At 48.7% G+C, this 138,738-nt stretch overlaps 9 protein-coding genes and 1 long non-coding RNA gene across 32 annotated transcripts; 8 read left to right on the top strand and 2 right to left on the bottom strand.

The window, feature by feature from the left end:
- The first annotated feature begins 16,977 nt into the window (after nt 1–16,977).
- On the top strand, nt 16,978–23,216 carry Fam205a (family with sequence similarity 205 member A). Its single transcript, XM_038347093.1, has 4 exons — nt 16,978–17,121; nt 17,706–17,751; nt 18,812–18,872; nt 19,511–23,216. Exons 1-4 carry the CDS (start codon nt 16,978–16,980, stop codon nt 23,214–23,216), a joined length of 3,957 nt encoding a protein of 1,318 aa, XP_038203021.1.
- A 16,794-nt stretch (nt 23,217–40,010) lies between these two features.
- Ccl21 (C-C motif chemokine ligand 21) lies at nt 40,011–41,134 on the top strand. The gene is made up of 4 exons (XM_038348081.1): nt 40,011–40,141; nt 40,231–40,351; nt 40,444–40,626; nt 40,708–41,134. The coding sequence occupies exons 1-4, from the start codon at nt 40,075–40,077 to the stop codon at nt 40,739–40,741; spliced, it is 405 nt and encodes a 134-aa protein (XP_038204009.1). The 5' UTR covers nt 40,011–40,074; the 3' UTR covers nt 40,742–41,134.
- A 16,637-nt stretch (nt 41,135–57,771) lies between these two features.
- Nucleotides 57,772–59,738, top strand: Ccl19 (C-C motif chemokine ligand 19). Its single transcript, XM_038348258.1, has 4 exons — nt 57,772–58,057; nt 58,999–59,131; nt 59,322–59,415; nt 59,506–59,738. Exons 1-4 carry the CDS (start codon nt 57,997–57,999, stop codon nt 59,524–59,526), a joined length of 309 nt encoding a protein of 102 aa, XP_038204186.1. The 5' UTR covers nt 57,772–57,996; the 3' UTR covers nt 59,527–59,738.
- A 24,266-nt stretch (nt 59,739–84,004) lies between these two features.
- LOC119826712 (C-C motif chemokine 27-like) lies at nt 84,005–88,406 on the top strand. 9 transcript variants are annotated; one of them, XM_038348178.1, is made up of 6 exons: nt 84,005–84,056; nt 84,350–84,416; nt 84,630–84,689; nt 86,765–86,817; nt 87,922–88,054; nt 88,222–88,406. In XM_038348178.1, the coding sequence occupies exons 2-6, from the start codon at nt 84,370–84,372 to the stop codon at nt 88,376–88,378; spliced, it is 450 nt and encodes a 149-aa protein (XP_038204106.1). In that variant the 5' UTR covers nt 84,005–84,056; nt 84,350–84,369; the 3' UTR covers nt 88,379–88,406. The 9 variants fall into 9 exon arrangements, with proteins under 9 accessions (XP_038204106.1, XP_038204104.1, XP_038204108.1 ...); XM_038348176.1 differs by having other exon boundaries at nt 86,738–86,817; XM_038348177.1 differs by lacking the exon at nt 84,005–84,056 and adding an exon at nt 84,072–84,259 and having other exon boundaries at nt 86,738–86,817.
- Nucleotides 88,400–99,728, bottom strand: Il11ra (interleukin 11 receptor subunit alpha). 12 transcript variants are annotated; one of them, XM_038348159.2, is made up of 13 exons: nt 97,981–99,728; nt 94,793–94,892; nt 94,451–94,526; nt 93,428–93,597; nt 93,187–93,301; nt 93,003–93,035; nt 92,691–92,857; nt 91,575–91,738; nt 90,383–90,524; nt 89,932–90,045; nt 89,729–89,825; nt 89,372–89,454; nt 88,400–88,815 (listed from the first exon to the last, which is right to left on the bottom strand). In XM_038348159.2, exons 2-13 carry the CDS (start codon nt 94,890–94,892, stop codon nt 88,775–88,777), a joined length of 1,302 nt encoding a protein of 433 aa, XP_038204087.1. In that variant the 5' UTR covers nt 97,981–99,728; the 3' UTR covers nt 88,400–88,774. The 12 variants fall into 12 exon arrangements, with proteins under 12 accessions (XP_038204087.1, XP_038204093.1, XP_038204085.1 ...); XM_038348165.2 differs by having other exon boundaries at nt 94,451–94,511; XM_038348157.1 differs by lacking the exon at nt 97,981–99,728 and adding an exon at nt 97,800–97,969 and having other exon boundaries at nt 94,451–94,511.
- A 153-nt stretch (nt 99,729–99,881) lies between these two features.
- Galt (galactose-1-phosphate uridylyltransferase) lies at nt 99,882–103,138 on the bottom strand. 2 transcript variants are annotated; one of them, XM_038348170.2, is made up of 11 exons: nt 102,931–103,138; nt 102,453–102,622; nt 102,161–102,236; nt 102,022–102,070; nt 101,785–101,914; nt 101,602–101,658; nt 101,315–101,437; nt 100,963–101,095; nt 100,779–100,862; nt 100,329–100,483; nt 99,882–100,061 (listed from the first exon to the last, which is right to left on the bottom strand). In XM_038348170.2, the coding sequence occupies exons 1-11, from the start codon at nt 103,010–103,012 to the stop codon at nt 99,981–99,983; spliced, it is 1,140 nt and encodes a 379-aa protein (XP_038204098.1). In that variant the 5' UTR covers nt 103,013–103,138; the 3' UTR covers nt 99,882–99,980. The 2 variants fall into 2 exon arrangements, with proteins under 2 accessions (XP_038204098.1, XP_038204099.1); XM_038348171.1 differs by lacking the exon at nt 102,931–103,138 and having other exon boundaries at nt 102,161–102,239; nt 102,453–102,593.
- LOC119826714 lies at nt 103,116–107,177 on the top strand. 2 transcript variants are annotated; one of them, XR_005287469.1, is made up of 3 exons: nt 103,116–103,367; nt 103,519–103,715; nt 106,053–107,177. It is a non-coding gene; the product is annotated as an uncharacterized LOC119826714 (long non-coding RNA). The 2 variants fall into 2 exon arrangements; XR_005287468.1 differs by lacking the exon at nt 106,053–107,177 and having other exon boundaries at nt 103,519–104,141.
- Nucleotides 107,178–108,889: 1,712 nt separating this feature from the next.
- On the top strand, nt 108,890–111,071 carry Sigmar1 (sigma non-opioid intracellular receptor 1). Its single transcript, XM_038348172.2, has 4 exons — nt 108,890–109,124; nt 109,258–109,458; nt 109,592–109,684; nt 110,688–111,071. The coding sequence occupies exons 1-4, from the start codon at nt 108,962–108,964 to the stop codon at nt 110,912–110,914; spliced, it is 684 nt and encodes a 227-aa protein (XP_038204100.1). The 5' UTR covers nt 108,890–108,961; the 3' UTR covers nt 110,915–111,071.
- A 9,165-nt stretch (nt 111,072–120,236) lies between these two features.
- Arid3c (AT-rich interaction domain 3C) lies at nt 120,237–127,847 on the top strand. 2 transcript variants are annotated; one of them, XM_038347747.1, is made up of 8 exons: nt 120,237–120,544; nt 121,360–121,740; nt 123,537–123,609; nt 125,320–125,503; nt 125,636–125,925; nt 126,450–126,632; nt 126,828–126,917; nt 127,356–127,847. In XM_038347747.1, the coding sequence occupies exons 2-8, from the start codon at nt 121,432–121,434 to the stop codon at nt 127,454–127,456; spliced, it is 1,230 nt and encodes a 409-aa protein (XP_038203675.1). In that variant the 5' UTR covers nt 120,237–120,544; nt 121,360–121,431; the 3' UTR covers nt 127,457–127,847. The 2 variants fall into 2 exon arrangements, with proteins under 2 accessions (XP_038203675.1, XP_038203673.1); XM_038347745.1 differs by lacking the exon at nt 126,828–126,917.
- A 775-nt stretch (nt 127,848–128,622) lies between these two features.
- Dctn3 (dynactin subunit 3) lies at nt 128,623–136,948 on the top strand. The gene is made up of 7 exons (XM_038347549.1): nt 128,623–128,765; nt 130,546–130,630; nt 131,425–131,511; nt 134,613–134,696; nt 135,629–135,687; nt 136,413–136,472; nt 136,640–136,948. Exons 1-7 carry the CDS (start codon nt 128,670–128,672, stop codon nt 136,727–136,729), a joined length of 561 nt encoding a protein of 186 aa, XP_038203477.1. The 5' UTR covers nt 128,623–128,669; the 3' UTR covers nt 136,730–136,948.
- The last annotated feature ends 1,790 nt before the right edge of the window (nt 136,949–138,738 follow it).

The following is a 138,738-nucleotide window of genomic DNA, read 5'->3' as shown; positions in this document are numbered from 1 at the left end:
TAGTTCATAGAGTTCTCAGTGGATACGACCACTAATACCTTTACTCCCCCAGCAGCCTGCGTAGCACCGGCTGGCACTGTGAAAGCTAGCCACCCCGTGGGAAACTTTCGCTTAGCGTCTGCTTGATTTTTCTATATCTTACGTTCAAGGATGTAATGTCTTCAGCCACAGAATCTTATGCTGGTGCACAAACAAGAGAAATGACAAGTGCCTGAATTATTGGGAGACCTTTGAGTCCTCCTTGACCAACCGCTGCTGTGGAGGCATCCCACAGTTGGCATTATTTGGGGGGCAGGGCGGTCTGGTGGCCTTTACTGCTAGGGCTGGCATTATCTGCCCTTGCAGGATAATTCTCTGTAATTTTTTAATTGGGTTGCCAGACTGTAGACTTTAGACTTGAGTGTGGTTGCTCACATTCCCTTTTGTTTTTATTGTGAGCCTTCCCTACCCACCCCATCCCTCACCCTTCTCCAGTATGAGCCTTCCCCTACCCACCCCATCCCTCACCCTTCTCCGTGTGTGAGCCTTCCCACCCCATCCCTCACCCTTCTCCGTGTGTGAGCCTTCCCCTACCCACCCCATCCCTCACCCTTCTCCGTGTGTGAGCCTTCCCCTACCCACCCCATCCCTCACCCTTCTCCGTGTGTGAGCCTTCCCCTTCCCACCCCATCCCTCACCCTTCTCCGTGTGTGAGCCTTCCCCTTCCCACCCCATCCCTCACCCTCGTGTGTGAGCCTTCCCACCCCATCCCTCACCCTTCTCCAGTACGAGCCTTCTCATCCTAGTATTCTTTCTCTCTATTTGCTGTTTTCTTTGGGCCACCAATCAACTCCTAAATAAAGATGTGGAGATTTATTATTAATCATGAATTCTTGGCCTTAGCTTAGGCTTGTCCCACTAGCTCTTTTAACTTAATTTAACCTGTTTCTATTCATCTACATTTTGCCTCAGGGCTTATTACCTTTTTTTTCCATTCTGAATGTCCCTTCCCTACTTCCTCTGTGTCTGTCTGTCTGTCCCCTGGCATCTCCCTGTTGTTTCCTTTTCTTTTTCCCTTTGGCCTAAATTTTACCTCCTACTTATTCTCCCTGCTTGAAATTCCTGCCTAGACCTCCTTCCTTGCTATTGGCCATTTAACTTTTTATTAGACCAATCAGGTGTCTTAGGTAGGCAAGGTAAAACAGCAACACGTCCTTACCTAGTTAAACAAATGCAATGCATCTTTGAATAGTTAAATACCCATCACTTTTCCTATGTGCTGCCACCCCACCCCCAAACCCTTTCTAGTTTCCTGGATTCCTGGGGTCTTCCAGAATAAACATATGAAACTGAAGAGTCACAGCTAGGATCCACATGTGAGGGAGATATGTTACATTTGTCTTTCTGGGGTTTGGTTACCCCTCTAAGTACAATGGCTCTAATGCAGTGGTTCTTAGCCTTCCTAATGTGTGACCCTTTAAAACAGTTCCCCAAGTTATAGTGACCCCACCTACAAAATTGTTTACATGGCTAGTTCATAACTGTAATTTTGCTATTATGAATCATAATGTAAATACCTGTGTTTTCCAATGGTCTTAGGCAACCCCTGTGAAAGGGTCATTTGACACCACCCCCAAAAGGGTCATGACCCACAGCTGAGAACCACTGCTCTAATGGGTAGTTCTGATGCTGTGGTCACACAGATAGCCCTGGGTAAATTCTGTAGGCCATAATTTTTAATAAAACATGAATATGGAAGAAATATTTGTAGAGAAGAGACTGGAGAGAGGGAGGAAATAGGAGAAGTGGGCAGGATGCGTGTGTGTGTGTATGAAATAAAATAAAATTTATTAATAAAAATGAAAGAAAAACTACTCTCTTGAAGATGTCTTCCATTTCTATAGTGCGCCATATTTGTAAAACCTTTTACACCTAGAGTCCTGGCAGCACAGTCTACAAGAGAAAAAACACAGAAACAGCTCACCTTGCCAGTGCAGGTTAGGAGATCCATAAAGTGCTGCTTATCAAAGTAATGAAATATTCAGTTTTAGGAAGGAAGGAAATTCTGTGACATGCGGCAATGCAGATGGACCTAAATTAAGTAAAACAAGCCAGCCAGAAAAAGACAAATGTTGTATGGGTGCATTTATAGGAGGGACTCAGAGGAGTGGAAACCATAGATACAGAGGGAGGGGCAGCGGGGGGGGGAGGAGGTGATGCTGTTGTTGGCGGGTGTGGTTTTAATGGTACAGTAAGAGAGTTCTAGAGACTGTGCTGATGACTCACCAATGACAGTGTTCTTAGTGCTACGAGACTGCATACTTAGGGGATGTTAAGAACCAGGTGTGGTGGCGCGGGCCTTTAATCCCAGCAGACGCCAGAGGATCTCTGTGAGTTCTAGGCCAGCCTGGTCTACATAAGGAGTTCCAGGTCAGCAGGGGCTACACAGAGAGACCTGGTCTCAAAACAAACAAACAACAAACATTCAGAGTCAGGTGAGAAAGCTCAGGGTAAATGCACAGCACAACCCAAAACTTTACCCAACACCACATACGCTGGCATGTTAACCTCAGGTGGCTCTGCCTCCAGAATTGCGAGCAGTAGACTTCCATTGTTTTTAAGTTACCTAGTCTCCGGCACTTTGTTAAGATTAGACCTGGAAGGGGAATGCTGGCCATGCTGAGAAGAAACAAAGCAAGATGCACAGCGTAGAAGGAACGACAGGCCTGAAATATACCAAGCATCTGCAGACCAGAGAGACAGTTCGGGAGCTTGAAAGGCACCCTGGGTTTCCACTTGCAAGTGACTTCTGCAGAAAACAGCTGTCATTACCCTAAGAACCCCTCCATTTTCTGTCCTTTAGGATATAGCCTATGTGTAGAGAGCAAAGCCAAAGTCCCTTAGTGACAACCTTGAAACACACTGATTTGGAGTCGTTCCGGCAGAGAGCAAGGCTTCTTCCAACAATGTCACCCTGGCTGGGGTTATTCCCTAAATGCATCTCCAATGAAGATGCGGTTTCCCAGCTCCCTTTCCCCTTCCAGACACTCACACAGCTTATGAATCTCTTTTAAAGACTTTTTTATTGGAGTTATAAAATTGAGAAAAATGTCAAATTCAGGTTCACTTAGACTGGTTCTCCATGTCCTTGACCCTCTCTGAGATGAGTTCATTAGTTCCTTGGGCTTGTCACAGGGTCAGCTACCCAGGGATAAGAGTTCATGTGATTGTCATAAGGTTACTAGGAATCTTCATAGTGTTATCAGGAAGTGGCCCTGGTCTTTAGAGAAATGGATGTTGGGCTGTGTTGCTTCATGATGCCCCGTTCTATACATATCCTCCTCACTCTGAGGCGAGCACTAGCTGCAAAGGCCTCTTTTCTTCTCTCCCCCTCTCTGCACCCCCTCTCTGTCCTTTTCCTCTCTTCCTCTCTTCTCTCTCTTTCTCCACCCTCCCTCTCTGTTCTTTCCCCTCCCCCAGCTCTCTTGATCCTAACTATATCTTAGGCATGCAGGGCTCTGCACACACTCTTTAGGGAGATAGCTTCCCTCTGTTGGAAGTCGTGGAAGAGTAGTTAGGAGTAACCAATGGTATACATTTCGGAGGACCACTCCCAAACTGTGTCTTATCTCCAGCTCCTTTGGTTTCAGTGGAAAAAATGTGGACTGATGAGCACGGAAGTCACGAGGGCAGCTGGGAGCCCACACAGGACATGGTTTCTTCCAGACACGGAAGACTTAAGCCTCAGCCTGTAGCAAGCCCCCAACCACTCTGCGAGATGACCAGCAATTTCTCTTCTCCATCATATATGGAAATGCTCATTTCACTTGCAAGAGAGAAGACAAAAATGTCATTTTTATGATTAGGATGTTATAACAGAAATGTAGGAGTGTGAAATTTATAACGTTATAGACAAATTTAGTATGAAATGCAAATGTGACAGCAGGGCTGTCTGGGTATCCAGATCTCGGCCGAAACCGTGACGGGGTCCCTACCCAGCTGGTGCAGCTCACAAAAGGGCCTAGGGGTAAGGAGGAGAGTGGAAAAGGGGTGCTAACTCCAGGGCACCCTGGGTAATGTGTGCCTCTTAAGTCTCCCTCAACTCCCCTCAGGAGACTCACAGATGTTAATAGCCACAGTTGTGAGGGCTCCCTGTACTATGTCACAGAGGTTAACAGTGCTATCTGGGATAATACAGACTGCTGCGTATAGTGAGTGTGACAGCTTGGAAACGCTTGGAGCCCCCCACACCTGCTCAGAACCCTTCAAAGATCCCAGTGCCGACAGAACGAACTGCTTAGGGTGCATGCTTTTCTCAGCTCTTTACTTCATTGGCTTTCTACAGTATTGACTGGATAATAGGCCCTGGGCTAGATGCTAGTGATAAAACAGTCACACACACAGTAACACACACACGGTCACACACACAGTCACTCACACAGTCACACACACAGAGTTACACACACAGCCACACACACAGTCACTCATACAGTCACACACACAGTCACTCATACAGTCACACACACAGTCACACACACAGTCACACACACAGTCACTCACAGTCACACACACAGTCACACACACAGTCACACACACAGTCACTCACACAGTCACACACACAGAGTTACACACACAGCCACACACACAGTCACTCATACAGTCACACACACAGTCACTCATACAGTCACACACACAGTCACACACATACAGTCACACACACAGTCACTCACAGTCACACACACAGTCACACACACAGTCACACACACAGTCACACACAGTCACACACACAGTCACTCACAGTCACACACACAGTCACACACACAGTCACACAGTCACACACAGTCACACACATACAGTCACACACACAGTCACACACAGTCACACACATACAGTCACACACACAGTCACTCACAGTCACACACACAGTCACACATGCACACAGTCACACACAGTCACACACACAGTCACACACAGTCACACACATACAGTCACACATTCACACAGTCACACACAGTCACACACACAGTCACTCACACAGTCACACACATGCACAGTCACACATGCACAGTCACACACAGTCACACACACAGTCACACATGCACACAGTCACACACAGTCACACACGCAGTCACACACACAGTCACACACACAGTCACACACAGTCACACACATACAGTCACACATTCACACAGTCACAGTCACACATGCACACAGTCACACATGCATACAGTCACACATGTACACAGTCACACACACAATCACACACACGGTTTGGAAGATTGTGATAGATATCTTCGGATAGAGAAGATGCTGACCTGAGACCCTGTTCTAGGTTGGTCTCTGCTGCTGTAGTAAAACACTTAAAAAACCAACCTGCAGAGCCCACGGAGAAACACTATTTCGGGCTCGCCCTGTCATTTGCTCAGCTTGCCTTCTTACGCAATTGAAGAATACCTGCCCATTGGAGTGCTGGGTCCTCCCACACCAATCGCTAATCAAGAAAAATGCCCTACAGACATGACCACAGGCCAATCTGATGAAAGTAATTCCTCAGCTGCGGCTCCCTCTTCTCAAGAAACTCCACAAAGCCCTTGGCTTACCGGCAGGCACACATGAACACAAAACCAGCTTTGTCTTTCAATGTGTGCTGGGGATCCTAATCCGTTCCTCGTCTTACACGGGAAGTGCTTTACCCACTGAGTCATTGCCCAGTACATCATTTTTAAGATTTATGTTTATTTTATGTGTATGGCTATTTGCTGGCATATATATATGTATATATATATGTGTGTGTGTATATATATATATATATCACATACATGTCTGGTGCCCTTGGAGGCCAGAAGAGGACATCAGGTTTCCTGAAAGTGGAGTTTTAGACAATTTTGTAGTCAGAAACTATGCCTTCATTTCCCCACGGCCCAGACCTCAATAATCACACAGAAACCATATTAATTACAACACTGCTTGGTCAACAGCTTAGGCATGTTCCTAGCTAGCTCTTACATTTTAATTAACCCATGTCTATTAATCTGTGTATCACCACAAGACTGTAGCTTACTGGTAAGGTTCTGGCTGTCTTTCTACTTTGTCAGCTACATGGTGTCTCCTTGACTCCACCTTCTTTCCTCCTCTATCTCTGATTGGATTTCCCACCTTGCTATATTCTGCCCTGCCATAGGCCAAAACAGCTTCTTTATTAACCACTGGTAATAAGACATGTTCACAGCATACAGAGGGGCATCCCGCATCACCATTGGGAGCTGTGGTGCTGGGACTCAAGCCTGGGTCTTCTGCATGCACAGGAAATGCGGAGCCAGCAGGCCCTCATTTGATCTGATTCAACAATCTTCCCTTTAGTTGCTTTATTTAATGCATATTCTCCCAATGCTGTTTTTATGGTTAAATTGAAGTCTCAGTTTGCTTTTTCTTGGTGTTCCTCTTTAATGGCTTGTTTTGCATTTAGTGAAAAATCCTAGTACAACTTTGATTTCTTTTGTGTTTTTTTCTTTATGGTTATTTTCTTAGTGGTTGCTCTCACAATATATCTTTTATCAGAATCACTGTCAGATATGCTGATTATACAGAAAATGTTCTCCTTTATATGTCTATTTTTTCTCATTCTCAGTGACTCCTCCGAGTATGAGTCTCCTTTCTCCTCCTCCTCTCTCCCTCTCTCCCCCTTCTCTTGCTTCTCCTCCTCTTCCCACCCACCTCCTTGGGATTGAGCCCAAGGCCTTGTGCAAGCTCAGCAGGTGTTCTGCCGCTGAGAAACACCCCATCCACCCCGGGACTATGCTCCATTGCTTCAGCAGGACTTAAGCTACTTAACAAGGTTACATGAGCCCCCCAGGGGACTCCTGAGTGGCTTTGCGGTTTTCCGTTTGAAATGTTACAAACGTGTGTGGTGTATAATTTGAAATTCTCGTATTAATTGAGGCTTGGCACAGACCCGGGAAGCTCATGCAGTGTTTATCTGTTCCTGACCTGTAGTTCGCAATGCCCAGGGGCACAGAATTCTGGGGAACCCGTGGGTGGGACCTGAGGTGAGTATAAGACAGCTATGATGGGGAGGTCACTGACTCCCGCCGTGTGCAGGAGATGCACACTGACCAGGACGAAGGATAGAAATGATGATGTATTGGTATGAGTATTTCTACTGCTCTGGTAAGAATGAAGGACTTCTCTCTGTACCAGTGAACTAGGATATATGAACTATGAACTGTCAGTACGTAAAGTTTAAATTATCTGATATTTGTGCTTCAAACTGACAGCACACAGGATAAATATGAGCAGTTAAAATTCATGCATATTGTTTAACCTTGAGATTTTGAACATTAGAGATAAGAAGGGTAAATTTTAGCCAGGCATGGTGGCATGCGCCTTTTAATCCCAGCACTTGGGAGGAAGAAGCAGGCAGATTCCTGTGAGTCTGAGGCCAGCCTGGTCTACACAGTGAGTTCCAGGACAGCTAGGGCTGTTATACAGAAACCCCATCTCGGGAAACAGTAAGGTTTTCTAATTACTACCTTTAATATTCCCTGCTTTTAAAACAAGGAGCTTGTTTTAAAAGGGCTTCTATTGCTATGAAGAAACACCATGACCAAAAGCAAGTTGGGAGGAGAGGGCTTACATGGTTTACACTTCTGCATCATAGTCCATCCCTGGAGGAAGTCAGGACAGGAAATGAAGCCTGAGAGAGATCTCTGTCAGATATTTGGGGTTTGAGAGACTGGAAGCACTTCCATCCTGTAAGAGACCTGTAATACACCTGGAGTCATCACGCCGGAGAATCAGGGTGAAGGACTGAAAAACTCAAACTGTTGGAGAATACTGGGTCTGCCTATAGACCCTCCTGTCAGCCATAGCTCGGGCCTCAGTGGGGCATGCCCCCAAAGTGTTCACAATGGCCAGTTTAACCTCGTAAGCTTGTGCACCAGAACTGTGAGCTAAGCATGGCCAAATGTGTCAGCTACTCTTCTTTCTTGAACTGTCCTGGTCGGGTTTAATTTTGTTTTGTTTTTATCAACTTGACATAAGCAAAATTCTCTGAAAAAGGGAACTACAACTGAAAAAAAAAATGCCTCCACTGACTGGCCTGTGGCAACCCTGTGGGGCATTTTCTTAATTAGTTACTGGTGTGGGAGGGCCCATCCCTTGTGGTTGGTGCTCTCCCTGGGCTGGTGGTCCTGGGTGGTATAAGAAAACAGGCTGAGCAAGCCATGGGGAGCAGGGCAGTAGGTGGCACCCCTCCACGGCCTCTGTAACTGCTCCTGCCTCCAAGTTCCTGGCCTGTTTTAGTTCTTGACCTGATTTCCATCAGTGTTGGACTGTTACCTGGAAGTGTAAGACAAAAAGGGTTGCTTTGATTGGATCTTTATCTCAGCAGTAGAAACCCTAGCAAAGATGTAACTACTCGGGAGCATGATCCATAACTGAGCATGCTCAGGAACGTGTCCATTCCTAATGTGCTTTCTTAGGTGACTATGGCAAGGCACCAAATAAAATCCACATGCTTTGTGGAGGTCACCACTTTGGGAATTACTCTGGTGCTTTTCCTTCCCTGCTGCAAGTAACAGATCTTTCCCCACCTGTCTTAGTGTTCTGTTGCCATGAAGAGACACCATGACCACAGTAACTCCTATAAGGAAAACATTTAACTGGGGCTTACTTACACCTTCAGAGGTTTAATCTGTTATCGTGACTGGGAGCATGGCGGTACACAAACAGACATGGTGCTGGAGAAGTAGCTGAGAGTTCTACCTCTGGATCCGCCGGAAGCAGGAAGAGAGAGGGACACTGGGCCTGGCTTAGGCTTTTGAAACCTTAAAGCCCACCCCCAGTGACACACTTTTCCCAACAAGGCCACACCTCTTAATCCTTCTCAAGTAATGCCATTTTCTGAGGACTGAGCATTTAAAATGTGAGCCGGGGGGGGGGGCATTCTTATTCAAACCACCATACTACTCTTTAAAAAAATAACGATTTTAAAAATGTAGTCCAATATATCCGTCTTCCTTTATGATTATTGCTTATTATGAGTCTTAAAGGAATTTCCTCTACCCTCAAGAATATCCTAATAAAAGGGTTGGCTGATGTGACTCACTGGAAGAGTGGAAGAATGTTTGCCTGGTATGCACAATCCCTTGGTTGGATATGCAGCACTATTTTTTAAAAGTCCTAAGGAAAACATTTTATGTTATATTCCAGAAGCTTTATTATGTGTTGTGGCCTTCCTAAAACCATGGGATGGTCCATTTCCTGTTGCTATAACAGAATGCCACAGGTGAATAACTTATAAAGAAAACTTTATAAAGAAAACATCTGTTTCCTCTACGTTCCGGAGCAGAGCAGTGACAGCCACCCGGCATCATGCAGGCCATGGTCGCACAAAACAAGCCAAGCACAAAGAACTTGACTTTATAACAAAACACTCAAGCAACAACCTATTAACTCACCGACATATTAATTCATGAGGATATTAACCCAATTGCATCTTTTATTTATTTTGAGACTAATTACAACACGTATGTTCACACACACAATTACAACATTTCTCCCTTCCCTGCCTCCCTCCAAACCTTCCCATATAGCCCTCCTTGCTCTTCTTCAAATTCATGATCTCTTTTTTCATCATTATTGCAGGTATATATATATATATGTATATATATATATGTATGTATATGTATATATGTATATACAAATATGTTCCTACATACAATCTGCTCACCAACAGACATGCCAAAGAGGGAAGGAAAAGCCCACAGGGAGCCGGGCGGTGGTGGCGCACGCCTTTAATCCCAGCACTCGGGAGGCAGAGGCAGGCGGATCTCTGTGAGTTCGAGGCCAGCCTGGTCTACAAGAGCTAGTTCCAGGACAGGCTCTAAAAAAAAAAAAAGCTGCAGAGAAACCCTGTCTCGAAAAACCAAAAAAAAAAAGAAAAGAAAAGAAAAGAAAAGCCCACAGGGCCTCAACCCTACACAAAGAAAAATAGGCAACTGAGAAAATCCAGGAGTGCGAGAGGCTTTCTTCCCCAGGAAATATCACATGGATTGACTGTCCAGATACAAATGGTCACCTTTCAATACCTCATATGCTTCTCTTTCTCCCCTATTTCCTTCTTTTCTCCCTTTTATTTTGTGATCCCTCTCTTAATAGGACCCATCTCATCATAGAAACTATATTTCAATGTGTATTTTGGTGGAATTATTCAAACCATAGGAGAGCCCTACCCAAAGTGAGTCGAAACACACACAAGCAACTCTGGTTCAGTATGGGGTGTTTCTTTTTGTTCTTTTTTCTGGAGATCAGTTTTACATGGTTAGACTTGTGGTGTTCAATTAGTTTCACATGTTGCCCCCCAATAACCTTATTCCAACTCGCATTTTTACCCAGTGCCTTAAGACAGGGTCTCTGTTGCTGTGGTAAAACACCATGACCAAGAAAAACCTGGGGAAAGACGGTTTAGTTCATCTTGTGGTTTGTAGTCTATCATCCAAGGAAGCTGGGGCAAGAACGCGAGGCAGGAACCTGGAAGCAGGAACTGATGCAGAAGCCATAGAGGAGTGCTGCTTATTGGCTTGGTCCACCGGCTTCTCAGCCTACTTTCATATACACCCAGGACCACCCCCTTGCCCAGGGGTGGCATCACCCATGATAGGTTGAGCCCCTCAACATCAATCACTAATTAAGAACATGCACTGCATCCTTGCCTGCAGGCAAGTCTTGTGGAGGCATTTTCCCTATTGAGAGCTCTTCCCAAATGACTTTAGCTTGTGTTAGGTTGACAATAAACTAGGCATGACACTTAGCTTACTATAAATATCATTTCCCCCTAAAGCTATGAAATTCTTTTCATTTTATCATCCAAGAGACTTGCAATTACTTTGGACACTCTGGTGAACTAGTTACCTGCACAGTGAAGGTAACAGATGACAGGAAGACAGAGTTCTCCCATCTACTGCTCTTAGTGTGGCTCACAGTCCTGGTCAATAAAGATTCCCATGCAAGAAACCAGGCATGGGGGAGCAGAAATGGGGCGCATGACCAGAATCGATGATTCCCCCATTTGAGAACCCATATTCAGCCCACTTCAGCTCCTTCCTGACCTCTCCTGGGCCACGGGGATGGTCTACCAGTTAGCTCTGCTCACACCTTCATCTCTGCATGTTCAGGTCACCCATGTCAGCAGTGATGCTAGCTTCTGCCCAAGGCTGAGGAGGAGGAGACGGCTCCCTCCTCTCTCAGTGCTAATGGATTCCTGTCAAGTTGTAACTAATCCTGTGAACACCTGTCTGGCTAGAGCAATAAGTGATTAATGAGTTTGTCATGGATCCGGATAAAAACAAACCTTCCAAAGTCATGACAAATGTCCCTCCTCCACCTACTGGAAGCATCCCTAGGCCAAAGATTACCTAATCTTGGCAAGATCTTTTCTCCCCCCCTTTTTTTAAATTGAGGGGGATAGAGAGAGTGAGAGAGAGCTCTTCAAGACTGGTTCTCTCCTACCACACGGGTCCTGGCAGCCCAGGTTTGTCAGACTTGGTATCTGCCTTAACCGCTGGCTGAACTGTCTCACCAGCCCCCAAATCTGCTTTTTTTAAAAAACACATATGTGTGTTTTCCCTACACGCATGCTTGTGCACTGCCTGCTTTCTTCAGAACCCAGCTGTCCTGTGTTGTCAACAGCTTCCTTACTATCTCCCCCAGCCGAGGGATCACCTCAGGGACTCTACCTCAGGATGAGGCATCTCTTCCTCGCGGTGTCCTGCTTACTTTTTCCTTCTGTGATGGACACTTGACAGAAACAGCTCTTGGAGGAAGAGTGTGTGCAGGGAGTATGCAGGGAAGCCGTGGCAGCCAGAGCGGCTTGCTGTTGCAACAGCAGGAGCATAGTCAGCTAGTTATACCACATAACCCATCAGAAAGTGTAAACACTGGGCCCGGAAGCAGGCCTCAGTTACAGTCTATACAGCCTATATTGTTAGTCACTTTCTCTGTGTCCTGCAGAATGTCTAGCAGACTCTTTCATGAATCAGGAACCCTGAAGGATGGTCTTACCTTTAGGCAAGTTCAGCAGTCATTTTTCTGTGGGACACGCATGTCCAGTTCATACAGCATATCATGAAGTAGTCCAGGAAAGAGCAGTTTCTTGCCCAAATGGCTATCAAACTCCATAAGGAGTCTCTTTACTGCCCATCTTCCTCTTGAAGTGATTGGTGTTGACAGGAGCAGATGTGTATCACTGTCATGAAAAGTCTAAGTTCTTAAAATATTTTAAGGGGCTGGAGAGATGGCTCAGAGGGTAAGAGCATTGCCTGCTCTACCAAAGGTCCTGAGTTCGATTCCCAGCAACCACATGATGGCTCACAACCATCTGTAATGGGGTCTGGTGCCCTCTTCTGGCCTGTAGGCATACACACAGACAGAATATTGTATACATAATAAATAAATAAATATTTAAAAAATATTTTAAATGCCATATTCTGTAGTCTATGAAAGATCTGAAGAATGCCTATCTAAATGAAATATATCTCTAAATATCTAGAAAACCTAACACATGACTACAAGCTTGATTATTTTAGATGCCTATTTACTATCCTGTATTTCTTAATTATATATTACATTTTTAAATGAATGGCACAATCACAATTCCTTAATCAAGAGCAGAAATATACATATAACAAGATTGACCTAAAATTTGTATCACTAGACCAAGATTCATACCAATGCAAATCTCTATAGCATATCCCTCTTTTAATGTAGACAAACATTTATAAACAATATTTGGGCATAGTTCTCTCCAAACTGCTTCCTGCTTTTTGTTGGGTGAAGTAATTTTTGTGGGTATTCACAGTGACCTTTCAGGGGTTCTTGGCTCATCAAACCACATTAGTCCGGAAGAAACCCATAGGTTCTCATCTTCTGTGGAAACAAAAGGAGAACCTCTCTTCCAAAGCAACAAATCCTTAGATCCAAATTTTGGACATGTTAGAATACTACTCAGCGGTAAAAAACAATGACATCTTGAATTTTGCAGGCAAATGGATGGAAATAGAAAATATAGGCAAAACTGTCTTTGAAATTTTCTGCTTCATGGAAAAGTCTTCTGGATACTACAGGACAGCAAGCTGAAGATGGGTGCCTGCAATGTTACAGAAGAATTTTGGGTGACTGTCCAGACAGTGAGATGTCTCTGTCATTTCTAGAGTTTTGGAAGTTGCCTATAATGCACTTCCTGTTTACTTGGGTAATATTATATCCTTCTGGGGTTAAAGAATAGATATAGTTATAGTTTTCCTTAGTTATGATAAAAGCTAAAGTAGATATAAATATTGTAACTAATTCTTACTTGATACCTGTTTTGTTATATATAATTTTACTATGTTAAAGTTAAAACCTTCCTTTTTATTTAAACAGAAAAGGGGAAATGGTGTGGGAAGTCCTTTGGCATATGTGTTGCTTTTATTGGTTAATGAATAAAGAAACTGCTTTGATCCTATAGTAGGGCAAAACAGAGCTAGGCATGGAAAACTAAACTGAATGCTGGTAGAAAGAAGGCGGAGTCAGGGAGACACCATGTTGCCACTGCCAGGACAGACAAGCTGGAACCTTGCCAGTAAGCCACAGCCACATGGCAATATACAGATGAATAGAAATGTTAAGATGTAGGAGATAGCCAATAAGAAGCCAGAGCTAATAGGCCAAGCAGTTATTTAATTAATACAGTTTCTGTATGTTTATTTTGAGTCTGGGCAGCCAGGAATGAACAAGCAGGCTCCTACAACAGACTGGGTCTGGTGTGAGCATATGAAATCTCCAAGTCCATCCCTAGTGACAAACTTCCTCTAACAAGGACACACCTACTCCAACAAAGCCATACCTCCTAATCCTTCTAATCCTTCTCAAACAATAGTTCTACTCCATGGTGACTAAGCATTCAAATACAAGAGCCTATGGGGGGAGCATTTTTATTCCAACTACCACAACTGGTGTCACCCTCCTTTTCTGACCAGACTGTACATTTGTCTTACCTTTCTGCTTTCTCACATCAGAATTCTGGCTAAGAGTAAGCAATGTTGCAGCACAACCTGGATGCTATGCTGTCTTGAAATTTCCTCTGTCAAACAAGTTAGTCCATTATTTTTAAATCCAGCCTCAAACTTTCAAGACATAGGTTTAATATAGCCTTAAGCTTTTCCAGAATGTGAAGCACAATTAATAAAAACTCAGAGTCAAAAATTGAGGTTCAGGGGCTGGAGAGATGGCTCAGAGGTTAAGAGCATTGCCTGTTCTTCCAGAGGTCCTGAGTTCAATTCCCAGAAACCACATGGTGGCTCACAACTATCTGTAATAGGGTCTGGTGCCCTCTTGTGGCCTGCAGGCATACACACAGACAGAATATTGTATATATTGTAAATAAATTAAAAAAAAAAGAAAGAAATTGAGGTTCAACCTGAAGATCTGAAAAACAAAACAGCCAGACAGTGGCTCTTACCTCTACCTCAGTGTAAAAATGTCGATCTTGCCTCCAGGAGTCTCAGAATGAGACTGTCTGTCTGAGAGCTTCCGACACACACACCATTTTATATTCCTCCCTAGGGCTTGGGATTAAATATGTGCACCCCTGGGATTAAAGGTACATGTGTGTTATTGTGGCTACTGAGATTAAAGATGTGTGTTACCATAATCTGGTCTGTAAGGCTGACTGTTTTAGTCTCAGATCTTCGGGCATTCTTTATTTATTAAAATACAATTGAAATGCCACTACAAGAATGTATCATGAATGACATCTAAGTCTGGTTACCAATAGAGTCCCTATTCTCTGAAACCTCAACAGCATGGCCTCTACTGCCCATGTTCCTAGCGGCATCTTGGTCTTCTGTTTTCCCGCTGAATGCCCATCAATACAGTATCATAAAGCTTCTCTAGCTTGTGGTTCCAAACTCTCCCACATTCTTCCCACAAACCAACTACAAAGCCTATAAACCACATAACCAAGCTTATTATTTAGGCTTCCTATGTGTCTTGGTCACTGCTCTGTCGCTGTGGTGAACCACCACGGCCAAGGTAGCTTATAGAAGGGAGCATTTAACTGGAGTCTTGCTTGCAGTGTCAGAGGGCTAGAGCATGATTAGCAGGGCAGGAAGCATGGCAGCAGACAGTAAGACATGGTGCTGGAGAAGTATCTGAGAGCTCACATCTAATGTGCAAGTTGTGGGGGAAGAGACTGAGCCAGGCATAGACTTTTAAAACCTTAAATCCCCCCCCCCCCAGTAACACAGCTACTCCAACAAGGCCACACCTCCTAATCCTTCACAAGCAGTTCCACTAACTGAGGACTAAGCATTCAAACACATGAGCCCATGGGGCCATTCTCATTCAAACCACAACTCTATGCTAATGTAATTTTAAAACATACTTGAATAAGAAAATTAAGTGGACAGAAACAAAGATGGGAAAGAAATATACCTTCTGCCTTTCCTATTTTGTACCACATATGTGTGTGTGTGTTCCTATTTTGTACTATATGTGTGTGTGTTCCTATTTTGTACCATGCATGCCTACTTTAAGAAAAATAATCAGTGTTAATGACTCGAATAAAGAAATGTCAGTTGTCCCCCAGGTCTCAACCCTGCTCAAATCTTTTCCCACTCTTGCTTTCCCACCTATTCACCTGTACCTCTTCAAGAGCAAACCTGCATTTCTTGCTGCCAAATGAACTTAGCGGCCCATTCCTTAGCTCACATATTTGTTAGCAAGTTCTCATCCTATTAGGAACAGTCCTGAAGCACAGCCAGCAGTTTCAAGCCAAATTCTAACTACCCAGGAGTCCAGGAGCCGACTCAGATAATCAGGACCCTCGTTATGCTTCCTCTTCTCAGAAATGGATGGCTGGAAGTATGAGATGAACACAAAATTCTGTTTATCCTGTTGTTAACTCCTACTTTATCTGAATTAATCTTTGCAACTAGAGTTTTAGTTTCTTGAGATCAGAGACTACAAACAGATACCCTAAATGTCTTTGTGTTCTTGACCTTGCAGTGCAGGGGTGAACACATCATGTATCCATGTCACAGTAGCATGGAAGGCTGGGTACTGGGAGGCTCTCACGTGGCTGGGAACTCAAGGCTGGGGTGCAGTTGCATGAGTGTGCTAGTCAGCGTACCTTGGAGGAGGGTGATGTTTACTGTTGCTCTCCACCCGCACACTGCAGATCGGCTTTCTTCCCCAAATGGTGTCCTTTAAAGATGCTGCCACCTTGGCTGTAGCACATCAGCCACAAACAGCCCCTCGAGTAGTTTTGATGTCTGATAACCCCCTATTTGAAACATCAAAGTTCTCCATTTCAATGCGGAACCATGCCATACCCTTTAAACTCCTGTGGGTCTCCGGGTGTGGAGTTAGTGGAGGTCTCTCTCCTAGTCACTCTTTCTCGCAGGGTTCCCCGTGTGCCAAAGAACTCAAGATTCTGAAGATAAGCGAATTCTGGAAGGAGGCAGCTGAACGAAGAGGTTGCTATGGGAGACAAAGGAAGGAAAGGAAAGGAGATAGATTGTGAGCATGATACCTATAGCCTTGTGCTCCGTTGCCTTTACAGATGACCACACACACACACACACACACACACGCACACACGCACACACATGTGCACACACACGCACACCACACGCACGCACGCATACACCACACATGCATGCACACACATGCACACACACATGCACACACGCACACACCACACACACACATGCACACACACGCACACACACGCACACACACACATGCACACACACATGCACACACACACTTCTGCAGAGTGAATTCCACTGGAACAACGTCTGTGGAACACAGAGCTTTGTGATGCACTCTGGCGTCCTAATTCTATCCTCTGTGAGGCAGCCATGACAGTGTCCAGTGCTGAGAGCCATTAGGCACTGAGGCCCCTGAATGACTAGATGCAGAGATGACCGGTCCCCTCGTGCTGACGAGGTTTAGGTCATGTTGAGCCCTGCGTGTGCTCTGTGGGACGTCGGGTATCCTTTATGTACCTATAGCTCCATCTTCATCATTGTCCTAATTGCCTGGCAAATAAGGCGGAGTTACCAGGGATTGAGGTTGGAACCTAAAAAGAGCTGCTGCCGGGTAGGAAAACACTGACTAAACTTGAGCTGATTTAAGCCTAGCTAAGTAACTTTTAAATGCTAAATGTTCCTTCAGATTGCCCCCATTTTGTGCCAAAGGACTTAGAAAAGAAAGCAAGTGGGTACAAAAGACCCATAAATAATTCCTTACCAGGCCCTCCCCCTGCAATGTACTCCAATTGAAAAGGCAACAACCTCCCTGTTTGTCTTGAGAATTAGACAATAGAAAAACTACCACCCTGGATCTCAGAAGACCCCTCCCAGTGGGGGCTTGGAGGACTTAGTGAGCAGATGTCCCCAGGCTGGCGCAAACACCTTAGAGTCTGCTCAGCTTTTCTCCCTGTATCACCCTCTCTACAGAAGTTCTTAGGAGAATGGAGACGTAAGGATGGGGGTGGAGAAGCCTTAAGTGAATCAGAAAAAAGCAGAGAAGGGAAACGTTCAGGTGGGAAGGAAGGTGGAGTCTAGGTGAGGCCACATAAGGGAGCACGTAACATATAGGGAAATGTATACAATCTTTTGCTCGTTTGGGACATGAAAAGAAAATGGAGTCCTACACTCACACTGTAATATTTTCTCTTTAAGCGTCACCGAAAAGTCAGGCAGAGGGCTAGAGATGCAGCATCAAGAGGTAAAGTCCCAGCGTCCCCTACGCCCTGCCCCTAGGAGAGCTCCCCACATTCCTCTTCCCTATGATGCTGCCCAGTGCCACACACTCTCCCTTCTGAAAATCCACTTCTCCAACCTGGGATTCACACAGAAGGTTGCCGTGGTTGGGAATGGAGAACATTTCCTCGAGAATGGGCAACTAAGGAAGTAATATAGATCACTGTACAGAAAGAGATCAGTTGGGATCTACTGCTTCCTCTTCTCATGGCGGTGATGGCATGCATAGCAGAACACAGGAGGAAGGCTTATTTGGGCTCATACTTTCAGAGTTTGGCAGTCCGTCACAGCAGAAAAGGCAGAGTGGCTGGGTGAGTTGTCTCAGCAGCAAGAGCTTGCAGCAGTGGCTTCTTCCCATCAGGGTACATCTGGAAGCAGTGTGCAGGCAGAGCGGAAGGGGGACTGTAATCCTTAAAGATCCACTCCTATGGCCCCGCCACTTGCAATGCATGTGGGCTGTCTCTAGGACTGGCTACCCTCGGTGCCAAGTGCCACAGTGGATGAAACTAAGTGCCAAAATAAACCTAAGTTACTAATATCGGGTATTTTCCTCATAAAAAAAAAAGAGAAAATCTGATTTAAGAACTAGGTTTATAGCCGGGCAGTGGTGGTGCACGCCTTTAATCCCAGCACTCGGGAGGCAGAGGCAGGCGGATCTCTGTGAGTTCGAGGCCAGCCTGGTCTACAAGAGCTAGTTCCAGGACAGGCTCTAAAAAAGCTGCAGAGAAACCCTGTCTCGAAAAACCAAAAAAAAAAAAAAAAAAAAAAGAACTAGGTTTATGACCCTCTAAAATTCAACTTATTCGGTCATCTGCACCGTCGGCGTGATCCTGGGGAGCCTCGCGTGCTGTAGAGAAGTGAGACTAGGCAAGGACAGCAGATTTCAGACGGCAATGCTAGAAACAAACGCGGGCCGTAGAGCACTGGGTCTGGGTCTTCAGCCTCCTTTTGCTGAGCCAAAGGCCCTCCTATAGAACACCCTAAAATGCTCATTCACCATCTAACACCGTGTCCCGATTCCTCAGCCAGGAGACTTTCCCGAGAAGAAGCTGAGAAGCCGTGGGAGCTGCTGACTATCATGAAAAGGTGACCTCTTGACCTTTGTGGTCTAAACTGTGATGATTTCTTGGCCTGGTGTAGGCCAGGGGGGAGCAAAGGGATAGCTGATGGAAGGAGAAACACACGGAGGAGGCGAGGTCACCAGCTGAGAGGTTGTCAGGGCAGAGATGGTTCACACCTCGGGAGGGAAGACCCACCCGATACCCAACTCCTTCTGTTAGGGTCTCAGCGGTTCTGCATTTCAGAGCCGCCTTTGCACACTTTGCCAAGGGCATCGCTGGAGCTGCACTCAGACACCGAGTTGTCAAGAGAGTAGATTTAGGATAAAGAGGTCACCCTGCCACGGGCTTCCAGCTACTCCCTTTCAAGGACAAAGCCCTGGCTGGCTGGACCCGCTGACATGACCTCCTGTCTGTCTGGAGCGAGGGAGCAGTTGCTGGGACCCCTTCAGTCACCATCTTTGCCTCAACTTATTTTCTAGAGGCTGTGAATGATCCTGATGGTTCTCTGGGCACGGCAGCAGGGACATCCCATACTTTGAAGGGTTCCCACGAGGACCTCATTTGCCACAGTGTAGGCTCAGATCTGTGGGCCTGGAGGAAAGGGTACAGCAAGCCCCAGACACGTCATTCCATCACTAACGGTGGCCGTTTTTCTCTTCCTAGCCAAAGCTGGCTCCCCAAGGAGGAGCGTGTGCGGCAGCTCCTGTGTGTAGATCCCTGCTGCCAAATCTGTGATGCTGCAACTCTAGAGATTCAGCAGTTGCTGGAGAGCAAGCAAAGTCAGATCTCCCCTGCTTTGTTGGGACTGCCACAGGGCTCTTCTTGCCTGGAGATGTTGCCCATACCCAGTGCATCTTTGGAGCAGAGCGTGGAGCTTCGTTCCAGACCCTCCACACATCTTTCACTAGCATCTGAAACTTCAACACTAGCACAGCTAACAGATCACTCAGCACAGTTGACCAATGCAGCCGGTGTCCAACAGTGCTATGAGGATCACCTCCAGCTAGAGCAGAAATTTCACCTGGCAGACATGCCCATGGTTCCAGAGACTATGGTTCCTTCGAGGTTTGAGGATCCTGTGGTTTTAATGATTGAGAAAAAATTAACGCCAAACAAACCAGAGGTTGACCAGGAGAGCCAAGACCACCATCACTTGAATTCCTCCGTGTCTTTACTATCCCTGGACCCAGAGATCACTAACTTGACCCATACTATGTCATTGGATATGGACACGGTACTGTCTTCCCACATGCCATTTCTTAGTCCTCAAGTCTGCAGGCTTCTTGAAATACATGTAAAGAAATGGATACATTTCCAGAAGTGGGGCCTCCCCAGACGCGTGGAGGAGTCCTTTAGGCAGTTTATGCCAGACCCGACGTTATTTTGTCAATTTAGAAAGACTCCTTTCTCTTCCTGTCTGAGCAGTGGTTCTGAGCTCACGATGAACAGAGCGGGGACCATGTCCCACCACCCCAGAAGCTTGTGCTGGGCAGACCAGCCCACCCAGACCTGCTGGGTTTCTGAATGGTCTGTTGTAAGCCTGAAGCAAAGGAAGCACTGGCACCAGATCCACGCTTTCTTGCCCTCTCGTGAAGCTGAACACCTAAGTGGCTTCTACCCACCCTCCAAGGCACAAGCTAATGACTCAGGGAGCAATTTTCAGAGTGAATATTATAGCCAGTTATTCTGTGGCCTTCCATCTCTTCACAGTGAGTCCCTGGATGCCCCTTCCTTGAGCTCTCATGGTGGTTCCGAGAACAAGACTGTGTCCAAGCCCTCCTCCGGGGATCCTCAGCCCACAAGGGAGCTCTCACTCCCCTTCTTGCCCCAAACTCCACGTCAGTCAGCCCCTCCCTTTTTCTCTTCTTCTCCAAATGTCAAGACTTCCCATGAGCATAAAGGAGCACCGATGGATGTCCCAGTTCTGACTCTGGCTGAGTGTGAAGCATTGGAATGCCACCTCCTAGAGAGGCAAGACAAGCTTCGGTGGGGCCTGCCGGCAGTCGTCCTGAGAAATCAGGACACCCGGAGTCACGTGCTGTGTAAAGCACGTGGTAAAACTAAGACTGTAAAAACCACCTGGCCCTTCTGGAACTGCACCAGGGAATCTTCCTTCCCAGAGCATGCACGCAGGCTGCTGGAATTCCACCTCCAGAAGCAGCTGATTCACCTGCGCTGGGGCCTGCCCCAGAGGATCCAACGCTCCATTCACTTGGTCCTCTCCTCTCCTGGCCAGCAGCCCCGGTGCTGCAGCAATGGGGCACTACCCAATGTGAGCATCCTGCAGCCAGGCGACCCAGAGGCCGATGGATCCGGTGACACGTTTGCGGTTGCAGTGGACAGAGGGTCAGTTCCCACGCCTCACTTGTTTGGCCAGGCAAAGGCAATGTTGAAGACCCACGTTGATTCCAAATGTGGACAGATCCACCAGGGCAAGGTCCCTGCCTGTGTCCAAAGCTCCTGGGAATGCAGAATTCCCAGGAGCTTGTCAGTAGGGGCTTCCTTCTCAAACATTCCAGCAAGCCAGCACCTGGAGCTACAGGCAAAAAATAACCCTGACCTACAGCACAGAGCTGTTTCTCAGGAACCAGAACCAGCAGCCCTCGACCAGGAGAAACAGGCCTTGTCAGGGGCTCTCATTGAACACTGTAAGCGGCCCCAAGCCCTATCTGAGGAAACCATTAAGAAACTGGAGACAACGTTGCAACATAAGTATCTGGCCTTCCTGTCAGGCCTGCCTTCCCTTTACTGCGTGGCTCTCTCTAGACCCTCATCCCCAGCAGTCACTAGCAAACCTAGACCCACAGAGAGAATGTCCAGGGCAGTCAAAAGCCCACCAGAAACTCTGCCTCACACAACCTCCCTCCAAGGTTCACTTGAGCCATGTCCTTGGGATGACAAGGAGGCTTCTGCGGACATTGCAGGACAGGTCCAGTCTGACGTGCAAGTGGCAGGAAGGACAGAGAAGAGGCCTCCAGAGAGCCCCAACTTGCTAAACACACATATCTTGGCGAGACTGAATTTCCACCTGAAAAAGAAAGTCCTAGCAATGCAATTTGGAATTTCCTCAAAGGAGAGAGAATATAAAGAGCTGGCCATAGCTGACCTAGAGAGTGAATCTATACGGGAGTTTCTTAGGAGTCTCAGCATCCCAGAAAGCACAGCGCTACCACAGCTGCCCAGCTCAGGGGACTCTCCTCCAGACCCAGATGCAAACAGGGTCCACCGTGGTAAACAGCCAGCCACTGCAGGGCAGGCCATGTGCCCCCATGGTTCTGCCCAGTGGGGCTCCAAGGCCTCACAACTCGGGAATATGACCAAGGCCCAAGTGCACTGTGTTCAGCTGGAGACCAGTGGGGAAAAACCCAACCTAGAGAAAACCTTTAGCACTGAGCCTCAAAACCCAGGCAAGAGCAAGTACTCAGCCCATGGCTCCATGCTGACAGAAAAGAGCCACGAGTCAGGGAAACCCAAGGCAGTGGGGAACCTTGAAGAAGGGGATGCAGGTCTTGGGCTTCCCTGGACCAGTGGGAAGACACACCATGATGGAGATGAGGAGCCAGAAAAGAGGCCTCCCCCTGAGACACCCCAAGGCTCCTCAGAGCAGAGGCCTAGCTCTCATCTTGAGGAACCCTGTTCGCCCAGCCCCCGGAATCTCTCTGAGCTTGAGTTCCCAGATCCACCTCCAGAATTCCTTATGGAGACAGACACTGCACAGAACATGCAAGACAGTCTGACCAAGGTCGATGCCATCCTGGAACCTGCAAGGATTGCCAAGGTCACCCAGCCTGTGGCCTCTAAGACTTCCCAGGGTCTGCCTTTCCCACGCCCACCAACTCAGGGAAAACCTTTTAAGGGCCAAGCTTGGCAAGACCACATTTCACAGAGGCGGGTGATGCCAGCCTCTCCTCATGCTAGCCCCAGCCTTCCAGAGGCTGGCTTGAAAAATAAGATGAAATCCTTTCTTCACTCTATGAGCCCCAAGATAAAAGACAAAACCCACATGGAATCCACGGTCTCTACACCCGGGAAAGTATCCAAACCTAGTAAAGAAAATGTTGACAAGGGTCTGCCTCAAGCCAAAAGTCCCACCAAGAAAACTAAGACAGAGAACAGCAGGGGGCCCAAGGCCCAATCTGCGTCCTCTGAGAGGTCAGTGATCGCATCGTTTTTAACTGCTCCCCACATTCTAGACAGTAAGCTCGGGCCACGCTCTCGACAGCATGGCTCTGTCTCAGTACCAGGCCAGCCCCGGCACTGTCCTCGACACTGCCCTAGATTGGCTCGTGCCACCCAACAAGGAAACCCACCTAGGTCCCAAGGTTCAGCTCAGAAATGTTCATCTGGTAAAGGAGAACTCCCAGTGTGATGACAGTTTCTAGGCTCCCCGACTTCTGTATCCCTTTAAGAGCACTATTATGGTCATTTTCTTTAATGAACAGGTGGGGAGTGCACCACCCAAAATAGATTCTATATCTCTAGATGAGTTGTCTGTCTTCTTTGTCTCTGATGTGCATCATTACAGGAAAGTATAAAAGAAACAAATATCTGCCCTCATCTCAGGAAGGAGATGTAAAAGCACATTTTTAAACAAGTCAGGTGTCCCTACCCCACCATAGAATGAATTAAAAGACTTGACCAGAAGGGAAGTCTCTTGTGTAACTAAAGATAAAGGTCAGGCTTTACTTCCTTCACTGAACTCTTGGCCTGTCTCATATCTCTGGCCAAAGATAAGGAGATAAAAGAAAAAAATATGAGATGTTCTTAATTAAGAATACCAAAGGTTGGAATGAAAAGAAATAAAGGAAATTAATTAGTTAGCAACAAATTAGAGACCCAACCAAAAAGACTTTATATTTATGAGCTTTTCCTTAAATCCCATCACCACCAGGGTTACTGAGCCCTATTTATGCATGAACAAGCCAAATGATTAGCTCCAATCAATCCAGAAGAAACTAGTTGCCCAGTATAGTAGCACATACCTTTAATCCCAGACTCAGGAGGCACAGACTGGCAGATCTCTGTGAGTTTGAGGCCAGAAAGGGCTATACAGTGATACCCTGTCTCAAACATGTTCCCAGAGCCTACCCTCCTTTCCCAAAACATTGTCTTTGCCCACGATCTTTCTCCTCTCATCTATAGCCACCATGGGACACAATCCTTCCCTCAAAGTCTATAAAATGTTCTTAGCTCCGACAATGACTATTTCCAGTTCTCACCTACCCTATTGCTGCTGAAAGCTATGAAATCTTGTCCCAGGAATGGATTCCTTCTGGCTGATGTATAATGGCTCCATGAAGTCCTTTATTTCAGAAACTACTTCATTTCTAGCTTTGCATGGCAGTCGCTAGTGCATAATGACATATTAGTAATAGTCACACCCATGGGGTAGCTACAGCCTCCCATCGTGTCACTGATGCTATGGAGCACGGGGTCCTGACACGAGAGGGCGTACTCAGATGAGGAAGAGGTCTCCAGAAGTTTGACTTTGAGAAAGACCTTGTACTCAACAAATATGTTAACTGCAGGCCAGGTGCTTGACTCTGTGTCAGGAATCACACTAAACACAACATAAATAAATAAAACACGGGCTGGGCCACAATCATGTTTCAGAACTCATGCAGTACTCATTTTTGCATATCCAAATTGTCTACTCAACAGATCCACTTGGAACCCCATTGCTCACCGCCAACTCTGCAGAAACGAACTCACGAATCCGGCCCCCCATCACACCTGTAACAACTGCTCCAGTCAATATTTCTCATAGAAGTTTAATGGCAGCCCTATCTTTCCAGGAGTTTGGTGTAAGCAATGATGCCATCCTTGACTTTTTCCACCTGAGAGTACACATCCAGTTCACCAGCCCACCCTGTTAGCTCTACCATCAAAATGCATGCAGACTCAGGTCTACTGTCACGCCCTCCGCTGCCATCATCCCCACCATAGTGTGCACAGAGGCGGCCAGAATGCAGTTGGCAGCACAAAAGTGTAAATCTGAAAAGGCTATTAGTACAATTTTAGTTCTGAGGCCATCGACTTGGAATTTCCCTAAACACAGCATTTTAGAAGGCTTGGGGCCATAAATACATTCTACATAAAAAAAAATCTAATAATCAGATTAATAGATCTTCTATAAACTAAGTTTTTATCTTTAACACGGAATTTAAAATCTCTGGCACAGAGGAACCTATAATTTGGTGATTTTGTATCTGATGGGTCTACATAAATTAGCTTTAAACATCTTATAAGTTTAGGAAGGAATAGTAATGATCATAGTAGATTTATCTGATGCACAGGTTTATCTCGTACAGACTGTGGCAAAAGTGATTAAAACAGCAGACAAAGACCAAGTTTCTGGGCTGGAGAGATGGCTCAGTGGCTAAAAGCAATGTTCTTCCAGAGGACCTGGGTTCAAATGGTGGCTAACAACCATCTGTAACTCCAGTTCTATGGGATCTGATGCCCTTTTCTTACCTCCAGGGGCACCAGGCATGCACATGGTGCATAGCCATACACACAGACAAAACATGCATACATATAAAATAATAAATCTCAAAAAATTTACAGATTATCTTTTATTCCTTTAAAGAAAAAAGGGGAAGGCCAAGTTTTGACCAGATAAAGCAAAATTTCCCAAATGTTTCTTTTTTCTAAATGAAACAAACACAAAAGGCAATAATGCTGAGAATTTTATGGATGGTTTGTTGAAGCTCTAGATGCCACGCATAGTATACAAAATAACAGCACTTACTGAGTTCCCCGCATGGCCCAGCCTTCTGTGCAGACTTTTGCAGAACATTTGGATAAAGCTCAACACATCACATATTAAGCCTGCAGATGTTTGTATATAACTAGATACTAGATAAGGGATATCAAATATAGTACAATAACCTAAAATAATAGGTGTTTATTTAACCAGAGCTAGAAAGCGATCATTTGAAACAAATACACATTCCTTTGAGACTTAATAGATAAAACATCATGTTTATTGACTTAGCAACTGAGGTAGAGACATATTAATTTTAAAGATCTTTATTTTTTATCTTACCAATAAATTTAAATAACATAATGTCAAAGATTTACCTAAATCATGTGAACCAAAGGCATTTAAGGCTGTCTTTTTTTAATTTTAAAAAAGTTTTTATTTGTGTGTGTGCATATATGTGTACATACCATATGAGTGTCTGTTTCCCACAGAGGCTGTAAGACAAGCCCCTGGAACAGGAGTCGTAGCCAGTTGTGAGCTGTCATATGGGTGCTGGGAACTGAACCCAGGTCCTCTAGAAGAACAGCCAACATTCTTAACCACTGAGCCATCTTTCCAGCCCCCATTTAAGGCTGATATAATTATTTTAACCTGCATGAACACTCACTGATCTATAAGACAATTAATACAATGCAAATATACAAATATAAGCATATATGTAGATATAACATACAAAACACAGGTATATACAGTCATTCATAAAATAGCTGATGAAATCCACAGACTGGATTGCTTTCACTTAGATAGATCATTTTGTCCATTTTTCTTTATTTTTTATTCTTCTCTCTCTCTCTCTATCCCCACCCCTCCCTCTCTCTGAGACAAGGTTTCACTGTACAGCTCTGACTGCCTGTCCTGGAACTCACTCTGTAGACCAGGCTGGCCTCAAACTCACAGAGATTCTCCTGTCTCTGTCTCCCAAGGACTAGGATTAAAAGCATTAAACCACCACACCCAGTGGTTAAATCCGCATCTCTAAATGTCCTAAGACTTCATAGAAATTTACTCAAAAATACTGAGCTTTATATAAACACCATTAAGAAAGCCTTGGATAAAAACCCAGTGGAAATCAAAGGTCAGAGAGCGTTGCACAGCCTTGAGTGGGAATTGTCCCTGCTTTTAAGAGCTAATAAGCAGGCAACACCCTTTCAAATGAAAATGTCTTTTGATGTGAATTTTTAAATGGCTAACTAAAATGTCAGGTAGACATACTTTAGAGACCTGTCTAGGTAAATGTCAATGCTTGATGGAACTCATTTTCTTTTCTTGATTTATTATTTTTATTTTATGAGCATTGATTGGTATTTTGCCTGCATGTATATCTATGTGAGGGTGTTGTAACCCCCGAAACTATAGTTACAGATAGGTGTGAACAGCCATGTGGTGCTGGGAATTGAACCCGTGAACCCGGAACCTCTGGAAGAGCAGCTAATGTTCTCAAGCCCTGAGCCTTCTCTCCAGACCCATAACTCATTTTCTAGTCTGGTTCAATCCATCAAGGAGGAGGCCAAGAGACCGTCCATGCTTACCCTTCTCAAGAGCGCCTCCTTGAGTGTCTTGCATCTTTCTTACCTGCCTTGTCAGTTCAGAGCAGGAGGAAATCCCACAGAACACGACAGCTTAGAAGGTCGGGTGTGGCAAATCAAAGTGACTATCTTGACAAATCATGAAAGAATTCCTCCAGTCCAAGTATCAGCCACGGGCCTGTAGCACTCATTGACACTCTTCTGTCCCTTATTTCAGAGTAGGATTGATGGGCCCTGGAATCCGGGAACTAGTCGTCCTCAGTGCCAGAGGAAATCAGGAAAGAAAATCCTCAGACGGAAGAAAACACTAAGGTGAAGACAGGGTGTGGAGATATATATGGTAACAGGATGTATAGGGTACCAAATCCTGATTCTGAGGCCAGGAAAAATCCAGGCAGATGCTCAACTGATGCCAGAAAGATTCCAGAAAGGTCCAGAAGCCTCAAGTTTACAACTTAAGATTTCCCGCAACCTGCCTGGGGCAACCTCACAACAAGGTTGTCTCTCAGCCCCCTGGAAGCAAGTCCCCACCATCAGGCAGACCCAACAGTCCACATCCTCTCAGGCAACCATCCCCACCTTACAGAGAACACCAGAAACAACAAAAGGCGGCCCAGAATAGTCTTTCACTGGTTAGTAGCTTTATACAAGAAGTCACCTCCCAGTGGGAAACACAGTCATGACCCACCTTATTCCCCAAAGACAAGATTAGGTAAGGCAGCGTGCTGTGCTCTCAGTAACAAAACTCTGATTCCAGATAAGGCCATCCAGGGAGCCAGTGAAAATGGGGGCATACTATAAGGACTGGGCCTTGGGATGCTGTTTCTTTAAGAAATTGAAGGGTTAGGGATACAGTGTAACAGTGAAGTGCTTGCCTAAACTGTGAGAGGCCTTGCGTGTGACCCCTAGAAGGGGCAGAGGTACAAATCTGAAATTAGAGGAGAAGCTAAGAAGCAGAAGAAATTGAAATGCAGTGGGCATGACGTAGCGAAATCAGGCTGTGGAAGGGTTTCCAGAACAAAGCAATGGACCGTGTGAGAAGTGCCCATCTGCCACGTCAGATGCTCATGTCTGATTTCACTGTCAAGAGATGATGTATGACCTTGAGAAGAGCCTTGGGTGGGTAAAACACGCAGACTTGATGGAATGGTTCCAAGGAGAGAAAGGTGGGAGCCAGGTATGGAGGTTTATACCTAAAGAGTCCGGTAAAAGTCCTGGAAAAGGCAGATGGTGAATTCAAGGGCAGCATGAGCTACACAGTGCATTCCAGGACAGCCTGGTCTAATAGTGAGAGTCTTTCTGAGAAGGAAGGGGACAGAGAGTGAAGGGATGGGGAAAAGAGAAGGAAAAGAGTGAGAACAGACCTTGCTCCCATGAACTCCCTAGAATTCCCTTTGCTCCCACAAACAGAACATAGAATAAATAGAAATCCTTTGTGGATCAAAAGAAGAAAAGTTTCTCATCCATTAGTGTGTGGACGAAGACCCCGAGGGTGAAGGGGAATCTAGGAAGGGACCATGGCTTCACAGGAAAGCCCAGGGAACTTTCTATCAGGTGCAAAAAAAAAAAAAATGGGTAGTAGCATACGTGCCCAGATGCACACAGAAAAGGTAGTTGATGTCGCTGCTCATGCATCTGAAGCAGGTGCTAATGGAACACAGGAGCTGCAGGAGAGAGCCTGAAGCTAGCACAGAATGCTTAAAGTCTGAGAAGAGCACCCAAGTGCTCAACGGGAAGGAGTCCTGAGTGACTGTCCCTTTCCAGATTCTCCTTCACCCCTTGGGGTCATTGACCATACTCTAATTAGTTAAGGGACAGACTTTCTGTCTTTGGATCCACAAAGCGCAAAAGGGCTGGCCCCCCAAAGCCCTCAGAACGTACTTCTGCGCGTCCTCCCAATAAGAACTATGATGGAGGCTAGGAATGCGGGAAATGGTACGTTATTAGGGGTGAGAGGATGCCCTTGGTCTTAAGGAAATCTAGTGCCAGTAAACAGCTCCTCTAACGAGTAAGAAGTGGGGGCAAAGCTTATGCAATCCAGCAGAACATGAGTGTTTGGCATCATCCTCCACAGCAGAAAGTCCAGATGGCAAACACATGGACATGTCCGCACTTGGAATGATGGATGATCTGCCCCTAAAGGAAGGAAACCCAGACCCTCAATGGTCCAGAGGGCAGAGAGACACAAGACCAGGCCTGCTGAGCCAACATTCTCCCAGGTGTTTTCCTGAAGCATCCCAAAGATGAAAAGGAGGTCTTCTGACAGGCGCATCCTCTCTGCCCTGTGGGAACTGGGCAGAGAGCCATAGAGCTAGGAGACTAGGAGGGGGGGGTTGTAGTTGTGCAGGGAATTGACTCAGAGTGTCATGATGGTCTAAGGTAGGAAGGCAGGTTACTCTGCACACATCCCGGTTTAGGGTGGAGGTCCTTCCGATGGCACCCACAGGTCCTGTCTGTCATACTCCATGGTGGGCCCATGCTGCTGACCAACCTCCCGCGACAAGGGAGAGATGAACCGCAACAGAGACCTTCGGGACCCTGAGTTCTCGGCAGAGTAGAGAACAGGGAGCAAGAGCCAGAGCTGACGATTCAAGCAGGATGCTGATGGAGAATGAAACTTCTGTCCCTTCCTGCCAGCTGAGCACAATGCCACCTGTCACCTGCCCTTAGACTTCAGGACAATCCGAAGAAGCAGAAAGCTCACAAAGGCACAAATTTAAGTATTTACCACCTTTTATGTAAGGGTAGATGCTAGGAGTGAATCTGGGCTTGATTAGAAATGTGAAGATCGTCCTGCTGTGATGAATGGCACTGGCCTAGAGAATTCCCTTTGGATCTCAAGAGGTTCAAAATAGCCTGGGAGACATGTACCCCCAGTGCTAGCTGAAGAGTTATTGACAGCTGGTGGCTCCTAGGAAGGAGAGAGTCAGCTTCATTCAAGGGTACGGCCTGAACTCTAGTGGATGGCTCTATAACCCTTAGTTTATGCGCAGCACAAACTAGACTTAATGGGCGATAAGAAATAAATTTTAAAATGAACATAAAGTTGGGAGGGATGGGGATGGGTATAGATCTCAGGGGAGTCTTGGAGGAGTTAGGGACAGTGAGGGGTGACTATAATAAAAATACATTGTATGTATGAAATTCTCCAAGAATTAATTTCAAAACAATTTTTTTCCAAGATAGAGTTTCTCTGAGTATCCCTGGCTGTCTTGGATCTCATTCTGTAAACCAAACTGGCCTCGAGCTCAAGAAATCTACCTGCCTCTGCCTTCCGAGTGTTGGATTAATAGCATGTGCCACAACTGCCCAACTAAATTTAAAATATAAAAATTAATACAAGTGTGCTGGCTAGTTTAATGTCAACCAGACACAAACTGAAGTCATCTAAGAGGAAGGAACTGCAATTGAGAAAATGCCTCCAAAAGATAGGGCTGTAGGTGAGCCTCTAGGGTATTTTCTTAATTAGAGATTGATGGGGGAGGGCCCAGACTATTGTGGGTGGTGCCATCCCTGTGTGGTGGCCCTGGATTCTGTAAGAAAGAAGGCTGAGCAAGCCACGGGGAGGAAGTCAGTAAACCGCACCCCTCCATGGCCTATGCATCAGCTACTGCCTCCAGGTTCCTGCCCTGCTTAGTTCCTGTCCTGACTTCCTCCAGGGATGGACTATGATCTGGAGAGTAAGCCAAATAACCTCTCTCCTCCCCAGCTTAACTCTGGTCATGGCGTCAAATCACAGCATTAAGCCTAACCCAGACATCAGGTCTCATGACGGAGTCCTGGCTGGTCCGGAACTCACAGAGATTTGGCCATTTCTGCCTCCTGAGTGGTGGGACCAAGGGCATGTGCTACCATAGTTAGCAAAAATACAGCTTAAAAAATATCTTGGGAGAGCTATATCTTATTGAGAGAGAATGCTTTTTCATGGTTAAGTGCTTGCCCAGCATGGACAGCCCTGGTTTCAATTACCAATATGGTTTGGAACAAAAAGAAATAAAAATAAAGCAGAATTCTCTGGAAAAAAATTGTGCAGCTGAAAGTAGACATAGGAGAAGATCCCTCTATGCAGCTTCAGCACTTCTGTTACATAGTGTGTGTGTGTGCGCGCGTGTGTCTGTCTGTCTGTCTGTCTGTCTCTCTGTCTGTCTGTGAGTGTGTATGTACTGTGTGTCTATGTCTGTGTGTGTGTGTGTCTGTCTGTCTGTGAGTGTGTGTGTGTACTGTGTGTGTGTGTCTATGTCTGTGTGTGTGAGTGTGAGTGTGAGTGTGTGTGCATGTCTGTGTGTCACAGTGTGTGTGTGAGACTGTATGTGTCTGTGTTACTGTGAATGGAGGGGTGCGTGTGTGTGTGTGTGTGTGTCTGACTCTGTGTAAAACTGCGTGTGTATGTGTGTGTGTGCACACACTTCCTTTCTGTGCCTCTTCACTGCAGCCTATACAGGATGACAAAGATCACAGATGAACCCGGGGATAAACAAGATGGAGACGCTGCTTCTGCACCATGGGTGCTGTGGTTGGGTCCCTGCTACTATGCCAACCCACCCGGGTCTAATCTCCAACCGGACTCTGGAGCCAGCCTGCCCTACAGAGAACAAGAATGCCTCCTTTGACCACTGCAGAGGGAGAATGGAAGGGAAGACAGCTCTGAGTGTGGACAGGAGCTCTTACACAATGCTGACTCCCGTGACACAGCAAAGATCTACACCTAATAGGCCTGGGCTTGTGGGAGACTGCTATTCTCATACTGAGATCAGGACTCTGGCCTAGGAAAGAATCAGGAAAAGATCTCGTTTCCAGGAGGGTGGGTGCTGCTAACCGCTGCCTTTCTTGCCTTCTCCCTCTTCACATAACTTCTCTCAGCCCCTACCCAGGCAAGGAGCATTGGGGATTTCCAGCGCTTAGTACTCCCAAGGTCAGGCCTGCTTCAGAGGCCACAGGGCCAGGGACCTGGGCAGGCAGCCTCACCCATGGGAATCCAGACAGCGGGAAGGGAAGCCATTATTTTCGGTAAATGGTGCTGGCAGCTGCGGTGTGTCAGGGGGCATGAGGGGGGGGGGCAAAAAGATAGGCCGCAGCAGACTCCCATGGAAACAAATATCCAGTCTCACAGGTTCATATGACAAAGTTAACCACACCACTCAAAAACTGAGCCAAATCATGCAAAGTTTTCTCTAGACAATGTGCCTACATAGACTCAGGTGCTTACCTTGTCAGACGCTCTGGAGCAGACACAGGCAAGACAGTCATGCAGACACAAAGGCAAGTTAACACACATAGCCATACAGCCTGTCATACAGACCCACAGACACAAATGCTGTCCAAATCCATCCCTTAAGCAAGCTCCTAGGTTTCACTGTGGAGCCCTGGCTGACCTGGAACTCAGTATTTAAACCAGGTCAGCCTCAAACCCGCAGAGATCTTCCTGTTTCTGCCACCAGAGTGCTGGGATTTAAGCTGTGCCACCATGCTGGCCCTTCTTCCTCCCTGAAATTTGGTTTGTCACTTCTATCCTACTGCCTTTCTTTGATGGGATAGCCTTGGATCCGTGTGCATATCCTGGTCTCAACAACTTGACTTAGATCTTAAAGAATCACCCAAGGAGGGTCCAGCCCAGTGGCAGAGCGCTTGCCTCACTAGGTTCAAATAACGCCCCCACACTTGAGAGTGGCAGCTAGCTAATGATGACAAAGCCAAGTGAACACTTGAAGCTGCTCACATTGAAAAGACTCTCTTGTAAGAATTGCTGGAGTCTGGGCATGAGGTCACGAGCCTCTTTAGAAGCCTGTCTACCGCTCACTGCAAACACGTCTCGGTTTACCCGGAGCTCCACGCCATCAGACTGCTGACTGCCCCAGACCCAGCAAGCACAAGGGAAGAACAAGCCAGGCAGACATGCCCGATCCAGGCTGCCCTCTGGCAACCATCGAAGTCCCAGGTGCCCAGGAGGGAGCCGCTGACACAAGGAATGATCCCTTTTCTATCTCTCCGTCAGGCCTTAATGTTAGCTGCGATCCCAGTCTTACAACCTTGCTCCTAAACCCAATTCCCACCTCGTTCCCAGAAAGAGACAAGTGTTCCAGAGAAGGGAGATGCTGGTGAATGCCAACAAGGCCTTTGTATGGCAAGGTGAGCCTGCCGTAGAAGGCTGTGATGCCCCTTCTCCCTGGGCTCTGGATGGCTACCTGCCCTACTTGGATAGCTGCAGAGAGACTTCTAACCTCACACAGACAGCCCAGAAAACAGTCAACAAGCTCCCCCCTATCAGAGCAGAACTTCACAGGGCACATAACCGTACGTCTCTCCCTAGACGTTCTTAGAAGTTGAGAACCAACCTCCAACATACAATGTAACTCCTTGGCCAATCTTAATCCTAAATTCAGCGACCTACTCCATTCCCTCTCCAAAGGACCAATCCAAGACAGAGCAGTCTTTATCAGCGAGATCACAGCCCAACTCCAAACCCTGCTTTAACATCACCAGGATCCCTGTTCTTGCTGACTTTTGCTCTGATCTGTAACCACAATGTCAATACCTTAACTCTAGCCCTGCCCCAAACAGTTACACACTGTGTAATGTGTACCTCTATGCTGGGCACACAGCTTTCACGCCTTCAGGAACTCAGTGGCTCCTGCTGGCACAGTTACCATCTTTTTTTTGTCCTTGAGACATCTGATTCCTGGATGGCCCGGCGCTCTGCCGGGAACCCAGGAGCACCAAAAGTGCCCAGGCCTTTTGACCCAGGTTGAATTTGCAAGCCCATGAGTCCTGGCCCACCCCAAAGCCTCTTCCAGGATTAGCCCAACCCTTGAACTGAAATTCCCGCCATACCCTCCCCTTGGCTCTTGTCTGCCAAGCTCTGAGGGAGCATCTGTTGCGCTCCTGGAGCCCCCAAGTCGACAAGAGCATGAGGGACCAGGGCTGAAGGAAATGTGGCATTCTAATACGGGGATTTCCAGACCCTTCCAAGACCTAAGACAGAATGGCGCAGGTACCTGTCCCGGACAGGTAGTGGACCTACTGAAACTGGGGGAGACAGCAGCACCCACAGATCTCCCCCTACTCTCCATGCACTGTCTTGTGATCAGGACAAGTGCTCCATCAGGAGTTCTGGGCCAGCCACGGTACCTGCTCCCCTCTTCACCCTCAGGTGCCAGTGTGGGTATCCTCTGCCCCTGGGCCTCCATGGACCGTCACAGGAAGCGGGTTTCCCAAGGGGTCGAAACCCTCACACTAAGGACTGCAACACTTACGTGAACTCTCAGATGGACAGCGTCAACTTTTATGTCCTTCCCCCGAACCGTGTGTGTCCAATCTGGCTCAGGGACCCAAAGAGGCTCTAGGAGATAAACTCGGAACCTCTGTGCCTATGTTAAGGGTTCAAATGGGACTGTGCGCTGTGATGAGGCTAGCCCATCTGTTAAGGGCAGACAACTGGCTGGGCATGGGTTCTTAGAGTCCTGGGGGAAAGTAACTATGCCCCTCCACCTTGCCCTCTCTGCTAGGCTTACTCCTCTCCAGGCTGCCTCCGCGCCTCCCTCTCAGGCCCCTGGGTCCTGTCACCAGTCTAGACTGGGTAGGGCAGGAGCTTGTCAGTCCCCTTTATTCTCGGGGCAGAAGTTTTTTGTCCAGCAAAATTTCCATTGCCATCAAACCTCCACTTTCCCTCAAGGCCCCTTGACTCTAACCCCAGGACCAAGCAGGAAGACCCCGGCTGCCTCAACGGAACATCTCTTTCAGGCCGTTCTGCCTCTGCTCAAGTTCAGGGGAGATATCCCTGGTCTATGCTAGGAAAAGATTTCTGGATCTAGGAACATGGGCCACGATGGGACCTGGGGGGAACGGGTACCACCAATAAGATCATAAATAAAGGCAAGGGCATCATGGGATCTCGGGGGGAAGAGAAGACCTAGAGATTTTAGGAGTTGGATCCCACGCAGCCTCACTTTCTGGCCTCATCTTCCCCTTTGGTCCTGTGCTGGGCCGGAAGCGACCTTCCTCGGGAGGGGGAGGGGTCGTCACTTTTCTCCCTCAGGAGGGGTGGGGGTCATTACTTTTCTCCCTCAGGAGGGGTGGGGGGGTCATCACTTTTCTCCCTCGGGAGGGGAGGGGTCACCACTTTTCTCCCGCAGGAGGGGTGGGGTCACCACTTTTCTCAGACCACCTTCGTTGCCCCCCCACAAGCTCTTTGCCCATCTGCTGTGTGGGATGGGAGCAGAACGGTCCCAGCTGGCTCTGTTGGTCTCATCCATCACATGCCTGGAATTACCTGGACAACCTGGTAAAAATACAGCTTCTTTGGCTCTGTTCTGAGGTTCTATTTAGGATGGTCTGCAATAGTGACTGATTTTTTACTTTTTTTTTCTTTTTTCTTTTTTTTGGTTTCTCGAGACAGGGTTTCTCTGCAGCTTTTTTAGAGCCTGTCCTGGAACTAGCTCTTGTAGACCAGGCTGGCCTCGAACTCACAGAGATCCGCCTGCCTCTGCCTCCCGAGTGCTGGGATTAAAGGCGTGCGCCACCACCGCCCGGCTTGATTTTTTACTTTTAACAAGCTCTCCAGGTGACTCCAATGACTGTGGTACTTGCTCCAGGTCCAAGCTATCTTTCGTTTTAGAAAACTCAGACAGGTTATGCATTAGCCTTTTCTAGGGGAACCAAAAAGATAGAATGAATATATATTTTAAAAGGCTATTTATTATATTGACTTATACAGTACTGTCTGGGTGTTTCACAATGGCTGACTTCACGCTGAAGAGGCTGAGAACCTGGTAGATGATATCCACAAGACTGGATAGAAACCTCAGCATCCCAGTCTAACACTGATGGTCTAGAGGAGCCTAAGAGAGCCACTGGTCTTCAGTCCAGGTTGGAAGCCAGAAGAATCTGGATCAGCAAAGAAATCAGTGGCAGCAACAGCAGCAGCAATGGAGTAGACGAACTCACCAGCAGACTCAAGGTAAGCAGGCCGAATGTCAAATGGTTTTGTACCTCTGACCTCATTATAGCTGAATGGTCACTGGAAGGAGCCAATCCCCTCTATGGTGTGTCTACCCTGAGCTACCCACCTCTATGGTGTGTCTACCCTGAGCTACCTGTCTCTATGGTGTGCCTTTGATTAATGCAGTCAGGAAAATCCTGGAACCAGAGAAATAACTGGAGGGGTGAAAACATTTGTCTCAAAAGCCTAATGAGCTGGTAGTGATGGCGGCATACATCTTTAATCCCAGAATTCTGGAGGCAGAGACAGGTGGATCTCAGTTCAAGGCCAGCCTGGTCTACGAAGTGAGTTCCAGGACAGCTAGGGCGACACAGTGAAACTCTGTCTCAAAAAAAAAAAAAAAAAAAAAAAAAAAAGAAAAGAAAAGAAAGAGGGAGAAAGGGAGGGAGGGAGGGAGGGAGGGACAGAGGGGGGAGGGAGGGAGAGAGAGAGAGAGAGAGAGAGAGAGAGAGAGAGAGAGAGAGAAGCAAGCCTCATGGCCTGAGTTCAGTTCTAGAACCCACGAAAAAAAGGCAACTGCGTGCATCTATAGATCTATACTCTCTCTCTCTCTCTCTCTCTCTCTCTCTCTCTTTCTCTCTCTCTCTCACTCTCTCTCTCACACACACACACACGCACACACACACATGCACGCACCCACACAGAATTAATTATAAAAAGAAAATCTTTCATAGATATTCTTGCAGGCTACCTTATCTAGATATCTAGATGTCCCCTCATGGGTGTGGCCTAGAGGCTTATATCTTAATTGTAGAGCCAGTCAAGTTAAGAAGGAAGATTAACCACCAGAGAAACCAGAGAGAGCTCAGTTCCTGGCACCCACTCTGGGTGCCTATAACTCTAGCTTCAGAACATAGGACACCCGCTTCTGGCTGCCTTGATATCTGCATGCACACACAGATGAACACACATAAAAAAATAAAATAAATCTAAAAACAAAACACAACCCTCGTGTGGTGACATACACCTTTAATCCTAGAATTTAGGAGGCAGAGGCAGGTGGATATCTATGAGTTTGAGGCCAGTCTGATCTACATAGTGAGTTCCAGGACAGGCTGAGCTACATGACCCTGTCTCAAAAAGAAGAGGAAGGAGGGGGGGGCGGAGTGTGACAACCGCAGCTGTTCACTACCTTGTCACCTCCCCAGAGGAGATAGAGAGATGGATATTAAATTTTTTCTGGTGCCAAGGTCTAGATAAAAGATCCAAGACAACTTGTCTCCTAGTTTCCCCACAGGCGTCTTTCAGAAACACCACCTTCTCACTAGTGAGGACACTCCATGTCCTGCCTTTTGAAAAACCTGCTTCGAGGGCTCAGTTATCCTCCCTGCTCTCACACCCAGTCCCTCTTCTCTATAAACTATTCTGGCAGCATTCCCACCCCAAACCCTCTCTATCTCCTCCTCCCCCAAAAGTAACCCTCAAATATTACCCTCTGCAACAAAGGCAACATAACACACCTTGCAAAATTACTTTGAAAAAGCCACAAAAATATGGCACAGTCCTCAACAAGGGTCACCAGCCAGGCATGGTGGCACAGTCCTCTAGACTCAGCGCTCAGGGCAGAGGCCGGTAGAGAGTTGAGCTTGAGGCCAGCAGGTGTCATCAGCCTCTGAGAAGCCTAAGAACTGATGTCCAATGGTCCCCCAATAATGGTCTCCAGCAGTCACCAAAAAGTTACAAAAGATTCAAAGAAGCAGCAAAGTATAGCTCACTCACAGGGAAAACACTGAGAAAGAAACAGTCAGTGAGAAAGCCCAGACACTGGGGACACTAAAAAGGAAGCTTACATTATTGTTACTTAACTCCCTTCAGATGACTGCAGGGAACGCTGGACAAAGAAGTAAAGGAAACCTGGAAACCATACAGCCTTGGGGATAGGAAGCTGAGAAAGCAGTGTATGAAAACGCTGAGAACGGTCAGAGAGAGCACCTTACACCCTTAATCCGCCGTTTAGGGGGCAGAAGAGGACGATCCGAGTTCGAGGTCTGTCTGTGCCACAGAACAAGAGCAAGGCTGACCCGAGTTCTTCAGTGAGACGCCAGCTTAAAGACAACAGCAGACGTGTGTTGACGTAAGCCAGCGTCTGTCTTCTCTGTCAGCTCTTTCTAAAAGACAGAAGTGATGCAAACTAAATCCAAATCTGTACAAAGAAGGAAATGAGGCCCGTAAAGGCAGAGATCAGTGAAATAAAGAGCAGAAAGAAGATAAAGAAAAATAAAAGCTGGGTGTGGTGGCGCACGCCTTTAATCCCATAACTCAGGAGGAAGAGGCAGGTGAATCTATGTGAATTCAAAGCCAGCCTGGTCTACATATTTAGTTCCAGACTAGCCATGGTATAAAGAGTGACCCTGTTTAAAAATAATAATAAAAAAAATATGAGCATTGGCTGCTCTTCCATAGGATTCAGGCTCATTTATCAAAATATACACACTGCCTCACAACCATCTGTGACTCCAGTTCCAAGTGATCTGACATCCTCCTCTGGCTTCCATGAGTATTACACACACATGTGCACAGATACATATAGTCAAAAACATGCATGTACATGAAATAAAATAATAAAAAAGTTTAAAAGATCAAGCCATTAAAGTCAGAAAAGAAAGTAGGAGCATCGCTATAATTTGACATAAATAGGGGCTCTAAGAGGGTCCTGTAAGCCAGGTGTGGTGGTGCACGCCTTTAATCACAACACTTGGGAAACAGAGGCATACAGATCTCTAAGTTCAAGGGTAGCCTAGTCTACAGAATGAGTCCCAGGCCAGCCAGGGATACATAAAGTCATGGCTATCTCAAAGTAAATAAATAAATAAATAGATAGATAAATAAATAAAACAAAAAACCAAAAGGAAATTAAGGAAACAATTACAGTTATAACTGCATAAAGCAGAATACTTAGAAACTTAATCAAGTAGGTATCAAACTTGTGCTTTGAAAAGTACAAAATATTGCTAATTAAAGCAGGCCTGAAGCTGGGTGGTGGTGGCATACCCCTTTAATCTCAGCAATCGAGAGACAGAGGCAGGCAGATCTCTGTGAGTTTGAGGCCAGCCTGGTCTACAGCGCAGGCTCCAAAGCTACAGAGAAATCCTGTCTCAAACAATCAACCAATCAATCAATAATGAAACAGGCATGAATAAATAAAAAGATATCCCTGTTCAGATTTGGTTCGGTCTGTATCAGAATCCCAAGGGGGAAATTGTGTAATTATAATCTCAAAAAGTGAAAGAAACAATTAAAACAACACCAAAACAAAACATAAAGGGCAGAGAGATGGCTCAGCACTTAAAAACAGGTACTGATCTTTCAGAGGATGTGGGTTCAGTTCCCTGCACCCTCACCCACCACTCCGCTCACAGACACACATAAATACACGATTTAAACTTAGAAACAAAAACAGTCAGAGGAAACCTTCACGGGGCTGCAGCTGGTGATGCTGTTTTAAAACAAGCTATCGTGATACCAGCATCCCAGGCCACAGGGGAGAAGGGGGAAACTGGACTTGACAAAACTTTCCTTTCGGCTTTGTGCACTACCAACAGGTAACCTGTAGGATGAGAGGACATGTTTGCACATCATGCATCTAAATCAAGGCCTATTATCAGGGATACATAAAGAACTCTTCATTGTTAACTGTTCACAGCTTCTGGAAGGAGGGAAAATGTGTGGAGCCTGCAGGCCAGTGAGGAAGGACCAGGAAGAGATGAGGAGACAGGCAGTTAGGGGCTGACTGACTGTATGCTAGAGTTCACACTAACACCTCCCCTCCGCCACCACCACTCCCCCCCACCCCACTGGCAGGAAAAGGAGGGGGAGCGAGGGAAGCCCAAGTGTCAGAATGCATAAATAGGCAGCAAGCCAGTGGCAGCCCACACACAGACCCCAACTTGAGGCTGTCCATCTCACCCACGGCTTTGTCACCCTCACCTCAACCACAACCATGGCTCAGACGCTGGCTCTGAGCCTCCTTATCCTGGTCCTGGCTCTCTGCGTCCCCTGGACCCAAGGTACCAAGGAGGGAGAGGCTTTGGCTGGGAGAAGGGAGCTAAAGAGACACCTTCTGAGCTGCCTCTGATTCTGTGCCCCTACCACGCAGGCAGTGATGGTGGAGGTCAGGATTGCTGCCTCAAGTACAGCCAGAGGAAGATTCCCTCCAAGATTGTCCGAGGCTACAGGAAGCAAGAACCGAGCTTAGGCTGTGCCCTCCCAGCCATCCTGTGAGCGTAACAGAGGGATGGGTATAGGCTGGTGGTGGAGTAGGGGAACTGTGGTGGACCAGACTCAGAACTCACTACCCTCCAACGCTCAGGTTCTCACCCCGGAAGCGCTCTCAGCCTGAGCTATGTGCCAACCCTGAAGAAATCTGGGTGCAGAAGCTGATGAGACAGCTGGACCAACTTTCAGCCTCAGAGAAGCAAAGCCCGGGCTGCAGGAAGAACAGAGGAGCCTCTAAGCCTGGAAAGAAAGGAAAGGGCTCCAAAGGCTGCAAAAGGTGAGGATGCTGAAGGGGTGGGAAGGGGAGCAAAGGGCTGCCTCCTCACCTGTCTCTCACACCCCTCTTCTGCCCTCCCAGGACTGAACCGACACAGACCCCAAGAGCTCCATAGCCCGGTGACCACCCTGGACCCCAGGAGATTCTCCATGAACTTCGTCATGGTTTCATGCCCCAACTCATGGACAAAGAAGGGGCTAGAAAACAGAAAGGACTGAGGAGCCCCTGAGCAGCCTCCTCATGCTGGCTTTGCCACACCCTTGTCCTGCTTCAACCAGCCCATCTGCATGGTCATCCCTTTCTTGTGTGGCCGAGCTGCCTTCCCTGGGCCAAACCCAGAGAGTCAGAAGAAAGACAGTCTCCCAGGGAATGAAGAAGGAGACAGCAGGACTGTCCCCTCTAGGAGGTCACTCAGGTCCCAAGACCTGACCTGCTCTCCCCGGCTCCCTACCCTTTTCCTTGCAAATATGATTTATACCTAATTGAATAAAAAGCTGCTCAAGCCTCAGCCGGAATACCTGTTCCTGGGCGCTTGTGTTTGCAGGGAGTCGATGCTATTTCAGAGTGAAGTCATACTTTCTGGGTCCCAGCTGGGAGCTCAGAACTGTGAACTCTAGGTTCCCACCTACTGTAACAGTTGCTTTGTCTCCAGGGTGCCCAGATCCTTGATAAGTAAAGGGAGGCTAATGGTCAGGGTGGGCCAAGGTCTCTGAGGAAACTGCCAATGGAAAGAGCCAGAGTATGAGTGGGAACACACACACTCACACTCACTCACGCACTCCATAGCTCTGCAGACCTTTGAGGCCTCCCTCCCTCCCCGCCCCATCCTGTTCTGCACACTTAATCCAGGAATAAAAATCCTGTTTCTTGGAGCCCCGCAACTCTGATCCTTTTCAAAGACACAGAGGACTCCCTTCTGATGGCTTAATGCAGCCCACCCCCCAACTCAGCCTCTTCTTTGGCTTCATGTTATGATTTCTTCCTGTCCCAATGTGGATCCCTTGCACCCCTTAGCTTGCTCCCAGCTAGAAAAGACTCCTTCCTTCTTTTCCTCTCTCCTGTGGTTAGGACCTACAGCCTCAGGCTCCTCTAATCTCTTTTACTGTTGTGGTTAGTATGCATGTGTGTGTGTGTGTGTGTGTGTGTGTGTCTGTGTGTGTGTGTGTGTGCATATGCATATGTTATGTATTTGCATTTGCAGGGGAACATGAAGAGGCCAGAGGAGAATGTCACGTGGCTTCCTTAACTCTCAACCTTGTTATTTTAAGGCCTTCTCTCATGAACCTGGAGTTTACATCTTGACTCCACTAGGATTCACCTGTCTCCACCTTGTAATCCCAGGCTTTTACATGGGTACTTGGGAATTTGAACTCAGGGCCTTTTGATTTTGCAGCAAGTGTTCTTACCCACTGAATCATCTTCTCAATTGTCTTCTCTAGTTTCTTGAAGCCAAGTAATAAGCCTCCTGGGACAGGTCTTGGGAAGTCCAGGATTCAAACATAAATCCATCTTTCCTTCAAGAAGATTACAGCCAGGTTTCCCTCTACCTCAGAGCACAGATCTTTCAATCCCCAGGCAAGGGCAAAGAAAACCGCTGATGAGCCGTAGTGGTGTGAGAAGGCAGGGGACAGGTCCCGGAGGAAGGATGAGAAAGGCAGGGACCTAGGCAGTGTGCAATAGATACAGCAACACCCTTTGCACAGAGCCTGAGTTGACCACACCACTTACAAAATGGTCCAAGTGTCCACATCTGTCCCTCGCTCCTCTGGGGATTGGTGAAGACAAGGCAGTCAGGGGTGACCTTGGCCTACAAACTCAAATGTTCTCAGCTACTGAACTTGGCTCCAGCTTATTTAATTTTTTTATGTTTTTTTTTTTCAAGACGGTTTTTTTTCTGTGTTGCTTTGAAGCCTGTCCTGGAGCTAGCTCTTATAGACCATGCTGGCTTCAAACTCACTGAGATCCACCTGCCTCTGCCTCTGAGTGGTGGGATTAAAGGTGTGCTCTACCACTGCCCAGTTAGAAACTCAGATGTGCACAGCACAAACACTGCATTAGCTGTCTATCTAATTAATGTCATTCTCACGCCAAGCCCCTGCACCGGAATGCTAGCGAAAAACTTGGCATTAGATTCTCACTCACAGGGAACCCCCATCTCTCAAATTGAGGCCCGGGTGATGCCTCCTGCCTGCATCCACCAACCCCCACAGCATGCCATCTTGGGACATTGCCAGGGAAAACTAGCTCCTGTGGTCCCCATAGGTTATACCTCTTCAAATCTATGCCAAATTTGAGACACGGGAATTCCGACACTAGAGCCTCTGGACTTGGATCTGAATGTCCCACCACACCCTGAAGCCATTTGCCTGTCACTTCCCTGGCTTCCAGAAATTGGAGCCCAGTATCCACAGTAATTGGACCTACAGGACAGTCCCCTCCACAGTCCAAAGAAGTCTGTCTTTCTCCTGAGCCCTCCAGAGTCAGACTTTTACAAAAGGCAAAGGGGCCTTTAATATCTAGAAGCTTCTATCCTCAGCCCTGAACAAACTCATATCTTCTAGAAAGTGAGAGGAAAATCAGGTCAAAGCAAAACCTAGCCAGGCCTGTTGGTACGGGACTGTAATCCCAACTCCTTAGGAGGCAGAGGACCATACACTAACAGCCTACCTGACTGTAACCTATGTTCAAGGTTAGCCTAGGAAACACTGTCTCAACTTCAAAAAAAAAAAAAAAAAAAAAAAAAAAAAAAAAAAAAAAACACAGAAAAGAAAGAAAAGAAAAAAACCAAACTATCTTTTTTTCATTTTACACACCAACCCCAGGTCCTGCTCCCTCTCCTCCTCCCATTCCTCCCACCCTTCCCCCCCACCCCACCCCTCATCCACTCCTCAGAGAGGGTGAGACACATTGCTTTGGGGACGCATTACCAAAGCTGTCTCAACTTTAAAATAAAAAATTCTTTTAAGTAAAAGCTGTGGCTGGGGATATACCTGAGTGGCAGAATGCTTGTTTAGAATGTGAGAGACCCTGTGTTCGGTGCCAAAGAAAGAAGGAAAGAGAAAAGAAAGGCAGAGAGGAGAGCTCAGAGTTCACTAAATGGTTTGTCACACCTCTGTGACCGCTGTTGGCCTCAAGCCCTGCTCTCAATAAACATGCAGTCAGTTATTTTTTTTTTTTTATCAGAGAATCTTGTTCTGAGCAATACCATTCCCCAACACTTTTAACTCTTAAGGTATTTCTTCTGGGAGTCTACTCCATGTGTCCAATGAATCCATCCTTCCATTTCTGGATTCATGCTGAAGTGTAATCAACAGACTTCTTCCTATAAAAAGTGGGGATTTAGCTCTCTTACCAATGCCCTTGTCACCCCCCTTCTGCATATAATTACCATGATCCCTATATTTACATCATGATCTATTTTATATATATGCAAACACTCACACACTTCCCCTCTTCTGTATTTCTTTTTAAGCTATATTGGAGATTGAACCTAGGGCCTCATGCATGCTATCTAAGTTCTCAATTGCAATGCTCTATACATATAGCTATGTATAGCCCCAGCCATACATAGCCTTTTGTTTTTCTTTTATTTAAGATTTATTTTTCAATTATGTGTGTGCATTTGTGCAGAAGTATACAGTGCCCAAGAAGTCCAAAAGAGGGCATTCGGTCCCCTGAAGTTTTAAGCATCTATAAGCTTCTTCTAGCCCTCTTTGGCCTCTATGGGCCACACACACATACACATGCAGGACATAACACACACAGGGAGACACACAGAGAGAGTGATACCCACAGAGACACAGATACACACACAGATACTCACAGAGACACACACAGAGGAGAGACAAACACAACAGAGATACCCACAGAGACACACACACACAGAGATACCCACGGAGGCACACACAGACACACAGATACCCACAGAAACACACACAGAGACATAAACACAGAAAGACACACATGGAGATAGCCACAGAGACACACACACAGAGACACACAGAGATACACACACTGAAACACATACAGAGACACAGAGACACACACAGAGACGCAGACACACAGACGCAGATGCATACATTAGCAGAGGCAGGCAGATCTCTGTGAGTTTGAGGCCAGCCTGGTCTACAAGAGCTAGTTCCAGGATACGCCCCAAAACTACAGAGAAACTCTGTCTCAAAAAAACAAATGAAATAAAATAAAAAATTTAAAATTCTTCTTTTAAAGGTAACATCAAAAAACAACAAAAAACAAATCCTGCTGGTTGAAAAAGTAAACACTTCAGCCAAAGACGAGCACAAACCATAAAAGGAAACTAAATCTGAGGATTTCTCATGTCTTCTTCCTGCACATACCAACAGTATTGATATCACTGAATACAGGAACAATGAGCAGCAGAAAACAGTTCATGGATTCTACTATAGATGTAAAAGGAAAAACAACGACTAAAGTTTCTCCAAAATTTACAGAATTGTTCTCTAAACATGAGAACACTGTAATCTCTGGAATCTTGGGTTTCCTTCAAGCTCTGGAGTACTAAAGTACCTTATTGTTGGTTTATTTATTTGTTGTGGGTGTGTGCACGCACACGTGCATGCAGGTGCACAAGCCTCGACACACACACTGAGGTCAGAACAGGACATCAAGTGTCCTATTTCTATCCATGTCCACCTATCCCTTTGAAAAGAAGTTTTCTCCCCGAACCCGAGGCTCATGTTTTCTTGGCCAGGCTGCAGCCCCAGCAGTTTCCGGCTCGCTCTGCCTTAGAGCTAGGTTTACAGACATGCATGAGATGCCCAGCTTGTTACGTGGGTACTAGGATCTGAACAAGATTGAACAGCAAGCAGTCTTAACTGCTGAGTCATTGTTTTTACTAGCTGACTCATCATTACCTTCTAACACTAAGTTATGTTATGCTCAGAGCCATTCAGGAAGCTATTAATGTCTTATTTTAAATTATTTCAACACTCTCTTCCATGAAAGGAACACACATGCATGTGCATGCACACACACACTTACATACACACACAACCACACACATACTCTGGACCAGCTCTCTGTTGTTAGAGTTGCTACAGAATATGACTATTCTTGCCTCCCTTGGTTCGTTCCTTCCTTGTCAACTCTTTAACCTCTTTAGAGCCAGGCCTGAGGCCTTCACAAGGTTGAGCATACACCTGAAAGCAAATGCCAAAGTCAGAAGCCAGGTTTCTTGCTTGTATATCTGTGTGAGGGTGCCGGGTCCTTTGGAACTGGAGTTACAGTTGTGAGCTGCCATGTGAGTGTTAGGAATTGAACCTGGGTTCTTTGGTAGAGCAGCCAATGCCCTTAACCTCTGAGGCACCTCTCCAGCCCCAGAAGCCAGGTTTCTTAACCACCATCAGTCCATGATACCTAGCTAGCTGCAATTTCATACTTCTATAGTATATTATTTGTCTATTTTGTGACTATGGCATATGCCTTCAGAAGCTAAAGGGGCAGAATGCTAGAGTTACAGGTGGGAGTCTGCCCTTCACCATCATGGAGATTCATGAAACCCAGCTCAGGTCCTCTGATGGAGCAGCAAGAGCTTTTGAAACTTAAACCATCTCTCCAGGTACAGAGATTGTTATCTAAACATTTACTTTCTTCAAGGTTACTGTTTCTCCCTTTGTGACAAACTAAAACACTCCAGAACAACTATATTGATACTATTAATTTTTGCTTTAGATACATTGATCATGACAGTAGCTTACTGACATAATTCAGCCCAGGATTAAGAGACTTAAGTGGATACATCTCTTGTGAACACCTACACAGTGTCTGTTTCTGTTCTGGACATTGCCTGCCGCAGGAGAGGGGAGGGAACACATCGCTGGCTCAGCCACCAGGGGGCAGCATCATTGCCGCGGTCCTAGGACGGCTAAAGTCAAAACAGCCCTGGATTGCACGCCTCATCCTTGCTTCATCCAATTTAAAACTGTATTTTTAATTTGTTTTTATTACTTGATGTGTGACTGTTAAATCAAATGTTTATCATTTATCTGTATCTATTTAAGAATGGGACAAATTTCTTTCCCGCTCGTCGGGTTCAAGTCTTTCATTAGGCACAGAAGCGGCGTTCAGTCTCTCAAGAAACCTCTGGGGAATAAAGAAACCTTTGCTTAGAGCGGGCTCTGCTGCTGAGTAATTTGGGAACTTAAGTCGAGAAGGAAAGCGCTGGGGGTGATGTGAACTTCCTTCAGCCTTTAAGTCAGACATCAGTTATTCCGTATCTTCAACATTTGGTGCCACTGGTTCAGGTACATTGAGCTGTTTCCATAGGCATCTTTGAGGTAAACGCCTTCTACGCACCGCCACCCTTTCGCGGGGTTGAATGCCTGCGGACCTCAGGGGCCTGGGTTGGGGATCTGGGCCTAGAACTTGCAGGACGGGAGCCCACGCTGCCTAGGATCGCCGGAATGTCCTACCCTCACCCTGTCTCCGGTGTACTGGTAAGGCACAAAAGACATTCTGCTAACGCCTGCGCAACCTCAGAACTAAACGCCTGGACCGAGCCTTGCTTTCCAGGCTCCAGGCGCCATCTGCAGGCCTGGGAGTAGAGACATTCTGGGCACATCAACCGGCACAACTGCACCACACGCGCACGCTAATTGCACACAGATAGTGACACAATTTCACGACACACACTCATTCAAACATTCAGCCTGGGTCCTCTCCCGTTCACCCTCTTGCATCCCCCACTTCCACAACCAACTTGATTGACTTCAAAGTGCGGATGGAGAGTCCCTTATCCCGATGGCAAAGGTCCCCTCGTCCTGTCCTCCCATTTCTGGTACAAGGATTTGGTCAGTCTAGAGTATGTGAAGACGATGTAGGTTCCTTGGTGGAGTATGAAGCCAAACTGAGCTAAGCCCACCTGAGGTGTCCTAATAATCGGAGACAACCTTCCCTGCGTTCACACTGAACTCGAAGCCCCACAAAGGCAGTTTAGCCTAGTGGAGGCCGAACTGAGTGAGGCCGTAGGCACCAGGCGTGAAGTCGGAAACCTTTCACACCTTCCTCCGTGACAGGCCTCCGTACCCGCCCCCACCCTTACTCTCAACGAAATCTAAACCAATGGCTGGGTGTGGATGACGGAAAGCCACTAATACCGATTAGAAGGGGATCACTAGAAGGGCTTGTCTGAAATAGCCTGGGTACTTCAACAATGCTGTCTTTAAAGCCGGGCGGTGGTGGCGCACGCCTTTAATCCCAGCACTCGGGAGGCAGAGGCAGGCAGATCTCTGAGTTCGAGGCCAGCCTGGTCTACAAGAGCTAGTTCCAGGACAGGCTCTAGAAACTACAGGGAAACCCTGTCTCAAAAAAAAAAAAAAAAAAACCACAAAACAATGCTGTCTTTACACTGCAAAGACCGAGAACCAGGTAAATGCTCAGTCCCTGAGGTTGAACGTGTCTGCAGTCACGGTCCGGCAATGAAGGCTGGGGGCAGAGGGGCAGCGGCTAGTCTTCTGGTAAAGGAAGACTGAAGCAGCTGAGTTCTCTTGCAGCAGCTAAATATGGCAGGTGCAGCAAGGAGATAGATGAACTTACCAGCATCATGCATGCTTAGGCGAGCCTGAAAACAGCAAAGCTTTTCCCAGGGGCTTCCTTGGATCTGGCCCACCTACAGAAGAAGCTGCCCTGCACACAATTTGAGTGGGTCTTCTCTAACCACATCCAGCCAAGATTAACCATCACAATGCCCATGTCCTTTTCCTCTTTGCCATCCTGGACCAGTAGGCACTTTCCTAACACCCCATTTTCCCCCTCCTTCCCTGATTCCTTCACCGCTCCGATTGTGTTTGTGCATTTGCACATGTCATTTGGGTGCATGTGCACTTGTATACGTGTGCTTGGAAGTCAGAAGTCAATATTGACTATCTTCATCAGCCACTCTCTACCATATATCAGTGTGTGTGTGTGTGTGTGTGTGTGTGTGTGTGTGTGTGCGCGCGCGCGCGAGCGTGCATGTGAGCCAGAGGTGTGTGTGCGTGTGAGTAGTACCCAAGGAAAGCTAGACGATGTCAGACACCCTAGATCTGGCATTGGAGGCAGTTGTGAGCCGCCCAGTATGAGCGCAGGGGACTGATTCCAGTTCTCTACAACAGCAGCAAACACCCAAAACCACTAAGCCACCTCTCCAGCCCTCCACCTTAATTTTAGAAACACGGTTCCCCACTAACCCTGAGATTCACTGACTGGGCTAGACTGGCTGACCAAAAATCTCAAAGGATTCACCCATCTCTGCCTTCCCAATGCTGGGACTACAGATTCGCAGTACCGTGCCTGGCTTTCGGGTGGGTGCTGGGATCCAAATAGAGATCTTCAGACTGGCACAGCCAGCACTATACCAACCGAACCATCGCTCTGCTTTCCCCACCCCTGGCCTTGAGACTTGGAACATGGGACCTCTTCTACCTACACTCCCTCTCTTGGCCTTAAATACCACCCATACGCTTCCAAATGCACGTCTTCCGCTAGCATCTTCCCCCTGAAATCCAGGCTCATGCCAGCTACCTACTTAGCATTTCCATTTATGTATCCAATGTGCAGCTTCAACCTAAGTCAAAATCAAGCTCCTGGTCTCCCCGCGGACCCACTTCTCTGCAGTCGTCCACAGTTTGATGACTGTTCCATCCATTTTCTTCAGGCCTGTGTGGTTTTCTTGCCTCTGCTCGTTCTCATCTCCTCTGCTTAGCACCAGCCCACTGGTCCTACATTCTTTCCTGAATCTCAGCACCTCTCACCAACTCCAAGCACCATCTTCTGTCCCCCCAGATTATTGCATTAGCCTTTAACCCCAACTCCCTGCCCCCATCCTCACTACTTTGGTCCAGCTTATATTTCACAGTACAAAGGGGAATCTTTGAGACATTAAGTCAGGTCACATTGAGCTCTGTTCATCCCTCTAATGCTCCCTTGGGTCACCCAGTAAAGTAGAAACCTACCATGCTGAGAGCCAGGCACTGTCATCCCTTATGGCTGCCTCCGACTGCCCTGAACCTTGGACCTCTAGGCTCTCCTCACACTCTCACTTCGTGGCTGTTGACTGTTGTTTTCTCTACCAAGAATATTTTCCCCAGAGCTCTGTATGTATGGCTCTTTCTTTCCTTCCTTCCTTTCTTCCTTCCTTCCTTCCTTCTTTCCTTCTCTCTCTCTCTCTCTCTCTCTCTCTCTCTCTCTCTCTCTCTCTCTCTCTCTCTCTCCCTCTCTTAAACGGGGTCTCATGTAGCCCTGGTTGTCCTGGAAGCAGATCCATCTGCCTGTTACTGGGATTAAAATGCTGGAATTCAAGACACATATGTGCACCTAGCCTCTTGCCTTCTTTTTGCATTTATTTTATCTGCATGTGTGTGTGTGCACACATGTGAAGCTGCCTGGGAAAGCCCAAAGAGGATGTCAGAAACCCTGGAGCTGGAGTCATAGGCAGTTGTGAACCACCGGATGTGAGTGTTGGGACCTGAACCCAGGTCCTCTGCGAGAGCAGCAAGTGCTCTTAACACTGAGCCGTCTCTCCAGCCCTGACTCTTGCCTTCTCTATTTTTCTTCTTGGCAGTTGTTGTCACCTGACTATAGATTTTTGTTGTTTGCTTGTGGTCTGTCTCCCTCATTGGAATAAAAATTCTGCAGCAGAAGGAACATTTCTATTCTGTTTGCTGCTGTTTCCCAGGGCTGGGGACAGCCTGGCACCGAGGACTCACTATAACCTCACTGAGTGAATGTGGCACAAATGCCCTGTATATGGTTCTCCATTATTGTACTCTTTCCTGCCGATTCTTGGGGTCGTCCCCAACAGGCACTCAAGGCAAACGGCAATGAAACAACTGGAACTCCACACCAGCTTTGCACCATACTGCTGTGCGGCTTAGGACCTCAGCAGGAGGCAAATGCATACTCCAAAGGGCTTAGTAAGGAGGGATTCGTGACCAGACCATTTACAGAGGTGAGGGCAGGCAGCCACTGCATGTGAATTAGCATAGTTTCAAACTTCGAGTCTTCTCTGCTTGACAAAGTAGACACTAGGTGTGCTGCCTGAAATTCTGCTAACAAAAGGACTTTGCGTCTTCCTCATCTTGCAGGCCACCCCTAGAGCTGCACGCAGCTCTTTCCCTCATACCAGTAAACCTTAGAAATCCCCTGAAAGTCAAGATCACTCGTTTCTCTCCCTTCCTCAACTCTAGAGAACATCTCCATGAAGCCGTGTAATCAGAGAAAGACAAAAAAACTAACAAGCTAAACCACCGCCCATGCTTTCCTCTTGGCTTCTGGAACATCAGAGGTCTGTTCTTCTACATGTAGTGCCCATTCAATAGTGCATACGGTGTGCACATCCAGCTAGGTGCTGTGCGTCTAGCGTAGACAGCAACACGCTTAGGTGGCATTGTCACTGGGGCACTGTCTAAGTTTCATGCCCGGGCCCTGGGGCCAAGGGCTGCTCTGTTTGGCTTGACTTGATTTGTTTGGTTGGTTTTTGTTTGTGTGTTTGTGCGCGTGCATGTGTGTGCAGGTGCCTTCAGAGGCCACAAGAGGGCATCAGCTCCCCCCCCCCCAGAGCTTAGGTTACAGGTGGTCGTGAACTTCCCAGTGTGGGTACAAGGAACCCAAACTCAGGTTCTCTGCAATAACGGCATGCACTCATAACCAATAAGCCATTTCTCCAGCCCAGTTTCTGGGTGTTTTTGAGATGAATCTCGTTCTGCAGCCTGGCTGACCTGGAATTTCACTATGTAGTCGAGACTGGCCTCACATTTATGAGCAATCCTTGTGATGGTTAACCTTCTTGTCAGCTTAACTACATCTACAGTCAACAAAAATACAAGCTTCCCGACACTCGTGTGAAGGACTTTCTTGATCAGATTATTTAAAGCAGGAAGACCCACCCCAAGTCTAGGCAGCACCTTCTGGGGGCAGCCCAGATAGAAGAATACGGAAGAAGGAAACTTTGCTTTTTCGCCTGCTTGCCCTCACTCTTGATGGCAAGCCCATCTATCCTGTTGCGGCAGCATTCCCTCCCCAGTATTAGAACCTGCTTCTTCAAGATTTCAATATAAATTGAAGATCAGCAACTCTCCAGGAGTGGGAGGCAGGGCAAGGAAGAGGAGGGGGGAGGAGGAGAGCATAAGGGGCCACATAAAATAAAGGTTCCTGCTGGGCTTGGTGATTCCATACCACGCCTGTAATCCCAAGACTAGGAGATGGAGACAAGAGCATTGTCATGAGTTCAAGGCCAGCCTGAGCTACAGAGAGAGACTCTGCATCAAAGAAAAAGAGAAAGGAAGGAAGGAAGGAAGGAAGGAAGGAAGGAAGGAAGGAAGGAAGGAGAAAAGGGAAAATCCACTTTATGCTCTCTTAACCTGGTCCTTTTTTTAATCATAATTTTGTCAACACAATCAGAAACAAGCCACTTGTAATCATCATCTGTAGTCCTGGCAGTTAAGTACCCCAGGGACTTTATCGCCTAATGTCTTATCTCCTAACCTTGTCTTAGGTTCTTAGTTACACATTAGTGGGCTTAGAGGAAATTAGGGCTGGATCCTTCCTTCATAGGCAACAGTCTATGAAACCAAGGAGGACTTGAAGTATCATTCAGAAGAATTAGACCTAACTCATATCTCTGGCCCTGAGAGGAGATATGACATCTTGAACTGATTAAAATATCATCCCTGGAAATATATCTAAACCAGGCTCTAGAAGCCCTGAGTCTTACAAGAAAGAGGACTACATGGCAAGAGGCTTCCTGATAAAGAACAAGCAGGTCTTTCAGTCGCATAGACAGGACAAAGTCTCTTAGGAAAGCTGCTTGTTATAGAGACTATCAAAAGTAGAGTAACCTGCCTTGAACGTAGATAGCAGCAACGGTTTCTCTGGCCACTGTCGGTTCTCCCCATTGAGTGTGTATTTTACTTGTAAATAACCTCTGCCTATCTGCTATACTCTATCTCCTGGGACTTCAAGAGGGAGTGCAGAGACTGGGAAGAAGAAGGGGTCAAACTGGGATGCTGACAAGTCCCATCCTGTGTCTCCTCGCTGGTGCTTGAGACACTCTTGCGTCCTCCCGATTTCCTTGTCTATGTACTTAAATATACAAGCAACCCAATCCCAGCATTCCATTCTGGGGATCTACTTTCTAGGGTCTCTTCTGGTAAAGTTTACAACATCCCTGGAGATTCTGACAGAAAATAGGCGGCTCCTTGTAAGGAAATAAGGAGATCAAATGTTTCCCGTTCTCTACTCACTACTCAGTACTTGAGTGGCCTCTGGTCACCACATAAGGAGACTCTTCCTACCCCAGGCAGCTGGTGGCAGTACTGGGTCAGTCGTGCAGCTCTGAACTGATGAAAAGATGATGGGAACTGTAGGTCAGAAGCACAAGTTGCAACCCGTGCTTGTCACGGGCATCTGAATCTAGAAGCAATCTTCTGGGACTGAGTCCTCCGGCTGATGGAATGTCGCTGTCTTCCATTCGGTAGTGTCAGAACTGAGTGAATTAGAGGACACAGATGATGTCATCGGTGGCAGCAGGAGGTCACAGCTCTGCACAGCCACTTGTGGCCTGAAGAGTTCCTTTCCCCACAGGGACAGCCACTCGGGCAGAGCTGATGTTTGAACGTACGAGGAATTTCAGGATGGCTGAGTGATGCAAAAATCAGAGCTTATTAAGGATTTAGACAAAGGAATGAGATGGAGAAAACAGAGATTCTGTGCTTGTGGCAAAGGTTTTCTTGCCTAGGGTGAACACAACTCCAGGGACAAGAGTCCCTGACCTTCAGTAGCCACCAAAGCTTCTGGGTCCTTTGTCTCAAGAACTAGAAGAGTGGATGACACAGAAAACAAATGGCGAATGGTTCAGAAAGGAGTGTTATCTAAGGGGATGGAAACAGGCAGCGCTCCCATGCAACAGGAGGGTCTCGAGGAAGGGTCACCACTGCCGGTCTTTGGCTAAGGGTTAATGAAACTTTACTGGCTAGAGGCATAGGCAGGTAAGCCGGTTGGTCCAGCTGGTCTACCTGGACTGGTGGTTGATAACCATGCACCTCTGCATCCTCGTGGTTTTGGAGACAGTTTCAAAGCCAACAAAATCTCTGATTATGAAAGGAATCCAGACAGTTATAGCCATTAGGTTGCTATGTAAAGGGGAAAGATGGATAACAAGAAACCAGAACACGGACCATTATCCCTAAACATTTCTGTCTAAGGACATTTCTGACTTCTGGACAAGTCGGAGCTGGCTGTGGAGAAATGAAGCAGATGTACTCATTTCTCAGGCCCTGCCATAGCTGCCTGACAAGCTTCTTGTTCCTATTGTCATCAGAGTTACATGGAGAAGAACAGAAGACATCCAAAGGGATCTTGGCTTTGGAAAGTCACTCCTAGGCGTCTCTCCAGTGTGCGCCTGCCTCTGCCTCGCAAGTACTGGGATTACAGGCATGCACCACCACCACCCTGCTCTTGGTTACGTTCTTTAAGAGATGTAATTTACAATAATGGTCAAATATTAAGCAAAGCTTAAAACTTAAGCAAAATATAATTTAAGTAAAAGTGTTTGCAGAATTATTTTCTTCAAGAATTTTCTTATGTAAATGCAAATGTAAGATGTTTCTATAAGGTGGTCCTATTTAGATGTTTAGACGTAGGGGTGGGAAAGGGTATTTATTTTAGAACTCAGGGTTAAAAACATTTTGACCATGTGTAAGCAGAGTTTGTTTGTTGCTTTTGGCCCCCTCTCTTAAGAAATCATTAGGAAAATACACTATTTCACGGGCAATCTTTGCTTTATCAGTTGTACTTTACCTGAACTTTAGCCAAAATTTCTTGACTCAGACAGCAGGACAAGCAATCTAGATCCTGGGTAAATGTAGCACAGTTAATAAGAACCCAGAGACAAAAATCGGGGTTCAACCTGAAGGTCAGAAAGCAAAACAGCCAGTCACTGGCTCTTACCTCTGCCTCAGTCAAAATGGCGATCCTGCCTCCCAGAATCTCAGAAAGAGACTGAGACTGAGAGCTGTCTCCTCCCGTCCTATATTCCTCCCTAGTGCTGGGATTAAAGGCGTGCACCATTACTGCCGGGTTTTTGTAGCAAACTAGTGTGGCTACTGGGATTAAAGGTGTGTGTCACCACTGCCTGGTCTGTAAGGCTGACCATTAGGGCTGCTTTACTCTCTGATCTTCAGGCAAGTTTTATACATTAAAACACAGATGAAATATCACTGCAGGTAAAGGGCTCCTTTCCCTGCTTTTATCCCTTTAGTTTTCTCTATCTTTCCATCCTGCCTCACCTTTGGCTTCACTAATTTGCTAGAACAGCTCAGAGAACATGGAGACATGCATATGCTGTTTGTGATAAAGGATATTACGGCCCTAGCCACTGCTCTGTGGTTGTGACCATGACCAAGGTGACTCTAACAAAATAAGGCATTTGACTGGTGGCTTGCTTACAGTTTCAGAGGTTTAAGCCATAATCATCATGACGGGGAGCATGGAGGCATTCGGGCAGGTCTGGAGCAGTAGCTAAGAGCCTGCTCCTCTCATAGGCAGAGAGAGAGAGAGAGAGAAAGAGAGAGAGAGAGAGAGAGAGAGAGAGAGAGAGAGAGAGAGAGAGAGAGAGAGAGAGAAAGTGTGACACCAGGCCTGGCTTGGGCTTTTGAAACCTCAAAGCCCAACCCCAGTGACATACTTCCTCTAACAAGGCCACACCTACTGCAACAAAGCCACACCTCCCAATCCTTCCCAAGTAGTACAACTCCCTGATGACTAAGTGTCTTAGATAAGGTTTTCATTGCTGTGAAGGGACACCAGGACTATGGCAACTTTTATAAATCCAAACATTTAATTGGAGGGGCTCTCTTACAGTTTCAGAGGTTTGAGGACACTCTGAATTGCACAAGGAACACCAGTGCAGCCAGAACTCTACAGTGAGACACTGTCCAAACAACCACAATAAAAAGGACCTGCAACTATAGAGCAAATTCTAGCTTGCACGAGAATCATCTGGGAGATGGTCAAACAATTTGCTGGACCATCTCCAAAATGTGAGTACTAGGCCTGAGTAGTTCGGATGTCCAGCCATATCCCAGGCAGTGCTAAGGCTATTGACAGAGTTTAGTCTTTGAGAATAACTGCGTTCTTAGCTGCCAGCGCCCCATCAGCACAAAAGCATTGGGGAATGAACACCCCAACGTTTCTTTCCTGTCCGCTTGTCTCCTGCTGCTGTCTCTCATTGACCACACCCAAACAGAAGCCAAGGGCAAAGGATCCTGGGTAATGCAGCCTGCATAGGTCAACCATCCAGGAAACAAGAAGAGTGGGGAACAGAGGAAGATGGAGAAAGCAGAATAGGCAACCCTGTAGATGAACAGACAGGTACCTGTGTGGAAGGAGGCAATGATAATAAAGGTTAGGGAGGGCTCAGTGTACCATCTGAGCTAAAATGACTTAATTGAGTATTTAATTCTAAAAGGCAAATGTATCGCGGTCTCCCTTTCTCTAAGGACACCAGGACACGGAGACTAACTTGCCCGGCCACACAGCTGGTGGGTGGTGCGGTCAGCTTCTCACCTCTGTGGCGTACTGTGGGCTCTGCACTGCATGTTATGCCCAGTAGACTGTTGGCACAGATGGTTGGGGGATAGAACTGTCTGTGTGATCGTGCTCTCTGGGCCTCGTTCTCTGGATATGTGAAAAGGAATTACAACACAAGATAATAAACACGTGTCGTAGTACACCTGGGAAGGTGACTCAAGGTACTGCCGGCAGAGAGATTGATTCAGAGCCCAGGGGACAGTCGGAAATGCTACTGTTGTTATTGCTAATGAATGAAAATAAAGATGAATCTGAGAAATATAGAGCCCGCTCAGGCGGTAAAGGCACCTGCTATCAAGCCTGATGACCTGGGTTTGATCCCCAGCATCTCCACAGTGGCAGGAGAACCAACTTCCTCAAAGTTGCCCTCTGACCTCCACTCATGTGGCCCTCCCAAGCACCCAAAAAATAGGTGCAATTTTAATGTAAGTTTTAAGTCAGAAATGTAAGAAAACATTGCTCCCCTTCCCTGGTTAAAAAGAGGATCCAAGGGCTAGAGAGACGGCTACGACAGTCATGTGTCTGCCAAGCAAGCAAGAGGACCTGAGTTTGGATCCCCAGACCCCACCCTAAAAGCTGGGCACAGTAGCAGGCACCTGTAATCTTTGCACTTGGGAAAGCAGAGGCAAAAGGACGCCTGAAGCTCACTAGCCTGCTGGTATTGCCAAGTCAGTGAGTTCCCGGTTCAGTGAGAAACCTGTCTCTAACACTACAGTGTAGGTATCAACCTCTGGCCTCTACATGGGCGTGCACACAAACACACATGTATCTATACAACACACATGTGCAGAGGGCCCAGAACTGGTGTCCATATGGCTGGATGGGCACCCATATTAGCTATTCTCCTGAGGTCTACTCATCTCTCCCACAAGGGTGGGAAATCATTTATTCATCTGTCAATTCCTTGAAATTTAGGGGTTTGTCTCAGAAGGAGCTGGCCAGCCCCTCTCCTTAGAAATCCCCTCTTGGTTCCCAGGATTGAGAAGGGAAAAGATGGCAGGGGCTGTTCCGGTCCAGGCTCCTTCCAGCTGTTCCTCTGACCTAGGCACTGGATTTGGGGAAACGGGAAACGCCTGTAGATGCTCAGGTGGTTGGGATGCAGGGGCTCGGGATATAGGATCAGGGTCCTGGGCCTTGTCCTCAGGAGCCTTCCCTTCCAGCTTCGCTTCCCAACTCAGCCCTAACTACCCCGCCCTAACAGCACTTCCGATGCCCAGGCCTAAGCAGACAACGCCAGTGGCACTAACAGAGAACAGCAGACACCCTCTCCCTGGAGCCGACAGGACACAGTGCTTTTCGTTTTTTATTTTTTTATTTTTATTTATTTTTTATTTTTTGGACAGACTGTTGAAGTTCTCAGAGCTAAAGCCAAAGAAAGCAGAGGGGGAAGCCACTGAGTGGGGAGAAGGAGGAAGCCAAGGTCATGTTTTGCCAAAAGAAAAAAAAAGGGCAGAGGGGGATAAACGGGAAGACCGAAACGGGCCATGACAGGGAATTTTTGGACAGAAAGTGAAAGAAAACTCAGGGCATAAATTGGAGCAGTCTCTTACTGGCTCACAGAGGCTCGTACAGGCTCTCCAGGGCTCACAGGGGTTCACACGGCCTCACATCCTCTTGCCTCTGGACCCTCTCAAACCACACCAGGGCACCCGAGTGCTTCCGATAATTCCCCTGCACACCCGACAGCGCTTCAGCCTCTCACAGATTCCTGCACACACCCAAGAACTCTCACGCTTACGCACTCTCTGTGGCCTCAGTTCACCCGCCATGGCACCCCGTGTGGCCCCACTACTGGTCTTCAGCCTGTTGGTTCTCGGGACCTTCCCAGGTAAGGCTGAGGAGATGACTGGGGGGGACAATGGCTTGTGGGTGATGTCTCAGTCTCAGACTGTTACGACGCTCATGAAAGACCCTGCAAGCTCATAGTCAGTGGATCTAGGGGTGTCTTGTGCCTTCTGTGTGTGCCTGCCAGTACGAGGGTGCCTGTATTCCCGAGTTCCAATGTGCTCCATTCTTGGCATATCCTGGGGCCTACAGTTGCCCATCTCTCTGCAGGCTTCATGTCCTGATACCTCCGTTTCCAGGCAGCAGAAGGAACCTAGGGGTATAACTAAGTTGGAGTGTGTGTGTCATGTCTGAAGCCCTGGTTTCGATCCCACCACCGGGGTTGTGGATTAGAGCTTTGCTGTGTATCTGCTTCAGTTTGAGAGAATGAGAAACACTGAAGCAGGTGTGTTTAACAACCTGTTCCCTTCTGGTTGTTCCTTTTTAGTGGCCTTGTTTGGTGGTTTGGTTTGGTTTTTGAGATAGGGTCTGTTGGCGTTACCCAGGCTGGCTTCAAAGTCCTGGGCTCAAGCAATCGATCCTTTTGTCTCAGTTTCCCTAATAGCCGGGCCGTGCGGTGCGACAGCCGTCTGCTGGCTATGTAGTAGTTCATAGGACTGCAAAGGTCCTCAGCCAAGCCAAGCTTCCCCTGCCCCAGCACTGTGACTACCATTAACTCTCTATTTGCTGAAACATGGTGAAAATGGAGAAAATCTAGGAGAGGGTGTGTGCCTAGGGCAGCAAGAAGACATACAGAAATGGTCATTTATTAAATGCCCTAGACGACTGTGATACGTTCAGCAGAAGCCAGGGCCACAGTGGCACATGACAGCTGCCTACCAGGTCTGGTCCCCTCTCAACAGAGACGCTGCTGAAGTCACTTAGGGCCGCGGCCTTCCTTCCTCATGGCCTCCACATCTTCTCCCCTTCTTTCTCGTATCTCAGCCCCAGCTCTTGGGGGTGCCAACGATGCGGAAGACTGCTGTCTGTCTGTGACCCAGCGCCCCATCCCTGGGAACGTCGTGAAAGCCTTCCGCTACCTTCTTATGAAGGATGGCTGCAGGGTGCCTGCCGTCGTGTGAGTTGTGGGAAGAATGTCTAGCCCATCTCCCTGTCAGCCTTATCCCTGGACCCGTGGCCGAGGCCACCTTTCAATAAAGTCCCAGAAGCAGGTCCCCACACGTGGCCTCCGAGCCTCTGCCCCTCATTCTAGAGCCTTCTAGGAAACTGAATTCCAGGCCTTCACTCCCTCTGACCTCTGGCTGCAGGTTCACCACACTAAGGGGCTACCAACTCTGCGCACCCCCAGACCAGCCTTGGGTGGAACGCATCATCCGAAGACTGAAGAAGTCTTCTGCCAAGGCAAGCCTGACCCTCCTCAGCCCCGCCTCCATCCTCCAAACCCCTGTCCAAGATTCCAGCCCATGACCCTGCTTCTCCTTCCTCTGTTAGAGCAAACGCAGCAACAGTTAACCATGACGGCACCAGAAGGAGCCCTGTGTCTTGAGCAAAGGGATATGAATCACCCTGGTTCAAGGAACCAAGGCCCAGAAGAGAGGACCAGGCCTCCTAATGCACCAGACCTAACCCAGCCAGGGCTGTGCCTAGAGCATCAATGTGAATATGCACAGCCTCTCCCTGGCTAGACTGCAGGGCTTCCAATAAAGCTGCTTGGTACCGATGGATCTGTCTGTCTGCTCACTCTCTCCCCAGGAGGACAGGAATAGGAAGGGAGGAGGTGGAATGGCAGCATATATTTTGCACCCTGAGTTCTAAGCAATCTGTTCATCGGCCCCCACCTCACACTCTGCCGCTCCCAGAGCCAGCCCCACCGTCAAGGACCTAGTTCATCTTTCCCCAGCCCGTCACTCTCTATTCAGCCACACAAAACTTCCATCAGCTCGCTGAACAAAGGCCCCGGAAGCCTCAGACTTTTCTGTTTTCACCATCCAGGCGGGTGTTTCCGCGTCCAGGTGTCTCAGGGATGAGGAGTAGGGAAGCTTCAATGGGGATAAGAGGAGGGGCAGAGGATGCGGCTCTACTGCCCAGGAGAACTTCCTAGCCACCATGTTGCTCCCTCCAGCAGTCTTCTCTCCACCCCCCCACCCCCGCTTCTGTTCTGGGCTGGAGGTTTCCTCCTCCAGAAAATCATCCCTGACTCAGACTGGGTTAGGCAGCTTTGCTTCCTCCCATGCCCATGGCTCTGCCCTGCCTTGTTCTCCCCACATACCACCCACCTGCACATGCACACACACACACGTGCACACACACATGCACACACACACATGCACACACACAGCATTCATTACAGTAACCTATTTTGCTAGTTTGTCCTTCTCCCTGGACAAAGGTCATTTCTGTGTTGGTTTCCAACAGATCGCTTGGTACAAGAAAGGGAGTCAATACACATTTTCTTAGAGAATGAACAAATACGAGAGACAGGGGTCAGCAGCCGTGGAGGGTAGGCCCCATCTTCCATTCCAGCCCTTCTAAATCTGACCTCAAGATCAGCCCTCTGTCTCAGACAGCCTGAGCAGGCTACCCCATCAGAGCAATCCTGGGGCCAGATATCAAAGACGCTGACTGGGACCCAAGGATCAGGGAAGGAAGACAGGCCCATGGGGTAGAAGAAAAGAGCATCCAGGGACACTTGCAAGATTCAGCATGGAAGAACCTCATGGCCACCCTTCTACGTACACAGGCCACGCCCTCTGTGCACACGGGCCACCCCCTCCGTGCACACATGCAACACTGAGTCTTAGAGAGTCTTATCTGCAGGACAAAGATCCTGTGGCTCTTGGAACAGCCCACAGCAATGCTCTGTGCCTGGGAGGCTTCCTGTGGAAGCTTACAGGGTATGACCTCCAAGGGCCTATCCAGCGAGACTGGCGAGTTCAAGTTCCTAGAGTCAGATAGATTCTCTTTCTCTTGTCTGGCAAGAGAAACCATTATTTTATCAGATAAGCATCAGCCAGTAACCAAGCCAGGCCTGGCTGGGCAAGACTAAGGGGAAGTTGAAGTGAGGGGATCATGCTCCCCCATCCCTCTCCAGCCCTCAGGCACCCCTGTCTCTGCTGTCCAGACAGGTGTTCAAGCATCCAGGTGTGTGAGAGATCCAGTGTGGGGGGAGGGGTGGTGGCGGGAGGGAGTTACAATGGGGCAAAGAGGAGAAGCAGAGAGCCTTGGGCTACAGGAAGTGTGGCAGCCTCTTTTCTTCTACAGACAGGTGTTCAAAACCTCAAGTATCTCAGGTCTCAGGGTCCCAAAGGGTGGTTTCCAGAACAGTTGCTATGGCTAGAAAGCTGTTTTTACTGATGTAAATCATCCACCCCTTCATGCATCCACGCCTGTAGCTGACCTCCACCCACCCACCGCCCCCATACCCACTTCCCGTGTACCAGTCCATTAGTCTGTCTGTAGAGTTGCCCAGCCATGGGGTTCTCTGCCTCCCACAGACAACATACGGGGTGGGAGATGTTGCCTCAGATCTTGCTCGGGTCCCAGGGTCACTGAGACGTCAGACATAAATCCTCCCTCTGGTGCCTTGGGCCTCAGAGAAATAGAAAGAACAGAAGAGGCGAGCATGGAAGGCCAGCCCAAGATGCTGCCAGGACAGAGACCCTTGGACATTAACTCCATGGCTCTGACTTTGGGAGGTGAAAGAGCACATCCTGATCCCAGGGTCCGGGCCAGCCTCACAGCCCTGTCTCCACCCTGTCACTGAGTGACTGGGCAAGCTCCCTCCACAGTCTCCAGCCCAGAGCTCCAGTGCTGTGTGTCTGGCAGCAGGAAGGGCCTGACCAGGGTGCAGTGCCGTGTGTCCGGCAGCAGGAAGGGCCCGATTGTTGAGTTCTTCCAGAGAATTGACTCCTGGACCTTCTGATCTCACACTAAACCTTCAACTTTGTACCCGGCTTCCCCAATAGCCGACAGACCCAGAAATGTTCCCGCTTCTTAGGACCCCAGGGCTAAGGAAGAAAGAAAATCTAGGAGCTAGTGGCATGCCTTACGTCAAAGTCTCCTGCTTGACTAGGAAAGCCTGGTAAAGTAAGAATGTAGGGAGTGAATGCCCACAAGAAACAGGCATATAACCTCCCCTACCGGTATACATAACTCCCCCAGCCATTACCTTCCAGTTGGCTTCCTCTGCTTCCCACACCCAAGCTGTAATGGCCAACCCCCTCCAGGCACTGGGTCTTAGTCTCTCTAGAAATGGGATGGTGGGGCTTGCCTCCTCCTGCTCAAACCTTCTCAGCATGGCGATTCCATGTCTCCAGTTTGTCTAGAATCCACTGATGAGGATGGCCTGCTGCTTGCTTGTCTCTGACAGGAAGCATGGATTCCTAGCTCCCCAAGCAGGATATGGAGGCTTGCTACACACTCTACACAGGCATTTTCCTCCCTGGAGTACACAGCACTGACTACAAGCTCAAGACCTGAAGTAGGCTGATACCTTCTGTCATAAAGACTCAAGGTTCCTGAAGGCCCAGGGTCCTGAAGCGAATAGCTTGCCAAAGCCACCTAAGGTCCCTCCTGCTCAGGGAGCTCCCAGCCTTTTCAGATGAAGCTTCCTGCCATCAACATCCGCTGAGAATTCCCTGGGGAAGAGATTGAACCTTGTCCACATCCATTGCCAACAGTGCTTTGCGTGGTTGGCACAGAATAAGCTCCAACACATATATGATTAACAAAAAATTAAATCGAGCATAGTCCCTTCCTAACACACACATGCACACACACATACACACACACAGCACACACCTGCTTCTCAAGGCAGTCGGAGCAGCCTCTGTTGTGGGATTAAGTGTTTGGCCAGAACCAACCCCATACGGTTTTGATAATCTCTGGTTCCACTTCTCGACAAGCCCCCACCCCATGCCACCCCCTTCTTCTACCCTCCGGGAAATTCAGAATCAGCAGGAAGTCTTGGAAATAGTCTTACAAAGGAGCAAGATTTCCAGCTGGGGAGTTTCCTCCAAGAATAGGCATTTCTCTGGACACCAGCTTTCCCAGATGCCCTCTCCCCCAGGCTCTGTCCACGTGGATGTGCATGGCTCTGTAGCTTTCTAGGTGCTGGACACTGGTGTAGGGACTAAGACCAATCTCATGCTGTAGGTGAAAAAAAGAGGAACAGAAGGGAGGTAACTTGCCCAAGCTAGACAGCAGGAAAGTGGCAGAGCTGGGGTTCCAGCAGGGCAGTTTAGTCCCAGAATGCATCTTTCTGAACTGGCCCATGCCGTAGACGAAACAGAACGACAGGGCCAGATGTAAAGGTTTAGCCACTCCCACATAGCAACCATGTGCCAGTCTCCAAGCCCAGGTCTTCATCTGCATTACGTCATTGTATCCTCCAGTAGCCTGGAGGACGTCATTACTGCCATATGACGAAATTGTGGTATGGAGAAGTAGCGTGACCGCTCAGGTCCACAAAAGCAGTATGTAGCAAAGCTGGCACCGAAGCCCAAGTCTGCCTCATCAGCAGTGCTTGAACTCGGGGCCAGAGGACTGTGTTGTCTGGCTGGGGTGGATGGGCTTTGGCTAGCGAGGAAGAGCTGAGTAGGGAAAACAACCAGAGGGAAGCTGGAAGACCCAGGCAGTGCTTGAACTCAGAAATAGAAATGGCCCCTGGAGAGCATCCAGCCTCTTGACACTCTCCAGCAGAAGGGCAGTGAGATTCTCCAGGGCTGCAACAAGGAAATCTGCACCGCATCAGTTTTCCTATGGAATATGGGACGAGGCTGCAGAGCTCGCCCGCCGCTCCGTGTTCCCGAGGAATAAGACGGGGAGAGACCAGGACCTGGTGATGCCAAGAGGAAAGGAAAATGGAAGGGCCAGGGCACTGAGGGCCTCTGTGCTAACCTGCCAGGACCCAGTCTGAAGAACAAAGTATTTGGTGATGACAGTGGAGGGATAGTCGCCTAGAGGACACAATTGCAAGGACTACTTCTATTTCCTGGAGGGTTTCAAGCAGGCAGGCAGAAGACAGGATGCAGAAGGAGACTCTGAGGACCAGGGAGACTTTACCCTGTTTTTGTACCTAGAATTTTGAGCTCTTTCCTTTGGCTCCAATGGGAAGAAAACATGAGCCATCCTGGTCTCCAACCTGGTAGAGATGGGAAACATCAGAGCTCGAAGTCAACTGGATCTCCCAGAGCTGTGGATCTCAGACTCTCCACCCCTGGAAGTCTGAGCCTATTTCCATCAACCCCTCAGTCACTACAATCACATGCCTACCAGGCAATTATTTTAAGGATCCTCCCCAAAAGAAAGCCAGCCTTCCTTGTCAGAATCCCAATGGTGTGAAGATCTCAGCAATTTGAGAACACCCAGCCTTGACAAGCAGCCCCGGTACCTATTGAATCCTCATCAATGACAGGACCACCATTGATGTCAAATTCTCCCCATTATTACCACTTCCCTCAGAAATTCTACCACCATCAGACAAGGAGCCTGACAAGAAAGGCCAGAAACACTGTTCAGCTCCAGGGCCACCACTTTCTCTATAGCCTACATCCGTGACATCTCCCAGTGTGGCAGCATTGAGGGTCAGAGCATGACTCTCCATGTTAAGGGCCTCCAGGACTCTCAAAGCTGTCATCATATAGGGTCCTACCAAATCTCTTTTCATCAAAGTAGTGCTTTGCCACTGGCTGCAACCCAGAATAGTTACTCATGACAAACATTGGTAGCTGATAACCCAATAATGGGCTAAATGAATTTTGTCTCAGGCTTCATGGAGTGCCTCCTGCTTATAGAAGGCAAATGAAAGCATCATTACTGTAATGATTTCAGCCACATAAGGCTGATACTTCCGGGTTCTAGGGTCCAAATGTGCAAACAAGCCCTCAGGCAGAAGTGCCTAATGGACCCCAGGGATGTGAAAGGGTCCTGTGTGAATCATGTGCGGTGTGGATTATATCAACCACATATGACTCAGCTAAGCCCTTGCACACACGTATGGTTCATCATCCACGTATGACTCAGCTAAGCCCTTGCACACATGCGTGAGCCCCATCATCTGCATATGACATAGCCACATCAAACCCCTGTGTGCATGTGCTAGACAGCTCTTTAAAGCTGGATGCACCATCTTCCTCCTCTCTCCTTCTCTCTGCACACTGACTTCCTCAGGCCTGTACACGCCCCCTCTAATAAACTCCTAAACAGGTTTGTTGTGTGTTCCGTGTTTCCTTCTCACTTGCACCAGGTAATTCCATTGTTGCTGTGAGACTCGGGAGGCTCTCCCGCCCCGAGCTCCTCTCCCAGGGTCAGGATCCAGAACCAGATATTTTTTTCACAACAACCACATGTTCCATTTGCCTGAGCACAATTTCTACGCACACCAGCTTCAATTGGTGAGTTTCCCCCATTCTGGTCAGCTTAAGTGTTTCTCTGAATCCAAGGAATTGACTGTTGAGCTCCCGGAAAGAATCTGGTGTTCCTAGAAATGAGGAGACAGCCCCCAACCATGGTCTTTATGGCAACAGTTGAGCCCTTTGCTTACATTCATCTCTGGATTGCTTCCCCAAGCTAAAATTGTGTTTGGACAAGCTGGGGTCAGTCCTCCCGAGACTGGGGACCCAGAGTCCCTCAGCTTCTTCTTTCTCTTTTTGTCTTTTTCTTTTCTTTTCTTTTCTCCCACCATGAAAGGCCACTCAGAGTGGCCTCTGGCCTCTCTGGCTTCCAAGTCACCACAACCAGATCCAGTCAAGCTTTAGCACCCCACCTGTAGACAGAGGACACGCTCCTACAAGTCCTGTGGTGTTCACTGCCAATTTAAACCCTGCCTATAAAGGGGATACGTCTCCCTATAGGCCTTGTGATGTCACCGTCTTCACGGGTTTTCACAGTTTCAGCTATGGGTAGCAAGCCTTCCAAGCCCATCAATCCAGCCTCCTGCCTGGGATGCCTTTTAGAGGCCCTAAAACCCAGGCCTTAATGCCCTCCCTACTTACAGAGTCCCACACTTGTTCATCTTTGTTCAAAAAATTGGCCTTGTTACAATTTAGATGGAAATCTAAAGTGGCTGCCTAATGGCACCTTTGATCCCTATATACTATGGGAGCTTTCTAACTACTGTCAGCACACAGGCAAATGGAAGGAGTTTCCTTACATCCAAGCCTTTTACTATCTAAGCTCTAAGCCTAAGCCCTCTGTCCTTGCAAGTTGTTCACCTGCTCACATGTTCCTGGCTATGCCATCTGAGCTGGAAGAACCCTCCACTACTGCTCTGGACCCAGCTAACGAACCCCGCCTTTTCAACCTCAGCGGGTACTACTCCCATTCCTTTAGCGCCTACCGCCATCCCCTCAGCCCCTACCCCTGTTCCTTCAGCTACTGCTCTGGACCCTGCTAAGGAATCCACACCTTCCCCACCTCAGCAGACAGATACTTCCACTCCTTTGCTTCCTGCTGCCTCGCCACCTCCCTCTGCTCACTCTTCAGCTCTCTCTCCCCACACTGACTACTCCATCAGCACTGCTGGACCATTCCTCCTCTCCAGTGCCTGGCTGCAGCAGCCATCCGGCTCTGGCACCCACCTTTACCCCTCCTCTCACACGCTCATGTGTTGCTATGGAACCCAACCCTGATCAAGCCAAACCGGCTGCAGTTCTCCCATGTGAGAGGTGGCCAGCATAGATGGATTGATTAGGGTACACGTTCCTTTCTCCCTCTCAGAACTCTCCCTTATAAGAACAAAACTGGGGTCCTATGCGTCAAATTCTACCACTTTCATTAAGCAATTCCAATATATTGCCCAGTCTAATAATCTCACCTTTCATGATATCTATATGATCCTATCTAATAACCTAATTCCTGAAGAGCACAGGCGAAGTTGGGAGCAGGCCAGACTACATGCAGATGATATTCACCAAACACATGCAACACAGCCTCCAAGGGCAGGGGCGGTCCCCGAGCAAGAGCCTCACTGGAACTACAATACTCCCAGTGGGATTTTAGCTAGGGACCAGTTTTTGACTTGTCTCCTGGCAGGTCTCCATAAAGCTGCCCTCAAGCCAGTAAACTATAATAATCTCTCAGAGGTCATTTAAGATATGAAGGAAAATCCTTCTGCATTTTTGGAGTGCCTCACTAAAGCCCTGTTACAATATGCTAACTTAGATCCAGAAACCACGGAAGGCAGACACATGACTCATTTTTTTTCTTAGTGCTACCCTGACATTACGGCTAAACTTAGACGTTTGGAGAAAGGCCCCTTGACCCTGCAGGCAGAAGTCTTAGAGTTGGCTTTTAAGGTGTACCATGCGAGGAATGACAAAGCCTGCAATCACTGTCATGGTGCCCAATGTCATGTGCTAGCCATGGCCCTCTGACCTGCTGAGGAGACAGACTACCCGATCTGTGCTGTCTGTGCTGCTCCCTTGCCCTCTGGGGCTCGAGAACCACCAGGCCTGTGTTTTAAATGTGCTAGAACTGGTTACTGGGTCTGAGCATGCCCTAATCCTCATCTTGGTCCTGCAAGACCTTGTCCAAGATGCCATAGGGAAGGACATTGGGCAGTCAATTATCCTCGTGCATATAGTGGCATGGAGACATCAAACCCAGAAAATTCCCAAGTTGACCTTTTGGGTCTGGTCATGGACGAGTGAGGTCACCTGGGCTCCTTTGATCTAACCGCAGCCATCATCTGTAACAGAGAGCCACATGTAAACATCACGGTATCAGGATGACCTATCTCCTTTTTCTTACACATTGAAGCCACATACTCAGTACTGAGGGAATTCTGAGATCCTACCTCTTCTTCTAGTTTCCCTATTGTCGGGGTAGGGGGACAGTCTTATCTACCTCAGCTGATCCTGCCACTTAACTATGTTTTTAGGGGTATTTATCTTACTCATGAATTTTTAGTCATACCAACCTGCCTGGTACCTCTTATGGGAATTTTTTTTGGGGGGGAGTGGTTCGAGACAGGGTTTCTCTGTAGCTTTGGAGCCTGTCCTGGAACTAGCTCTTGTAGACCAGGCTGGCCTCACACTCACAGAGATCTGCCTGCCTCTGCCTCCCGATTGCTGGGATTAAAGGCGTACACCACCACCACCCAGCTGGGAAGAGACTTTTTAGCAAAAGTAGGAGCTTCCATTTCGTTTGCTCCTTGCATTCACCATACCCCAGACTCGCCAGTAGCTCCCCTCCTCCTCCTTCTAGCCTCCCAACCGCCCTGCTCCAATGTGTCTTTTCCTCTACCAGCCTCTCAGGTGAACCCCCAAGTCTGAGACACCCAAACCCCCTCTGTTGCTAAACACCATTTCTCCATCGTTATCCAATTACAAGACCCTACTAAGTACATTACCCAAGCTCAGTACCCCCTCTCTCTCCAGAGCCTTAGGAAACTCAACCTATTATCTCTGACCTCCTAAGAGAAAAGCTACTTTGCCCCACCACTATACTTGCTGTTAAAAAACCTAACAGAACCTCCGGCTCATTAACTCTGCAGTGGTCCCTCTTCATCCTGTAGTGCCAAACCCTTACACACTTCTTTCCACTATCCCCTCAGGAACCTCCCTCTTCTCAGTTCTAGACCTCAAGGATGTTTTTTTTTTCTTTATTCCTCTCAGCTCTCAATCTCAAAATCTTTGCCTTCTCCTTGACTGACCCTGACACTCGCCTCTCCACACAGCTCACCTGGACCATTCTTGCCCAGGGATTCTGGAACAGCCTACACCTGTTTGGTCAGGCTTTAGCCTCTGATCTCTCACTGTCTCTCCCTAAGTCTAAACTCATACAGTATGTAGATGATATTTTATTTTGCAGTCCATCCTTGGAGATCAGCAAAACTGATACCTCTGCTCTTTTAAATTTCCTGTCCCAAAAGGGCTATAGAATCTCACCTCCTAAGGCCCAACTGTCTACCTCTCAGGTCATTTACTTGAGATTAACTATTAACCCAACCCAAAAAGCTATTATGCTAGACAGAAAGAAGCTAATTCAGTCCCTTGCAGTTCCTTCTACAAAAGAAGAGGTTTTTATCGTTCCTAGGAGTAGCTGACTTCCTGCTTTCCTGGATCCCCACTTTTTCTCTCCTCACCTACCCCGTATATGTGGCAGCTCTCGGCTCTCTGCACAAGCCCCTTCTCCATCCCATTACTAAGCCCTTCCAGAGACTCCAACAAGCCCTTATCCAGGCCCCAGCTCTTCATCTCCCAGATTTAACTCGTCCTTTCTCCCTCTATGTAACAGAGAAGAAGGGATACACCCTTGGGGTCCTAGGACATCAGCTGGGACCTTCCTTTGCACCTGTAGCATACCTGTCAAAGAAGCTGGACCTCACCACTCAGGACTGGGCACCCTGCTTACGGCCCCAGACTCCCAAAACTCCCAAAACAGACTTTAACAAAAAAGGTTTATCACTGACTGCAGCAGTGTCTCCTGGATGTTAAGGTAATACCATGATGCTAAAGGAGAACAAGTGCCTTAAGATTTGCTTCAGGTGAAACATTAAAAGGCCTAATAATTCCCCATTCTTTTCCTCCCTCCTTCCCACCATCTTCTATTCCAACACTATACCATCGTAACTATGTCTTAAATTTCTTTTCAAACATTTTTTTCATAAGCTCCAGGGAACCAATTGGACCTATCTAAATGGACCAGACTCACCCAAAATAAGTATCATTTAATTCTTCCCTTATCACTCCTGGTTTCTGGAACCCCTGGGAAATTCCCTCCTCCACCTTCCCCCCAAAACAAGTCCTCTATCTTCCATCTTGGGACTCTCTTCCCTTAATCACCGGGATCTAAAATTTTTTCCAGACGTATTTTTTCTGCCTTTCCAGCATCTTGCAAGGCCCAAGCTGCCAACCAGCCAGTTCCACAGAGCCCAGAAAAAAACCCAAAAGTAATCAGCCATCCCAGGATGAGGTCAAGCATCTCAATTCTCCAATGCCCACAAAATGAGCAGAAAGCAGTGATGAGAGACCTTACGATACTCCATTCCCACCCATTAAAGATCCCAAACACCCCCAATTTTTATAATAAACAACAGAGTGGAATGTAATGATTTCAGCCACATAAGGCTGATACTTCAGGGTTCCAGGGTCCATGCATGTACAGACAAGCCCTCAGGCAGAAGTGCCTAATGGCCCCCGGGGATGCTAAAGGGCCCCACATGACCCACGTGCAGTGTGAATTATATCATCCACATATGACTCGGCTAAACCTTGCATACAGGCGTGGTTGCATCATCCATGTATGACTCAGCTAAGTCCTTGTGCACATGTGTGAACCCTGTCATTTGTGTATGATGTAGCCACATCAACCCCCTGTGCACATGCACTAGGCAGCTTTTAAAATCTGGATGTGCCATCTTTCTCTCTCTGCACACTGACTTCCCCAGGCCTATACACGCCCTCTCTAATAAACTCCTAAGCGGGTTTGTTGTGTGTTCCATGTTTCCTTCTCACTCGCACCAGGCAATTTCAATTATTATTCTTACTTGCAAAGCCACTGACATCCTCTGGTAGGTTTAAGCAGAAGTGGGGGTGGGGAGCCCAGGGAAGATGAGGAAGCCCAGGAAGATCACTCTGCAGTCATGCAGTACAGTCAGGACAAACCCAGGCAGCACCAAGAAGTAGCGGGAGTTCTGCTCTCTCAAGGTTATCATCAACAGGTGTGGCTCACAGCCAGCTCTGTACTCCAGGAACAGAGAAGTAGATCTGTTTCCTACCTCAACAAGAGTCTAAGGATCCACCTAAGTTCCAGTTCCCTTTATGGACATAACTTGGGATTCCACCCAGGGAGTGGTTTGCCTACAGAGTGTTTTGGTCTTGTGGGTGAGCAAGACTTGTTTTGTTCTAGCAACAGAATGTTTAACTATGAATGTAGTCCATGACCTTCAATTGGTAAATTCATTTCCTTGTATCGTGTTAATGCAGTCTTTTGTCTTTCTCCTACCTTTTGGGGTCAGGGGTATTTCAAGCAGTTGGAAATTAAACGCGGGTGAATTTTTTTTTTCTTTTTTCTTTTTGGTTTTTCGAGACAGAGTTTCTCTGTGGCTTTTGGAACCTGTCCTGGAACTAGCTCTTGTAGACCAGGCTGGCCTCGAACTCACAGAGATCCGTCTGCCTCTGCCTCCCGAGTGCTGGGATTAAAGGCGTGCGCCACCACCGCCCGGCTCGCGGGCGAATTTTTAGTACTCACTGGAACTCCCTCGGGATACTGACCTATGTGTTTCTGCTTTATTATTTTCATTTGCATCTTCATATTCTTTACTATATTTCTAAATTCCCACGCCTCTACCCTGGTGAGAGGTATTTTTGTCAAGGCTGGTCCCAGACACCCCAGTACCATTGTGGGCCTCCTCTTCTTCTGTCCTTCCCAGGATGGACCATGGCACTGATGATACAGCATTAGGTCCAGAGGGTGGCCAAGAGTAGCTATGTGTAAGGAATATGGAGCTTGTACTTAAGTGTGGGCTGGAATGTTTGCCCTCAGGATTACGAGACCCTTAAAGTGAATAAGATAGGAATTCAAGTAGGAAGAGGAAAGGAACAATCGAAGGTGAGAATCGGCCCTTTCCTTATCACTCATAAAGGCTTGAGTAGGCTTCCTGTGGAATTCACACAGAAACTCAATGCTCATTGACTGACAGAAGGCAGAGACCAGTGAAGGGCTTGTGAGGTGATTTTGGGGTGGATAAGACAAGGGTAAGCCTCATGATTCTAGTGGCTTTGTAAGAAGTAGAGAGACCAGAGAAATCTGTTGTCACGTGACACCTTGGTGCCACCGCAGGCCTCTCACAGTATGAAAACCATCACCAGGTGTGACCTTTAACCTCAGACTACAGCTATAAGCCAAAATAAACCTCCTTGTTTCATGAACTAACCTGTGTGTGGTAGTGTGTTATTAGCAATGAACTAACCTGTGTGTGGTAGTGTGTTATTAGCAATGAAAGTGAGCTGAAACCCACTTCACCATGGAACCTCCAAAGTCCAAAGATTCCAAACTCAAATTTGACCTTCAAGTTGTTCTTGAAGCATAGTTTTTCAAGATGGGAGGACAAACACTTTGCATTTGTCACTCTGTTAGTTTGGTGTGATCTTTTTAAGTAGACAGACCAGGGGGCTAGCTCAGTGGTAGCACATGTACTTAACTTATCCCAGAGATAGATGAACAGATCTATCCAGATCTGTTTATCCCAGAGATAAACAGATATACAGACAGATGATTGACAGACAGACAGACAGATAGAAGGGTAGGTGGGTGGATGGATAGATGGATGGATGGACAGACAGACAGATCCTCCACTTGTGTAGATGGCCAGCCGGTCACAAGCTCTCTAATACTAGCTTCAGTTGCCCCTGTAAAACGGACATTATTTCTGCCACCGCTCCTATCTTCTCCAGAATAGATTCTCTGATAACCCAGCTCCTTTTCATCAGGTCTAGCTTCCTAATCATGACACTTGAAAGGTTTTTCTAATTAGCAAAGTCTATGCTGTGTGTCTGCATCTCACCTGCAAAGGGAGCTGGAGAAACGAGAGCATGACTTTTGGATTCGATGGTGCAAAGCAAGCTGAGCAGACCATTTCTCAAACATCGGGAAGGTGAAGTCTGGGCAGTGAGAAAGAGGAATGTCTAGACGGTCTGTTCTGTGACTATCCAACACTGGTGTATGTCTTAGAGTTAAAAACAACATAGTATCATCTTTGCTTCACTTAGAACCTTAGTAACTAGCACATCTGTCCTGGTCAGCTCAGATTATCATTAAGACACACATACACACCATAGGCAGGGCAGCTTAAACCATAGAAATTTATTTTATCACAATGTTAGAGATTGAAAAACCAATATCATGGTACCAATGTAGTCAGTTTCTGATGAGGGCTCTTTTCCTAACCACTTTAGAACCTTCTCATTCCTCTCTCTCTCTCTCTCTCTCTGTGTGTGTGTGTGTGTGTGTGTGTGTGTGTAACAGAGAGAGAATATTTTCTTAAAGGCACACATTGGCTTACTGTTCCCATCTCTATGACTTCATTTAACTCTATTTTCGTTTGTTTGTTTATTTGTTTGTTTGTTTTGGAGACAGGGTCTCATTTGCTCAGGCTCACCCCAAACTCACTATATAGCCGAGGATGGCTTTGAACTCCTAATCCTCCTGTCTCTACCTTTTGAATGGAGCCGATTAAGGTCCTGTCTATAGATATGGTGGCACTGAGAATAAGTCTCCATCATATGAATTCAGAGCGGCATGATTCAGTCTACGACAATATCCAACTCTAAGACCTCAGGGTAACATTCCTTCCTCCTCTAGTTTTCTTGTGATCTCTTTTCTGCAACCACCAAACTGCCTCTGATTGACAGGATAGACTGAGTTACGCTATGCTGACAAGTGCACCCAAATCTGAGCACTTTAACACAACAAAATTCTGTTCCCACACAAACACAGAGCCACTCTGGGTCCAGGCAAGCACTTAGCACAGCTGGGCTCCATGTGGCAGCGCCACATGCCAAGCCGCTTTGATCTTTGCTCACACACCCTTCATCTCAACACATGTTCCCATGAACAGTTGAGAAAGACAGCGAGAGGACATTTTCTTAAATGTTTCTGATCACAAGTGACACATACCACTTTTGCTCACTTTTTTTTTTTGCAGAAGTGGGTCACATGACCGTACTTAATATCAAGAGAGCAATCCCAAGGAAAGAACTAAATCAGAATCTTGGTGGGAGTAATAATACCACCATAAAAAGTCACATTCAAGAATGGAACAAAGGAGGGTAAAAGAAAGGGGAAATCAAGCAAGTACAAGCACAGAGAGGGGAAAAACTGAGTAAAAAAGATAGATAGGATGTGGTGGTGCACCTCTTTAATTCCAGGACTCAGGAAGAAGTGGCAGATGGATAACTGTGAGTTCAAGGACAGCCTGGTCTACACAGTCAGTTCCAGCTCAGCCAGAACTACATAGTGAGACCCTGTTTTTTTTTTTTTTTTTTTTAAAAAAAAAAAAAAAAAGGAAAGCTATCTATGGTCATGAGTTCTGAAACCCTTCCGAGGATTTAGTAGGTGTTTGTTACTTTCTTTTTATATCAACAAGAACAAGAACTGGCCACAGACATTTTACACACTACTGAGTTCATGGGCCGAGACACTGCCATGGCCACAGCCTATAGGTGTATCCTATTACCATTAGGATAGAATGCCCAGGGGACACCTCTTTGAGGTGGTGCCTAAAAGAAAAGTCAGTCATGAAAGAGAAGTGGCTGGTGTGGCTGGGGCCTAGTAGACAGGGAAGGGAGGGTAATAAAATGAGGAGGGACTAGGAGGCCAGAGTCGCATGACCTGATGACCTGTGAGTTTGCAGGTTACAGGAAGGAATGAAGATTTAATTTTAAGTACTCTGAGAGATTGCAGCCAAGAAGTAACATGACCATGTTTAAAGTTTTAAAAGACCCCATTGGTGGCCTGGAAAATGGGTACTTATAAGAGAGATAGAGAAAGTCAACGGAGTTGATACTGGCCTATGCCAGGAGGGAGCAATGGGAAAGAGTAGGGATGCTAAACATGCATATGAAGTGGAGCAACAGGCTAAGCACAGAGGTTCTGTTTATGAAGCATGAAGGAAACAGAAAACCCAGGATAACAGGCTTCAGGCCTGAGCAACTGGCAGGATGGTGGTGACATTCTCAGAGACGGGTGCCTGGGAAAGGGGACAAACTGGGAGGGACGTGTTGAGAATCTTGATGTTGGTTTTGGAATCAGACATCTGTCAGAATGCCAATTAAAAAAAAAAAAAAAAAAACCAACCAAATAGGCTGTTGGCTCCACAGCCTGGAAGCCAGACATGGATCTATGTTTCCTAGGCTCGTCCATCTGTTTCTTCCTCCGGAGTGGGCTAAGGGCAGGGGTCTCTTACTCTTTCATTGTCTCTGCACGGCTTCTTCAGTCCCCTGTCCTAAGCCCACCTCTGCCTCCTGCCCCTCCCTCTCAGGGCAGCTGCAGTACTGAACACAGGGCTCTCTTAAAAGCCCAATACTCCAGGCACTTGTTTTCCAGCCTAGCCTCTGGGACTGTGCACTGGAGTTGGGTTAGCCATCCCGACTCCACCCCCAGGAATCTGACCAGAAATAGCTCTCTCGGTCCGCAGCCACTACAGTCTTTCTTGCCGCCACCACCTCTGCCACTGCCGCAGCCACCACCACCACCACCTCTGCCACCACCGCCACCACTACGGCTCTGCTCTGCTCCTTACCTACACTGAGAGAACCACAATTCCTTTGTCTCTCCTGAGTCTTGGGGCTTGCCGTTGTGCTGGCTCAACCTCTCCAGCCCATCTTCCCAGAGCCCCACTCATTCTCAAAGCTCCCTCCATCACGTGCCTCCCCTGTCTCTCTCTATTCCTCCAGAACTCCACATCTCTAACTGCGTGGGTCACTTCTGCTTGGTTTCCAGGGGCCCCAGTTTCCTGCATTTCTCCCAAGCAAGCTCAGTAGAAGCCCAGGCACCCTGGGGCTGTGCTAATGGAGAAAGGCATTAAAAAACAAACCCCAGACATGACATTACTTCAAGTTCCAGAGGGTTGGAAACAGGGAAGGGGGGCTGTGTTGTTGCTCAAGACTTTGCCCCTCCTTGTGTTCCAGCTCTTCTGAGACTGGCAATGTTCCACCCACTCCGGGCCCACAGGGCCAAGCTCTGCCCCTGGGTCTGAGCCACGACCCCCTAGACATGATCAGATTTGGGTATCATGGGAAGTGAAATGGACCCCTCCCCAGGGCCAGGGAATTTCAGAAGCTGAGTCATTCGGTCTCCTGTTCATTTCCAGTTCTTTCTGGAATATTACATCCTCGTGTTTTCAGCCAGAGCCCTGGTTCTGCCTTGGAAGTTAGTCATTCACTAGACTCCCTCTGCAGGCCTCAAAGTTGAGATCTCAAGCCAGTCCTATGTCCTCCTTTCCCTGGGCATACAACGTCCCCCGCAGGTCCTGTGAAGCTGAGCCCCGCAGAGGGATAACATGAAAAAGCATCCTCAGAATCTTTGGTCAAGAGACACAAGCCAGGCATGGAAAAACAAATACCACTAGTCCTCACTCAGTTATGACAACTGTAGGTCAGTCTTGAAGAGGGTCAGAATGGGCACATGTCCTCTGTAATACCAGCACTTACAAGTTGAGGCAAGGGACTGGGGAGATGGCTTAGCTGTTAACAGCACTGGCTGCTCTTTCAGAGGACCAGGGTTCAATTCCCGGCATGCACATGGCAGCTCACAACTGTCTGTTACTTAGATCTAGGGGATCTGATACCATCACACCAATGCACATCTGTGTGAGCCTTGTCAGTTTGGTTGCTCACCTTCCTGGACCTGGAGGGAGTTGGGAGGACCTTGGACTCAGCATGGTGTGGAGAGCCCTGATGGCTCTTTGGCCTGGAGGGGGAGGGAGTGGGGGTGTGGGTGGAGGGGAGGGAGAGGGGAGGAGGAGGGGAGGAGATGGCAATTTTTAATAAAAAAAATAAATAAACTGGAAACAAAAAACAAAAAAAATAAAGTTAATAAACTAGAAAGAAAAAAGAAAGGAAGGAAGAAATGTACCACCACTCCCACTCCTGGCTTTCTCTTGAAGGAGGAAAAAGGCAGAAGAGGAGAAGGAAGAAGAAGTAGTAATAGTTCTGGTAAGAGGTTGAAGCTTCGAGGCTACTCTGGGCTACACAGTGAGTTACAGATCAGCCTGGGCTACAAAGGGAGACATCATCTAAAACACAAACAGACAGAATCTTGCAATGGTGGATGCTGGGGATGGGGAAGGAGAGTAGGAAGAAATCAGGAAGGTTATTCAGGGACTGGGAAGGGTGCTAGGAAGACGGGGAGAGCAGAAGAAGGAGGGATGGACACGTATTCAGTGTTTAGTTTACAGGCATGCACACAATTGCATACACAATCATACAAAGACAACTGTATAGTCACAATACAGATTTAAACAGGCATGCACACAAATGCACACACAATCATACAGAGACAACTGTATAGTCACAATACAGACTTAAACAGGCATGCATACAATTGCACAAACAATCATACAAAGACAACTGTATAGTCACAATACAGACTTAAACAGGCATGCACACAATTGCACACACAATCATACAAAGACAATTCTTTTTTCCTAGGAGAACTATTTGGAGAAATGCTTTCAGAAACCACTTGGAGAGCATAATGATATACTGACTTATTAAAAAGGGGTGATCTAATGGAAATTTTTGCTCAGTTCTAGATTTATTGTTTTGTTCTGTACTAGAGTGGCTTTATGTTTGGAACAATGTAGATAAGAATTGAAATAGGGTTGGAGGAATGGCTCAGTAGTTAAGAGCACTGGCTGCTCTTCTGGAGGTTAATGAGTTCAATTCCCAGCACCCATATGGTAGCTCACAACTGGTGTAGGAGGTTCTTCTGTCTATGTGTTGCTTTCACTGGTTGAATAAAGAAACTGCCTTGGCCTTTTGATAGGGCAGCACGTAGGTAGGTGGAGTAGACAGAACTGAATGCTGGGAAGAAGGGCAGGGAGAGCTGCCATGGAGCTGCCAGGTCAGACATGTTGAATCTTTCCCAGTAGCCACGACCTCGTGGTGACATGTAGATTAATAGAAATGGGTTGAATCAGGATGTGGGAGTTAGCCAATAAGAGGCTAGAACTAATGGGCCAGGCTGTGTTTAAGTGAATACAGTTTTTGTGTGATTATTTCGGGTGTAAGCTAGCAGGGAGGCCGAGACCAAAAGCAGGCCCTCTCTCATACAACACACAACCATCTATAATTGTAGTCCCATGAGATTTGATGCCCTTTCCTATTGTCATGTGTATATGCAGACAAAAACCCATATATATAAAGTACATAAATAAATGACCTTTTTTAAAAATTGAAATTGAGAGGCTGAAGAGATGTCTCGGAGGTTAAAAGCACTTACTCCTCTTACAGAGAACCCTGGTTTGTGTCCCAGTGTCTATGTGGTGGCTCACAACCATCTGTAACTCCATTTCTGAGGGTTCTGATACCCTTTTCTGGCCTCCATGGGCACTGTATGCAAGTGGTGTACATATATATATGAAGCAAAACACTCATACACATAAAATAAAAATAAATCCTTTCTAAAAGAGAATTGGGGCAGAGGTTTTTTTGTCTGGTTATTGTTTGTCTGGACTTTGAGACAGGGTCTCACATAAACCAGCCTGACCTTGACCTCACTATGTAGTAGAGGATGAACTTGAACTCCCAGTCCTCTGGCTTCTCCAGATCCCAAGGACTGGAACTACAAGCTGCCACACCCAGCTTGTGTGGTGGAAGAGATCAAAACCAGGGCTTCATGCGTGCTAGGAAAGAGCTAGGATAGTAATATGTAAAAGGACAAACTTGAGTCAAAGGCACAGTGATGTGCAGTTCCAAGCCCTCGGGAAAGAGAGACAAGAGGAATGCAGAAAGTTTGTCACATCATGCAACAAAATCATTAGATCTGTTAAGAGATTGTCTTCAGGAGTGGAGAGATGGCTTTGATTAAGAGCACGTACTACTCTTGCAAAGGACCTGCATTCACGCTCAGCACTCAGGTCAGGTGACCCATAAACGCCTATAACTACAGCTCCAGGGGATCTGGTATACTCTCTGGGTTCCATGGGCACCTACACACACAAACACATATACACACACATGCACACACTCATACACACGCACACACACACACACACACACACACACAAACACACACAATTTTTACAAAATAAAATCTTAGGGTGGGGGAAGATGGCCTTTAGCCCTGATTAGATCCAGGTGAAACAGGCAAGCATAGGAAATAATTTAGTAACCTAGGACTCTATTTGGGTTATTCAGCATCCCTACTCCTTGTGATAATGAACTTGGCAGCTTAGCCCCTTTACATCCTGCACTATACACATAAACCTCTCTGTAAACAATGCCCCTAGCCACTTCAGGATACCCTCGGAGCTCCACCTGTACACCACTGTCTCTGAACAACAGAGTAGACTTCTCAGCTCCTGGTGATAACCAGATTTAGACCTTTCTATTCATTCAACTGTATCCCCCAATGTACCCAGTTTGAAGATGGAAAGATCGATTCAGTCTTAATTAATTTGAGTAGCATGAGAAATAAGTCAAAATGTTGTCTTCAGGTAAATGCAGGGATGATATCCTATTGTATATTGATACCCTCCAATGTATAATCATGTGGATGTCCACATGATTAAAGTCAGAGCATTATGAAAATGGTCCTGTGTAGCAGGAAAATGATTATAGGACATAATCTATCAGCATCAAAAGAAAAGCACCCCCGCTGTACCCCTTGTGACCAAACTCCTCCTCTTTAACCCCACGAAAAGAAGCCCCAAATAAGAATTGGGGCCCTTAGGCTGGGGAGATGGGTCAGGAGTTAAGAACACTGGCTGCTTTTCTGTAGGACCTGGGTTTAATTCCCAGCACCCACATAGTAGTTCATAACTGTCTATAACTCTGCTTCCATGGGTTCAACACCCTAATACACACATACATGCAGGCAAAAATACCAATGAACATGAAATAAAAATAAATTAAAAGAAAAAGAATAAGGGCCCTTGAGGGTCTTCATTCATGTGGCTGGATGCTCTCATGCAGAGTATTCTGATTTTTTCTACTGCTTTGTCTGAATAGTTTCCTTGCTACTTACACAAACTTGAGTGAGCTCCTATTTTCAATTCTTTGGATAAGAAGCCAAGGACCTGGAAAGGCCCAGCCAGACCCTGACCACCAGTAATGTGGGGATGCAAGTGTTTTTATGTCTACATCTTCCCTCCATTCCTCCCTTCATTCTTTCTGTGTGTGTGTGTGTCGGGGGGGGGAGGTTTATTCTTACCATAGGATATTCTTGTCATTTCCTGCCATTCCAGCAGCAGCAAACATGGCCACTAAACACCTCGGCTCTAAGGGGTTATTTTATATCTGTTTTTACTATTTTGTAGTTGTGTATACATGGAGTTATGGACACACGTGTTTGGATGTCCTCAGAGGTCAGAGGTGATGGATTCCCTGGAGCTGGAGCTGCAAGCAGTTGTGAGCCATTGGGCATGGATACTGGGAACCAAACTCAGGTCCTCTGCAAGAACAGGGCCCTAGGGTCATCTCTCTAGCTCCCCGATTTTTGTTACCCTATCTTTATTCTTGAGAATTCCATATAAGCATACAACGGAATAATCATATCTACCCCCATTTCCTTTTCCAGCTCCCCCATATCCTTCCAACCCATCTCCCTCCCAAGCTTTTTTTCAGGTTTTTTTTTTTTTTTTGGTAACCCACTAAGTCCAATTAGTGCTGCCGAGTGTGCACGGATGTGGGGCCACCCACTAGAGCATGAGAAACTTGCCAGTGGTCACATCCTCCAAAAGGAATGATTCTTCCTCCCCCGGCAGCTACCAACTGCTACTACCTCCTCAGTGAGGGGTGGGACTGGGGATCGTTTGCCCCATCTATGACAGAATTCTGGCCAGCTGATCTTTTGAAGGTCTTATGCATAAGGTACCTGCATAAGGTAACCGCTGCTCCTGTGCGTTCGTGAGTGGGCTACTCACGTCACTCATGGTCACAAAGGTGCACTTCACAGCACTCTGCCCCATCCTCCAGCTCTTACATTCTCCCCACTTCTGCAGTGTTCCCCAAGCCACAGCTGGGGAGAAAAGGGTTGATACAGACGTCCTGTTCAGCTCTGAACGCTCAGCCGCTTTGGTCTCAGTGCTTTGTCAGGTCTAAATTTTCATAGATGTAAAACATTGGCCCTCCTGCACGCAAACTTCAAATATCATGAAAAGCTCTGGTTGGTTGTGCTTGTATTAAATGCTCAGGTCTTTAATCTGTCATGATGTTAGGGGACTGACATACCGGGATCACAGCACTTGGTTGACAGCTCCCACCACCACTACCATATAAAGTGGCAAACTCCTATAATCTTAGCACTGGAGAGACTGAGGCATAAAGATTGCCATGAGTTCAAAGCCAGCCTGGAACACATGGCAAAAACTTGTCTCAAAAATAATAGTAAATCAGAACCAGGCGTAGTGCTGCACGCCTTTAATCCTAGCACTTGGGAGGCAGAGGCAGACAGATCTCTGTGAGTTCAAAGACAGCCTGGTTTACATTACAAGTTCCAGGACAGCCAGAGCTATACAGTGAGACCCTGTCTCTAATAATAATGATGATGATGAAGAAGATGAAAAGAAAGAGGAAGAAAAGTGGCCCACATGAACAAAAACGGCCCTTAATTATTTTATCAAGTGGCCATGAGACAACTTAAAGGGTTCAGCATGGCACTTGCCATTTAAGGATTAACAAATGTTAACGTCATAACTGATCAATGCACATATTGATAGATAACAACTGGTAATACAGATGGAGATGTGTAAGAAGGTGAGGAGAATAACAGGAGAGGAAAGAAAAGATTGGGGGATGATAGACATGAGTAGACGGACGGACGGAGGGACCAAAGCAATGCAGACCACAGTTAAATCCATCACATCATATATCCCAAGGCCGAGAAATAGAAAGCAGCCTAGCATCCCACAGTAGTCTTCCAAGAGCCTTTCCCCTCTAATCTTTGAGTCCTGTAGGACAGATCTCCAAGTGCTCCTGGACACTCACCCCTTTCTCACTTGTTCTCAAGAATAACCACCGAATATGCTAGGAATGAAATATCTTGAGACGAGCACACCAGAAACAGGAAATATTTCAACACAATAGCACAGCAAATCACTTCGCCTCAGTATAAAAACCAGAGTGGCTTCCTTGGGGTCCCTCAGCTGCTGTGTAAGTGCAGCACAGGGCAAGACGCCATATGTCCTGGGCAAAGACAGCGTTGGGGACCTGACTCACTGTCTCTTTCTATTTGTGAGTCCTCTTATGTAATCTTTATACACTTTCCTCAGTGAACTCTGACAAGTTGGTAACCCCTGCATCCGGACCTGCTTCTCAGGCCTCTTTTTTCCCTATTCCCCTTTCTTATCTGTGAGCTGACCAACCTCTCTCCTCAAAAATCCCTCAATCCTCAAGATAGGGAGGGTATGGTAGGAAGGGGTGTTGGGACTGTTTTCATCCCTGATTCCTGGCTGCTACGGAACATAGAGTATGGGTCAATAGAAGAGAGGGGCAGGAGTGGCCAGGCCCGGAGGATAAAATCTTGGCAACCAGAAAGGCTTAAATCAGATTGGATCTGATTTTAAAGACCTTTCTTTTGGCTTTGCTCATGCACAGGAGGGGTGGAGCTAGATGATGGCTCTGTGAGTCTGGGAGGACCTTGGAGAATCTGAGAGGTGAATTTCTCTAGCCTTGCCCTGCTCCTGCAATTGTGCTCCTCTTCCCTACTCCTCCAACGCCCACAGATCTCAGCCATAGAAAAGAGGTGCGGTGTCTTACCTTCTCTTCTCTCGCTGTCATAAATCCCTCTGACGAAAGTGACTTAAGGGAGAAAGGGCTTATTTTAGCGCACAGGTACAGGTATAGTCTGTCCATCATGACAGGAGAGTGAAAGCAAGGGATGCTTACTCTTTGTTCTAACCCTGTGCCACACCCTGACTCCACCCTTGAGAATGACAGTTCAGATACTTTATGAGGTCAGTACTGCAAACTTTCCCTAAGGATAACAATGTGTGTGTGTGTGTGTGTGTGTGTGTGCGCGCACACACACACACACACACACACTTTTAAATTGTTTTAAAGATTTATTGTATTTTTTAATTTTATTTTATGTGCATTGGTTGAGATTTATTTTATTTTTAATTATGAGGGAGCATATGCACATAAGGGCTTGTGCCCTTGGAGGGCAGAGGTATCAGTTCTCCCCAGAGCTGGAGTTACAGGTGGTTGTGAGCCACCCACTGTGGGTGCTGGAATCCGAACTCCAGCCAAGCCTGGTGGTGGTGGCGGCGCAATCATTTAAACCCAGCACTCAGGAGGCAGAGGCAGGTGAATCTGTGAGTTTGAGTCCAGCCTGGTCTACAAGAGCTAGTTCCAGGACAGCAAACAGCAAACCCTGTCTCGAAAAACAAAAAACAAACAAACAAAAAAAGATGTTAAGCCTTATTTCCCACCATACGTTTTATCCAAACTCCTGACTGCTGTCTTTGTCAGAACAGAAATCAAGGAGTAATAAACTAATGCGCCTACCAAGAAGTTTAAAAGGGTCCACTCCCCGCAAAAGCTTTCACAAACAGGAAGCCAGTGCAGAATCCACCCAATGAGAAAGTATAATTACCAACTCATACTGCACTCAGTTCCAACAGTAACACCACAAAGCATCTCCACAGACTTAAGGGGAAGGTCTCCAACAGCTGTCCCACTCCAGATGCCCGATACCAGAAGAGTTCCCAAGACACTTACCAAAAAGCTAAGATCCGAGATAAAAAAAAAAAAAAAAAAGATGGACACAGCATTGGCTCGACAGACATTCGATAGCATTTGACTAAATGACTGAAAAAAATAAAAATCAGTCTCAGCCCTAGAGGATCCTCTGTCCATTAGACGATTTGACTAAGAAATATTTCCATATCGTAACTAGCTCTAGGCTGTGTTCGGTGGCCTGTTCCTTCTGGCCTGAGGTCATTCAAGAACTGGGCTGCAAGAAAAACAATTGACAGGATCAAAGTCTGGAAAGTGGGGGCGCGGGGCGGGGCGGGAGGGAGACACTATGAGAAGAGCCCCCAAAGCACTTTTTATTACGGCTTCGTGCCTACCAACATGAGAACTCTAAAATCTGACTCCGTCCCTAGAAAAGAGTGTCCTGCGTCTCGAGCATCTTAATAAACTCCGACTACGCCCCTTCAGTGATAAAACCCAGGGCCACTACTTAGCGGAACGTTTCAAACCCGCCTCCACAGACGAAAAAACTGGCTCCTCCCCTTCCGGGTGATACCCAAGCCACACCCCTAAAGTGCGAAGGTATCCCTGTGATGTAATTGTTAACGGTCCGTTTCCGGGGCGGAGCCAGGGAGGGCGGGGAGTTTAGGCTGTGCCGACCCCTGAGCCCCCCTTCAGGTGACTCCAGCCCCTGAAAAATCTTCATCCAGGGCCCTAAATGACCCAGCCCCCCTGCTGCTAGACCGCTCTCCTTGACGACTCCACGCCCCGGTCCCTAGATAACCGTCCTACTAACGCCTTAACTTCCAGTGACTTCCATATCATCAATCCCATCCTGTCCCGATGTGGCAATTGGCTTGCGGGGGGCCGCCTGCCTCAGGGTACCTGAGGACTATTCAGACTCATCCTGGGAATGATGGAGAAGGGGACTTGCGGCTGGGAATAAGTGTTCCTATCATGCTGCTCCCCAGGAACCGCTGGAGCCCGGGACATGTCGCGATTGAGGAGATACGAGGTGGCGCTGGAAGCGGAGGAGGAGTGAGTGGAGGCGGGTGGTGCGGAGGAGGGATATGAGGCCGGGGGTGGAGGGGGAAGGTGCGCGTCCCGGGGCGGGCAGAGCGGGCCCTAGAGGGGCGTGGGCTGCGGATGGCCAGCCCCTGGGGGCGGGGCTTCTCTGCGGGCTAGGTTCCAGGGGTGGGGTCTGTGGGTCAGCCCCGCCCCTCCGGGTCCGGCTCTGCCTTCTCTTTGCAGGATCTACTGGGGCTGCTTCTACTTTTTTCCTTGGCTGCGAATGTGGCGCAGGGAGCGGAGGTGAGGGGGCTGCGATCTCGCGGGGGCATGAACGAGTTTTAGTGTCGGAGGACGGATGTGGGGGAGTTCAGGAGCCCCTGCCCGGCCTCATGTCATTGTCGGGTCGCCCTACAGCTCGGCGCACCCCCGGGAGCAGAAGCTGGAGCCTCTGCGGGGCCTAATGAGCTGTTTGTCGAGCGGCCTGAGGCCTGCTCCCCAGCGCTCAGGTCGTGGTCTCCTCTGTCGCACCCCCACCAGCGCTGCACAGACAGCCGGTGCATTAAAGATTTAAAGTCACGCCCACTGCCTTCCTGACTTTACCGCCGCAGCCGCCATTGGTGCTGGGAATCCCACTTCACACCTGCTGTTTTCTTACCCACAGGGCGTCCCTCCCTGGTAGGATGCCCTTGCATGTCAAGGCCTCCGTTGCTCCTAAGGGCCCCTAATTATCGTCATCTTCTAATTACTATCAGTGACTGGCTCCCTGCCACACCCTCCCCCAAAGCACCCACACAGTAGGCCACATATTTCCCCCACTTATCAGTGTTCCCACAACTCCAGCTGTTACTGCCTTCCTCTAGCTGGAACTTAACCAAATGTCTGAAGAATCTTCCCTTCCTGAGAGTGAATCTAAAACATTTTAGCCAAAGTTACAGAATCAGCGAGAGGAAGGACCAGTTCCTAGAAGCTGCCTCTCACATTCTTCTCAAGAGAGTGACAAGGGTTAAGGGTCTAAGGCCTTTCCTACAGCTAAAATCCCAAACCGGCTCCCTCCAGTCTGATCCCTTTTTTTGTTTCTTTCTTTCTTTTTTTTTCATTACGACTGTGTGTGTGTGCCTGCCCACCACAGTGCATGTGCACGCAGAGATCAAAGGACAACTTGAGAGAGTCCATTCTCTTTCTACCATATGGGTCCCAGGGTTCAGACTCGGGTCCTCAGGCTTGTCACCATGGCCATCTTGCCAGCCCCTGAACCCTTCCCTAGAAGAGTCCTGCCACCCATTTTTATCCTGCCAACCCAAATCACTCTGGAACCAACTCTTGCAGTGGCAAGAGTCCCCATAGACACCCACTCCAGCACCAGAAAGGGGAGACAGCCTGGATTTTGGCTGAGCCCAAAGCTGACTTAGCCTGGCACAGCTCCTGCCATAACCATTTGTGCTGGAAAAGAAGGCTTGGCCTTTATATCTTTGGAGATGCCAAAGAAGAGATGGGTACACAGCCAGGAAAATGTTTCTCCTTTCCAAAGATCTCTAGATTGACAAGTCCAGAAGAGCTTACAAATAGCAGGCAACCAGCTAACAAAACAAATAAGACAGGATGATACAACCTGGGGGGTTTTTTTTGGGGGGGGAGGCTACACCCAAGCCATGGAACAAAGGTCTAGAAAAGGAGTAAGAGATACCCTGAAGCTTCGGGTACCAAAACTTCAGGATGAGTAGCCTCTAGGTTGTGGTTACTTCCAAATACCTAAAACTGTGCAAACCTTAGCCATCTCCTCACAGTGTTTGCATCAAAGACCCCTTCAAAGGCTTTGTCTAGCACTGGGCCTCATCCTTCCAGACAGCCAGAAGGCCTCTGAGACAGTGTCCAGAAGACAGGACGAGGCAAGACTTAGACTCTCAGCCTAGCTATAGCAGAACAAGCTGCTCAGAGATCATGGCAGTCTAAGAGCTCTATCTACAGAAGATGACTGGCCTCCAAGCAGAGAACACAACATGTAGATAAGGGGTGGATTCTTAGGGTTATGGCTCAGTTTGTATTTCAAATCCAGAACAGGACTTGAAAATTGAAGTCCCCAGATTAGGTGTCTGGGGCATTAACCCGACCAGTGTCCCCAGCCCCAGCAGATTATAGCTTTCCAGAAAGAGCTGCCTCAAGATGAGCGGGCCTTTTGCATGGAAGAGAAGAAAGGGAATAGTAGATTGGGGTGCTCAGAGTTTGGGGAAATGGGTATTTCTCAACCTGGGTTGGGAGGGGTATGTTCCTTCAAGCCCAGAGTGTAAAGAGGATGAAATTTGAATCAAAAGAGACCTAACTTAGCTCTTGAGTCTGATGTCTCCAACAAGCCAGAAACTAAGTCTGGAAACCCCCAGGCTCCCACTGACAAGCTGGCATCCGTGGAACAAGACCAAGCAGAAGCAAGAAGGTGAGATTTGGGGAAGGAGCTTTCTCATCTTCTGGGAGTTTTGTTTGTTTGTTGAGACAGGGTCTCATTATGTAGCCCAGACTGCCCTGGAACTCACTATGTAGACCAGGCTAGCCTCAAACTCAGAGAGTGACTTGCTTCTACCTCTCAAGTGCTGGAAATAAGACATGTGCCACGATATCCCTCCCCCTTTCACCTGTTTTAACATCAGCAGTCAGGCATCAGAGAGCTTTTCTTTCTCCTCATCCACCACCCTTTACCTCCTCTTCATGGCGAAAGTCTCCCCCCTTCGCCAAGAAGAGTCTGTTTTAGGGACCCAGTCCTATCAATTTCTCCTGATAAGTAGGCAGGCCAGGGCAGAGAGTAGGGAGGAGAGGATAAAGACAGGTTAGTGCTGGCCTGACTTCTGTTCCTACCCACTCATAAACTCTTCTGTCAGAATATGTAATACGATAGCACAAGGGGGATGGTGGTGGAAATGCAGATGTATTGCAGTGGGACTTTTGTGTATAACTGGAGCTGTATGATTTTGTCTATGATTATACAGTCATGGGTGTGACTTTATGAGGTTATGTGACCAACGTATGACTGATGAATGTGTGGCTACGCATATGATTGTAAATGCCTATTAATAGATGTCCCAGTGGATCGTGGCTGCCCTAAGCCGCTGTAACATCAGCCCCCTACATCATCCAGTACCTCTCTTCAGTGTTCTCTGTTCTGGGCTTAGGAGCCCGTGGGAAATGATGATGGTCCCAGAAAGGGCTGGGGACAATGACAGCAGGCCAAGAGCTATCACAAGATAGGCAAGATATTGCCACCTGTCTCTGACTCACCTAGTGCCCCAGGCAAAATGCAACTAAATAAAAGGTAGGGAGAGGAGGAGAAAGAAGCCAGGAGGCTGAGCGGCATGGAAGGGCTCTCGCCCACCAGCAGCCTCCTGTTGATATTGTTGCTTCTGAGCCCAGACCCTGGAACAGGTAAGTTCTCAGAGGGTATAGACAGATGAGTGGATGGACTAGAAGGGATGGGACCCAGAAAGTTCAGCTTTCATGGAGCACCTGTGGCTCCAGACCTTTCTGAAGACAGGACCCTGTTCTGCAGGCTTGCCACTGCCCTCCAGCTCCACCTGCTGTACTCAGCTCTATAGACAACCGCTCCCAAACAGGCTTCTGAGGAAGATCCTCCGTGTGGAACTGCAGGAGGCAGATGGGGACTGTCACCTTCAGGCTATTGTGTGAGCTCTGCTCCCAACCCTGGTACCTCTAACTGCCTCTCCCAATCCCAGCCCCAATGCTAGTTCTGGTATCTCAAGTTTTCATCTGTCTCTTGCCCCTAACCCCTGAACCCCACCTAAGCTCATCCCCCAAATCTGGGCATAGCTTTGGACTTTTCCCTTCCCAGGCTTCACCTGCCCCGGCGCACTGTTTGTGTTCATCCTCAGAACGGCAGCCTGGCTCGGTGGTTTGAGCGCCATGGGAAAAGTCTCCAGGGGACTCTATCCAACTTAAATCTGGAACTACAAATGAAAATGTACTCGAGCCCCCAGCAGCAAAACTAATAAAACAACATGAGACAACAATCCAAAAACTTCTTCAGTCTCTTTATTTCAACTCTTCACAGTCCCCACAAGGGCCAAGGCCAAGGTCTGCACACAGTCTCCGAGCATCTATATACACACATACAGAGAATGTCTGTTCCTTATCTCACGTATGCACAGTCACAGGTGGACACAGACATGCACATCTCTACGCACTCCTCGGGTGAACTTCCACCTCAAGGATGACATCAGAAGTCCAGGCAGCATTCAGCTGGCAGCAAGCTTGGAGTATAGAGTCTCAAAGAAAAGAGCTTCAGACTTCCAACTGAGACCTCCATCCATAGAGATCCACACTGCTCTGCCTCCTTTTCTACCTGTCCATTTAACCACCCCAGCTGGACAGGGTTACAGGTGGAATCAGCTGAAGTTCTCCTGGGTCCTCTGCAGGTTTGGAATGCCTAGAGGAGCAGGGAGCAAGTCAGACAGCAGGACTGGGTCCCCGGCGTGCGGGGAGGAGGGAAGTCGTACTCAGTGGGTGAGGTGTGTGCCAGACAAGCAAGTCTAATGACTTGGGTTCAATCCCTGGGACCCACGTAAAGATGGAAAAGAGAACTCCACAAGTTCTCTGACCTCCCAACATATGCCATGGCACATGTGTGCTTGCATACACATATCATACACACACATAATACACAGTAGTAATAAAATTTAATTTTTCAAGTCAGGGAGAGGAGCAAGCATTTATCCAAGACATGTAAGGGGGAGGGAGTGATACCCAGTTCTGAGACCTTGAAAATAAAGGGAGCTACCTGGAATTCCCAATACTCCAGGAGGGACGAGACCTATTTCTGAGACCAGGACTGAAAAATAAAAGGTCTACCCTTTCTCCTCTTGGCTAGATATAAAAATGAGGAGCCCAACTCCAGTGATCCCCAGTACCCATAAAATTACTAGGGCATCAGGTTCTTAAGCCAGACACTTGAGTGGGGGCACGCATTACTAAGTGTTACTCACCTGGAAGCCTGTCCACTGGAATCATTGGTGCCAAGAACCCAGGTTTTTGAGGTCCATCCTTCCCACCCCGTCTCAGCCTCAGCCTGAAGCATAAAAGGGCAGCTGTCTCCCCAGGACCATGTCTCTTGGAGGATTTATTAGTAAGGGGTGAGAAATGAGTAAAAATCATGAAGGAAAGGACAGTCAGAGGGGAGAAGTGGTTCCCAAATCAGACAGGTTCGGTAGGCAATCAGCAGGAGGCCCTTCCGGTGGGAATGGATGTGGTCTCTGGGCATCACAGCAGCGGGAGAGCGGGGTGGGGGGGGAGGGGAGGGTGCGGGGGGGGGGGGTCACAGCTAAGGAACCAGTGGCACTCACCAGAGCCCCAGTGCCAGGGCTCCAACAGCCAGGCCAAGGAAAGAAAAGATTCCCAAAGATGCTAACACAGCCACTTGCTCCAAGGGGTCTCTGTGATCTGAGGGAGAAGGCCATGTCACTGGGAGAGCAACTTTAGCCATGCTTGGTGACACCTCTCTTGGACTTTTATCCTCCACACACATTATCAATCAGCCCGAACTTACCGAGCGGTCTTGGGTCTGGCTGCAAGGATGGCCTTGGAGGGGTGGGACCGTCCTCCTGACCTACTGCCTCTTGCTGCTGTTTGTTCCCATCAGACATCTCATTCTTCAGGGGACCTGAAGGAAGGCGAAACCTGAGAAGCGTACCTAGAAGCTTCTGTCTCTGGAAGGCAGGGGCAGGACTAGGAACTAAATTTGAGGTGGGGGCCTAAGAAGCAGTTTCAGAGGGTATGGTCAGTTTCTGGGGATCCGGCTTGTAGACTTGCAGATATAGGGTCTAGAAGTGCAGCAGTAGGGACTCCGGGCTATAGTCAGGATAGGGCTGAAGGCCACCAAGGCTATAGCGTAGGACAGCAATAGCAGTGCCTGAAGGCCCCTAACAAGGGCATGTGTAAGCTGTCTAGCTGACAGCTGACTTGGGGGTAAGGGCTCTGCCCTTTTCTTTGTCTCTCACCAGTGCTAGGAGTACCCCAGGCCTCTGGGCTCCAGGCACTCCAGGTGCCAGCATCCAGAAAGTCCCTGGCACTGACTCGTACCGCATGGGGCAGCCCAGCCACGGCATCCGTTATCACCTCCTCCAAGCCAATTGGCTCGACCTGGAGGCAAAAATGGTTCCTCAGGATGTGGTTCAAGCTGTTAGTAGAGAGCCTGCCCAGTCCCAGCCAGAAAAAAAAGTACCCCTTTCTCACACTGCCCCCATCATCAGGTAGAGGGCCTAAGCCCCATGTTGGGTGGCTGGTGGGACAGATTCTATGTCTGGGGTTAGGAAAATGGAAGCCTGCAGTGGTCACTTAGGGGGACTATTGTATCAGTCTGTCTAAGTTCAAACCTTGTTAAGCTACTTGCTGAGTGGTTTGGGGATCTCTCTGTCTTGAATTCTTCATTTGTAAAATAGGGATGAATATATCTCACAGAGGTAACATATGTAAAATGTGTAGCAAGGTACCCTGCAGGCAGACAGCTCTGAATGCAGATTATAAACAAGTGGGGCTCCTCCCAGGACAGATGCCGACCACTCTGTGGGGAAATTCACTAGTTTCAGCTAGACATATGAGTGTTTATATGAGGAGTTCTCTGGGTAAGATACCCGCTTTCCTAGAAGTTATTATTATCTGGTGTGTATGTGTTTGTATGCACACGCGAGCAAACCCAGCATGCATGTGGTTGTCAGAGGACAAACTCAGGAGTAAGTCTTTTGCCGTCTACATTGTTTGAAACAGGTGCTGTTCTCAGCTGCATAGCCAGGCTGGCTGGCCCAGGAACTTCCTGAGATTCTGCTGGATTTGCCTCCCATCTTGCCATGGGAGCGCTCAGGCTACAGACTGCACGGCATCCCCTGGCTTCATGAGGGTTCTGAGATCCAAACTCAATGCTTGTACAGCAGTAGCTTCACACGCTCCTCCATTTTCCCAGCCCCATTTATGTCTTCACAGAGAGGCTTGCATTATTGTTAGTTACCCAGGACAGAAGTTTCTGTCCTGCCAGGGGCAACTCCAGACCCCGGCTCAACACCTGGGAACACTATATAGGGGGAAAACTGGGTCTTCTGAGACCTGCCCATGCTTGGAAGCTATACAGAATATTCAAGATCTCAAAACAAGACACAGAACCTGAAGAGCAAGATTGAGACACACTGCAGACCTCACCGTGGACCAGGCTGGATGCTGCACTGGACGATATTGTAGCCGGAACCTGAGCAGGAAGTGGGGTTGGCGGCGCCAGGAAGCAGGGTATGTCCAGCTTGCATGCAGGCGTCTTGGGTAACCAGGTACTGATTCCACCCGCAGTCCCTGGGGTGGATCGGGACGCACTAAGGGTAGGCAGACATGAAGTTCAAGGTGAGTTACCAGTATTCATCCTATCCCTCCCTCACCATTTCCCACAGTGTGTGCGGTGTGTGTGCTGTGTGTGTGTAAAGGCGTTTTAGTCAGACACTCCCAGGAGGTCGAGAAAATATGAAATTTGGTTACTCATCTAGCTTCAGGACCTATCTGTTATCCTTGTTATAAAATAAGCAGACATTTGATAAGTTTGAGTGATAAAGGATTCTTCTTTGCATCCCCAGAAGATTCATTGGTCCAAATTCCAACCTAGTTTTATGGCCATCTCTCCTCCTACACGCAGATCAAGAGAAAGAGACCAGCAAGCCTTTCCCCTGGGCAGGGAGAGCATGAGACTGGACTGCCTTCAGCATAGGGCCTAGAAGCAGGAGTTACTTAGGCAGCCAAGAAGACAGTAGCAACTAACTTGTAGATAGTGGTAGCAACCTCCAGAGCAGTGGTTCTCAGCCTTCCTAATGCTGTGATCCTTTAATACAGTTCCTCATGTGGGGGTGACCCCAACCATAAAATTATTTTCATTGCGCCGGGCAGTGGTGGCACACAACTTTAATCCCAGCATTCAGATCTTTGTGAGTTTAAGGCCAACATGGTTTACAGTGTGAGTTCCGGGCTAGCCAAAGCTACACAGAGAAGCCCTGTCTTGAGAAAACAAAAAAAAAGTTAAAAAGTTGTTTTTGTTGCTATTCCATAACTGTAAATTTGCAACTGTTATGAACCATGATTTAAATATCTGATATGCAAGGATGTCTGACATGTGATCACCCACTGGATCACAACCCACTGCTCTGGCGTGTGTGCCCATCCCTGTGACTACTTGATCTTTATGTACAAGAAGGAGAGGACCAGTTGGAAGTTGGGGCAGGGAGGGTGTAAGTCTGTTTGGAGTCTCTGTGATGGGAGTCTAGGGGTTGGGGTACTCACAGATGCTCTGTAATCTCACGTCCAGTAGGCATGAGCTGGCACCCAGTGGGTTCACCTCAGTCACATTGATCCGGTACTCACTCCAGAACTCTGCCCCATGGACCACACATCGGAAAGCCTCTAGAGGGTCCTGTGGGCATGGCCAAGGCCCTGTGGATGAACTTTCCCTAGGAGGGAGGATATGGTCTGGAGTTTTGCAAATAGGTCACAACTTAGAGTACCCAGTCTCTCTCTCTCTCTCTCTCTCTCTCTCTCTCTCTCTCTCTCTCTCTCTCTCTCTCTCTCTCTCTCTCTCTCTCTCTCTCATCCTACCTCTCATTCTCAGTTCCTGGTAGGATCTTCTTCCTAATGGAAAGGGTGCAATGTAAGGTCAGGAGGAAAAGAGAGCCCCCTGCCTTCTCTGAGAATTTGTCAGAACCTCCCTTGCCTGCCACACCCATATCGTGCCAGCATCCCAAGCTGCATAAGCACACATACTAGACACGCCCACACATACCTGTAGGAAGTAAGGTAGCGGGTGGGCAAACCGCTGACCTGGCCAGGACTCCAAGTACAGGAGAAGTTTTCATAGTCGACTGCTTGGCAGGAAACCTCGGGACGAGCTGGGGGAACTAGACACAGAGGGTACAGCTACAGACTGAGGCATCCCTAGCTCCTCCCTATCCCAGAGAGCTTCCTTGGGTCCCAGGTCCCCTTGGGAATCCAATGGCCCCTCACTGCCGCCTTCCCTAACTTACAGCCCAGCTTCAGGGTCACCATGCCCCCAAATACACCATCCACGGTCTGGCAGATGTAAGTGCCCTCGTCAGTGCTGTCCACGTGGGCCAAGAACAGTCTGTGTCCTAGTCCAGAGTCAGGTCCCTGAAGCAGCCTTAACTCCCCATCCCGAAACCAGGACACTGGCGTCCTGAAGGTGAGATGAAGTAATGACACAGAGAGACGAAGTCAGGCCATGCAACTGTCCTCGCAGACCCTCTAAGCACACTTGCAGTAAACCACACCCCCATGCCTGGTGCGGTGGTACATCCAATTATCTCAGGAAGCTGAAGCAGGAGACTCATGAGTTTGAGGCCAGTCTGGGCTACAGAGCAAGTTCCAGACCATTCCCAGGTACCAAAATAAATAGATAAAGTAATAAAGTAAACACAAAAAGAGATTAAACCCAAATCCAAATCCCCTTCACTTTATCAAGCCCCTTGTGGTCTAGCCTTGGCCTTCCTTTCCTTGGCTCCCTCACGCTTCCTTCCCCTCAGGCCACATTCTTTTCTTCGGTGCTTTGTTACTAAGGTCAGTCCCACCGCAGGGCATTTTCACAAGCTGATGCCTGGTCAGGAGTGTGCCTCCTCTAACCTGTGCGTGCCTGCTCCTTTCAGACCTTGCAAGATTCTTGAGTGCTTACTGTCTGTCCTCCCCACTAGGATGCAACCTCTTGAAGACGTGCATCTTGCTGTTATCTCACAGCCTGCAATAAACAGACCAGGCACTTAGCAGGAATGCAAACACTACTGGCTAGCTAACTAAGTGATGATTTTTGGTACTAGTATTAACCCCAAGGCCGTATGTGTGCCAGACAGGAGCTCTAACACCGAGCTACATCCCCCAACACTGGCTGAATTTTCTATTGAATAAGTACAGTTGGAGGGTGAGGACACAGAGGCCAGAACTATGGCAGAAGAAGCAAGTATCGGAGGAAACATGGGGTCTGGGCGGGGTCAAGGAAGGGCCATTCGTATGAGGTTAGCGGGTAGGTGAACACTTACCCCGCGTTCACTCCAGGACAGCACAGCATCACGGACCTGCCAAGCTGCCCATACTGGACCCCTGTGGAGGGCATTCCTAGGGTGAAGCACTTCTTTTAAACTCCCCTCCCATTTATGAGACTGGTAAGGGTAAGGAGCAGGTTGCTAAGCCCTGGGTGGGGTCATTATGTCAAAATATTAAGTTATACTTGCGAGCCAGAGATGGGACAAGACAGAGAAGGAACCCAGGCTGTCAGAAATGGTGTGTGGTGGGGAGGAAGGGGGGTTAAATTAGGCCACAGGAATGGGCCAGGGTGAAAATAGTAAGTCTCCTAAGGCGGTCACAGGGTGGCATTTTCTTACCTGGAGGACCCCAGGCTTGGGGGCAGGGGGAGGAGGAAGACACCAGGGCTGTAGCCACGGCCACCAGGACCCTGCTCAGCCCTGAGCAGCTGCTGCTCATCTGTGGAGAAAAAGGGGGCTTAGGAGTTTCCCCATCCATGAGCTGCATCGAGAGAAACGAAGCTATTGGAAATGACTGAGGATTCTAACCTGAAGTCCCCTTTCCCACCAAATGCCCAGTGCTGTATATATTTGTCCTTGTGTGTGTGTGTATGAGTATGCACACGGGAGCACACACACACAAACACAAAGTTCATCTCAGTTCTGGGCTTAGGGCCCAGAACAAAAGCCAGAGGCAACAGACTATGCCAGGACTACACACACACACACACACACACACACACACACACACACACACATCACCTTTGGCGCCTACCCCTGGCACTAAGAACTGGCACTGGCTCAGCCACTCCCATTAACCCGTGCAATCCAGCTGCTGGGAATTCTGGCATTCATCCCCCCCCCCACCCCCAAGCTGACCAAGGCTAATTACTGCCTCTGGCCAACACACAGCAAGTGAGATAAGACTTCATCCCTCTAAGATAAAGAGCTGACAAGATGGGTCCAAACGATTGCTCCCTATAATCTCGAAAGGAGGCCTAACTCTGCTCTGGCTGCCAAGCCTCTGGCCTGGGTCTGGCTTCTTACTCCAGTACTTGGGCCACTCCGATGGGCCTGGTTTGAAATATTGTTGGTCTCAGCCTGTGGGGCTGGATCGAGCTAGGGTGCCGGCTGGGGCTGCAGAGTTAAGCGGATCCAGATGCCCTGGCTGCTGCCAGAGGCTGAGAACGGGCCAGGAGCCAGCAGATGGAGATGGAGTCGGGGTGGCGGAGAAGTGAGGGGAGCTGGGAGCCTACAACAGCAGGCGCCTGGTGCGGGGGGGGGGGGCCACAGCACCAAGTAGGGATTAGAAGAACAGTGTTTAGGACCTAAGGCAATGGTGGTAGGGGTCAGTGTGCAAAAGTCTGCAGTGGGGGCAGCAGAAAGGCAAAGTCTGAGAAATGTCCATATAGAGGAGTGGGGTGCTGGGAGGAAGGACTCTGGGCTGGAGGTGAGCAGCAGACTGGAGGCAGTAACGAAGGGGTACCAGAAGACCCCCTCCAGAGTAGAATAGAATAAGGCCTCCACATATCTGTGTCACCCTGAATGTCTTATTGACCCACCCCCCAGGGTCCCCAGTCCCATTTACCCCGTGTAGCCACACCCTACCTCGATAATCACAGTGGCTGAGTGTCCATGGCCTCCAAGACTTCCTCCTACAGCCTCCAGCTCTGTCTCCTTTCCACTCAGTCCTGGGACCCCAGAACCATCCCCTCCTTCCCATTCCCTGCCCCGCCCCCTCTGGGCCTTGAGCTTAGCCACCCCTAGCCAGGCCCCCTCCTCCCACCCCTTCCTCTTCCCTCCTCTCTCATTCCCTCCCACCCCAGGACCTGGGAAGGGAAAAGGCCTCCCCCCTCAAGCTGGAGAAGGAAGCCAGAGACACAGCCAGGACCAAGGGAGAGAGGAGGGCAGGCTGCTTCTGCCTATATCCCTGTCGCTAGCAGATTAACTGTGTTTTCACAGAGCCACCCAAACCATATTTACTCAGGCACTCACTAGGTACAGTGAACTAACACACAGATATTCCCTTGAACACATGTGGACACAATTTAAAAAAATTAAAGCACACACACACACACTCATTCCTATTCTTTCCATTCTCCAGCGGATGTTTCCTAAGGGCACAGCTGGCTGTGTTTCCAGGGAAAAACAGGCCTCACACTGGAGAATATAAAGAAAGGCCAGAGTCCAGTTCCCCCCTTCCCTGGAAGTTCGGGCCATTTCTATTCTCCCCTTTCACCCGTTGGGCCTCAGCACCAGGAAATGCCTTTGATCCCTTGGTGCCAGATAAACAAGACTCACAGTTACCCTCAGACGCATAGTCTCGGATGCGATCACTCACAGCCACCCTGACACACTCAGACCCAGACACATTTACACATCTCAGTCTCCTAGTGGTCCCACTGACACAAAGACACACATGCTATGTGTGAGGGGGTGCAGGGCCTTCCCAGTGTTCCCTAAAAGCGCCTCCTCAGCACAAGGAGCTCACAAGAACTTTAGTGACAGATCAGCATCATGTCAAGGTTACAAGCCCTGAGTGGCCAGGAACAAGAGCAAACAGGGAAGCCAAGCAGAGGGACACCGAGAGACAACTTGGCGACACAGCTAGGAAAGCAGAAACATGGAGACACCTGGGAGGAAAGCTGTGAGGAGACACACAGAGAGCTCTCCGGAAAGATAATCGTGGGGACAGAGGAAGACATGGGAAGAAACGGAGTCAGGCATGAAACAGACACACCAGTAGACCAGGGGCCTAGGGACATAGCTCACTTGGGAGGGCTCGCCTCACATGCACAAAACCCTAGGTTTGATGCCCAGCACCATATAAAAACAGATGTGCCACACCTGTAATCCCAGCAATCCTGAGGCTTGGAGTACATGTGGCCCTGTCTCAAATAAGAGCAGTGGCCCAGTGACGCTAGACAAGCACTTTACCACTGAGCTGCATTCTCAGCCCCAGTCAAATCTCAGGCAGAGGAAGATGGAGAGCCATGTGCACTGGGGGTGGATCTGTCTATGTTGCAGGCCGGGTAGAAAAGTCAGTCTCCCGCAACAAATGAAGTTTCCCGGAATATAAGAACACAGCTTCACTCCCACACCGTCTAGCCGAGGACACAGGACACACTGCAGTCACAAGTCTCTTGCTCTTCCACTTCTGACGTCGCACGTTATCACACAGAAAACCCGCCATCCACTCTCACACTGGCAGACCCCACAGAGCTTCCCAAAACACATTCCCTGGTGTGGTCACAGACCCTTCTCACAAACGAACACGCACCAAAAATTACCCACTGACTGCTGTGCCTCAAGCAGAGTCAGCTACAATCACACTCTCAGACGCAGCCACATTCGCTGACAGACACACCAGATGACAGCAGTTACGGAGCCTCCACACACTGACATCGTCACACACAGACACTGCTTCGAACTCACACAGACACTCATAATCCATCAGCCACTCTCCGCCTTTCGGATCACACACCACCCTGCCCCGCCCCCTCTTGGCAGGACTTGCGAGTCAACACCCGGGTCCCAGCAGGCCTCACCTTCCGCGGCTACCGCCGCCAGCGCCCTCCACCCTCGCCCTCTGCCCCGGCCACTACTCCCTCCTGCGCTGGGCTCCCTCAAGTCTGGGCGGCTCCTCCAGGCGCCAATAGAACGAGAGAGGTGTACTGAGGGGGCTCTCGGCCCATTGGAGCCTCCAACTGCCAATCACTTCCACCTCCTCCGGACACTTCCTGTCCCGTCTGGAACTTGAGAGGAGAGTACCAGAGTAAGATTCCTAGGACAAAACCTGAAGCTGCATTCCTTATACCTCTCGTGAAGGCCTGTCCTCCCCGGGACTGCAGGCCTGAAGGTGCTCAGGCTCTTCCCCTCCCAGCCGTCCACGCAGCCTCAGGTCCCCTACTGAACCACTGGGCAGCTGACCGCATTTGTTGAAGGTGCCCCTGACTTCAGATAAGATAGGAAAACGGAGGGTTGGTTTAGTTCTCAAACTTTGTCAAGTATTGTACCTTTAGAACAGTCAGGTTCCATTCCATGCCAGCTAAGTCACAATCTCTGCTTGTTGCATTCAGACCCCAGTACTGTTTTTAGAACTCCTCAAGCGGTGCCCTAATACAGGCAAGGTTGGGGGAGGAGGGATTATGTATGCCCTAAGAAACCAGCTAACTACCCGGGGAGTGTCAAGAGAGATGCCTACTTTGATTTCCCAGACCCTCACAGTATTCCCAATCCCAGGCACCTCTCATCTCTCCAAGGTCTCAGGAGGAAGGGCCCTAGGTTAGAAGGCAGGAAGAGGAAGCCAGGGTTCTTCTAGGTCAGCCCGTCCGTCACTTGTCCAGGTTTTACGTGCGGACTTCTCATTCCTAAGACCCAGTTCCCATGGGAAACAAAGGAAGAAAGGCATTCTAGCCTCCCTGACGTCAGTCACTTACAACGCTCAACCTTGCTTTAGCATCTGGAGAACACCACGTGACATCTGGTGTCATAAACCGAAAAGCCTGTTGTTCCTCCACTATCACAAGAAGGAAAAGAACAAAAACCAGACCCAGAAAGGAGAGGGTAGCCTCTGGGGCTACCCCGGGTGTCCTCTCCTTGCCTGAGCAGCTGCTGTTTTATCAACACAGCTGAAGCCACATATACAGCACATAGAGGCTTGAGGAAGCCAAGAGCACCAAGCCACATGCACACTCCCAACCCGCCCCTTTAGCCCCTGTGGTCTGGAGCAGAGTCTAGCTCTGGCCACTCACAAAACCAGGGTTCTGGCCAGCAGCCCAGCGTCTGGCCTGACCTCTTCTGTTCACCCTCTCCCCACCAAGCTTTGAGGCCCTGGCTTGGTGAGCTGACAGTAATAAACTCGGTGATACAAAGGACAGTGGCCTTCCCGAAGATTCCGCAAAGCTAAGAGCACGGGATTTTAAAATAGTCTCCAAAATTAGAATGATGTTTATACCACAAGAGGATCAGATACAATAGTGAATACTCTTCAGAGATCGGAGTATAATTTTTCCTGCAAAACTAAGTGTTGAACACAGAGCCTCACACATAGCAGAGAAATACTCTATCACTGAGCTATTTCTCAAGACAGTCTCTCTAAGCTACCCAGGCTTGCCTTGAATTTGCAATCCTCCTGCCTCAGCCTCCTGGGTAGCTGGGATTACAGCCCTGCACCACTAGGCCCAGCTTGGCTCTGGTTTCAGAGATTAGGTCTTGCTAGGTAACCCATGCTGGCTTCAAACTCACAGTCCTACTTCAGTCTCTAAGGTGGTGGAATTACAGGTGTGCACCATCCCTCTGGCTTGGGAGGGAATTCTTGCATCAAATCTTTCTGGCCTACACTGTCAACATCTGTAGGCAGGAAAGAGTGTGTCTGGAGTCACACTTAGCCTTTCCCCTAGACTCCAGTATGTAAGGGTTCACACTCCTCTCGTGTCAGAAAACATGGTTGAAATCTGAGATGCAGTTTTATTGATGTCACAGCTGCCCAAACTCCAGTCCCAGTTCTCTTGGGCAGAAAGGCTCAAGGCCCTGCTGTCATCACAAGTCAAGCCGTGGCTGCTGTTTCCTTGTCTTTCTTTGCCAGGCAATAATGTACTTCAGGAAGCGCCCTTAATCGTTCTGCAGCCTAGAAGGGGGACAAGGAGAAAACACGGAGAGTAAGGGTCACCCAGAATGGTATAGGGTTCTGGTCCCCGGAATTGCTGAGGAGTGCTTAGGGTACTGGAAGACTGGTAACAAGGACAGCTGAAGTCACAGGGGATGGGGCTGAGCAGCCACCGAGTTCTTAGGAATACCTATTTTCTATGAGGACCCCCCAGAATCATGACTGTTGGGGTCCCTTGAGAAAATGAGGTGAAAGGGGCTATGAAGACCCAGGATGCTGAGCCCTGACCTGTTCAGGAGTTAGGTCCCGCTGAGCCTGGGCGAGCATTTCGTAGCCGACCATGAACTTCCGGACAGTTGCAGAGCGCAGCAGTGGGGGGTAGTAATGCGCGTGCAGCTGCCAGTGCTCACAGGTGGCTCCCGTCTTTAATCCTGTGGGAGCCCCTGGCAAGAGAAAGATGGAATGATCAGGAAGGCTCTTTCTCAAGTCTTCAGTCTGATCCCTCCCCTAAAGTAGGCCAGGTACCTAAATACTACAGTTCCCAGTATTTTCCACCAGGGAACTCAACCATTAGTACTCAGTGACAATTTCATCAAATTACTCCACCCTCAGTCCCAGCACCCCTGCTCTGGATATGTCTACCAAATGTTTTAATGCCTGGTAGGGATGCAGTTCCCTAAGCCAGGACCTAGAAACCCAGAAACAGTACTGGGGCTATCCCACCACCAAAAGCCTTACCATGCCAGCCCATTGAGTAGGGAAAAGACGTCTCAAATAGGTTGTCATACTTGGTCAAGAGCTTCTTCATGATGGAAGCTAGATCTGGAATCAGAGCCTGGTTTTCAACCTGGAAAAAGGTGCTGGACCCATTAGGGTCCGTCTGTTCAGCACCCAGTCCCAGGGTCCTACGTGTGATCCTTACCATCACGTTCAGCAGGGGTCAGCTCAGGCAGGCGCCGCACGTGCCGCCGGGGCAGCAGTAGAGTCTGAAAAGGCCACACCGCCCAGAAGGGGACCAGGACGAGCCAATGCTCACTGGAGAGGACCAAGCGTTCCTGGACACACAGAATGGAAATGGGGCGTACATGTAACAGGGGAAGGGGACGAGTATCAGGAAGGCAAAAGGGAAGGATCTGATTGTGCCTCTCCACTTTTGCCACCATCCTAGTCTACCTTCCTGTAGGTGACTGCAGGAAGTCCGTCCCCCTTCTGTGCACTCTGACAGGCAAAGGGCTAGAGACTCCTTGGGAACACAGGGCCTGGAGCTCCCCCACCTTCCTGAGGAGCTCTTGGTGGCCATATTCCAACAACAGAGGCTTTCCATGCTGGCTGTGAAAGCTCTGCTGGGATCGGTCTTCACGCTGGGCAATATCTGGCAGGAAACTGCTGGCCCAGACCTGTCAAGGGGCAAGAGCAAAGAGCAAAGGGTAAGCAAGACCGTTATCGCTAAGCCTCCACATTGCTAATGCATTCCTTTTGATCCGTCCCTTAATCTAGTCTGTCCACAATGTCAGCATGGAGACTTGGCCAAGAAAGCCATTACCAGCCCTGACATACTGACCTGGCAGTGGGGGTGGGGGTTAGAACAGCCCATCATGGCTCCTTTGTTTTCAAAGATCTATTGGGTATGAGTAGAGAGGGTTAATAGTCAAAGAGACATCAAGCCAAACCCCCTCCTGGCTACACCCTGTGGAAGCTGTAATGGTACTCCCCCAAACCAAAGTTCTACCTCCCCCTCACAGACCTGCACCCAAGGGTACTGGGCACCCAGTTCCTCTGTGACTGAGGCCCAGGCATCGATGACAGCTCGGATTTCAGGGACCGACATGAGTGGCAGTGTCACATCCGACCAGGGGTGGAAGCACATGACCTTACTACGTGGGGAGACAGGAAGACAGAGAGATAGGAGTGGTTAGTCCAAGTCCAGGTCTTAGTCTTTGACCCTGGGCTGGAGGTTGTAAATGGGGCAATCCATAGTTACCAAACTCCTCTGGCGGCCTCTGCGCGGAAAAGAGGATGGTCACTGGGTCCTGAGATAAAGGAGCATTACTCTCTGCAGCACAAGTTCCCCCAAGAGAACCAGTCTCCCTTGTCCCCAACACTGGTTAGATTGACGGTACCTGGATCCGGAGCGTTGGGCTGCAGAGCTGGGAAGTCATTGTCAAACAGGAAGGTGCCATCATAGAGTGGATTCACCTACTGACAAGAAGAGGCTAGAAATACTACCACCTGGTGGGCTTCAAGGCCTACACAAGCTGCTAGGAGGCGAGGAAGGCCCACTCTAGGGATCAAAATTGCTTGACGGGATAGGACCCAAAAAGAGGCGCACTGCTCCCTCTTGTGGGTGAAGGGCAGCAATAAGAGAGAACGATTTCCTCCTATCTCACTTGGTGGCTGCGCATTCGTGCTTACCTCCCCGTTGGCTCGTGTGGCCCCGGGACACAGCGGGTTGAGTGGGTCATGGCGAGGCACTGTCTCCAGAGGCTGGGGTTCCACTTGTCCTTGCCAGGGCCGCTTCATGCGATGGGCCGACACTAACACCCACTCGTCCTGGAGCGGATTGTAGCGAATATGCTGGTGTTCTGGGGACGGTCAGTCAAGATCAATCAGTAAAGCTCCCTGTCTCCCTCTTCTTCCCTGAATGGCTCTAAACGCCCTAGCGGACCCAAGCTCAGGGGCGCTCGCTGGGCGAAGTGTTTCTAAAGGCTGACGGAGGGGAGTTAAAGGGTTAAACCCTTGCAGTGCCACATGGCCGCAAGCCCTTCCTTCTCTCGGCCGGCCACCCGAGCTTCGGGTGGGAGTGCCGACCTTGACGCTGGGACTAGAACTTCCTACGGAAAAGGTAGGCTCGGCTACACGCCGCAGCGGGTCCAGGCCGCCCTGCAATTACCGCTCGCCCGGAAGGTCACTGCCATGGCGTCCGCCTCCGACGCCTGCTGGCGCTGCTCAGGATCAGCTCCGTTTTGCGACATCAGGCCACCCGAATTGACCTGAGTACAGACAGGGATGTCCGCTAGGCCAGGAGCACCCTTCGTTTGTTTTTTCTTGCCCCGCCCTCCCTAGATGATTGGCTAGCCGCCAACATGTGACGGGGTCTGCCTGCCACTTAGGGCGGGGCTCAGGACCGCCACACAGCTCGCCAGGTGGTATTAATGAGACCCCGTCCTCATCAGGTTGGAGCCGCTTCTCTAGGGAGCATCTGTGAAAAACTGGTTGCTGTGCCCATTCGTCTGGCCATGAATTCAGCAAATATTTACTGAGGGGGAAAGGAAATTTTCACACACGAATGTAATGACTTTTGGTCACCCGCTGAAACTTTCCTTCCCAGTAAGCCTCCCCTACTTTCATTTCTTTTTTTTTCTCTTATTTATTATTATTATTATTATTATTATTATTATTATTATTATTATTATTTTATTATTATCTTATTATTTTATTATTATTATTTGGTCTTTTGTGACCCACTGAAATTATTTAGGGTTGCTTGCCTGAGCACAGAGGAGGGTATTTATTGGAGCATGGACTACGTATCAGCTACGCCACTGAAGAACACTACTCCCGCCAGCAACCTTTAACTGCCAATAGCCCCTCAAAGGAGGGTGGAGCCTCACCAGTCCTTCCCCGTCCCCCACCCAGTATGAAATACTGATGGGCCAAATCTGGGATTTTGTGCAGGTAACCACAGCTGCGGTGAGTGTGATGGGCCAGTCATGTCAAGAAGATATGGCTTTTACTAAACATCTGCTTTTCACCACAGCCACTCAGCAGGTGACCCAGGTCATTGTGAGTCCAGGATGCTACTGTTCTTTGCCCAGGGACATCTCTATACTAGACACCTAGGTGTCTGACATATAGTTAAAATGTTTAGTAAAGCCGGGCTGTGGTGGCACAGGCCTTTAATCCTAGCACTCTGGAGGCAGAGGCAGAAGGATCTTTGTGAGTTCAAGGCCAGCCTGGTCTAGAGAGCAGGTTAGGGTAGAAGGGACTTCTTACTTACAGATGAAGCCTGGCCCTTCAGTATTGCCTGGAGGTGTGAGTACTTCATTGTAACGATGCTTCATCCTCGTCTGCAGTCTTGGTTTAAAAAAAAAAAAAAAAAGAGCTAAGTAATGGAGTGTGAAGTGTGGTGGTATACACGTCTAATCCCAGCCCTCTGGAGAAGAGACAATAAGCTTACATGTTCAAGTTCAGCCTACACAGTTCTACATAGCAAGACCCAATCTATAAATAAATAATGAAAGTGAAATATATATATACATATGCATATGCCAGGCACAGTGGTGTGTTTGCCGATAGTCTCAACTACTCTAGAAGCTGAGTCAGAAGATCATTTGAGCCCACGAGTTCTAGACCATCCTGGCCAATATAGTGAAGTGAGTCTCAAAAACAAACAAAAGCCCAGACAAGGTGGTACACACTGGCGTTTGGAAGGCAGAAGCAGGTGGATCTCTGTGAGTAGCCTGATCTACAAAGAGGGTGCTAGTCAGCTAAAAACTACTTAAAAGAGACCGTGTCTCAGACAATCAAATAAAGGGGGAAATAAATAAATATTAAAAATTCTAGGGATCCCTAGACAATCATGTAGCCTCCCTGTCTATCTGAAAAGTATCATATGTATTTTCTCTTTTTATGATTTGTTTATTTTACTTTATGTGTGTGAGTGTTTCGCTAGCATTTATGTCTGTGCATCCTGGAACTGAAGACAGATGTGTGCCACTGTATGGGTGCTGGGAATTGAACCCAGGTCCTCTTCAAGAACAACAAATGCCTTAACTACTGAGCCATCTCTCCAGGGCCCCCAGAGGTATTTTCTATACAAAGTTTGATTTTGTTTGAAGGGAGCTCTTTTTTTTTTTTTTTTTGAGTTGTTTTCATTTCTTGTGAGACAGGGTCTTACATCTCCCAGACTAGCCTTGAACTCTCTATGTGAAAGCATGAATTTGAACTCCTAATCTCCCTGCTTTCCACCTCCTGACTACTGGTATTCTAGGTATGTCTCACGATTCCATTTCTGCAGGCTATGCAGAGGTAGGCATCCTGGCAGCTGAGCTGCAAGCATTGGGACATTGGTGTTGACTTCTGCCCTGAACCCTCGGTCTGGAATCTGAAGAGGCCATTAGGTAGAGGGCAGAGGGCATGGACTGCAATATGAGTCTTACCAGGCCAGCGGCTGCTCAGAGTACATCAGAGGATGAGGACAGGAAGAGGGAACACGCTTTCTACCCCTTTAGCTGTCTCTCAGTGACTAGACTGTGGCATTGCATTTACTCGGGAAGAGCGATGCTTCAAGGTCACTCCCTACATCATGCCACCCTTCAGGAACATCTTCATGCCTCTTCTCTCTGTGTCTTCCAGACCCCTTTTGTGGGGGAAAAGGAGGATGGTCTAGATAGGGCCTGTCTGGTCCTCTCCCTCCCAGAACCCAAATATAGGATCTCTGCTGTGACATGAGGAGAAAGTGGCTGTCATTCTCATCCCCTTAGTTCCCTCCTGGAGTCACTCAAAGGCATAGGTTTTGGGGTTTTTTTTTTTTTTTTTTTTTACGGACCATGTTGGAGGAGGTTTCAGAAAAACCAGAGAGGTAAGTTGCAGGCTGATGGTCTCAGAAAATGTTTCGGCCTGGAATGAGGACAGATGCCTGCTACAGAAGGGCCCTCTGAGCTCTGGGTATTGTTTGGCAGGGAGGTGGGAGTTGTTACAGCAACTACAATTACTTACCCTAACTCACATAGAAAAAAGACATGTTACTATCTATAGTGCAGCTAGTACTCGAGGCTGAGAAGATGGAATTTATTTATCTATGAGAAACCTGGTGAAGGAATATGAAAAGGGAATTAACTAGAGGGGTCTCAGTGGTCTTTGAGGATGGTCCATTTAAGAATGACATAAAAGCCAGAGACTTCAAAACGTGTTTCCTCAGTCTTCCATTCTACACTAGATTTCTCAAAACCAAACAAAGGCACCATAATCCATCTCCCCAGCCTTTACTCTGAGCTGTACAATATTTTGCAGTGTGGACAAACCAAGGGGCAAGAGAGAACGATTTATTAGAATAACCTACAGGCTGTGGTCCAGCTCGTTCAACAATGGCTGTTTACCAATGGAAGGACCAAGAATCCAGTAAGTGTTCAGACCACAAAGCTGCATGTCTCATCTGGTCTTCAGTATACACTGAAATCAAAAGAAGTAGGCTCTAACGCCAGTGAAGGAATGGACTTGCCATCGAGAGTGACCAAGCAGAAAAGAGAGAGCAAGCTTCCTGCCTCCACGTCCTTTACAGGCTGCCAGTAGAAGGTGTGGTTCAGTTTAACAGTTATCTTCCTACCTCAAAGATCTGGACTAAAAGTAGGTCTTCCCTCTTCAACTGATCTAATTAACAACAACAACAACAACAACAATAATAATAATAATAATAATTCCTCACAGGTGTGTCCAATCATTTGGGTTTTAGTAAATTCCACATGTAGTCAAGTTGACAGACAAGAACAGACATCATGATAGGTGTTGTGTAACAGTTTCCTCCTGGGATTAAAACGTCCCATCCTGCAGGAAGCTCCGTAAGCAGGAAGGTAAACAATTCAAACCAGTTTCAGGAAGTCCCTGAAACCTACCAAATTCATTAGGCCTTGCCTTGCCATAGTAAGCAATAAAAGCTGGGAGTTTTTCTTAGCCAAAGTGAAGCTGAGCAGCTTCACTCTGAAGAGCAGACCAGTTTCCTGGAAAAAGCAGAAGCAGCTAAGCTGCCTGGAAGAGATTTGAATCGACTTGAGTTACTTGGAAACGACGGTCTCCAGCCTGCTAAACTATCTGCAGGCTGTGCAGTGCGCTTCCGATTCCCAGCTTTTTTGAGATGTCAACCCTGTTGGAGTGGGCTTTGGTGATGCAGCTGTCTTTTAGTCATTTTTGCTCCCATAAGTAACCCCAATAAAACTCACTGGTTCACCAAATTGGATTTTGGTGGGTTTTGTACTTTGATCTACTGTGGGTTCCCTGTGTTTTGCGCTTCCCCAGGAGACATTCTGTCACACAACAATAGGCCTTTTTTAACTGGCCAAAGGTGAAAATAAAAAAGAGGGGCGATAGAATTTCACAGTCTTTTAAGTTTTATGTGTATTGGTGTTTTACCTGCATGTATGTCAGTGCACCGTGTGTGTGCAGTTCCCACAGAGGCCAGCGTCGGTGCCACTGGAACTGGAGTTACACACAGCTGTGAGCCACCATGCACATGCTGGCCATCAAACAGGGTCCTCTGGAAGAGCAGCAGTGCTCTTAACCACTGAGTCATCTCTCCAGCCCCAAGAGTTCACATGCTTTCAGAAACTAGACCTGGAAATGTTATACGGTGTTTCTGCTCCCATTTTATTGTGCAGAATAAAATCACATGGCACATGGCTTTTCCAACTACAGTGGAGATTGTGGAATGTACTCTTGATTGCTCGAGAGCAAAAAGAAATGTCACTGCAGGGCTGGAGAGATGGCTCAGCGGTTAAGAGCACTGGCTGTTCTTCCAGAGGATCCAGGTTCAATTCCCAGCACCCACATGACAGCTAACAACTGTCTGTAACTCCAGTTTCTGGGGATCTGATACCTTCAGTGAAATGTTACTGCCGCATACTCCTACTGAAGAATCTGATGGCTATTCCCATGTGTTTCCTGAATCCCTCAGTTACATTTGACTACTGTGATCCTTCATTTCCTTACTTCTGTGTATAAGGCTAATTTCTTCTAGTTCTTTATGGTTTTGTTGCTTTATGTTGCTGTTCTTGTTGTCTCCTGTGACCTATGCTGACTCTGTAGCTCAGGGTGACCTTGAACTACATATCCTTGGGCCTTTCCAAGTTCTACGATTACAGATGTGTGCCACCACTCTCAGCCTTATGTTGTCTTTTTCTAACTGACACATATAATCCTAACTATGTGCCAGGCACTAACCACAACAAAAGTATGGGCTATGAAGCAGATACTTTGTATTCGTTTATTCTGTTACAGATAAAGCTGTCCATATATGCTCTTAAATACTGAGACATCTGGGCAGTGCCCAGAGTTAGTTTATTTGTTTAGTGAAACAAGATCTCTCTAGGTAACACTAACATAGCCGGGTCGGGTCTCTTACTTGGACCCTAGTCCAATTTTGCTCCCCTCCAAATGTAGCCCAATACTATTCTGTGGCAAAATTGAATCCCATAGCTCCCCAGTGGATAAATTTATTGCTTTACAAGGCCTTTCGCATTTTTGTGCTTCAGAACATAGAATGAACTAACTGTAGGCTCAGAGAAAACACTATGCTAAAGAAGCATGGTGGTACTCGCCTTTAATCCCAGCACGGGAAAGGCAGAGAGGCAGGAGGCTCCCGGTGAGTTAGAGGTCAGCCTGGTCTACACAGCGAGTTCCAGGCCAGCTAAGGCTACATTGTGAGTCTCTATCTACAAATATATCTACATACCCCTCCCTCTTTGACTCTTGGAATTATTCCCATCTGCTGCAAAAGCCCTTATCTCATAAACACTTTATGTGGCCTTTCCCAGTGGCACTATCTCCTCCCCGCTTCTGTGCTAGCAATCACGAGTCCTAGAAAGTTCTACTTCTGGGACCGCCAGCCCGGGTGGATCAGTCCATTCTGGGTCTCCCCGCACCTCTCCCCCACAGAGAGAGGTGCCAGGGGACCAGGACAGAAAACTCTATGGTTACAGCCAGGAGGCACAGTCCCGCCCCCTCACCTCTTGTTTGGACCGCGCCACCAAACCTATGCTCTCCCCGTTATAAAATGGTTCAATCCAGAGGGCGGTGCTAGGTGCCCCGGACGTTCCGATTGGCTCAGGCGAGCCGTACCATAGTGGCGGGGGCGACCGTGGGCACCGGTTTTTGAGTCTGTATGTGCTTAACCTGAGGCCGTAGCTCTCTTCTACGCTGGTGGTGCCAGGATGCCCGCCGGGATGCAGTGGGCCGTGGGCCGGCGGTGGGCATGGATCGCCCTATTTCTGGCTGTTGCCGCGGTGCTGACCCAGGCCGTTTGGCTATGGCTGGGTACGCAGAGCTTCGTCTTCCAGCGAGAAGAGATAGCGCAGCTTGCTCGACAGTACGCTGGTGAGGGCTGGTGAGGGCGGGGAGCCGGGTGGGCCGTCACGGAGCGACACGGAGCTGCGTTTCCCGAGGGCTCCTTCCCCGCCGAGCCCCGACCGGGGGCTGGTCTCACCCACGCCACTCCTCTCTGCATCAGGACTGGACCATGAGCTGGCCTTCTCCCGGCTGATCGTGGAGCTGCGGAGGCTGCACCCAGGCCACGTGCTGCCGGATGAGGAGCTGCAGTGGGTGTTTGTGAACGCGGGTGGCTGGATGGGCGCCATGTGTCTTTTGCACGCCTCGCTGTCTGAGTACGTGCTGCTCTTCGGCACCGCCCTGGGCTCCCGTGGCCATTCGGGTCAGTGCTGGCGGTGGGCCGGGTTGGGAGGTTGGGGCTCTTCGAGGGCCTATGCCCTCTATTCTGAGGTTTGGCTGGGCGGTGTGTTGACTGGGATACCCTGATGGGCGGTGTCTATTTTATTGTCACTCAGGGCGATACTGGGCTGAGATTTCTGACACCATCATCTCTGGCACCTTCCACCAGTGGAGAGAGGGCACCACGAAAAGTGAGGTCTTCTACCCAGGTAAGGAAGTTCTGTCCGAGGGGGCGCCCTCTAGGCTAGGGAAAGGCCGAGAATGCGAGGGAAGGGCGTCCGGTGAAGGCCTACCCAGTTATTTCCTTCTTTCCCTCCGGTAAGCCACAGGTGTTTGGTTAGGATAGCCCTGAGGAGGAACCCCGTCGCTTTCATTTCTTAAAGCGAAACAAAACGAGGCAGTTTCCCCTCCTAGGGGGCTGATTTTACACAGCCATTATTCCAGCAATTGTTTGGGAGATACTCAAATCGTTTCCCCCATCCTTATTTTTAACATAGTGATACGTTGGGATTTTTGTATTTTTGTTGTTTTTCAAATGTTTATTTACTTTTATGCGTGTGGGTGTTTAGCCTTCTTGTGTGTCTGTTCACCTCTTCATTCAGTGCCCGGTGCTTTCAAAGGCCAGAAGAGGGCGTCTGATCCCTGAGACTGGAGTTACAAAGTGTTGTGACCCAGCATGTGGGTGCTGGGTCCTCTGGATGAGCAGCCAAGTGCCCTTAACACTGAGCCATCTCTCCAACTCCTGTTTTTTTAAACGGACTTCCGCATCCATTTAAAAGAAAAGAAAAGGCTTGGACTTGCCGGTGTAAGGCTAATCATTAAACTTTGTGATCAAACAGCTGCGTTTCTCAGAAAAGCCTGGCAAGCCTCGTAGCCCCGCCCCCTGTCAATTTAGCCCAGCTCAGGGGTTAACAATATTTCTGCTTTATATGAATGAGACTTGGGAATGCGGATGCCCATGGCTTCTATATATTAGCCTGTAGCTGGGTGGGGTAGCCCTCCATAGTCTTCCCCAAGAGAGGACATTAAGGAGTGGGCGTTTTTTTTGGTCTCTCTCCCCGCTCTGATTAGACAGCCAGGCCAATGGTTTTTTTTTTTGTTTTTTCCTTTCTTGAAACTGTCTTTTCATTCCTCACCTCTACACACATAGGCCATGGAAAGGGCAGGGCAGGGCTGGGCTCCTCATGAGGATACTTCCTGTCTGTCCCCCAGGAGAGACAGTTGTGCACGGACCTGGAGAGGCCACAGCTGTGGAGTGGGGACCAAACACCTGGATGGTGGAGTACGGCCGAGGTGTCATCCCATCCACATTGGCGTTTGCACTGGCTGACACTGTCTTCAGCACCCAGGACTTCCTCACCCTCTTCTATACCCTTCGCTCCTATGCTCGGGGCCTCCGGCTTGAGCTCACCACCTACCTCTTTGGCCCAGATCCCTGACCAGCGAGGGCTGAGGAAGACCTGTGGATGGGCAGGAGCGGGCAGGACCACACTCATCTACTTGCTGGAACTCATGTGCACAGACAGCAGCATATACCATGCATATTAAGTTCCTGCTGTACGAGGAAAAGGACATGCATAGTTATACATCCAGATACAGCTCTTTGGGAGCAAATGAGACGCATAGAGATGCTAAGATTTGAATGTACTGTAAGGTCATGCACTCCCTTCCATCCAGAGAGGGTCCCTACATATATACCAAGGGGGCCAGTCATGTCTGAACACCTATCACAAGCTTGACTCGCTGACTCAGGCTTTTCCAGAGCTTCCTGCTGGCATTCAGGGCTCTGGGATTAAGGATTGGGGTGGATGTTACATTCTTACTCTGATGCCTCAATCCAATAGTGATTTCAGGCGAAGGAGAAGTGGAGCTGCCCCTGGGAAGCCCTCTTCACCGGCAGCCGTGATGTCCTTCCCTTCATCTCCCTTTCCCTCACCATATGCCTTAGCTCCATTCCACTGCCCTGCTATGCAAGTGCCCTCTGGCTTGTCCTCCATGCCCTCAGCACCCAGCTCGGCTGGCTGGGAAGACAGAGGAATGTACAGAATGCTGAAGGGAAGGTCTTCCATCTCAGATATCCCTGTTGGGGGTGTAAGGAAAATGCTGGCCTCAGCCCCGAGCCTGCCCCCAAGGAGAGGGCCTGGAGAAGGAATCCTGGGTCCAAGGAGCCACCTGAGTCCAAAAAAGCCTTTAGTGTATGTGCACACCCCTCCGTTTCCAGACATTTCTGTTACATTCTCTGTCTACCTGTCTGTCTCTGTCAATAAAACTTGTTAAACAGTTCGTTTCCTTATGTGTGTGAATATCAGGAAAGGCCAGTGCCTCCTGGGACACTTCAAGAAGAGGCCTCCTGTGCAGTCCGGTCTGCAGGACTTGCTCTGGACAGAAGGGACTATGTATTTGAATGTGTTTTAAGAATTACCTAGGAGTCAGCCTTTGTAAAGGTGGGTGGTGTTGGAGTAAGGTCTTACTATACAGCCTTGGCCTCCTGGAACTCCTGGATCTGCCTGCCGTTGCCTTCTGAGTGCTGGAGCTAAAAGTGAGCACCACCATATGCACCTTTTTTTTTTTTTTTTTTTTTTTAAGCTCAAGATGAAATTGAAATCCTGATCCTCCTGCCTCTACTTCCTAGGGCTGAGGATTAAGGCCAGAGAACTTCATGCATGCTAGGCTAGTGCTGTACTGACCACAATCCTAGAGAGCCCTGCTGGCTGGGTTGCATCTATAGTGATCAGTTTGGGGATATGAGGAATTGAATCCTATGAGGTGTGACTACTATTGCCGGTTCAGTTCTGAGGCTGGTCCTGAGAACTTAACCATACATGGCCATGGGGTGGCACTATACTCCCACTTTTGAGTTGAAACAGTCTCAGCTGGCTTTGGAGGCTCCAAGAGTATGGAATGAAACTCTACGTGGAAGAAGAGGACCTCTGCTCTAGTTTGTCTTTTACCCAGCACCTCGGGGAGCCCTTGCATGGGGGTGGGAACCAGGCACCGTGCACAGGCAGACAGAGCCAAAACACTCTTTCCTAAAGATCTCAACAACAAAAAGCACCAACAGGTTAAATGTGTGACTGAATGAATGTGAAACTCAGGCCATCTTGACACCTTCCCCCAGCCCTCACTACCACCATGTTGGCTGTGACAAGCCCTGACTGAAGTCTTCTTGATCATTAGGGGTCTTCCCCTACGTGGTACCCAGCCAGCTCTGGCTTCTAGTCTAGGAACACATGTATGTCAGTGATGTCCAAATGGCTGTCACCCATCTTATAAAGGACTCTCCTCCCAGCCACCACCATTTCTGTTGTTAAAGCCAGCGGTCATTTCAAGGGTCTTACCTTTTCTATTGATACTGGGTTCAAATCCAGGGTCTTGCACACACTAAGCACAAGTTCTACCACTGAGGTAGTCTCATGGCCCTCAACTCCTGTTTTGAAATTCCTAAAATAAATTTGACTTCAAGGACATTTTTTCCTTTATTGATAGTTTTTTTTTTAATTTATGTACAGATCTTTATCTCTGTACCTTTAAACGCCATCTACAGGGCTGAAGAGATGGCTCAGGAAGTAAAAGTACATGCTACAAAGGCTTGAGGGCCTGAATTCGGATCCTAGCCCCCATGTAAAAAGCAAGGCATAGCCACGCATGTGCCTATAACCCCAGTGATGTGAACAGTGTAGATAAGGTTGCTGCTGCGGTTTGCCTACTTCTAGGTTCAGTGACACGTCTCAGGGGGAAAAGTCAGAAAGTGGGCAGAACCCATGCCATCCTCTGACTTCTGAGCATGCACACAACATACACTCAAATAAGTAACATCTACATATCTTTTCTTCTCTAGTGCAACACACCCGACCCCAGTTGCCCTTCTCTCCGCTCCTCCTGGTCCCCAACCTTCCCTCTCCCCCAGATCCCCTCCTCCTCCCGTTTCCCTTCAGAAAAGAGCAGGTCTCCCAGCGGTATCAACCAAACACATAACAAGTTACAAAAAGACTCATATCAAGGCCGGACGAGGCAACCCAGTACAAGGAAAAGGGTCCCAAGAGCAGACAAAAGTGTCAGAGACACCCCCCTACTCCCACTGTTGGGGGAGACCCACAAGAACACCAAGCTACACAACCATAACGTATATGCATAGGACCTAGCTCAGCCCCATGCAGGCTCATGATTGTCACTTCAGTCTCTGTGAGATGAGACCCTATGAGCCTTGCTTAGTTGATTCCGTGGGCCGTACTCCCCCTCTTCTGAGGGGTTCCCAGAACTACATCTATGTATCTTGACTCCTGTGTCTGTGTTAGCCTAAATCTCTTCCCCAAGCTTCGGTTTTGAATGTCTTAGTCTCTTTACTCCATATCTCTACTTGGTGGTTTAATAGGCGTCCCAAACTTAGAATGTCCAAAGCAAACTGATTTATCTCTCGATCCTATGTGACCCCAGAACCATGCAGTGTTCGCTGACTTGGACTAAACACTTTGAAATCCTGATGGTCTCACAACCCACATTCAGTCCATCTACAAATCCTCAGTTTTACCTTGACGACATATCCAGACCTCACTGGGCATGGTGGCACACGGTGGGCATGCAGAAGCCTGTGACCCTAGCACACAAAAGCAGGAGAATTCTGAGCCCAGGCCCCGCCTGGCCTACAAAGTGAGTTCTGGACTGGGCTGGGATATATAGGAAGAGCTTGTCTTGAAACAACAATAAAACAATATGCAGAGTCTAACCGCTTCTTGCCATCTCCGTTCTTATAAGTCTGGTCCAGGATACGATCATCTATTGATCATGCTTGCCTCTATAGTGGAGGTGCCTCTCAAAAACTAGAAGCAGAAGCTGGGCGGTGGTGGCGCACGCCTTTAATCCCAGCACTCGGGAGACAGAGGCAGGCGGATCTCTGTGAGTTCGAGACCAGCCTGGTCTACAAGAGCTAGCTCCAGGACAGGCTCTAAAAGCTGCAGAGAAACCCTGTCTCGAAAAACAAAAAACAAAAACAAAAAAAGCCAACCAAACAAACAAAAAAACTAGAAGCAGACATTCATTTTGAAATGTTTTCACTAGCTTTCCATCTCATTTGGTTCCTCTTTTCCCACCACTCTACCCCAAGGCCAAAGTGACCTGTGACCAAATATCCAGCTACTCTCCCCCAGACACCCACTGCCAGCCCCATGGCCTCTGATCTTCTTTCAACCTATCAAGCACCCTGTCACTTCAGGATATCTGCGCTGGCTGTTCTAACGTCGAAGCTCTTACTAAGATACCCATATGACTTTCCTTCCCTCAATTTCTCCTAGTTAGTCTTTCCTTTAACACAGCAACACGTAACATCCTTTCTGCAGTAGGTTCTAAATACTTCCTCGTGTGTGTGTGCGTGTGTGTGCATGTGCGTGTGTGTGTGTGTGTGTGTGTGTGTGTGTGTGTGTGTGTACAGTGCTGAAGGTTGAACTCAGGGCCTCAAGAACACTAGGCAAATTCTATACCAATGAATTGCACCTTGAGCTTCCTCAGTAAAAGTCTGCGAGTCGGGAGGGGTGTGTGTGTTCATGCGTATGAGTGCAGGTGTGGGTGTGCATCTGTGTGTGTGTGTGTGTGTGTGTGTGTGTGCGTGCATATGTGTAGGTCAGAGATCTACTTTGAGTGTCTTCTTCAGTCATTCTCTGCCCTATTTTTGAGACAAGGCCTCTCGCTGAGCCTGGAGCTCACCAACTCAGCCAGACCCGTGGGTCAGAAAGTCCCAGGGATCCTCCTGTCTGCCTCCCTGGGCTGGAACCACTGACAAGTGCTGTCACTCTTGGTTTTTCATATAGATTCTGGGGAATGAACTCAGGTCCTCATGCTGCTGCAGTAAGCTCTCGTCTAACTTTATCTCCCCAGCTTATCCCAATCTGAGAACATTTTTTGACACCTTGTCCTTCAAGAGACAAAGCCTACTGGCTGGGGAGCTAACTTCATGGTTGAGTGCTTCCTACTCTTGAAGAGGGTATGTTCTCAGCACCCACACCAGGTGGTTTACTCTGGCTCCAAAGGGATCTGATGCCCTCTTCAGGACTCAGAGGGCACCTGCATGAATGCAGTAAGCCCACATACATGCACATGAAATACTCTTACAAATTATAAGTTAAATCAAAAATTTAAAAGGAAGCAGCAGCAGATATGAATGCTGATATTCAGCTTTTTTTATTCACTCTGGAGCCCCAGGTCATGGAATGGCACCCACAACCAGAGTGTGTCTTCTACTGTCTATTAACCGCTTTCTGGAAGAGCCCTCATTAACACACTCAGAGGTGTGTTTCCATGGTGATTCTGAATTCCCCTAACTGCTATGCTGGGAATCCATCCTGGGTCCTCTGCAAGACTGGAAGTGCTCTCAACAGCTGAGCCATCTCCCTAGATGAGCTTCTCCTGTCTCTACCTCTTGACTGAGGAGACAGTGTGACCAGCTGCCTCACATTCCTACCCTAACAACATCCCTGCCACAATGGACCAGGGTAGACAAACCAACCCTCCCTTGGGTTGTTTTTGTTGGGTACTGTAACAGTAACCGGGAAAACAACTAATAAAAACCTCACAGGGCAGCTGGAGAGATGTCTGGAGAGGTAAGAGCACTGACTGCTCTTCCAGAGGACCCAGGATCCATTCCCAGCGTCCATGTGGTGGCTCATAACCATCTGTAACTCTGGTTCCGAGGGATCTGATGACTTCTTTGGCCTTCTAGATACTAGGCATGTATGTGGTGCATAGATGGGCATGCAAGCAGAACACCCACATATATAAAATAATTTAAAAACCTCATAAGCAAGGACACACACACACACAGAGAGAGAGAGAGAGAGAGAGAGAGAGAGAGAGAGAGAGAGAGAGAGAGAGAAACCATTCTTGAATCTCTGTTCACAAAAATATGAGAAAATAAGCATTTTTTTGTTTCAAGTTTCTAAGCTGGGGAGAATGATAATTTGCTAAATGCCAAATGAGTAACTACCAATACACTCCTTCCTTTCCTATTCCAGAAATCCAAGAAGTAATTTTTCCCTTTCTGATACTGAGGCTTTAGCCTAGAACCTTAGGCGTGATAGCCACATACCTACCATTGAACTACATTTCTAGTCTTCTTACTTTTTATTTTGAAACAGACCCCCACTAGGTTGCTCAGGCTGACTTTGGTTTTGTTTCTTTGTTTTTAAAATTGTTTTTATTGAGCTATATATTTTTTCTCTACTCCCTTTCTTTTCTCTCCCCTCCTCTTTTACACTCTCCCATGATCCCCACGCTCCCAATTTACTCAGGAGATCTTGTCTTTTTCTACTTCCCATGTCGATTAGATCCATATATGTCTCTCTTAGGGTCCTGTTTGTTGTTTAGGTTCTCTGTGATTGTGAATTGTAGGCTGGTTTTCTTTGCATTATGTTTAAAAACCATTTATGAGTGAGTAAATATTATATTTGTCTTTCTGGGTCTGGGTTACCTCACTCAACATGATGTTTTCTAGATCCTTCCATTTGCCCGCAAATTTCAAGATGCCATTATTTTTTCTGCTGTGTAGTACTCCATTGTGTAAATATACCACATTTTCCTTATCCATTTTTAGGTGGAGAGGCATCTAGGTTGTTTCCAGGTTCTGGCTATGACAAACAATGCTGCTGTGAACATAGTTGAGCACATGTCCTTGTAGCACGATTGAGCATCCTTTGGGTATATACCCAAAAGTGGTATTACTGGGTCTTGAGGAAGGTTGTTTCCTAATTTTATGAGAAATCACCACAATGACATCCAAACGAGTTGTAACAGCTTGCATTCCCACCAGCAATGTAGGAGTGTTCCTCTTTTCCCCACAACCTCTCCAGCATAAGTTGTCATCAGTGTTTTTGATCTTGGCCATTCTTACAGTTGTAAGATGGAATCTCAGAGCTGTTTTGATTTGCATTTCTCTGATGACTAAGGATGTTGAACATTTCCTTAAGTGTCTTTCAGCCATTTTAGATTCCTCTGTTGAGAGTTCTCTGTTTAGGTCTGTACCACATTTTTTAAATTGAATTATTTGTTATTTTGATAACCAATTTCTTGAGTTCTTTGTATATTTTGGAGATCAGACCTCTGTCTGATGTGGGGTTAGTGAAGATCTTTTTCCATTCTGTAGGCTGTCGTTTTGTCTTGCTTTTTGTCTTGTGTGTCCTTTGCTTTACAGAGGCTTTTCAGTTTCAGGAGGTCCCATTTATTAATTGTTTCTTTCAGTGTCTGTGCTGCTGGGGTTATATTTAAGAAGTGGTCTCCGGTGCCCATGCATTCTAGTGTACTTGCCACTTTCTCTTCTAAAGGTTCAGTGTGGTTGGCTTTATGTTGAGGTCTTTGTCAGCACCATTTGTTGACTATGCTTTCTTTTTTCTCATATTTTTTGCTTCTTTGTCAAAAATCAGGTGTTCGTAGGTGTGTGGATTGATATCTGGGTTTTTGATTAGGTTCCATTGGTCCTCCGGTCTGTTTTTATGCCAATACCAGGCTGTTTTCAGTACTGTAGCTCTGTAGTAGAGTTTGAAGTCAGGGATTGTGATGCCTCCAGAAGTTCCTTTATTGTACAGGATTATTTTGGCTATTCTGGGTTTTTTGGGTTTCCATATGAAGCTGAGTATTGTTCTTTCAAGGTCTGTGAATAATTCTGCTGGGATTTTGCTGGGCATTGTATTGAATCTGTAGATTGCTTCTGGTAAGATTGTCAGGCTGACTTTGAACTCGCTCTGTTGCTCAGGCAGGCCTCTCTGTCTTGGTGATCCTTCTGCCTCAGCCTCTCAGGTAGCTGGGATTACATGTCTGTGCCCACCAGACCCAGGTACAATTATACTTCCATCTGACCCAGAATATATTTTCTCCACTGGAGAGATACCATGTCACAGCGATGCTGTCTTAGCTGGGCCTGTGCCCAACAGTACCTACCATAGCACCCAACAAATGTGTGTTGGCTTCTGAAGATCTAGGTCATTTGTCCTGTCTCTGAGGAATGGAAAGCCTGCATGTGGTGGGGGAAGAGGCAGCCTTTCCTTTAAACCCAGATCCCGGTAGCCTTATTCCTCTTCTTCACCCCTTCCTAGTTGTAGTTTTTCTGGTCCAGGTCCCAAAGGTGTCTTCATTTCATTTGACTCCTATTTGGAGGTGCTCCCCCTCCCATCAGGACCCCCAAAAAGTCATCTCCAGCATCTCAGAACTGGAGTTTCCCTAAACTAGTACCTCCTTTCCCAGGGAATCTTAACATCCTTATTTCCAGACACCTGTAAGCAGGCAGCAGAAGCTAGAAGAGAAAGGAGCAAGCTGGACTCCAGAGTCTGGTACACACATCTCTACCCTTTACCTTTCAGGTATTCACAACACCCCAGGACATGACCATCTGCCCCTAGCATGCACTAATCCCACTAATGTACCCCTTTGTGAGCCTAGCACAGTGGGGCATGGGAGTTCTGCAGGAGGGAAGGCATCCTCACACATTCACGAGCATGGGGTGAGGGGATCTCAGTACTGAAGATGAGTGGGTCATCACGGATTGGGGGGGTTGGAAGGGGATTGTGATGGCTATGAGATCTGATATGTGAGGGGAAAGACACAGAGCCTTGCCAAAGGAATGAATGGACAGAGCCCCACATGGCCAGGGATGGCCACAGAGAGCAAGCACTTGGCGCCACAGCAGGAGCTGGATTTCAGAACAAGGTGGAGGGTAGAGGCAGGTGGTCATGGGTGACACCAGAATGGGGGGGGGGGGGTTCTGGGGCTAAGACAAGCTGAGACTAAGAGGAGATAGCCAACTGGAGGAGACTGAAGGAGGAGGCAAAGGTCATGACAGGTTCCAGCCATGTAGGCTTGTCTGTCCTGAGGCATATGTGCCCCACTGAGTGTGAAGTCTGAGGATAGGGTTTGGTGAAGTGGCATAGCCATTCAGGTGTTGTCCCTACAGACGTTTGCTGCTCACCCAGTTTATCGCGATCTCATGCCTTAGCAGGTAGGTCTCTTTGGCCACAAAAAGCAACTCAGAATATATGAGGGCACCTGAGAGGAATAGGCTCAGTCAGGCTGCTCAGAGGAGAAACTGTGACCTGCCAGTCAGGACTCCCCAAGCCGAAACAGCATCAGAGAACTGGTGGGGTAGGATAGGCCCAGAGCAGTTGGCTCAAGGGGTCTGGACACACAGATTTGTAAGTCAGGGACACCTGAGTGGAGAATGTGTGTGAAGATGGGCAAACTGCTGATTGCTGGTATCAACAATGAGAAGTCAAGAGTCATTGTACTCTTCTCTCTTCCATGCATGCTTGGAAATCCTTAGGAGAATGTCAAATGAGGTTTTTAAAAAGAGAAGTGTCTACGCCTGTGTATCTCCTATGGAGTGTATATTCTAGTGTGGGTGTGCAGGCAACCCAGAGACCTCTGAGTGTGTAAGTGCACAGACATAGGGTCACTGGCCTGTGCATACCTGTACACAAACTGGCACACTCTTTCACTTGGCGATAACACGTGAGCAAGGCACGAGGTGAAGCTCTGTTCTGGCCAGGTTTTCCACATTCACCCCAACATCCTGCAGAGTGATTTCGTGTGATCACAGTTTGCCCAGGTCCTTGACCCCTCTAGTGACCTTTAAACGGAATGTGTAAGATTGGGCCTGAACTTGTGACAAGATGTGTTAATGTGTGAACGGAGGGCTCTGAGTGTGGGTTTGGGGGGGGACATTTGTGAGGCTGGGCGGGGCCATGGGTCGGAGTTTATTTTCCCCATAGCTCTCCGGCGCCCCCTCCCTTGAGTCTGACTGTAAGGAAGGTGGGAGACACCTGTTGGGGGGCTAAGAGGGGCTGAGCCCACCCTGGCCTCCCCCGCTGAGCCCTCCCGCCAGCGCCCGCCCTGCTGGACTCGGGTCCCGCCCCCGGGACCGCAGGCAGCCGAGAGACCGCCAGTGAACGCACCGCGGTCAGAAGAGCGCAAGGCGGCAGGAGCGCACAGCGGGGGGACCCTGCGCAGGGAACCCAGAGAGACAGGAGCCGCCCGAAAGGCGGTGGGGCAGAGGGGCCGCCGTGGAGACACCGGGGGCTTCGGGCGGTGCCAGGCAGGTGAGTGTAGCTGCAGAGCGCCCAGAGCCCGGGATCCAGGCGCAGTGACCCGCGGCCTCATGCCCGTCTGGTACTGTCCCTGTCCCAGACCCAGCCACTGCTGCCCTCTTTCTGTACCTCTTTGATTCTTGATTCTCGTCTCTTACCTTTCTATCCCGTTTTCCCGTCAGTGTCCTCTATTTTCTGACTCTAGTCTGTTCACTCTCCTTTTGCGTCGGTCTTCCCGCGTCTCTCTCAACCCATCTTACCGTCTCTTTTCAGCTCTCTGTCTCTCCCTCTTCCTTAGGTATTTTATCTCCTCTCTCTCTCTCTCTCTCTCTCTCTCTCTCTCTCTCTCTCTCTCTCTCTCTCTCTCTCTCTCTCTCTCTCTCTCTCTCCTCTCTCTCTCTCTCTCCTTCCTTCTCTCTCTCCCTCCTTCCCTTTCCTTCTTGGTTCTCCTCAGCCTCTGTCTCCCCACCAATCTCTCCTCCGGTCTCTGTCTTCGTATCTCCCTGTCATTGTGTCTGTGTGTACGTGTGTGTGCGTGCTTGCATGTGTGTGTGTGTGTCACATCTCTCTGCATCACTCTTCCTTGGTTCCTGTTACTCTTTCCAGTTTGCTTGACCTCTTCCTATCCTCAGTCTCTGACCATGTCTGACTCCCTAGGTCTGGCCTCTTGTCCCTTTGCTCCCTCTATCCCTCTGCCTCTGTTCACTTGGATCTATTTGCCCTTTCCTTAGAGCTCCATGTATGTCCCTGAATCCATGCGCATTTCCCCTTTTGTCGTGGGGTGTGGGTGCAGCGAGGCCCAGTACTCATAATTCTCTCCACCACAGACGGCCCTTTCCTCAGGGCCCCGCCTGGTACCAGGAACCCCCCCAGCAGGGGGACTGCGCCTGGAAGCTGTAATGGAGGCCCTGCAGAGACAGCAGGCAGCTCGGCTGGCCCAAGGGGTGGGGCCTTTGGCCCCTCCACGCCTACCGCTTCCACAGCCTCCTCTGCTTAGCGCCCGGCCCCTACAGGCTGAGGGGGCTTTAGGGGTGGCTAGGACCGACGAAGAGGAGGACGCTGAAGAAGATGAGGAGGGAGAGGCACCCTTAGCAGAAGAGGAGGCAGCGGAGGAGAGCCATCCAGAAGCCCGGTGTCCCAACTCACCTTCCAACCAGCCCCCTGGACTCCAACCACATGAGTGGACCTATGAAGAACAGTTCAAGCAGGTAGGAACCCTCTCTCCATCACTGCCAGGCTGTCCCTCCTTCCTCCCCACTGACAAAAGCAGTCCGCATATCCCTACCAGCCTCTGCAGGATGTAAAAACAGACCTAGAGAGAGAGAGAGAGAGAGAGAGAGAGAGAGAGAGAGAGAGAGAGAGAGAGAGAGAGAGAGAGAGAGAGAGAGAGAGAGAGAGAGAGAGAGAGAAGACTGGAGGATGGATAGTGATGAGTCAGGAGAGACACCCATGGAAACATGCGGAAAGTACACAGAATTCATTGAGAGGTATAGGAGATCCCAGAAACATGCGAACTGACCCTTGGAGGCCATTGATGAGTCTGAAATGGAGGCAGAGTGGGTGTGAGGGCCTTTGAGGGAGGGAGACCTGGAGTCTGAGGAATCCACGGCAGCATGACCCTATCTACCCTCTCATAACAAATCACAAGGACCAAAGGCAGTGTCTCACACTGTCCACTGTCTTTGGATGGAGGATAGAGGTTGCTCCTCCTTTTCGCAGGCTGGTATACCCATCTTCTTTCCTGCCACATTTGCCATCCAGTTTTTCCACCCTAGCCTAAATTCCCGGGTGTCAGCTCCCAGCTTGTGCTGGTCACTTCGGCTGCAGTGTAAGGGAGGCCCCCGTGCAGAATGGGCACTACAGGTCTTTATGTACATGACCCGTACCCGAACCCTTCCGGTGTTGTTCTGGGGCAGTAGGCCAGGCTGTCACCAGCGTTACTCAGGGCTGTGCTTTCCAGGTGGGCCATTCTCGCGGTGTTACTCATAGGGGGTTGGTTTGGGGTGTTTTCTAGTGCTGGTGTTCTGTGTCATTAGTGTAAAACCGGGAGTGTCACTCAGGACCTTGTTACCCTGGAGATTTCTAGTGGCTGTTTCTTTAGGGCATTGTTCTGGGCTTATGACCAAGGAGGTGTGGGTGTCATTCTAGGTCCCATGTGATACTTAGAACTCTGGGTCATGTGTGTGTGTGTGTGGCCCAAAGCTATGTCTCTGGGGTTTCATACTTATGGGAGGGTTTTACTTGGAGAGTTGTTATTGGGGATGGAATGTTACTGTCTGTGCCACTCACAGCAAGCGGAGGCTAGGAGACCGTTTCTCTGGACCAATGACTCCATTACTCCAGAACTGTTTGTTTTAGACTTGGGAGGTGATGTTGGAGGTGATGGTGACCAGTAGATTCTTTGTGTTCTGACATCTTAGATTCTGTGTGTCATGTACCCAGTGCCTGGGTGACAACTTCTATGGTAGACACAGTAACCACCTCTGGAAGGAGATCAGACAAGATGGCGCCTATAAGGATCTTCCCAGCATCCCTTCTGCCTGAATTCACTCTAGTTTGTATCCTGGCCCACAAGGATATACATGATGCCCTTATGCAGATTAAGGGGAATGAATAAATGTTTCAGATACTCCTCTGTCTTCTGGGTGTGGAGCTTAGCCCCAGTCTGGCTTCCCTCCTGGGACTCCGGATGTCCATCCTCAGGATGGTCGAGTCTGAAGAGCAGACTGAGCCACTGAAGTGACTTCCTGCTCCCTCCCCACCCCCATATTTGTCAGATGCAAGGTTTGAGCCACCTAGGGTACCACTAGCTAGGACAGGTCTCTTGAATATATTAGATTCAGGCACCCTGCCTGCACCTGGGAGTGGGTCTGAGGCCAGAGAATTCACATTCAGGTTCCATTTACCCTTTCACTAAGAACTCTTGTCCAGGGTACCGCCTGAGTTGGGGTTTCAGGAGGGAGGGGGCCAATGGATGCAGAGAATGACCTTGGTCCTTCCCCAGCTGTATGAACTTGATGCGGATCCCAAGAGGAAGGAATTTCTGGATGACCTGTTTAGCTTCATGCAGAAGAGAGGTGAGTAAAATGTTGGGGGGGCACCCTGGAACTTTTCCTGTTGACTAGGTCTGAGGAAGGAAGATCTCAAGGCGTAGTCCCCAGGTGAGGTCCTCCCTGCAGAGGCCTGAGGTTGGTGGTGCCTGTCCTTTGGGTTCTCGATAGCATCCTTAACCTCTGACCCTGCCCCCCTTCTCCACCAGGGATTAATTAGTACCCAACCCATAGGCAGGTTAATGAGTGTGAGATCAATTAGGAAAATGACGGGTCGGAGGGGGGGGGGGAGGGCTCGTTGGGACTGACTTAAGATAGGAGGGTCCCAGTACTTAGGGCCAACCAGAATCCTTGGTTGTATACAGTAAACCCTCTCCAGCCTTCTCTTCTACTCCATTTTCCTTTGCTTTAGCCCAGGGCACTCCCTACCTGTTCTGCAGCAGGAAGGACTAGGATTAGACTGAAGGAAGGCTTTCCTGAAGGATGGATTGGGGCCGTATGAATTGTGCAACAGAGAAGGAATTGCTCTCCAGAAAACCTCAGTGTTGAAAGAATACAGAAGGGGTCCAGGAGGGATGAGGGTGGGCAGCAGTCCATCACTTCCGCTTCTCCCCAGATTCATGGGACTGAACACTGACTCATTATCTCTCTCCACAAAGCTAATTAACTCACTCAGAAAGCAGCCTGATAAGCTGCTAATTAACTGGCTGCACTGCCCCCCTCCTGGTACATCTTCTGGCCCAAGTCTTCCCAGTCCCCAGCCCATCATTCAGCAACCCTTTCTGGTCCCTTCCTTCCTAAGAGCCCCGTGTGAGGACCCCAGGCTTTCTGGCTCCCAAGGACACTTCGTCGTGGTAGGTCTTAGTGTTCCCTCTCTGCGCCTTTCAGGGGACCTTCTCTCCTGGTAATGGAGTGGCATGGTCTGACAGCGCTGCCCACACCCTGAGCCCTGCCTCCCTCTGCTCAGCTGCAGGGGGAGGGGGTCTCGCGGGGCCGATAATTTCCCCCCATTAATCAGGCCGCAGCTAATTGTTCGGGTCCAAAGGCGCTGGTGGAAGGGGCCAGGGATCGGTAAGGAATTAACTGGGGCCCATCGCTCAGCTCAGACAGGCCCCTTTGTCAGGACAGGCTGGCGGGGGTGGCTAGGTTGAGGAGATGGCTGGCCCAGGCAGGAGCTGATTCTCCTGCATCTGCTGTCCCCTGGCTTCCTGCAGCCTCCGAGGATTGCTGCTTTGGGGAATACAGCTCTTGAGCACATAGGGAAGTTCTTCCTACAGTCTGCCCAGCAAACTGAGCTAGTTTTCAGGCCGAATCTGTCAGTCTGGTAGATTAGAATGGTTTTTCATGTTTCTACATATTTAGAATATAGACTTAAAACAGGTAAAACATTTTCTGGCTGTGAGATTCTAATTTCAGAGCCTGTGAATAAAAGTTTCATTGGAGCACAACCATGCCCCTCCTGTCTTCTAAGGCTGTTCTCGGGATACAGCTGCAGAGTTAGGTGTCTGTGACAGGAACCCTTTGGCCCACAAAGTCTAAATATTTACCTCCTGACCCTTTCAGGACAACTGAGCGGATTTCTTGTCTTAGTCTCTTGTCCTTCCTCCTACTCCTCCCTTCAATCCTTTCGTGGGTCGTGTCCTTACCCAAGCCTCATGGAAATGTCCTTCAGTCTCCTGAGATGACCTCAGACGAGGCTAATCTTGGTGTCCTGCTTTTCTACCCACTTCACACCAGGGACGCCAGTGAACCGGGTGCCCATCATGGCCAAACAGGTGTTGGACCTGTACGCGTTGTTTCGCCTAGTGACAGCCAAGGGTGGCCTGGTAGAAGTCATCAACCGAAAAGTGTGGAGAGAGGTCACACGCGGCCTCAGTTTGCCAACCACCATCACCTCTGCCGCCTTCACGCTACGCACCCAGTGAGGACAGCAGAGGGCATGGGCCCAGGGGCAAAGCAAGAGGGGCTGGGTGGGGCGGGGGAGTGAAGAGCGGGGCGAGGGAGGAACGATGCACTGGGTCCAGCCTCCCACCGCCCATCCGTCCGCCCTTAGGTACATGAAGTATTTGTACCCATATGAGTGCGAGACGCGGGCACTCAGTTCCCCAGGGGAGCTCCAGGCTGCCATAGACAGCAATCGCCGTGAGGGCCGTCGCCAGGCTTACACCGCGGTCCCGCTCTTCAGCTTAGCGGGACAGACACCTCGGGGAGCTCCTGGCCCCGCCTCGGGTCATGGCCCCGCCCTGGCTGCGACCCCGAGCTGCCCCGGTCCCGCCCAGGGTTCTGCTACAGGCTTGCCTGCCCATGCGTGCGCTAAACTGAGCCCGAACCCTGTAAAGAAAGGTACGAGGCGAGGGGGTGGAGTTTGGGAAATGGTGTCTCTGAGATCTATGCAAGCACTGAAACACAGGGAATATCAAAACATAGGGACTCAGGTGTGAGAAGCATTGCGGTATGAGAGCAGCAAGATCTGATGGGGCTAGGTTTTGGAAGTTAGTGATCCTAAGCCTTGATGTCAAGAAAGTCGTGAGACCCATGGGGTCTGAAGCTCAAGAGAAAGTTCTTCATGGCAGCTTTACTCCACAGCCGTCCACATGGGGTCCCATTTGGATGTAGTTTGCTACTCCTGTAACTTGGGTTATTTAAGGACAAAGAGCAAGGACAGCTTGCACATTCTCTGACATAAACCAGTCTAGACCACTATGCTGGCCCTTTATTCTCCACATCTTCAGAACCTCTGGATGGGAGGAGCGACTTAACCTTTTGGTCCCAGGCCTAGGGGAGAATCAAACACAAACACAGGTAACTTAGGATACAGGTAGCTTGGGCCAAAGGAGCCTAGTGATTTGTTTTCCCCTCCCCACCAGAAGAGACTGGGATTCCACCCCCTCGTCTGGCACTGCCTGTGGGCTTGGCCTTCGAGGCTGCACGGGAGAAGCTGGCCCCAGAAGAGCCTCCAGAGAAGAGGGCTGTGCTGATGGGCTCCGTGGACCCACCTCGACTGGGGGCACCCCCCAGTTTTCTGCCTCGTGGCAAAGTTCCTCTAAGGGGTGAGGAAGTGCTTGTTAGTGAAGGGCTTTGGGCTTGTGTACCGAGGGAAGATGGATGTTGGAGGTGGTACAGACTGATCCTCTAGACACCCACATTGTTATGGTAAGGGATTCAAGTGAAATGAGGGCTATCCGTAGGAATAAGTGCAAAATCTCACTCCCCAAAATGTGACTCCCCTGCCTTCTTCTGGACAGAAGAGCGATTGGATGGGTCCCTCAATCTGGCAGGCAGTGGCATCAGCAGTATCAACATGGCGCTAGAGATCAATGGGGTGGTCTACACTGGTATGGGTACTATAGGCTGTCTACACTGGCATGAAGTTGGGGTTTAGCCTGGCATGGGGATTTTAGATTTTCTCTACTAGCATGAGGTTCAGGGGTATCTGAACATGCATGGGGGTTCAGAGAATTGTTCCACTAAAACGGGCTAGAGAGAATGTCTGCGTGGCATGGGGTCCCAGCATGGTCTCTGCGGCATGGTGGCCATGGGATGTCAGCTTTGGCATGGGTCTCTGCATTAGTATTTATTGTTTATCCGCTTACGGGTATCAACATTGGCATAGAAGCGTCTCACTGGCCAGAGGGACTTGTCCTCCGTAGTGTGCGGCAAGGGACATTGTGGTTCTCCAAGAATCCAGACACTTTTGCTCACCTTTTTGGTTTTGGGTCCCCACCCTCTCCTGTTTATGTTTGCATTTTACTCTCTCTTTGCCCCTTTATCAGGTATCCTCTTTGCTCGGCGCCAGCCTGTGCCAGCTTCCTTGGGGCCAACCAATCCTGCACCTCCACCCTCCGCAGGGCCCCCTTCCAGCACCTTGCCCTGACAGCAGCTACTGAGAGCTAAGAGTCCTAGCATCACTGCATGGGAGGGAAGGTATCCTCCCACCTTGATTCTTTCAGGCTATGATGCCCTCTCTGAGATCCAGTCCTGGGAGATGACGGCATGCTACCACCACACCAAAGGGATGTCTTATTATGTTCCATCTACCTCATTGTAAAAGGACGACACCACCTCCCTAGCTAATTCCAGCAGCATCTACCAAAGAGTTCTTCCCCTAGTAACCCCTCTCGTCTCCTCATGTGAGCCCTATGTCAGTGGTACCCCACCTCTTTGAGTCAACTCTGCTCCTTTTCAGGGGGCAGGTAAAGGATTGGATTTGAATGTGAAGATGTCCCTTTGGGTCGCATCTGGAAAATAAAGTTGTACTTCCTCCATCTCTCATGCCTCCTCTTCGTACTTGGGTCTGGGAGGTGAACGGTACACAGGCTGCACTGAGCTGTCCAAATGGAAGGGCGAATAGCAAAGTCTCGTGAGAATAGAAGGACACTTTTTAAAAAAATAAAACAGGCTTTCGTTGTGTTGTCCCCTGACCGGTCTTGAGTCCACTGTGTGGAACAGGCTGGCGTCAAACTTGGAGCCATCCCCCTGCCTTCTCTCCTAGTACCACCACACAGAGCACGGACTCAGATCCGACTGGTGTTAAGTCCTGATGATGAGAGGCTTAGGTGCAATTCACTTGAGCCTTAAAAGATTTCAAAAATGCATGGTGCTCCAAAGCCACAGAGAAACCCTGTCTCGAAAAACCAAAAAAAAAAAATGCATGGTGTCTCCCCCAGGAATCTGCCTTCTGACCAATATTAGTGTGTGGCAAGGTACGTGTAGAGTTCTCTAAAAATCCAGATACTTCTGCTCTGTTTTTTGTTGCGGGTGGGTATGAACCTGTCCTGGAATAGTGGGTGTGTTTATACGTGCACCCTCAGGGAATGGGGTAGAAAACACTCTGTATCCTGGAATTAGAGCACTAACAGTCTTGACAACTAGGTCCTGGAAACCAGGATAGGGCCGGGACCCAGAACGTTACCTAGGTAACCAGATTGCTTTGACAGCTGTCTGGTTACTTCCGACATCCAAAGACTAAACGGTGACGTCAGTTCCTTCAAGGCTCAACGGTGCTCTAGGATTGGCCAGACTTCTTCTTTGGGCGGACGTCCCACCCTCTGGCTGTTTCGGGCGGCTGAGGCCCGACTGCAGAAGTGATGGCGGCTTTGACTGATGTGCAGCGGCTACAGTCCCGAGTGGAGGAGCTGGAGCGCTGGGTGTACGGGCCGGGCGGGACCCGAGGCTCCAGGAAGGTGAGCGGTTCGGTCCAATGATCCGTTTCTGGGGCAGGACAGGAGCGGGCCAGTGGTCCTGCCCTCGGGACGGATGCAGCCACTTCTGTCCCGTCATCCGCAGCCCAGCCTTTAAATTAACTAAGATCTGGGACCTCCTGGAACGAATCGGACCCTTGGGATCCGTTCTCGAGGGGATTGGGATGAGCGGGGGTGAGGAACGGATACTTAAGCCTGTTTGAGATGGGCTCAGTGAGAACTTTTACTAAAACTCCACCCTTGCGCTCACAGGCGCGCTAAGGAGACCAGACAAATTCAAAAACTGATTAATGGGATTAATGGGAGTTTCAGTAAGAGCTGAAGGCCGCAATGGAGTGTGGTTCTGGGACCCTGAGAAATTAATTGCCAAATGAATTGCACGGGGACGAGAGGCTTACAGGCTGAGCACAGGTGGATGAAGAAGCCTCCAAGGGATGAGAACTGAGATCTGAGTAGGCCCAGATACGGGAGGTTAGGAATTGAGTGCTGGGTGTTCAGTTGTGGGCTAACTTAGTGTCTGAATTTTGACAAAGAGCTTAGATACCCTTAAATCCCTTTTTATGATGTGGAAGTCATTTATTGGAGAACTTCTGGTAGTGTCAGGGATGCTTTGGAGCTACATACATCAAAGGTCTGTGTGCTTCTTGTGAAAACATCATGAGTAGATTGTGTTCCAACTTGAGAACCAGCTTTTCAAAGCACTCTATCCCTTTGGCATCTATGACCCTCCTGATTTTCCTTTTCCTCTTGTTTCTCGCTGCCACTATCAGTGTTTGTGTGTGTGTGTGTGTCCTCGTGCATTTGTTCCTTTAGTATTAGTATTCTTCACCTTCTGCAAAAACAAAAACCTTGACAACTCATTTGCTTCCTCAGACTCACCCTCTAACTGACCCCTCACTGTTGGAATGTTGTACTTTTGAGCCCTCCGCAGGCCCCTTCGCTTCCATAGGTCCAGTTGCTCCTCTCACGCCATCATGTCTCCAGTGGGTATCTTTGTGCTCATGATTTAGCCAAGCTTATTTGCGATGCAAGATTTAGACCCCTTGGAATAGAATGTTTATTAAAACATTTGTCATGTGTTCCTTGCTTAATATTGCTTATGTTGTTCGTAATTTTATACTTGATACCTGTTCCTATTGTATATAGTTTTTTAAAAAGATTTATTTATTATGTATACAACATTCTGCCTCAATGTATGCCCCCACGCCAGAGGAGGGCGCCAGATCTCAATACAGATGGTTGTGAGCCACCATGTGGTTGCTGGGAATTGAACTCAGGACCTCTGGAAGAGCAGCCAGTGCTCTTAACCTCTGAGCCATCTATCCAGCTCCTTGTATATAGTTTTGTATTGGGTTTGGATCACTCTTGTTTAGACAAAAGGGGGAGATGAAGGAGAAAACCTTGTTAGCCAGTTATCTTTAAGAGGTGGATCTAAGTTAAGGCGTGGCTTCCTGGACCAAGGGAGAAATGCGATCACTCTCCAGGTGCTCTCTCTCTGGGTGATTCCCATGGGACACGCGGAACTTGGATTTCTCGTTTCCTGTTCTGTGAGTTTTTCCTCTTATAATAAATAAAAAATATAATTGTTTTATCCTTTAGCTAGCCCGTTTATTTCTATAGAGATTGGCCTCTAATTCACAGAGATCTGCCTGCCTCTGCCTCCAGAGTGTTGGGATTATAAAGGCATGACCCATGACATCCGGGTTCTTGTAAGTCTTAATTCAAGTGTCTAACTCTGGAATTAACCTCTACTTCCTTTCAGGTGGCTGACGGTCTGGTCAAGGTGCAGGTGGCTTTAGGGAACATTGCCAGCAAGAGGGAGAGGGTGAAGATTCTCTACAAGAAGAGTAAGTCCTTCCGTTGGGCATCCAGTCGCTCTGCCTCCCTGCCCTTCAGCCCGTCTGTCACTTCAGCCCCTCGAGAACGGAAGGCACGTGGCTGCTGATGTGGTAGACTGGAGCGTGCTTATGGACAAATGCCAGCCCTATGCCCGGTGTCCAGGCTTGGCAGCTGAAAGTAGGCTCTTCCACAGAGCTCTCGCCGGTGGAGAAGGGGTACAGGGTGCGGCATTTCGCTAGGCAGTGTTGGTTCAGCCAACATTTTAAACGATTGTAGCTAGTAATTTTTTCAGTGACTCGGAATTAGGCAAAATGCTAGCTCGTCTTATGGCACTTAGGAGAAAGGTGCCCTGGTGAAGGCTAGGTCAGCGGGAATCTGGGGGGAGGGGCGCGGCAGAGCAGTGGCAGCTTTTTGGGTTTTGGCCCCAGAGCATGAGGTCAGCCCGCAGAGGTGATACTAGGTGATCTGGGGAGGAGGGGATCTAATGGGTGCTGCTGATCTGGCACTGCGTGGCCAGCTCATAATTCAGGGATCTCCCCAAGGATTAGCCCTTCCCAAACTTAAATATTTTTAACATTTGTGTGTGTGTGTGTGTGTGTGTGTGTGTGTGTGTGGTTATAGGACAGCCTGTGGGAGGCAGTTTTCCTTTCACCATGTAGGTTCCAGGAATCAAACTCAGGTCACCAGACTTGGCAGTAATTACCTATACCTGTTCAACCATTTTGCCCGTTTCTAAGTTTCCTTTATAAACTAAGGATCCATTTCTGTTTTTTTTTTTTTTTCTTTCCTGCAACTTTGCTAGTTGAAGACCTGATCAAATACCTGGATCCTGAATACATCGATCGCATCGCCATGCCTGATGCCTCCAAGTTGCAGTTCATCTTAGCAGGTGATGCTAGACTCTGTGTGCACAGGCACCTGAAGGTATCAGGTGCAGTTCATCATAGCAGGTGATGCTAGACTCTGTGTGCACAGGCACCTGAAGGTATCAGGTGCAGTTTATCTTAGCAGGTGATGCTAGTGGGCACAGGCACCTGAGGTATCAGCTGTGGAGGAGCCCACAGTGATGGCATCCCTCTTCTATGCTACCATACATATAGCCTGCCAACTACCTTCTTTTTTTCTTTTTTCTTTCTTTCTTTCTTTTTTTTTTTTTTTTTTTTTTTTGTTTTGTTTTTCGAGACAGGGTTTCTCTAAGCTTTGGAGCCTATCCTGGAACTAGCTCTTGTAGACCAGGCTGGCCTCAAACTCACAGAGATCCGCCTGCCTCTGCCTCCTGAGTGCTGGGATTAAAGGCATGCGCCACCACTGCCTGGCTCCAACTACCTTCTTGAACGTGGGCCTTGCTCTGGGCTGAGGCCCATGGTGATCCTGCGAGTTTGAAGTCAACGCTGGGCGTAGTGTACACCTCTGGGCCTGCAATGCTACTTCAGTATCCTATCAAAGGCCCATCTAGGACTTTCTCCTTTATGGTCTTCCTCACTGCTCACTGGCAGAGGCTCTTCCTGGAAGGAGTGGGTGAGAGAGCATTGTCATTCAGGAGAAGGGAAAATACTGCATAAGTCTCATCTTTTGTTCTTTACAGTCTGTATCCTTTCTTTCTGTATGTGAAGTCATAAGTTCATAGGCGATAGCTTAGTGCTCAGGCCCCCCTCACATCCTCCTGCAGTGTGCCTCCCTAGTGGGCAGTCTGCTGCTCAGGTTGGATCAGGTGCCAACCCCTTTCTCTGACTCCCTCCTTTGATCATTTCCCTTTGCTCATTGCAGGAAGCTGTCTCGGCTCTGGTAGTGTTTAGTATGCAGGTCAAACACTGATTCTTTTGGCAAGAACTTTGCCCTTCACTGTCTACAACAATGCCAATAGCGTGCCAAGTGACACTGTGGCATGCTTTGCCATGATAACACAGGGCATTCCTTTTTGAACAATACCTATTGCTTGATGTCCACATTATCACCTTTATAGAGTTACCTATATGTGGCCAAAGGAACAACTTCTTGGTAGGTGGTTGATTTTTTTCTTCCTTTCTTCTCTTTTCTTTCTTTCTTTCTTTTTTTTAAAAAATATTTCTTATTGTTTATTTACTTTATTTTATGTGCATTGGTGTGAAGGTGTCAGATCCCCTGGAACTGGATCTTCAGACAGTTGTGAGCTGCCATGTGGGTGCTGGGACTGAACCCGGGTCCTCTGGAAGAGCAGTCATTGCTCTTAACCGCTGAGCCATCTCTCCAGCCCCTCTTCTTCTTTTCTTTTTTCCCCCCGTGGGAGGGGGGGCAGGTTTCAAGGAAGGGTTTCTTTGTAGCTTTGGAGCCTGTCCTGGAACTCACTCTGGAACTCACTCTGTAGACCATGCTGGCCTCAAACTCGCAGAGATCCACCTATCGCTGCCTCCTAAATGCTGGGATAAAAGATGCACACCACCACTGCCTGGCAAGATTTATTATTTTAAACTGTGTGTTGGCGTGTGTCTGAGTATAGGTATGTGCACTTGAGCTCAGGTGCCCACGGAGGCCAAAGGCATCATATCTCCCTGGAGCTGGAGTTACAAGTAGTTGTAAGCTGCCCGACATGGGTGCTGGAAACTAACTCAGGTCTCTGGAAGAGCAGGCACTCTTAACTGCTGAGTCTTCTTTCCAGCCCCTCTGCTTATTTTCTAGAAGGTCTAGAGAACATATAGCCAGTTCCTTTCCTCTTTCCCTTTCTGTTTGCCATTTTGACAAATTATGGAAGAGGGTGGCTCTCGCCGAAAGAGCAGCATCTTCCCTGGGAGAAGTCTCTGGGACTCCAGCGTTCTCAGCCGATATTCTAGTCAATCGGTCATTCTACAGGGAGAGTTTTCTGAGCACCTGTATCGTTCATTCATCTAGAAGACACCAAGCTGGGCACAGTGGGCATGTGTCTAGATTCCTACATACTTGGGAGACTGAGGCAGGAGGATTACAAGGCTACCCAAGTCAGCATAGCATGATCCTGTCTCAAAAAAGGATAAGGAAGAGAAAGAAATGTAAAGGAAAAGAAAACATTTATTGCTCACACTCTGTGACCCAGGCTTTATTCTGGGCACGAGATACGGATGGTGAAATCAGAAAGTCTCTGTCATCGTGAACACGAGCAGGGGTCCTTGTTCCTGCTTTGGGAACCTGAGAGATGATGGCTGTATACACTCAGGACCGGAGGGAGGAGGGGCAGCTCCTGCTGAGGGGGCTGTCAGAGTTCTCAGAGGGCTCCTAGATCCAGTGCCATGGCTCAGACACCCAGTTCCAGGAGTCTTCCCGCTTCCGCACCCCTTCCTGTGCACCGCCTTGGGAAGTGGGTGTCCACAGACATGTGGACAATGGCAGTCTCCTCCGTCACCTTCTCTTCCTTTCTGCATGCTGCCCCATCTTCACAAGCATTTCCTTCACGTCACAGGCCTGCTTACAAGCCCGTGTTGGCTTCTCCTTGCTAGGGTAAGATCCTCACACTTAAGTCTTTCAGTCTACCGAACCTGCCTTCCCGGCCAGCTCCATGAGTTCTCTTCTCTGATGGCCGGGTGTCCTTTCCCCCAGTCGTTTGCACATGACCGCCTTGCTCTCGAGCTCCTTCTGCTCTGTGGAAGAGCCCAGATCCTGCTACCTCTCTGCCCTGGCCTCCCCCAGTCCCTCTCAGCTCTGAGGGCCCACGAGCAGAACTTGCCCGACACAGCCTGCTATGTGTCTCCTCTTTCAGATCTCTCCTGGAGCTCTTGCTAAGTGGTCGGTAGGAGCTTGGAGAAGAAGGATCTGGGTTGAAACTTGGGGGCGGGGATTTGTAGAGTCTAAAATGCTCTTAGACTCAGGATGGGTCAGGCAGGGGCACCCAGGAAAGGCCGGGCGGGATAGGAATGAACACCCAGGGGAGGGGACCAGTGGGCACAGTTGCTGCTCAGAGCTCCGGGGCCAGCCTTGTGCCCGCTGGTGCCGAGCTGTAGCAGCGCCCGTGCTCACCTCACCGCTGCTGTCCGTGCCCCGCAGAGGAACAGTTCATCCTTGCCCAGGTGGCACTCTTGGAACAAGTGGACGCCTTGATGCCCATGCTGGACAGCGCGTCTGTCAAAGGTACCCTCTGGGGCTGCAACTCCGTTCTTGTGCTTGGGGAGGTGGTTGGTGGGGCCAAGGTTCCCTGTGTGAATGCGGGATCTGCTCCTTATCGTTTCCCTACCCTGTGTGTAGTTAGTTGCCCCCTGGCTATGGTTAAAATTCCCGAGTAAGAGCCTGGGTCCAGGGCCTCAGGCAGTTTGGGCCTAGGACACCAGCACAGACTCCAGCAGTCCCAACTCTGGAGATTCCGTCTGCTTTCCACCCCTTAGCATCTCCTTCAGGGTGCTGCAGAGCCCAGGTTTTATTGTCAGGAGTCCTGCCGGCTGTGTGAATGTTTTCTGCTGCATTGCTAAGAGAGTTCTGGGCCTGGGCTTTGACAAGCAGGCAGCGGCTTTAATTGAATCCAGATATCCATCTTGTCTGTCTCTAGGGGTATTTCTCTCAGCTCCCTCTCCCTGTCCTGATCAGCTACCCGCTTGAGTATCTGACAGCCTAAAGCTGCAGGCGCAACATGGAGGCCAAGCTTCTCGGTGTCGGAGCCCAAAGGGCCAGTGTAGGGACCTGGTACTCATTCCCAGCCCACCTAAATTCCTTATCCCTTAGGCCAGGAAGCCCTAGCCCTGCTGGGCTGAGAGCAAAAGGGGCAGGGCCTATAACAGGTAAAGCTCTCTTTACGTGGCCCTGCTCTAAGGAAGCAATACTGAGGGCTTTATGGATCTACCTTCTGGGTACCTGTTCTCCCCTCACCCACCCACCCCATAGGTCCTGGAGCAAGGCTGGGGTGGGCAGGGAGCCCCACCGTCACCTCCAGCTTACGAGGGTCGATGAAGCCTGGCGTTTGTTTAGCTTCTCTACTCAATACTCTAATCCTGCCGACGACCTAATAGACTATCGAGCAGTCCCGGGGGAGGGCACAGGCATCACTGGGTAGCGTGTGTTGTGTTTTACAGCCGTTCCCGAGCATGCTGCCCGCCTGCAGCGCTTGGCTCAGATCCACATCCAGCAGCAGGTATGGAAGGAGAGGGGACCGGAAGGGAAGGTGGAGATGGCGTCACCATGTCTGCTGACACGGGGGGGGGGGGGGGGGGGGAGAGGCTCCTAGACCCTTGTGTGGTCAGCAGAGGAAATGTGGGAGAGGGGAAGGACTGGCCTAGGGCCATCTCCAGATCTCTTGCCTTCCACAGTAGAGGATGAAGTTGAGAGGTACCAAATAATCCCTGGGAATTTGTTTTTGACTATGGGTGAAATATCTTTCCTCAAGTTCAGAGACTTTTTAGAAATAGGGACAAAGGCTGGAGAGATGGCTTGGCCCTTAGGGTTACTTGCTCTTGCCAAGGATCTGGGTTCAGTTCCATACACCCACATGGCCCCTAAAAACCAACCTCTGTGTAGCTCTAATCCCAGAGGATCTGACGCCCTCTTCTGGTCTTTTTGGGTATAGCCTGTACATGGTGCACACATACAGGCAAAACACCCAAACACATAAAATAAAAACAAGTAAGTCCTTAAAAAACATAGGGACAGAAGAGGAGGGGATGCTAATGTGTGGAACCCTTGGGCTACTGTCTAAGGCACTGGGCCTAGGACCGAAAATGCCTGTTTGCACTTTGCTCCTTTTCCTCTGGGTTCTCTAAGCATCGTCCTCTCTAGGTTTGGAGGGAATGATGAGTCAGGCAGTTCAGTGCAAGATGGGGCTTTGTTCAGCTCCTTCCTGAGCTATTCTCTGGCCCACAGGACCAGTGTGTGGACATCACCGAGGAGTCCAAGGCTCTGCTGGAGGAGTATAACAAGACTGTATCTTTCGTGCTTGTGGGCCTAGTGGGTGTTCTCCCCCAGCCTGCTTCTGCTACCCCTAAGCGCTCATCCCATTCTGCCCTCTCCCGCCTCTACCCCTCTGGGCACACGCCCAGTCTCTCTGCTCCTTCGTTCAGACCCCCGTTACCACCTTGACTCGCGAGCAGACAATGCTTCTCTCCAAGCAGTTCGTGCAGTGGGATGAACTGCTTTGCCAGCTCGAGGCTGCCAAGCAAGTGAAGCCAGCAGAAGAGTGACAGCGGCTGGCCAGGCCAGGCCAGGCGGCAGCTCCAGGGTCCTGTGACAGCCAGCCTGTCTCTACGAGGCAGGGGCAGCTTTGTATTTATCCAATGCAAAGACCTCCCGTGTGTGCTGGACTGGGGCCCTGCGTTCAGAGACCGGATATCTTAGTGTCATGGTTTGCACGCCCCATCTGTGTATTTATTCCATTGACAATAAACCGACCCCTGAAGGAGTGTGTTGGCTTGCCATTCTAGGATGGGCGTGGCTGTGAGAACAGAGTGGGACAGGAGCTGTCAACCCCCCATCAGGGTGGGCCAGGGAGCTGTACTGGTCTAGCTTGCTGAGTGATTGATACCGTGGGGCACTGTATATTTATTTATCCCACATTTGCCAACTACTCTCTTAAGTACCAGATCCCATAGCAGGTAATGAGGGCACAGGTAGGGTCACCTAATCTGCGTATAGGGTTTGGGGAAAGACCAGGAAAAGTGGTAGGCCTATCAGGTGGGCCCACCTGCCTGGATGGTCATGGAGGATCAAGCAGGTACGTTTAGAGCCAAGACAGCATAGCTACCAAATACCAGTAGCCAGAAGAGGAGCCCAAGAGGTTTGGATGTAGTAAATTTCAGGATCTGGGGGAGGGAAGGTTGAGCAGGGACTATAGGAAAGCCCGCGCTCCACCAAGTGTATGCTGCCCTCTTGTGTGGTCCGAGGGACTTCTTTAGCTTCTTCAATCGCCTGTAGACCACGCAACCCGAGTGTTGCTGGCATGCAAAATGCGGCGTGTCCAAAATAATCGGAAATTAGAAATCACCCTCGACTATTCCAAACAAATAGTTGCCGGCTCTTCCCCAAAACTTCCTAGGATTTTTTAACCATATTAAAGTTAATTTCTTCTCAATTCTTCCTGCCATTTCGGTGGTTAATCAGCATATCACTGGACAAATATCGGAGAACCCTGTTTTACTCTAGACACTGTACTAGGCTCTGTGGGCACGCCCCCCGGGGCCGAAGCGCTATGATGGTGTAGGGCACAGGCCCTTCCCAGGGTCACCACTACCGGATCCTCCCAGCCTGTACGCCAATCTGCGGGCAATGAGTTGTGCAGAGGCTAAGGTTTAGTCCCTACTGAAGATCGCCAGGGTTGTCCAGTGTCCCAGGAGTTCAGAACTCCGTAACTAAGGGTCTCTCCTTAGTTTGTATCCACCAATGCTTCACCCTTCACTGATATGGTTGTGTCAATGGTGACGAGTGCCATCCATCATTTAAGGGCACAAATCTGCGTTCTTCAGGCTCAGGACTCCTCCGATAGGTGTTCCTCTCCCGGGCATCACCTCTGCCGGCGCTGGCGTGCTCCGGCATCACCGCAACGGACCGCAGGAAGCTGGCGAGATGCGGGTACCAGCTCCGCAGAGCCGCGCGGCCTCCAGGGTTCTCCTCAGGCCCCCGCCCCCTGCGTGCGCGGACCCGAGGCCCCGCGCGCTCCCGGTCCGCGCGCCATCTTGACTACACCGGGAGGTTCGAGCCTGGACTGGCCACAGTGGTAAGAGTCAAATTCCAGGGGCTGGGGACTCAGACGTGGGGAAAGGGGATATCTGCTGCCCGGGACAAAGGCCCACGACCGGGGAGCTCGCCGGACCGCCCACGTTTGGTCCGAGCAGTCCTCCGTGCGAGCGCCCCACTCTCGAGTTCCCGGATGGCCTGGCTCCAGGCCCTCCAACGCTGGTAATCTAGGGATGAAGTCTACTCGGCCCGGCCGAGAGCCCGGAGGGGTCGGGTCTTTCCTTCGGGAGTACTTTGTGCGAGTTCGTGGCTGTGCCCCAGGCAGCCTGGGGCCAAGAGTCTTGCTTCTGTTCCCTGGAAGCACAGAGTGAGGGACCCAGTCCTCAGAAGCCTAGTGAGAAGATGCTCTTGTTCTTAGAGTTGGGGGTGATGGGGTCCGGGACTTAGCCCTGGAGAGTTTGAGACGGTGAAGCATGGCTCTATCCCAGGTAGCTGGGGTTAGGTGGGGGGCGGGGAGGGG

This window comes from Arvicola amphibius, chromosome 11 (assembly GCF_903992535.2).
Source record: "Arvicola amphibius chromosome 11, mArvAmp1.2, whole genome shotgun sequence".
NCBI classification, from domain to species: Eukaryota; Metazoa; Chordata; class Mammalia; order Rodentia; family Cricetidae; genus Arvicola; species Arvicola amphibius.
This window is presented reverse-complemented; position numbering and strand designations above follow the sequence as displayed.

Coding starts and splice junctions, on each gene's coding strand:
- Fam205a (XM_038347093.1), top strand. CDS start 16,978: ATGTTGAGCCCTGCGTGTGCTCTGTGGGACGTCGGGTATCCTTTATGT. Junction 17,122..17,705: donor CTAAAAAGAGCTGCTGCCGG/GTAGGAAAACAC, acceptor TTTCTCTTTAAG/CGTCACCGAAAAGTCAGGCA. Junction 18,873..19,510: donor CTGCTGACTATCATGAAAAG/GTGACCTCTTGA, acceptor TTCTCTTCCTAG/CCAAAGCTGGCTCCCCAAGG.
- Arid3c (XM_038347747.1), top strand. CDS start 121,432: ATGGAGGCCCTGCAGAGACAGCAGGCAGCTCGGCTGGCCCAAGGGGTG. Junction 123,610..125,319: donor TAGCTTCATGCAGAAGAGAG/GTGAGTAAAATG, acceptor ACTTCACACCAG/GGACGCCAGTGAACCGGGTG. Junction 126,918..127,355: donor CAATGGGGTGGTCTACACTG/GTATGGGTACTA, acceptor CCCCTTTATCAG/GTATCCTCTTTGCTCGGCGC.
- Dctn3 (XM_038347549.1), top strand. CDS start 128,670: ATGGCGGCTTTGACTGATGTGCAGCGGCTACAGTCCCGAGTGGAGGAG. Junction 128,766..130,545: donor GGACCCGAGGCTCCAGGAAG/GTGAGCGGTTCG, acceptor ACTTCCTTTCAG/GTGGCTGACGGTCTGGTCAA. Junction 130,631..131,424: donor GAAGATTCTCTACAAGAAGA/GTAAGTCCTTCC, acceptor CAACTTTGCTAG/TTGAAGACCTGATCAAATAC.
- Ccl19 (XM_038348258.1), top strand. CDS start 57,997: ATGGCACCCCGTGTGGCCCCACTACTGGTCTTCAGCCTGTTGGTTCTC. Junction 59,132..59,321: donor TGCAGGGTGCCTGCCGTCGT/GTGAGTTGTGGG, acceptor CTCTGGCTGCAG/GTTCACCACACTAAGGGGCT. Junction 59,416..59,505: donor TGAAGAAGTCTTCTGCCAAG/GCAAGCCTGACC, acceptor TTCCTCTGTTAG/AGCAAACGCAGCAACAGTTA.
- LOC119826712 (XM_038348173.1), top strand. CDS start 84,222: ATGTGGCAATTGGCTTGCGGGGGGCCGCCTGCCTCAGGGTACCTGAGG. Junction 84,690..86,711: donor ATGTGGCGCAGGGAGCGGAG/GTGAGGGGGCTG, acceptor GACCTAACTTAG/CTCTTGAGTCTGATGTCTCC. Junction 88,055..88,221: donor TGTCACCTTCAGGCTATTGT/GTGAGCTCTGCT, acceptor TTCCCTTCCCAG/GCTTCACCTGCCCCGGCGCA.
- Galt (XM_038348170.2), bottom strand. CDS start 103,012: ATGTCGCAAAACGGAGCTGATCCTGAGCAGCGCCAGCAGGCGTCGGAG. Junction 102,071..102,160: donor GCCCAACGCTCCGGATCCAG/GTACCGTCAATC, acceptor CCTTTATCTCAG/GACCCAGTGACCATCCTCTT. Junction 100,062..100,328: donor GGGACCTAACTCCTGAACAG/GTCAGGGCTCAG, acceptor TCCCCCTTCTAG/GCTGCAGAACGATTAAGGGC.
- Sigmar1 (XM_038348172.2), top strand. CDS start 108,962: ATGCCCGCCGGGATGCAGTGGGCCGTGGGCCGGCGGTGGGCATGGATC. Junction 109,125..109,257: donor GCTTGCTCGACAGTACGCTG/GTGAGGGCTGGT, acceptor TCTCTGCATCAG/GACTGGACCATGAGCTGGCC. Junction 109,459..109,591: donor GGGCTCCCGTGGCCATTCGG/GTCAGTGCTGGC, acceptor ATTGTCACTCAG/GGCGATACTGGGCTGAGATT.
- Il11ra (XM_038348157.1), bottom strand. CDS start 97,886: ATGGATTATGAGTGTCTGTGTGAGTTCGAAGCAGTGTCTGTGTGTGAC. Junction 93,598..94,450: donor TGTCCTGGAGTGAACGCGGG/GTAAGTGTTCAC, acceptor TCTCACCTTCAG/GACGCCAGTGTCCTGGTTTC. Junction 93,302..93,427: donor GGTGACCCTGAAGCTGGGCT/GTAAGTTAGGGA, acceptor CTCTGTGTCTAG/TTCCCCCAGCTCGTCCCGAG.
- Ccl21 (XM_038348081.1), top strand. CDS start 40,075: ATGGCTCAGACGCTGGCTCTGAGCCTCCTTATCCTGGTCCTGGCTCTC. Junction 40,142..40,230: donor CTGCGTCCCCTGGACCCAAG/GTACCAAGGAGG, acceptor CCTACCACGCAG/GCAGTGATGGTGGAGGTCAG. Junction 40,627..40,707: donor GGCTCCAAAGGCTGCAAAAG/GTGAGGATGCTG, acceptor CTGCCCTCCCAG/GACTGAACCGACACAGACCC.